Here is a 121,896-nt window from a genome sequence, read left to right as displayed (position 1 = left end):
CATGGTCTCTTTTGGGGAAGGCGCAGGGACCATAGGGTATCATGATGTGATCACAAACAAATGAGCATACATTGTGCTTGACGCTTGCTCGAGAATGTCACTCTCTAGCTCTTGAAATTCTCTCCTTAACTCTGGCCCACCAAGGAGACTGAGCTCTGCTAGTGAGCTCACCCGTTTCAGTACAATCGAGCGACTGTCATTACCGTGGTCACAGCAGCAGATACTGAGTGCCAACCATGTGCCTGGTGATTGAACAAGGTACACAACCTCTTTGTGCCTCAGTTTCCTCGTCTGTAATATGTGGCTAGTCATACTACCTCGTAGACTGGTGTGAAGATTAAATTAGTTATACCTGCATATTGCTTAGAATAGTACCTGGCACATGGGGTTAAATAAGTGTTGCTGTTTTTACCCAATTTTTCAGTTGGGAATATAAGCTCAGGAAGGTTAAATAACTTGTTCAGGGTCACGCAGTTGGAGAAGCTGACAGTCAAAGCCCGGTCTTACTCCACAGCTCACACTCTTTATCTTACCACAAGGCTTGGCTTCTCTGTGATGACAAGCTTTTCATGTTTCGAGATAGACTCTATTTATTAATCCCTTTAGGGCCCAGGAGGAACGCCGCCTCCTCGTGGAAACCTCCTAGAGCATTGCTCTCTGTTCTTCATTGGCACTGCCCGTTGTCGTCTCTGGAGGGCAGGGAATGTCAGTCCTGCCCACTGTTGTGGTCATTAACACAGACTCAGTCTTAGCCCTCCAGAGATGCCTAGTCCAGATGACACTAATGCCCAGACCAGGCACTCGCTGGAGTCAACCAGCCAGTACCAGCAGCGCTGTGCCTGGAGCTCAGGCCTCCAGATTCCCGTCCAGTGCCCTTTTCTCTGCTCAGGCTTCCTCCACGATGCAAGCACTTTGCAGAGTCAGCAGCTCCTCCAAAGGAGACCCTTACAGTTGGGCCGAGCAGGGGGCTCACCTGGGAGATCCTGCCCTGTGCATTAAGAGGAAAGCATGTCCTACTCATCTCTAACCTCCCACTTCTACCTGCTGCTGCTACCCGGGCCCAGCTCATCTGCTGCATGAGTACAGATAGCTGCATGCCTGCAGGCTGCGGCCCGAGTGCCTGCAATATACCAATGACAGCACTAGAGGGCGACCTCACTGCCTTAATCCTGGGACCCCAAGGGCCTTAAGCAGCCTCTCAGTTAGATAATGATGATGATTGATGATGACCACGATGATCGCGATGACCACGACCACGGCCAGGGCTACTATTTACTGCATGAAACCTCCTGGAATAAGCACACAGCATCTCTAATCAGCAGGTCTTCCCACACACACCCTTTTCTCCTGTTGCACTCTGCATCTCGGAAAATGGATCACTTCCACCCAGTTACCCACGCCTCAAAGCTGGGCATCACGTCACCATCAGCTTCTCCCTCCCTCCCTCCCTCCCTCCCTCCCTCCCTCCCTCCCTCCCTCCCTCCCTCCCTCCCTCCCTCCCTCCCTCCCTCCCTCCCCTCTGTCACCTACTCCTGTCCATTCTATATCTTAAACCTTAACCCTTCCACTTCTCTCCATTCCCGCTGTTTGTCCTTTCCCTCCAATTCCTGCCTGAAGCCCTGCTCCAGGCCAGTGGCTCCCAGACCTTGCTGCCCATAAGAATCGCCTGGGGAGCTTTGAAAACTCCCGATGCCATGTCACACCCCAGGCCAAGGGAGTCAGGATGCGTGGGGTGGGAGGCAGATATCAGTGCCTTTTAAACGTCCCTGGTGGCTGCAGCATGCCGCCGAGCACAGGAGCTGCTCTTCCCTTGCTCCGAGGCCCTCTCCCACACCCTTCCTCCTGGGCACTGCCACGGCTCGGGCAGGTCTCTCTAACAGCGCGGCCTGCCTCCCGGGACACAGATCCAGGCAAGTTCTCCTCCCACCTCCACACTCCACACTCTGTACCGTCCTTGCTTTTTCAAATGCCTGCCGTCCCCCGTGCCCCGTCACAGTGCCCCTTTCCCGCTGAGAGGAGACTGCGCTCCACGCTGTGTGGAAGCCTGGATGGAGCTCATTTTACTACAACACGAGAGGTACCTTTTATTGTTCGTGTGACTTTGAATTTTGCCCCAGGTTTCTATTTTTGCAGTTTATCCATTTATAGGGATGGAAACATAAAGAAATACATTTTCTTGCCTGGCCAGCGTGGTTCAGCGGCTAAGCATCGACCTAGGATCCAGGAGGTGACAGTTCCATTCCCAGTCAGGGCACATGCCCGGGCTGCGGGCTCGATCCCCAGTGGGAGGCGTGCAGGAGGCAGCCGATCAATGACTCTCATCATTGATGTTTCTATCTCTCTCTCTCCCTCTCCCTTCCTCTCTCTGAAATCAATAAAGATATATTTTTTAAAAAAGAAGATATTTTCTCTTTAAATGTAGATGTAGATATAGAGATGTCTGTTCTTAATACTTTCAAAGCCTTTTTTAAAAGAAATTTTTAACCCGTTTTCTGCTTGAAATTCCCAAACTGTAGCTAATGTCTTTCCAGGGAACTTGAGACTATGGAAAAGACACAAAATGCTTGTGGTTCATGGAAAAACAAAACCCAAACAATTTTAAGCAGAAAGTGAGACCAGGGAGCAGACGGGCTGAGTTAATCTGCGTGTGTGTCGATGGCTGGGGAGTCCTGCCTGTGCCAGGGAAAGGGTGGGACCGGACACCTGGTCTTTCAGAGGAAGCTGGGGCCCATCCTTGTCCCCCCTGTAGTGACTGTGCAAATCAATGCCCCATTTTACAAAGGAAGAAACCCAGACTTAAAGGCTAACCTCATCACCAACGATCTCATTACAAATAAGCAATAGAGGCGGAATTCACATTCAGCCCTGCCTGACTGTCCACACTCTTCCCACTATATCAGGACAGGTGAAACTGCCAGGTCCACTTTCCTTTCACTTTAAAAAATTTTTAAATTTAATTTTATCAAAATAATACACTTATATAGTATAAGAAGCCAACTAATACCATGAAACATATAACAATAAAAAGTGGTCCCCTGTAATACTTCCCTAACTCAAGTCTTGTCTCCAGAGGCAACTGATTCCAATTCTTTTAGTTGCTTTTCTGGAATTTATGTCCATATGTCTTAATAACAGAATACATTACTATTCCTTGATTTGTAAATTTGTTATTGCCTCTTACTTTTTTGAACAAGGTGATATAGTTGGCTGATTTTTTTCTAATTTCTTAAACTGAAGGAAGCCAAACATTTTGTCTCTCATTTTAAATTAAAAAAAATGTAAAGCCATAATCTTTCATTGAGTACAGCTTTACTATAACTCGTAAGCTTAGACACATTTTTTATTTCATTTCTTTCCAGAAAATTTTATTTTAATTGTAATTTTCTCATTGATCTAGCATTTATCTTAGAAGAGTGTTTTATAATTTTCAAAGAGTGGGAGGAATTTGGGGGGGAGTCAAGTTTTTTCTTGTTGATTTCTAGTTTTATTTGCCTATAGTCAGTCAGCACATGTTGCTTGAGAATCTGCTTTTTATTAAAGTTTCCACTGTGGTCATGTACTGACTAATTTTGGTCAACTTTCCAGGGACATATGAAAATGATACATATTTTTTATTTCTGATATTAAAAATGCTAAACCTATCTATTAAATTAAACTTGATTATATTACTCCGTCCTTTATATATCAGATTATTTGTTTACTTGATCTATCAAGTTTTGAAAAAAATATTGAAATGTCCAACTATCTTTTTTACTAAATTTGTAGATCTAAGAATTTTTACCTTACGCGCTTTTGCTGTTATGTTGTTTGGTGCATAGAGGTTCGTAGCTTTTCCCCAGATTTTAAAGTTCCACAGCACACTCCTTCATCCTAGTTCACGCTCTGGTCTTGGGTGTCACATTGATATCAGTGCCGTGACTCTTCATTTCTTTTTGTTTGCCTTTGCCTGGTATATCCTAGCTCATTCCTTTACTTAAAATGTTTCCCTTTTGCCCAGCCGGGCGTGGCTCAGCGGTTGAGCATCGACCTAGGATCCTAGGCGATTGGGGTTCGATTCCCAGTCAGGGCACATGCTCGGGTTGCGGGCTCGATCCCCAGTTGGGGGCGTGCAGGAGGCAGCCGATCAATGACTCTCTCATCATTGATGTTTCTATATCTCTCTCCCTCTCCTTTCCTCTCTCTGAACTCAATAAAGATATATTTAAAAAATATATTTCCTTTTCACTTTTATTTGGTATGTTTCACATTAACAATTTATAGCTAGATTTTTTAAAAGGCAACTGGTGATCTCTATTTTTTTTTTTTTTTAACTGATTTTAAAATCAGTACTTTGGTTCAAGTACTGCCTGGAGGAGTCTATTCGTGTGTGATGGGTACATGGCTAGGTACATGTATTTTCTCTGAGAATTTGCATGTCCAAAAATATTATTCTTTTGTCTTTCAAGTGAATGATAATCTTGGCAGGATATAGATTCTTAGATTATGGTTATTTCATCTCAATAATCTATTGATGTTGTTTCCCTGTCTTCCAGGTTCAGGAGCTAAAAATGAAAAATCTAGTGTTGTCTGATACTCTTTTAAGGAACCTACTCTTTCTACTGGAAGATTGTAGCTTTTTCCTCAGGTAAATTTCCTGAAATTCAGGAATTTACCAATTTATACCATATGTATAAATGAGTATGAGTTTTAAACATGGCACTTGGTGAGTCCTTTCAGTTTGAAAACAAGTTTTTCTTTATGGGGAACTTTTCTTTCATAATTTCTTTAATTATTTCTTCTCATATTACTTAGGAATGTTTTCAGGTGCAAGTAACAGAAACTTTGATAAAGAATGACTTGAATAAGTCGCTGCTTATTTTTCTCACTTAACAAGAAGGCTATGGTCAGGCAGAGTTGCTGGCTTTGGTTCAGTTGTTCAACGCTAGGGTCTGTGTTGACATCTCTTCAATTTTCTTGGCCTCTCCTGCGTGGTCACAGGATGGCTGCTGCATTCAAGGTAGGGAGCATGGAGAAAAAAGCACTGTACCAATTGCATATGCATTCTGTATTTAAAAAAATAATCTTTCTGGACACTGATGTGACGGGCTAGAACCATGTCATATAGCAGAGGGAACTGGTAATACATCTATTTCACATGTCCAGCCTCTATAGTGGAGTCTGGGGCGGAAGGAGGAGGTTGGGAATGGGGTTGGTTAGCCCACGGCATTTGCCGCATTTCTTAACCTTGGATCTGACCTCCACATCTCTTATCTTTCTCTTCTGGTTTCCACCTCTTTGTATTTCTGCTCTGTATTGTGAGATATTTCTCTCACTTTATCTTCCAGAGCACTGATTCAATCCTCAGCATTGACCTCTATTGAATTGTTATATTTGAAAGTCATACTTTTTAGTTTGCAAGAAGCTTTTGCATTTCTCCAATTATATCTTCTTCAGAGTTCCCATAACCTTTTTCTCTTTATTTAAAATCCCCTTGTCTTTCCCGCTGGGTCTACTTTGTGTGTTCAACAAGCAATTCCCTTCTACCTGCTCCCCAAAGAAAGATGTGCCTTCCTTCCCACCACTGGTCCTTCCACTCTAGCTCAGGAAAGTGGCCCCCAAACCTGTCCTTGCCCTGGGAGATGTAGGGGCTCTCTGTGGCCTCTGGGGCTCCCTCCAGGATCCTGGTTATGTTACACAGAGAGTGAGTGAGCTGGCCGGGGGCGGGGGGGGGGGGGGGAGATGTGCAACGCTCAGTGAAGGAAGCTTTAGGATTCACTGGAGTCAAGTTTATAAAGGCTCTGCTTTAATTTAATATCTGGGCATTGTGCAAACGGATGTTAGAAATCCAGGTGTGACTTATCTGTTTGGTAAAACAGGTCTGGTGGGGCTTCTCTGGAGGCATTCTACCAGCAATTTGAATTATATTAGTGATTTCAAACACTGGGTTATGACTAGTGTTAAAACAAAGGGGATAGTATAGGAAACATAAGAATGTACCACGTGGTAAGGTGAGTTTATTTCATGCAGTTTTTGCTCAGCTGTGTGTTTTGTGTGTATACTGGGCTAGAATGTGACATACATTTCTAGGTAATATTAAAAAATATATGAGCAATGCTAAATCAGAGGATGTTCTGGGGCAGCTGACTGGCTTTGGAAGAGAGTAAAATTAGAGGAAGATTAGATAGATTTTTTTTACTAAAAGAATACCTACCATGACTCCCTCCACTCCTAGCTGACTTTATTTACCAGTACCCCTAGGATTAACCACCAAAAAGTAACCTAAACTCGGTATCTTTCCCTAGCCCCGCTACTTGACCCTTATAAGTCCAGACTAGCCTGTTTCTCTGCATTCTTGTGAAATGCTCAGGGCTGACCCTGGGGCAGGGGAACACATTGCTCTAGTGTCTGGAGAGGGAAGCCTGGGGAGGCAGCGTAGGCAGTGGAAACGGGACCTGGGTTCTAGTCCCTGTACGGACCCTAAAGGGCTGCGTGGCTCAGGCACAAGCTCAGAGACTAAGTCTCCTTCCTGCCTTGTTTCGCACACAAAGCTGTTCTGGTGACCCATGGGAGAGAAAAAAAATAGTTCAGTCAACACATGTTAGTAACAGAAAATATTTTGCTAATGGAAGGCCTTCTGTTTTTTCTGAGCAGGGCAGGGAGGGGTTTGGATATGCAAGACAAAAAGTAGGTGCTGAAGCTGAGCTGGGTTGCTCAGTAAATAGGAAAGAGGAAGCTGAAAGCCTGAGGGAAAATATGGGAAGTAGGAGAAAGGAGTCAGAAAGTCGGAGAGAAGAGAACTGATCCTCCTGGTGACCCTGCGAGGTTTCCTTCAAATGCCCAGTCACTGGGCTTCTGGTGGAAGCCTGGAGAAAGACAGAACTCAGCAGTCTGAAATGAGCTGCAAGCAGAGCCAGCCCTCGTGGCCAAAGGGACAGCTGGCCTTTGGCTCCATGTTTAATGAGCAGCTACATGTGCCTGGCACTCCACCAGGCACCCAGGCACCGCGGTGGTAGGTGGTCTTTGCCTCATGCTGCTGACAATCTAGTGGAGCAGGGGGCCCATAGCCAAGTAAGTCTAGGAGTGGTAAGTGCTTTAATATGTGGGTGAAAGTGCTTTGTGAACTGTAAACTGTGAAGTCCACCCTTAAGGGATGCTGGGGGTCCCATAGCAGCCAGCGTGTGGCAGGACTCTGGGCTTGTAAACTTTCCTGGTGTAGCCCAGCAGATCAACGGGCATTTTCTGAGTGTTAAAAGCCTTCCACCCTTTCCTCAGCTATAGGATTTAGTCCAGACCCGACTTCTGTGTTCCCCAGCCCCCATTCTTGGGGCCCTCAGATGCCCTGGGAGCCTGAGGCCTCTGGAAGCAGCAGCTCTGCCCTTCTGAGTGACAGGTGGAGCTACAGCTGCAGGTGATGCCTGGTGCCCTGCCACTGCCAGTGAGTCACACAGGCCTGCCCAACACCCCATCAGCCAGTGCTCCCACGCTGCTTTCCCAGGGTTCCCAGCTGAGCCCCAACAAGGCCAGCCCCTGCTGGCGGCGGCTCCCTGACCTTTCCTCTGTCAGAGCTCTGTGAGACCGGCTTGGAATCGCCTGTGGCAGAAGAGGTGGGAATGGCGTTTCTCAGCCTGTCAGCCTTGGCATTGCCCACTTAATCTGCGAGCTATTGGGAAATGTGCAAATGATGAAATAGGAAATCTGCAGAACTACAAATGGCTAATCAATATGTAAAAGACTCTCAACCTCACTAATCATCAGGGAAATGCAAATTACAATAAGAGAACATTTTTATTTTATTAAACTTTATTGTGCAATATAGCACACATGTAGAAAAGGGCATGAACTGTAAATATACACCGTGAGCAATGTGTCCATTCATGAGACTTGGACATAAGATGTCTAAAGGCCCTCCCAGCCCTGGTACTCCCGAACCACCAGCAGTCTCGTTTACTGCTGATGTCTTCAATGGCCTGGGGAAAACATCCTAACCTCTTTCTTTTCTCATTCATAACGGGGCACACGAACACCTCCCCAACGGCACGGATAGGTGGCTGAGAAAGTCAGCAGAGGACAAATGTCTTAGGAGGGGGGATGGAAGCACAGGGCCAGCGCCTGGGCTGTGAGGAGAGGGAAGAGGTCTGGTGGTCTCTGAGGTGTGGCCCACCTCATGGCCAGTGGTTCTGGAACATCCCTGTTGGACTGGACAGAGGTGTGTCAGTTGTTGGCCAATTGGACTCATAGTTATTTATTCCTACTTTGTTCTAGGTACAGTGCTTGATCATTGCATTTGGTTACCTTGAGGGATCCCGTTTCACAGATGGCACTGGTGTCCTGAGAGGGTAACTAGGGTGCCCAGTGTCCTCATGCAGAGCTGGCCTGCATGTGTAGGGCTGGCATGTGGCATATGCCCCACCCCCATCCTGACTGAATCCATTGTTTTTCATAAGCCAGTGCTGCTTCAGGAAGCTCGGCTCTCCAGCGTGTCCCGCTGGTCTCACTTCTATCCCAAGGGATCCCCGTGGAATGAGTTTCTCCTTCCCCGGCGTGGCAGCCTTCAGATAGCTGAGGACACCGGTCCCATCCCCGAGTCATCCCCTCCCACTGCTCTCACTTTTCCTCTGGGGGCACTGGCCTGAAGCTCTCTCACCACTGGTGGCTCCCCTCTGAACATCTGCGAGACGGCGGGAAGGCTGGAAGAAGTAGGGTGACTGGCTTGTCCTGGTTTTGAACAGAACTTTCCAACTTCAGCACCAAATGTCCTACATCCCAGGAAACCCCTCAGCTCCAGGCAAACGGTTACGGTTTCTAGGAACCATTCCAGTTTGTTTTTTTAATATGTTTTTATTGATTTCAGAGAGAGAGGGAGAGAGATAGAAACATAAATGATGAGAGAGAATCATCGATCGGCTGCCTCCTGCACGCCGCCTGCTGGGGATCGAGGCCACAACCCCAGCATGTGCCCTGACCAGGAATCGAACCATGACCTCCTGGATCCTAGGTCAATGCTCAACCGCTGAGCCGCATCCGGCCGGGCATCAGTTTTAAAACTGGACATACCATGAGCCACAAACCACCTTCAGCTGTGGGCACACCAGGATGGTTGACCATCCTAGGAAAAGGGACAAGAGAAAGGAAACATCTTGCCAGCGCTTCGGTTTCTCCCCCTAAGGGATGCAGAGGGTGAGCTATTGGTACGGAAGAGGCCCAGGCACATTCAGTGTCCCAGGGTAGGGCCATGGTGAGGGTTCTCTCCCAGGTGCCCTGGGAGCCAGGCATGAGCCAGGGGCATGGCTGGTGTCCACGTGTCTGGAGCCGAGACTCACACTTGCAGTCTGTCGGCGTTTCTGGGAGAGCTGCAGGTGATGTGCTGACTGGGCCAAGCCTCATACCATCTTCAGGAACATGTAGCCACAGTGCCCTGTCACATGATGAGAAATGAAAAAGTCCCAAAGACTGTGGAGACACCAAGTTGTACAGGAAAGGGCTGGACATCTGCTGGTTTCTCATTTCAGAAGCCCTCTCCCACCTTCTTCTCTAAACAGAGCCCCTCTTTTATATAGGTGAGACTTCATACCTTACACATGGAGGGGCAGTTCATTTGGGGAAAAATCTATGATCATATTGAACTTACCACTGGGTACCCTGCTCCATTCCTCCTCTCCTCCCCAATCATATCATGAAACAGGGCTTCTGGTTTCCATAGTCCCTCCTCACCCGGATCCCAGCACCCCAATACTGAATGACCCCCTGGGCTGCCCCTAACACATGCATCTGTCTATCACCCAAAGACAATATGCATTCAGAGCCTGTCCCCTTTCAAAAAGGCTCACGAGGCACAGGAGAGAGCACCCTCCTGGGCTCTGTGGCTCCTGACCTCACTCTCAGCCCTGGGACCCTGGCCTGGACTGACTGTTTTCCATAGGCCTCACCCACTTGCCAGATTCCGGACCTTCCAGCTTGGTCCTCTGGGCTCTGATGGGGGACACTTTCCCCAGGGCTCTGGAGGTGTCTCCTTCTGGAAGTCAACCACAGTTTCTGCTGTGATGCCACTCCTCTGTTCCCCAACCCATCCATCACTGGGAATGGAGGCCCAGAAAGTCTTGCTGAAGTCTCAGAACTAGAAGAACCTGATTTAGGCCCCTCCCTGATCCCCAAACAGACAGAGCCTCAGTGCATGAAGACCAGTTCCTACTATACTCAGTGCCTTTCCACCTCACTTCCAGTGGCTGCACAGGGCTCCATTGGTATGTCTGTGCCATTATTTAGTGACAGTTCCTGTGACCAGTCAGCTAGGTCACTAACACACCTCTTCCCCGACCCTCTACCACATACCCACAGCTGCTCCTAAGGACGTCGCTCTAGACGGCTGGTCAGGAGCAGCCTGCAGCACAGGACGATGGGAAGAGGGCCTGGGCTGACCTCCGTGAGAGGAAACATTTCCACAGCTGGTCCAGGATCATGTCTCAAGAAGAATAGCGCTGGGAGGGGTAGAGCGCGTGGGCATCTAGGACCAGCGTGGGCCTCCGAGGCAGGTGATTTGGTCCTGTTTGCCTGGAAGGAGGCAGGAGGTTCCCTGAGGTTTTGAAGGCCCCAGAAACAGTCCTGGGGTTGGGGACTGCAAGGACAGGTGTCCAGCAGCCAAGGGTAAGAGAAAGATTACTGAATGCAAAGAGAGGGCTTGGGGCAATCAGCCTTCTGTGGGGGCCGCAATGAGGAGTAGGGACAGGGGCCAGAAGGAGCAAGCCTTTTAGAGGCAGCTCTTCAGGGATGAAAAACCACAGGGGTGACCCAAGCTCCTCTGAGTACTGAGTATTTGGCTTTCCTTGGGGGCTCTTTTCCAGAATCCTCTTGGGTCCCAGCATCACCAATGTGTGTTTCTTACCCCCTAAAGGGCCTTAAGAGGTATGATCTACAGACAGATCTGGTTACCTGACAATCACAGCAGAGAAAGTTCTGTAATTTTGCAAAGTCAAACACAAAACAGAAATAATCTCCGTTGCTTTTTATTTTCTTCTTAAGTACACAGCATATAACTTTAGGAGGTCACTTTCAACTCCAAAATAATTAGAAACCTGTCCCATGGGGCAGCATTTCCTAAAGGACATTCCGAGGGATACTAGTTCTTTGAGATGACAGTAGCTGGTGTCTGGGAAAAACAGAGTTGCATGGTTAAATATAGCAGAGAAAGGCTGAGTATCCTTTCCCCCTGGAGACACACAATCTTCAGTCTCACATTAAAGGCTACGAAGAAGTCCTGCAGCATTTCCATTGATAGATCCTTTTTAACAAAACACTTAAAATCTCCTGGAACTACTATCTTGCAGTAACCTACAATAACTCCGGGTAAAGTTTCAACTCTAACCAGTATAAACTCAATATCTGAGCAGCATGAATTGTTCCTAGTTGCTTTTTAAACCCTATCGCTAAGTCTAGTGTAGCTGGAGCCACAACTGCATGAGAGTAGAAGGCACACTGTTTGCTGGGTCACAAAGCACTTGAACTTCTTGATGGAGAAAAGTCAGTTACTTCTTTGAGCTTCGATTTCCTCATTTGCAAAGTGGGATTCATCACATCAAATTCCATGGTTGTGAGGAATTAAGAGGTAATTACGTGAAAGCCCACAGCTTGGTGCCTGATGCTAAATGAATAACTGGTAAAGAATAAATGGAGTCTGGCTGGCATGGCTCAGTGGTTGAGCTTCACCAAAGATCCAGGAAATTGAGGTTCTATTCCGGCCAGGGCACAAGCCCCCGGTGCAGGCTCGATCCCCAGCAGGGGGCGTGCAGGAGGCAGCCAATCAATGACTCTCATCATTGATGTTTCTATCTCTCCCTCTCCCTTCCTCTCTCTGAAACCAATAAAAATATATATATATATAAAAAGATAAATGGAGATCAATGAGAGTTAAAATGGGATGGGAAGGAGGTATGGCCTGAAATCAACCAGGGGATGGCACTGAAAGGAAGTCAAGGAAAATTGGAAGGACAACTGAAGTCTCTTCTTAACACTTTGCTGAGTGGCTATTTCAAGCCAGAACTTGCCCGTGTGGCCAGCTGCTTTTCTGTTGTGACTGGTCAGCAAGGTGTTTAAGATAAATATATAGATTCAAAAGTGCAGTACTTTGGGGAAGAAGGGAACAAGTATTTGATTTTGAGGGTTTTATTTGTTTTCTGGCTCTCAGACTGACCATTAGCTTTTGATATATAACAAACGACTCCAGAATTTTGCTCCTTAAAACAACAATGACATATTAGTTCAAGATTCTCTAGGTGGGTGCATTTGGGCTGGGCTCAGCTAGTCATGCCCAGACTCATTCGCGCAGATACAGTCAGCTGTGGGGGTGAGCGCTGGACGGTCTAAGGTGGTTTCACTCATAGGTCTGCTGGTCGGTGGCTGTCAGCCAGGAACCTTGGTTCCACCGCTTGTGGTCTGTCCAGCAGACTAGCTTACGTTTGTTCTCATGGCAGCAGGATTTCAGGAAGGCACAAAGCAGCAGGTGTAAGGCCTCTAGATTTCTCAAATAATCTCACTTTGCTCACATTCTGTTGGTCAAAGCGAGTCAAAGGGCCAGCCTAGGTTCAAACGGTGGGGAGACAGATTCCACCTCTTGTTAAAAAAAGAAACAGACCCAAATAGAGTCACTTTTGCTAAGTCACATCACCAAGCTAAAATTTAGTAACTAACCTAATTGCAGTTTTAGCCCCTCCCAGGAGTGGAATTTTAAACCAATCAGTCTGGAATTTCCTGATCCACACTAGTGAGGTAATCTGATTGATAAGACTCCTGCTTTCTGTATGGGAAGCTGTCCTTGCCCGAAGTAATCCATTCTTTTAACTTCTTAGTCCCAGTCTCTTTTTGCACAACTTTCATTTTGTACAACCCCTCAAGCACTCTTCTAGTTCATGAATTGCTTAATAAAGCCAATTAGATCTTCAAATTTACTCAGTTGAATTTTGTTCTTCAACAGTGGAGAAGCTGCAATGAATTCCTGGCCATTTAAGTTCAACAGAGAGGCTAACTCTTGCATATTTGGCCTGAGAGGCTATTGGGGGGTTGGGAAGAATTCCGCCTATGCCCGCCTCCCATGTGAGTAGTTTCCTACACCTGCTGGGGAGGGTACACTCCCTGTGCTCTCTGCACTTTCCTCCTCTCTTTCTTCCCTTTTCTTTCTCTCTTCCATGCACTTCACGCAGCTTTTGTCTCCGTAGCATCATTGAAAGAGATCTTATCAAAGTTACCAATGACCGACATCTTGCAAAGCTGATGGTCAGTTCTCTGTTCTGCTCCCACTTGACCTCTCAGGACATAACTGAAGCCTCAGTGTTTTAAGACGTGTTCCCAGGACACTAAGTCATATTACAAATCTCTTTTAACTTCTTGAAGCCCTTTCTTGTCCAGACATTCCTGCCACCTACCCGGCCTCCTCCTATCTCACCAGCTGTACCTTGGCTGTTCTCTTTGCCAGCCCCTCACTCTCTCAATGTGGAGCACCCAGGGTTTGCCTTTGTCTTCTCTTCTCTTGCTACATTTTCTCCCTACATGATCTCATGTCGTAGGCCCATGGTTTAAATTGGCCTGATGACAACCCAGCCCGGGGTGGCTCAGCAGTTGAGCATTGACCTAGGATCCAGGAGATTGAGGTTCGATTCCCAGTCAGGGCACAAGCCAGGGTTTCGGGCTCAATCCCCAGCAGGAGGCAAACGATCGATGACTCTCTCATCACTGATGTTTCTATCTCCCCCTCCCTCTCTTATAATCCAACCTAAACCTCACCTCTGAATTCCCTGGTCAACTCCACTTGGATTTTGAAAAGATATTTCAAAAAATGAAATGGCCAAACAAAGTAACTTTTGACCCACCTCGTCTCACCCCTCTCTTCCTCACCTTTGTAAATGACAGCAGCAGCTGCCTAGTTGCTCAAGGTAAAAACACTTGGGATCATCCTTGATTCCTCTTTTCCTCACATTCCACACCCAGTCTGTCAGTAAGCCCTGTTGGCTCTATCTCCAAGATATAGCCCCAATGCAACCTCTTGTCACCATATTCAGTGCTGTGTCCCTAAGTCCAGCCCACAGCCTTCAGCTCTGCGACTGCAGCAATGGCTTCCTAACCAGCTTCCTTCCCCTCCCAGCCCCAGCCCCCTCTTGTCCATTTCCATGTAGCAGTCTCTGAAGCATGAATCAGGTTCTGTATCAGGTCCCTGCTTAAAAACCTACCAGTGACTGTCACTGAAACAGGAAATACATAAATCCACACCGTTTATCAAAGCTACGAGGCTTGTGCCTATGCCTCTGACCTTGATCCCTTGCATGAGCCCCCAGGGACCTCACCAAGCTTTTTCCTCTCTCATGGCCTTTCCACTTGGAATTTCTTCTCCCAGATCTTTAGCACATGTCAGTACCTGAAGTTACCCTTTTCATGTTCAGTATTTGTTTTATGCATGTTGCAAGTCCCACAATCCTGCACTCTTGAGCAGAATAGAAGCTCTTGTCTGTCTTGTTTACAGCTGTGTACCCAGAGTCTCAGTATCATTTGCTGACTGACTTGACTATGAGGACTATAGCTAAGACTGTAAGAGCTAGAAGACAAACAGTCTGACCTTATGGTTTCACATATGGGGAAACAGATGCAGATAGAATTGCTTGTCCAGCGGCACAAATGCAAACATGCAAGCCAAGTTGGTCATGCACAGTCCTGAGGTTCTTTTCCGTAAACAGTAGTAGCCACTAAAAGTGAGGGTTAGCTATTTCCCCCTACAAGCTCCCTGCCAAGTTATCATGGAAACAGATCTCAGAACAAATTTTATTGCCCATACAAATATTTATAAAGCAAACATTTATTAGCAAGTCACAAAACTGGCTCATGTAATCTGTTCTGTAAAGTCAGTCAAGGCCCAGCTCTCGGTCCTTTTAGGTGCTCTACCACCTTGCATGAAAGGTCCACTCAAGGAAATCAAGGAAGATACAACGTTCTAGAGGTAGGATTCAGTTAGACTGATGTCCACATCAGACATTCAGAATACCTTGGGGCATAGGGTCCTTCAATGATTCAACCTGGTGCATCATCCCTAAGTGAGATTCTTTTATTTCTTTTTAATGTTTTTACTAATATTTTAGGGCGATAGAAACATGGAGGAGAGAGAAACACGAATCGGCTGCCTCCTGCATGCCTCCTACTGGAGGTGGAGCTCACAACCGGGGCATGTGCCCTGACCAAGAATCAAACTGGAGACCTTTTGGTGTATGGGACACTGCTCAACCAAGTGAGCCACATCGCCAAGGCTAAGTGAGATTCTTTTACTCTGAACAAGGAATGCGTGGTGACCCCCAAACCATTTTAGCCAATCTACGTAGCTTTACTACTACTAATTTCACCAAAGGAGAGTTTATTTCTAATACCTGCTATGCTAATTAATAAGCCATGAATTTCACTGATACATTCATTATGGCATTTTCTATGCTAATCAGTAAAGCTTGGGGGTGAGGTAGAGACATAGACTGAGACATGGAGAGATACAGAGGCTGCTGAGCTGATTGTATGTGATTGTGTATGTTTCTTAACTCCCAGGTTCATTGACTTCGAGTTGGTAAATTGAAATCAGATATGGTAGAAGTATTTACACTATGGCAATTGGTAACAGGGTGCCTCTCCCATGGAGAGACAGTTATTAAGCATTTATCAGCATAATGCTGGATAGGCTGAGTGACCTCTGGAGTGTGGCCTTTCTGATAAAATGCTGGCTGACCACCTAACCCTCATGACTACCTCTACACCAGTGATACTCAGTCCTGGCTGCACTTTAGAAAGTAGCTGGGACCTTTAAAAGAATACCAATTCCCAGGTCCCTGTAGGTGGAGATTCTGACTTGACTGGGTTGGAGTTTGGATATCAGGACACATTTAAACCTCACCAAGTGATTTTAAGCTGCAGCTAGGGCCATACACCACAGATAGTGTATGTCACACTATCTATGCCACAAATTCTAACAGTCTCACAAAAGTTAATGGCAAAACCAGGATTGGCACCCAACCTGCTGACCCCCAGCTCGGAGCTCCTGGCAAAAGGAGGGAAAAGTTGAAAATCGGTTGCTACTTCTGAGGTCTCAGTGTTTGCAAATATGGCTGAGAGGCAGCCTTCAGCACTTGGGGATCAGGTTGCGGGTAGGGAGGAACAATGAAGGAGCTCAGGAACCCAGGGAGGGCCACGCCAGCCCTAAAGAGCTCCAGGCTCCCTCTGAAGGGGTGTCTCAGCTTCATTTCCCAGGGCATCTTAGAGGGGCTCAGGTGTGTGTGTGTGTGTGTGTGTGTGTGTGTGTGTGTGTGTGTATAGGCTAGGAGGCTAACCCCCATGGAGCGGGAAACACACTAATCCCTTAGAGGACTAGGTCCTGAACTAGTCCTCCAGTGGGTAGAAACCAGTGCCTCAAAGAGTAGGTGCAAGACTTGCTCTGCAGGGCTGGGGGAAGGAAGCTGGTCCCCCAAAGAGGGATAAGGAGTTGGTTTCCTCCTCCTCAAAGGACAGAGAATGTGGTAGGCAGCTAGAATGAGCAGAGCAAGGATCATGGACCAGGTACAGAAGGTCACCAGGGTGGGAAGCCCTGGGTGCCTAGCAACAGGCAATTGTAGGGTGGGTCCTTGTCCCCAGGGTGACCTTTCTTCCCCTAGTATATGGTCATGCCATTTGGACCCCCTGACCTTTCCTTCCTAAAGATGACATCTAGACCTCAGTTGTAATTCAGCTCCAGGCCCAGAAAAGCAGCAAAAACAGACAAGCCAGGCCAAAGCTGACATCAGGACCAGCTTCATTGGATAATGACCCCCCCTGGAGCCAACCAATCAATCAGTGGAGACCTAGACCTTGAAAGGACACACCAGGAAAGCTGCTGAATATTCTATTGAGCTCTTCCCCTGGAAAAAGGAGGGAAAAGTTGAAAATAGGTTGCTACTTCTGAGGTCTCAGTGTTTGCAAATATGGCTGAGAGGCACCCCTAAAATCTCCATCCGTTATACCATAGGAGGGAGGATGCAGCCTGCTGTCCCTCCCAGGAGCACTCTGCAACCTTTCCCTTTCCCCTCCCGATCCCCCTGGGTGAGGCACCTTTACCTTTCTCACTTCTAAGCTCCAAGGGAGCTTTGTCTCTATAACTCGTTTCCTCAGCCCATTTTTTCTGCGAATTACTTCTACTTCTGTGATTTTCTAAACAAATGTTCTCTTATAGCTTGAGTCTTGGCTCTGAATTCTTTCCTAGCCAGAACTCAATTACCAAGGTTGCTGAACCCAGGTCTGGTCTGACACCACGGATCCAACACCTGGTGCCATTCCCACCACTGTCAACTAAAGGACAACTTCTAACACTGTGATAAGATGTTTTCTTGGACTTGGTTAATTCATCTGAAGGTAACCTGCTGCAGTCCCTGCTTCCATGTCTCTACCCAAAGTGAATACCTTTACAGAGCCTGCCCCTTTTGTAACAAGAAACTTGACTTGCCTTTAACCCTTCAGGGCAGGGCATTGCTCCCTCCCCACCCCCAACCTTACTTTTTTCTTTCTAGGGCAGAGTCCTGGGTGCTGGCGGGGTCAAGTGTCTGTATCTCTCTGGGAGTCTGTGTACAAGGAAGACCTGGGAGTTCAGAACAAGGGAGCTGGACAAAGGTGCCATTCCTGCCGTCACCACCAGGCACCCCACCCAGCACTGCCCTGAGCTCCTGACCTCTGGGCCACACGTTTAATTACCAAAGCCACAAACACAGATCAACTCCCAGGCTAAGCTAGGCCAGGAAGCAAGAAAACAGCTTGCTGTGAGTCAAGATGGGGCCATCTAGCAGTGGGAGAGGACTCACTGCCACGTCTAGCTCCGGGCAGAGGAAAGGCCTGGTTGGAAGAGGCTGGGTAGGACAGGGGCTGAGTTTGTGCAAGGAACCACCGCACCTGCGGATGGGCACGGAGGAGGGCTTCCCAGAGGAGGAGGTCCCTCAGGGTAGGGTTGGGATCTCACGTGGCCTCTGAGAAGGGGACTCCCGGAGCCTGATGGGGAGAGGGGATCTGTTACAAAAGGAAATTCGGGGCCCCAGCTCCATGGGGCGCCCCTTAGCTCTACCCTGGTCTGCCGCACCTTCCTAGATGGGGCACTCCGCCCTCCTCAGGCTAAGCAACTCCACTTCCTTAATCCATTTCACATCTTGCACACTTTAGCACTTTAGTGATTGGGTTCGGCCCTTTCCCCACAGTCTTTCCTCTTGACAACGGTGGAAAGTGTGCATTTCTATGCACCCCGGGTTAGGCACGCTCGCTCTCCCCCTGCTGCTCCTCGGTGCACTCTAGCCCCATTAGTGCGGGCGTCTCCAGAGCTGCACGCGACCTCCTGTGCAGAAACCGCGGCCCCCCTCTCCGCTCCCTTCCAGTCTGGGTCCCGGGCAGTAAGCCCCGCCCCCAGCCCGCCCCCTCCCCGAGGCTGGGCCGGTGCCTCGAGCCCATTGGCCGCCGGGGCTGGCTGGCCCCGGGCGCCGGCTGTGATTGCGGCTCGCGGGTGTCAGTCCCGGCGCGAGCGCTGGCGGGGCTGGCCGCCCGGCAGGCAGCCGCAGGTGGGGCTGCTGGCGGCCAGGGACCTAGGCGGGGAGCCCCGGAGCCCCGCGCCCCGTGCGCCCAGGATGCCCCGCGGGGACTCGGAGCAGGTGCGCTACTGCGCGCGCTTCTCCTACCTCTGGCTCAAGTTCTCTCTCGTCATTTACTCCACAGTGTTCTGGGTGAGTGACTCCGGGAGGGCCCCGGGATGGAAGTGGGGGCGCACTCCCGGGACCGCCCCCGCGCCGCGCCCGGCGAGGGTCCCGGCTTGGCTGCTCCTGGGAGGGCACGGAAGCGCGCGCCCGCTCCTCGTCCCACTCCCCCGGGGAACCGGGAAATCCTGGCGGCCAAGCGCAGCCTGGGTGTCAGCCGCGGGTCGGGAGCGTTGGAGCCCTTGGTTACCACGGAGGAGCGGCACCCAGCCCTCCGGCGCGCGGGACCCGCGGTTCGACCCTCCGTGTCTGCTTCGCGTCCGCCGGCCGGCGCGGCCCGCCTTGGCTCCCGCACCGACCGCACCCACCCCGCCCCCGCGCATTAGAGTTTAGCTCCGCATCGGCCTGGGGAGGAGACGCGGTCAGGCTTTGTGGCCCTGGACTCCGGGTCAGCCCCCACTATTCATCAGCCCCCACTGTTCATTTGCAAGACGCTTCCCCACCGCTCCTGGGTTCCTCTTGAGGGCATTGAGGATGTGCCCGGAGAGTGTGCGTGCCTCCTCCTAGGAGCGGGTGGGGACTCCACCCGCCGACCTCTGGAGAGGCCTCCAGCCACCTGCTTAGTAACTGTTTCCGGCGCCCACTGGGCTTTGCCTCATCTTCTGCCTTATTGCGGAGCAGGACGGTGGTAGTTGGACATGAACCAGCCTTGCAGTCCTGCCAGTACCACTTTCTAGCTGAGTGATCTTGGGGAAGTTCCTTCAGCTCTCTAGGCCATAGTTACCTCGTCTGTAAACAGAGACAGTAATTATATTCAACTTTTAGGATGGTGGTGGAGCTTAGTAGGCCAAGCACAGAGACCAGTGAAGAGCTCAGGAAGTGCGAGCCCTTTTTATTATTGTGGGCAGGGAAAATGGGTGCTCCTGGTGACCCTGTCCCAACACACTGGATTTCTTTATGGAGATTTCAGACTAGGCTGGCCCCCACTTAGAAATGAAAACATCTTTCTACAGTCTAATTCCAGTCCTGCCTCTGTAGAATAGGCCCCTGCCCCCCACATACCACAGGGCAGACTTCCCTGGAAAGGGGAGAGGGGGTCACTGACATCCATTCCCCCCAAACACACACACACTTCTGGTCTCCTCCCCAGCTCCCCATTTGGTCTATTCTACCAGCAGGAAATGCTAGATCTGCCATCAGGCCTGGCTTTCCATGTGACCCCTGGCAGATGTGGCCTTGCCTAGTGGTCAAGAGATCCAGATCCAGTCTTGTTCTGTCACTGACTCACTGGGAGAGCTTAGGCAAATCACTTGCCTGTTGGAGGCCTCAGTGCTGTTAAATGACTTGCCTAGTTCAAAAACTAGGTGAGCCCAGCTCCCAATCCACATCTTAGACACTACATAATGTGGAAGAGAAATGAGCAGCGTGTTTGGGGGCCAGAGGATGGAGCATAGATCTGTTGGTGGAAACTCCAGGGAGGTAACAGGATGAATGTGGAATTGAGGTGGGGTGGTGGTGATCTGAGCTCTTATTTGGTGGTTCTCTCCCAGTGTTGCATCAGAGTCAACTAGAGAGTTTTAAAAACACTACAGATACCTGGGCATAAGTATTTATTTTAACTTATTTAAGCTCTCCAGGTAATTCTAGTGTGTACTCAGAGTTGAAAACTGCTGGGCTACATGATCTCATAGGCCTCCTGATTCTGATTCTGGGATGCTTCGCCTGCCCCTTGCTTGTCTGGCCCCAGGAGCTCTTCTCTCAGAAGATCAGAGTTGAAAGAGGGAAGGCTAATATTGATGGGTGTGGAGGTGGGGATTTAGAGAAGGCCAGGTTGTCAGAAGGTTGGAGTTACATTTCTGGCCTCACCCCTTCCCTCCACATGTAATCACTGACCAGTCTCTTAACTTCCTTGTACCTCCACTTTCCCATCTGTAGTCTGGATACTGATACTGTGCTCCATACCTCACTGGACTGTTTTAGGATCAGTAATGTAGGGAGAGAGTGACATGTGGGCAAGCCAAGTGCTATACAAAAGAAAGTTATATCATTAAAACTAAACTTGCCTGACCAGTGTGGTTCAGTTGGTTAGTGGTGTCCTTTGCACCAGAAGGTTGTGGGTTCGATTTCCGGTCAGGGCACATACTTAGGTTGTGGGTTCCATCCCCTGTTGGGGAGCATGTGGGAAGCAACTGATCCATGTTTCTCCCTCATAGTGAAGTTTCTCTCTCTCTCCAGTCTCTCTCTCTTTCTCTCCCTTCCTCCCTTTCTAAAATCAATTAAAAACACCGAAACTTGAATTTTTAAGGCCTTGTTCTGCCATTGTCCCCTACAACCCAGAGAGAAGACCACCTCATGGCCCTTGCTTTGCTGCTTCTCTTGGGGGAGGGTGGGACTCAGAACTTGGAATCCTTCCTCTCCAGCCAGCTGAGCTCACCTTACCAAGTCCTTGACTTCCCATCGCTGGAAGTATTTCTGCTTAAAAATCTTCCCACCCATGCCAAGAACTCAGCCACCTGCCAACCAGGGCAGCTCCAGGTGCCAGAGTTTGACTGCAGGGCAGAAGCCCAGAGTGAGTGAGTAATTTGTTCGAGACTGGGTTTGCTGTTAATTGGAAATCATTACAGGAAAGCCCATTATGCCTGGTACCATCCCTCGGGAGGAGGAGTGGTGCCAAGGGTTACTTGCTTTATAAGCCCAAAGTGCTAACACTTCCATCTCAGCCTTTAGGTTTGGAAGGGGCCATAAATTTTTACCATAACCATGCACCTTCTGTAAGACTTTTTGCTTTAAAACTTATTTTCAAATAAGGACATTGTACAAAATTTAAAAGTACAAAAGAGTAGTTACCAGTGACAAGCCTCCCTGCTTCCTCTCTGCCCTGGCCTGCACTGTCCAGAGAAGACATCTATTATCAGTTTCTTGTGATTCTTTTCTGAGCTAATATCCTAGCCTAGGATGTCCTACATGTGCATGTATTATATTCTTTTTCTTTCCACATAAAGTAGCACACTATACACAGTTCTGCCCTTACCTTTTCATTTAAATTTAAATCCATGTGCATTTTGGAGCTCTGCAAGGGATTGATTGCCTCATTCTGTTTGATGGCTGCACAGAATTCACTGTAGGCTATGCCAACATTTATTTAATCAGTCCCTAGCTGGGGAACTCAGGTTGTTTCCAATTTCTAGTTACTGTAAACAGTGCTGCAGTGAGCATCTTTGAACATGTTGCTTTGCACATATGTGTGCGTGTCTGCAGGATAATTTTCAGAAGTGGAATTGCTGGGTTAAAGGGTATGTGAATGAATCAATCATAAGTGTATGCAGCTTGATGAATTTTTACAAAGTGAACACACCTGTATAATGAGCCCCAGGGTCAGCCAATAGAATGGACAGCAGAAGCTAGAGCCCCCCTTGTTCCCACTTCCAGTCCCTACCCCTTCCCTCCAGTGGTCCTCACTACTGGGATGTCTAAAAGCATAGGACAGCTTTGTCTGGTTTGGTATGTGTGCTTACGATGTTGATAATTGTTAAATTGCCCCACATAGAGGTTTTATCAACTGTAACATTCTTTGCTATATTTCTGTAAGCAGATTCACATCTTAAACTTAACTTCGTTTTTAAAAGAAGGGTCTTATGTCACTACTCCCAATGGGAAAACAATATTCCCTCATCAAAAATAGCAGGTAATGGTTACAATAAATACAGTGCAAGGAAAACAGAATGTTATTAAATCCTAGCTAGTGGGTGCTGTAGGCTGTGAACCCAAGGCCTGCCCTCTGTGTTCAAAAAGCAGGTTGGCAGGTGTTTGAGAGGCTTAAAGACAGACTGGCACCAAAATTGAGATTTGCTCCTTTATGCAATGGGGCGGATGGAAAGGGAATTGAGCAATAAAAACTCTTCTCGGTCTATGAATCAATATGAGTACGACCTTGAACCACTTTCAGTGATCTCCTACTCCATCCTTGGGAGCCCACTCACTTTCAGAGGGGGACCTCGGGGCCCAGAGAGGATGTGTTTCAGGGTCACTCAGCAGAGCTGGCATGAGCCCCCAGGTGTCCTCACCCCCAGTTCATCGCTCCTTCTCGTAGGTTGCTGAGGGTTCTCCATGAACAATGAGCTCACTCAGGCACTTGGAGCCAACTCTTCCCACCATGCAGGGTGAATCATTCTGACACATGTGCCCTCAGCCCACTGGGGACACACCTCTATTTTTAGCACTCACCACAGGGTATTCTAGAGATCCGTTTACATGGCTGTTTTTCCTTGCTGGACTGTGGGCTCCTGGAGGTCAGGGGTGTAGCTCATTCATATCTTTTTCCAAATGCTGGTCTCAGGGCTGGGCACTCAATAGGTGCTCAGGGAAGGCCTGTTGCATTGTGGTGGCCGAGTCCTAATCTGTGTTATGTAAATAAGGATTTGAGATGGCGGTGACTGGATTAGAGGCCGAGCAGGGTGTGTAGCCAGCAGTGGTTAGATTTTGCTGAAGTCTTGAATTTGCAAAGTGGGCAGAGCTGCTCATGGAGACACTGGCACTCTTTGAATATTAGTAGTAATATTAGGAAGAAAAAAACTTAGGGGGGTGAGTGGGAAGGACGTGGATGTGGGTAAGTAGTGAAGGTAATGCGTCAGAGGCAATATTAACTTTTCTTTGTCTTGTGCAAGCACGGACCCTGTAATCATAGCTTGGCCTGTGATTCTTTATATATCTCTATTATTTAACAAACGAGTAAGAGTGTGGACTCTGTACCAGGCTGCCTGGGTTCAAATCCCAATTCTGGCACTTACAGGTTGAGTGACTTAGGCACTAGCTTCCATGTGCCCCACTTGCTTTATTTGTAAAACGAGTGATATTAAAATCTACTGGAGAGTTGCTGAGATCATTACATGGATTAATATATAGGAAATGCTTAGAGCAATGCCTAGTACATGAGAAACACTATCAGCTACTTAAGGGTTAGACTTTCTTCCCCTACCTTCCTTTCTATTCCAGGTGCCTAAGAGCCATAGACTGAGAATGAGAAAGGCCCTTAAAGGCACCTCTGGTGTGACCTTTTCATTTTATCCAGGAGAAAACAGAGGCCTGGAGAGAAGAAGCCAGTATCTTGAGATCCCACAGCAAGTTAGTGATAGACCATGACCAGGACCCAGGTTGCCTGACTCCAGTTTCTTCATTGGGCCACTATGACTTTTACCAGCCACCCCCCTTCTCCTGAAAGAAGCAGTCCCTCTCTGGTCTCAGGGCTCAGGGTGTAAGAGGACAGCACTTTTGGAAGGAGCCAGGTACCTGGCCTCCCACTTAAGCACTAGATGCAGCCAGGCGGCAAAGAAAGTAGATTCAGTTTCCAGCAGGAATTTCTAACTTTTGAAAAGAGCTTTATTGACTTTGTGAAAATAATATGTGCACATAGTCTAAAGAAATTTCAAGCAATTCAGGTAAGTACATTGAAGACAATAACAGTCACCTTCAGTTCTACCACTGAGAGGGAGCCACTGTTACATGTTGGCAAAAACCCATTGGGACACCTCCTTGTGTATATATACGTATTTTATTTCCTTAAACATAAAAATTGTGCTTGATTTATTAGGCAGGTCTATTTTCCTCTTGTTCTAGGCAAACATTTCAAAGTGAGGCAGACTTCATACTGGAGGAGTGGTCACCATGCCTGATGGGCTGTCAGAAAAGATCTGGAAGCTTTTAAGGACCTGTACTCGGGCCTCAGGCAGAGAGGCCATCCCCTCACTCAGCTCGGCTCCGAGGTCTTTAAACTCTAGATGATCAGGAAGGCAGCCCCGAAAGGGGTTTGGAGAACGTTCCAATGCACTGATCTTCCAGATGAACAGAGCTAGCCCTGAGAAGGTCTCTTTGCTCTTAGTCCAGGCTTCTGAGCGTGATCCCTTATGGAAGGAAGGGATTATTTAAGTTGTAGGGCTGGACTGGGACCTCGCTGCCTTTGGTTGTTTATTCCTGAGAAGCAAGAGTAAGGACCTGCCTCCTTCCTCCCCCTGCCTGCCCGGTGCCTCTTCTCTCTGGGTGACTCACAATGCCAACCTGGGGTGGGGCTCAGTAAACCAGATAAGGACTTGATAATGAAAATTCTGTACCAGCCGGCTCCACATACAGGGAACGATGTCTTCTGGGTGAGCTCAGGACAGAGAAACCTTTCCCAGAAAGAACCTTTGGATCTGAGTGGGTTTGAATCGACATCTTATGAAAGTCAAGGAGAGTCCAGTCTTGATCTGCCATTCTTTCCAGCGTGGGGATGATTCCTTTGCTTATTTGGTTAACAAATACTTTTTTTTTTAATCCTCACTTGAGGATATTTTTTCCATTGCTTTCTATAGAGAGTAGAAGGGAGAGATAGAGACAAGGAAACATCGATTGGTTGCCTCCCAAATGGAGCCTGCAACAGAGGTATGAGCCCTTGGCTGGAATCGAACTCAGGACCCTTCAGTCTGCAGGCCTGTGTTCTAACCACTGAGCCAAACTGGCTATTGCAACAAATGCTTTCTTGATGCCTATGTGTATGCCAGGCACTGTGATAGTTACTGGGAAACATCTATGAACAAGAAAGGCTTAGTTCAGGCCTTGGAAAACAGTCAAACAAGTAAATAAGCTAGTTTGTGATAGATGCTAACGAGGAAATTAGGGAGCATATGGGAAGAGATGGAAGCTCCTGCTTTAGATGGGTGTCAAGGAAGGACTTTAGGAGCTGACGTTTCAGCTGAGGCTCAAAGAATGAGAAGCAGCCAGCCGTAAAAAAGGCCTGTAGAGAGGGTCTCAGAGGGAGGGGTAAGGTGAGGAGCTGGTCTGACTGCACAATCATGGACAAGTCAGGGACAACTCCCCTGCCTCAGTTTCCTTGTCTGTGGAAGGGGGTAACCATTGTCCAGGCTTGGATGCAGAGATGCCTCCAGGGCTGTCTTAGCAGAGTGTCCTGTGTGGCCAGCATTAGCGCGGGTGCTGGGAGGCTCTGCTTCACTGGGCAGGAGCCCAGAGCTCACTGACTGTGGTAAGGGGCTGTGCGTGTCGGGGGGCATCTTGTACTTGTCCCACCACTTTGCTTTACCTCATTGGATCCTCAGAACAATCCTGTGAGCTGGGTAGACAGGGGCATTGTCCCATTTTATAGCTGAGGAGACTAAGGCCTTGAGAGGGGATGTGACTGGCACAACCAACCATTTGCATCCATCCTTGAGACAAGAGTTGTTCACTGTGGAAACCATGCCTGCAGTGTTTTGATTAATTTTTTCAAAGGGGACTTTCCCACCAACGAAGGTGTTTGCATCTTGGCCTGCAGGGAAGTAAATATTTGCCCAGAGGGTAGAAGGAAAATAGCCTTGGCCTGGTCAGGGCTCAGAGCCCTCCCCCTTCCTGCGGGAGAGCCCCTCCCAGGATGCAGCATGTGGCCTTGGACCAGTCACACAGCCTCCCCAAGCTGTTTCCGGTACTAGGGATGGGCTGTGCTGGGTGAAGCGTGGGGTGACTTCGGAGGGGTTTGGGTCAGGCGGTCAGTTCCTGTGTGCTCATTGTATGCCCAGTGCTGTGGGCCCAGAGGGGGCTTGGCAGGGGGTGGAGGCTAGGCCCTAGCCCACCCTCTCACAGGTTGAGTGAAGTCTCCTAGCTGGAATGGGGCAGGGCTTCCAAGGCTGGCATCGAATTCTGAGACTGGGTCATTCCCTGAGGTCAAAAGACAGCACCTGCTAGCCCAGGGGGCCTTCACCGTGACTCGAAGCCTCCCACCCTAGAGGATTTGACAGGTACATACAAACAGGCCCCATCCTCAGAGTCCATGGGGCTGGGGTGGGGCCCAGGCACCCATCATTTTTAAACTTCCCCTGATGATTCTGATGTGCAGCTGGAGTGGAAGCCACAGCTCACAGCAGCGTCCGTGCGGGAATTCTGACGGACTGGCCTGGTTTCCAAGACAACTTTCTCTCCAGTTGAATCCTGTTCCCGGCTTTGCCGACAATCTGGACAGTCTCTGTGGGTAGGGAAGTTGGTGGACACGTTTGGATGAGGCTCACCACTGAGGGAGTGGGCCCGGGAAGGGAGAGAGCACATCGACCAGGGGATGAGGAGGAGGTGCTGGGGTGGGGGGAGTTGGTGTGCGGCCCAGGACTGGTGGGGGTGTGTAGAGACCACCAGCCTCGCGGGGTGGGAGGCTGGGCTTCTTCAGGGCACCAGGATGTATCTCAGAGGGTGGGGATGTGTGTCTATGGTTCTAGAAGTTTCTCCTTTTGGTTATTTTTACAACATCCTTTCATCTGGTCCATAGTTAACTTTGGAACTTGAAGGAGTCTCTATAGAAGTAGGCTTGAGTTTCTCTAGTCAGGGATTCACACACTTGGGAGGTGAGCTGTGATAAGTTTCCTCCCTTTAGCTATGACTCCAGTTTGAGGATGCTGAGGCATAGCCATCCGGGTGGGAAGCTGGTTGTGATCTCCAGGATCAGGGGCCTGTAATTCTGGCCCCCATGGGAGAGGTGCCACAGGTGGTGGGGAAGCAGAGTTCTAGGTAGGTGGCATGAGCTTACTTGGAGTCATGTGATGGCTAGTGACCAGTTATGGAAGAATGGGGAATTCTGGCTCTGACCAGTGAGCTCTGTAGTGTGTTGAATTGTGCCCCTCCCCGCCAAAAACCCCCAGATAATGTTTATGTCCCAGAATCTGTGAATGGGACCTTATTTGGAAAAAGGATCTTGCAAATATAATTAGGTTCAGGATCTTGAGATGAAACATCCTGGATGGCCTGAGTGTGCCTTAAATCCAGTGACAAGTGTCCTTATAAGAGAATGTCAGGGAGAGCTTTGAGGCGACACACGGACGTGGGGAAGGCTCTGTGAATGCAGAGGCAGGTAAGGCAAGGACTGCCTTAGAGCCACCAGAAGCTGGCAGAGGCAAGGGAAGCATGGCCCCGTGACACTTTGGCCTCCAGAATTGCGAGAGAATACCTTTCTGTTGTTTTAAGGCACCCAGTTTGTGGTAATTTATTACGACAGCCCCAGGAAATGAATGCAAGCCCTTTTTGCCTCACTAGGGAGAGGCTCAATTCAGCAGGGCCCTGAAAATCTCTTTCCCTCTGTGGGCTTTGCTGGAAACTGAAGAGGAGGCAGGGTTGTGGGCGAGGGGGACGGGGCGAGGTTGGCAGAGGGTAAAGCTTATAGCCCCACCCACCAGAGGCCGTGCCCCTCTTAGCTCTGTAGGCCCTCACACATCAAAGGCTGTGTTCTACAACCTGTTTCTTTCTTTTTTATCTAAATACATTTTTTATTGATTTGAGAGAGAGAGGGGAAGGGAGAGGGACAGAGAGGGAAACATCGATGAGAGAGAACCATTGATCAACTGCCTCCTGAATGTCCCCAACTGGGGATTGAACCTGCAACCCGGGCATGTGCCCTGATCGGGGATCGAACCAGCAGCATCCTCTCAGTGCATGGGATGACACTCAACCAACTGAGCCACACCAGCCAGGGCTACAACCTATTTCTTATGGGCTTCCTCTCTGCAAGGAAAGCGTCCTAGAAAGAGGTTAAAACAGGGGAAGGGAATGCAAGTTAGCTAGCTCCTAGGAAGGGCTTCCTGGTTCTGAAAGTAGTTAAATCAAAACTGCTTGCCAAGTGGGACCGTAAAACATCTAGGATTCCCTTACAACCTTTCATAAAAGGGATGTCACCCATCATTCGGGGCACTTAGGATGTGGCTTGGCATTCCAATTGGGTAGAACTTCCAAGGGTCTTGGAGGCCATCTGGTGCAGCCCCTTCCTTTCAGAGGGGAGGAAGCTGAGACCAGACCACACAGTAAGTGCCTCTGGTTCTAAGAGTGGCCAGTGGGACAGCCTCCGTTGCTCAGAGGGGACAATGGGCACTGTTCGGTAATTGCACGCCAGTACCATTCTCTCTGGCTCGGACATGGGTGTCCCCATTCTAAATGGGCCTGCTGCTGGGCCTGGGGACAAAGGCCTGACATGTGGTTTATCACAGGCTGGCCTTCTTTGCAGGGCCAGAAAGAACTCAGGCAGTGGGAACCTGGTTCATGCCTCAGGTTTGGTTCTGCCCACCCTCTGATCTGGGACATCTGTTTTCCTGGCCCTACGTGAGCCAAGGGGACAGATGAGCCAGCCCGGTTGTTGTCCTTTGAGAAGCTGGCACTCCCTGAGTCCTAGCAGCATGCTTGGGACAGCTGCAGACGTTCTGTGATCAGGATGGGGCCAGCCAGCAGCTCCTAGGAGGCTCTAGCAGGAACACTTAGTCAGCAGTGGACAGTTGGGCCCTGGGCTCCCAGAGGGACGGCCACAGCCACTCTTCCCATCCTCAGGCGCGGTACCCATGATCAGAGCAGAAACGAGCTGAGGACAGGAGTTGTCCAGGAGCCACAGCCCCTGGGAGGGGAGTGGAGCCTGTTTGTTTCTGTCTTCCGTCTCCACTGCAGCCTCCTCTGGTGTGGTCTCACTTAAAGTTTCCCTTTGCAGTTAGATAGCCACCCTTGCTGCCCTCTGTCTAGCCTGGTGGCACCTTCCAATTCCTCTTCTTTTGTCTCTTTAAAGCTAACAGTTAATGAGCCCTCCCTGTGTGCTGGGCACTGGGCTGAGTTGTTTCCTAGGCATCCTCTTATTCAGTTCCCTGGCAACCCTCAGAGGCAGCCCTGTCGCAGCTCCATCCACACTGCGGTAGAGAGGGGCTCCGAGGGGTTAGGGAACTTGCAAGTAGATGCGGAGCCTCACTCTTTCTCTCTGCCAGACGTCTCATACCTTCCTGTCCCAGGGGTCCATCCTCAGTAGAAGGATGTCTTCAAGAGAGACTGGCTGTTTGAGGGGGCGTTGTTTGTTCATTGGTTTGTTCACTTAGCCAGTCATCTATTTCCTAGGCATATGGGTGTCCTCCAGTTCTCCTCGAGGCTCCAGGCGGGGGCCCTGGGCTCACTCAGAGAGGTGGGCTGCCTGCCACCCTCTGTGGGAAAGGAGGGAGCAGACCTAAAGTGGCACAAGGCACCTGGGCCAGGTCCTTATTGGGCTCTCTAGAGCTGCAGGAAGGCAGAAATGGAGCTGGCATCACTGTCCTTCAGAAACAGATTTTCCTTCTTGCCCAGCCAGGCGTGGCTTAGTGGTTGAGCGTCAACCTAGGATCCAGGTGATCGGGGTTCAATTCCCAGTCAGGGCACATGCCCAGGTTGCGGGCTCGATCCCCAGTCGGGGGCCTGCAGGAGGCAGCCGATCAATGACTCTCTCATCATTGATGTTTCTATCTCTCTCTCTTTCCCTCTCCTTTCCTCTCTCTGAAATCAATAAAGATATATTTAAAAGAAACAGATTTTTCTTTTTCTTTTCAGAGAGGGTATGCCGGGGGTGGGGTGGGGAGAACTCTTGTTCCTGATGAAGGAGGGCAGCTTGTAGTGGAGAGAGCACTGCCCTGGGAGTCCAGACGTTGGGTCACAGCTGCTGACCGATGGCTGATACTCTGTGTGATTTTGTGGGAGTGACAGCTTGTTTCTTGGCCTCAGATTCCCATCTGCAAAATAAGGGGGTTGAGCCAAAACAGCACCCACAAGATGACTTTAGGTGGTCCCTGGCAGAGCATTAAAAAATTTAATACATGCTCATTAAGAGCAATGTATATTAAAGAAAATAATTAGTGCTCTGGCTGGGTAGCACAATTGGTTAGTGTCTCCATATACCAATGTTGCGGGTTCAATCCCCTGGTCAGGGCACATATAAGAATCGACCAGTGAATGCATGAATGAGTGGAACAAGTCGATGTGTGTGTTTCTCTCCCCCTTCCTCTCTCTCTAAAAATCATACAATAAAAAGAATGGGGGAAAAAAGAAACTAATTAGTACCTTAAATCAATGATTTCATAGGTGTTGATTAGGTTAGGTCAGGACCATATTTATTTTGGTAAAAAATAAAGAAAAATAGTGGCACCTCCTGGCCAGGTAGAGGCACTCAGCACAGTTTTTGAATCTGTTGATTTTAAAGAAAGAACGGGGATTCTCATGTGTTATAGCACCGTTCAGTTTACAAAGGCGTTTCCCCATCTCTCAGGGTCACTGAATGACCACTGGGCAGACCTTTTCATTCCTGTTTAACAGCAGAGACACCTGAAGCTCAGGAGGAGAGTGGTCTGTCCGAGGTCACACAGCTCCTCAGTGAGGGAGTGCCTCACTTTACTGGTGACACCAGCCCAGCCTGAAGGAGAGGTGATCACAACCCTTACCTCCTCTCACTTTCAGCATGAGGGCTTCATCCTGATGTTGATTTGTTGTGTTTGTCTTAAAGTGGAGGAGGGGATTGAAGGTGACAGGTGACCCTTCACTCCCTTCCTCCAAGCCTCCCACAAATAGGGAGGAGCAGGTCTTAAAGCCCTCAGGTCCTGTTTTCTGTAGGCTCTCCTGGCTGTGCAATTGGTAGGTTCCTGTCACAGGCTGTATTTAGCTGCAGTTAGCAGTGAAACATCTGGTTAGGGCATTAATTCCAGGCCTGAAGAGGCTTCCTGCCCCAGGCCTCTGGTGAGCCTACCCCTGCCACTGAGGCTTCTCAGGCCAAAGGGAGACTCTGTAAACAGACCTCTTCTTGGAAGAGGTGGAACTTGGATCTTGCTTGCTTTCTCAACTTTTTTATTGTAAAAAAGTAAAACATAGAAAAGGTGGAAAAATGATACAGTGAACACCCATATACCCTGCAACCAAAATTGATAATTTTAACATTTGGCCACGTCAGAGTAAGTTGCAGACATTATGACAGTTCCCAAATATCCCAGAATGCATCTCCGAAAAAAGAGTTCTTGGATATAACCACAATACCATTATAATGCCCAAGAAAATACTAAGACCATATTAAAACTTCTCCAATTGTCCCTAAGATGTTTCCCATAATGCATTAAAAAAAAAAATCAGGCCCTAGCCAGTTTTGCTCAGTGGTTAGAGCATCAGCCCCTGGACTGAAGGGTCTCTGGTTCGATTCCGGTTAAGGGCATGTACCTTGGTTGCAGGCTCAATCCCCAGCCCCAGTCGGGGCTCAAGCGGGAGGCACCCAATCGATGTGTGTCTCTGACATCTATTTTCTTTCTCTCTGTCTGTCTGTCTCTCCCTCTCTCTTCCTCTTTCTCTCTCTTCCCCCTTCCACTCTCTCTGAAAAGCAATGGAAAAAAATGTCCTCAGGTGAAGACTAAAAAAATTAGGATCCAGCACCACGGCTCATGTGTTGCATTGGATCTCATTTTAACAAAAAACAGGGGAGGTGACTTCTGAGGCCCTGAAAGTTCTGGAATCCTGGGGAAGAAGGCTGTGCATTATTTGTCTGCATTTGCCTCATCCACCAAGACCTACTGGGGCCTTGCCCTCTCCTTGCCTAGGGACATTCAGAAAGTACGTAGGGAAAGGCTTGCTGGGCCTGGAAAGTGGCAGGGAACTGTGGGGCCCCCTGCAAGAGCTTTCTTCCTGTTGGAAGGAGAGCTGCTCAGTGGCTTCATGCCAGACCCAGGACTCCTTGAGTGCCCACCCTTAGTAACCAGCTGCACACGCTGGGCCCTGTGCCAGGCACTGGGGGAGATGCTCTGAAGAGCTGGAAGACCCAGGGCCGGCTACCCACCGTCTGCTCGGGAGACCCAACTTGCCCTGGTGTTGTCCAGTCATAGATGCTGTGGTTGCAAACAAGCAGTGTGTAGGAGGCTTTGGGGAAGTCAGTGTGCCCAGGGATGTGTGGGGCGGAGCTTCATTGTCCCCTGGTTATATGGTTGGGATGGAGCCGGGAGAGGCCCCTTCTCTTCTGCAGGATGGGGAGCCTTGAATCAGTAGTTCCTCGTCAAGCTGGGATGATGAAAATGAAACGTCTGAAAAAAATAAATAAACCCACAGAAAAGTTGAAAGAATTCACAGAATACCTGTGTGCCTCTGAGTTACCAACTGTTAACGTCTTGTCTTAATCTCTCTCAATAAATACATTTTTTTTTTTTTTTTGCCAACCCCGCTGAAAGGAAGCTGCAGCCATTGTGGCCTCACCCTCAGACACCTCAGCTTTCGGCTTTTCAAAAAAGGCCTTCTCCCACATGCTGCCATTGTCCTGAAAATAATCACCATGGAATAAATCATCATCTATGCAGTTCATATGCAGATTTCCTCAGTTGTTTCCCAAGTGTCCTTTGTGGGATATTTTTCCATCCAGGATGCACTGAAGGTTTGAGCTTTGCTTTGGCTGTGGTGCGTCTCCTTGCTGCTCTTGATCCCCTTGTCCCCTCCAGGACTGTTGATCTGCAGAACATTAGTGTTGTGGATTTGCCTCCCAGTGTCCTTGTGATTGGGTTCAGGCGCACATTTCCTGCAGGAGTACTGCACATGGGATGCCTTAGGAGGTGCACAATGCCAGGTTAGGAGACGTGTGACGTCCGGCTACCCCACTGCCGGCCATGCCAAGTTTGATGGCCAGCCCTCTGCCTTGTAAATGTGCATTTCCCCATGATAACAGATGAGTAAGCCATGGGGTGACATTGGGGCTGTGTGAATACTCAGTTGGGTGAAAAAACGTTTGAAAGCCAATCTGAGCATGTGACTCCCCTACTTACATTATTTCAGTGATTTCCCTGTTTCAAGTTCAAAATATATGGAGTCTGCCCACTTCTCACCACCTTCATGTGCCTGCCCTGGTCCAGGCTAATGTCACCTCGAATCTGGGATACTGCAGTAGACTCCTGTTTGCTCTCCCTCTGGCCTCAATCCCCCAGTCTGTCAGCATAGCAGTCAGAACAACTCATTTAAAAATCAAAGTCAGATCAGATCACTGGTCTGCAAACTTGTAGTGCCTTCCACCCACTCAGAGCAAAAGTCAGAGTCCTTGCAATGGCTTAAAAGGCTCCACCTGATCTGTGCCCTTACCCCTGCCCTCTCACCCTCTCTACACTCACCCCTCTGTCATGCTATAGCAGCTATTCCTTGAACTCATTTTCCAAGGTCTTGGTAGTTTCTTGGACGTTTGTCCACATGTCCATGTAGATGGCAGAGAGCCCTCCCCTACTTCAAGTCTTTGTGATTTAAAATGACAGCCCCCTCCTCCAACCTCCCTGGCTTCCTTTCCTGTTTTTTGTTGTTGTTTTTTTATAGCACTTATAACTGTGACATACTGTGTGTTTTTCTTGTTTGCCTCTCCCCAACTAGAATGTGAATTCCTCCAAAGCTGGGACTCTTGTGTTTGGTTGACTGCTAAAGCTGTGCTCCCCTCCCCCTTCCTAAAACAGCTGCTCTCAAAGTGTGTTCCAGGGATCCTTGGGTGAGTGGGGGATCCGTGAAGTCAAAACCATTTTTATAATAATACTAAGGTGGTACCTGCCTTCCTACTCTCATTCACTCCGGAGTGTACAGTGGAGTGTTTCAAGGGCACCTGATGGTGAAGTGACAACTGATTGATTGAGGAGCCACTATGAGAACCCAGCTGTCATCTCATCTGCCAGACATTAATATTTGCAGAAATGTAAAGCCCATGCTACTCTTCTCACTCAGCTTTTTCTGAGAATTTTTTAAATAAAAAAATACACTATCCATGTTAACATGTAAACCTATTGTTATTTCTAAATGAGTTCAGTATTTAAAATATGTCTGTTTTAATTTCTTATATAGTAAATAATTGATAGATATTCATAAAAATAAGAGCTCTAGGGTCCTCAGAATTTTTTAATTAATTAGTTTTTAAAAATCCTCACTGGAGGATATGTTTATTGATTTCAGATAGAGGAAGGAAGGGAGGAAGGGAGAGAGACAGACAGACAGACAGTCATCGATGTGAGAGAGAAACATCAATTGGTTACCTCCCATACGCACCCTGACTGGGGCTTGAACCTGCAACCTAGGTAAGTGCCCTGACTGGGAATCGGACCCACAACCTTTTTGTGTATGGGATGACACCCCAATCAACTGGGCCACATGGCCAGGGTGGTCCTCAAAATTTTTTAAGAGTCAAAAGGAGTCCTGAGACCAAAACCTTTGAGTACAACTGGCTTAAACAACCTCTTAATAAAGGGATGTTAAATGACTGAATAAACTTTTTGATTTAACCTGAGAGACCAGGCCTTGGTGGTCTGGCTTATATGAGCTTTCCTGGCTCCCTCCCCTACCCCATCTACCTGTCCTTGGCTCCAGCTATGCTGACCTACTGTCCCCAAAGCACCTTCATGGGCATTGAAACCCTTGTCCACTTCAGAAATTCTTGCTTGTCCATTACATGCATTAAGTGGACTCAGTTCAAACATCACCTCCTCCAGGAAGCCTCCTTGATTTCATCAGTCTTACCCATGATTTAGCATTTCCTCCTTTGTGCACACTCAATTGCCTCTGCCCCAGTATTTCCCCATTTCTACTACATTTGTTGGTGTGTTGGAGTTTTTAGTAAATTGAGCTCCTTGAGGGTAGGGACTAGGTCTTATCTTTTTACTCCCAGTGCCTGGTACATGACAGATACTTAATAAATGTATGTTGAATCAGCGAGTACTGCCTTAGAATTCAGAATAGGGACTCCCATTCCCCTGAATTATCTTTGGACCAAAGTGGCTCTAAAGGAGAAATGGTTGGTGGCATCTGGTTTGAGTTTTGAAATGTCAGTGTTACATCACTGACATCACTACATCTTTACTGGGGAAGGGGAACATTTATCGAGCACCTGCTTGGTGCCAGGAACTTTCACAGGCATCTTGCTTTGGGGCACCTGAGGTTCATTACGACACTGTGAACTGGCATGGGCCCTAACCGCTTCCCATATGGCTTCTGTCAGGAGAGAGTAGTCTGGTAGCTGAACCCCCAAACTTCCTGTGAACTTCTGGGACTAACGCATTTGCATAGTGTGTGCAGCCTTGTGAAGTCCTGTAGGTCAAAGATGGTTTGTGTGTTTTTGGGTTCTGCTACCATGCCCTGCAGGCAGTAAGTAATAAATACCTGGAGTTATCTGTTCAGTGGGCATAGTTAATACTATAAATATCAGTACCAGCGAGGGCTTCCCATTGTTGATTTCATAGATGATCGGAAATGAAGAGAGATCCCTATAGCTGGGATGATCCAGAAAGGCTTCCTGGGGAAGGAGGGCTTTGAGCTGAGCTTTGGAGGATGGTTATTAGCCCCTTTAGGCATTATTATCGCCAAAACTGTTGTTCTCCTTCCATGGCTGCTGCGGGAGGCAGTGTTGAAGGTGTGTGCCTCCACTGAGGCTGGGCTGGGAAAGGAATCTCTGTCCCCCATAGGGGCTTTCTCATGCAGAAGTGTGACGTCACTGGACTAAGTGGGAAAGCATGGAGAACTCAGGAGAGGAGAAAACACTGGGCCACTCACACTCTGCTGATGGCCAGGGTTCTAGGAGGAGCTGTGTAGTCATGAGTTTCCTGAAATTGTGGAGCAGTGAAGGGACTCTAGGGGTTGTTGTGGCTACCTCCCTCCTTTTTGGAGCAGAGAAACTGAGGCCCAGAGAGGGAAAGCAGCTTGACCAAGTTGAATGGGAGCTAGTGACAGAGCTGGGATTAAAATCCAGGGCTCCCATCTCCACCGCCCCTCAGTGCTCCTTCTCTCTTCTTTGCCCTTTGACCTGTGTGGAGTCATGAGCTCTTGGAGTGGGTCAGTTTACATTCTTTAAGGCCCCGCACATGCCAGGTATGGACACGTGTGATCTGATCACCTCCTCTGCCTTCCAACCCTAGTTTAGGGGCAAAGGAAGGGCGTAGTTCAGATGTGGGATTTTGTGCAAAGGGGAAAAAATAAATCAAGGGTCCCCCCCACCCCCCCACATATATATAGTGATTGATTCATTTTTCCTTAGATATAAAACTATATCTAACATTAAAAACAAGCAGCGTGAGACAGCCCTGTTATTGACAAAATTATATAGAGACTGCCCTTAATTTATGTGTGCCCAACTCAGGCAGATGTCCCTTGGGAAACAGCAGCCCTCTCTGTGAAGCCTCACTGCCTTCACGTCCCACTGGACTTTCCTTCATCTCCTCCTTCCTCTCCCCCAGGCCCAGTCCTCTACTGCCTGCTCCCTTTCGGTGGCTCCCTCCTTTATTGTGGCTTCTCCTCTCAGCAGCCCAGAGGGTCAGGGGGAGGTAAGGTCATGGGGAACCCAGCTTCCTCCCCCTTTGCTGAAATTCCTCTTGTCCTCACTTTGGGTCTCATGGGGTGATTCCCACACTATCCCTGGGAAAGACCCCAGGCCAGGGGAAGACTGAGGGATGCCTGGCCCAGTTCCTGGTGCACAGATATGGGCTCTGAAAGGCTGCGGGAACTAGAAACCATTGTCTAGGACAAAGCTCCTTGTCATCTCTGTGAGCCTGTGTCTCTTTAAAGGTTCTGAAAAAAGGGGAGACCTGGGCCCTCTTACCCACTCTTGCCAACAGGTTGCAACCATGAGCAGCGGAGCCTTAGCCTACTAGGCCAGGAAGAAGAGGGATGACTAGCAGTGGTTTGGCACAGGGTATTCTCCTGAGTGTACCCCAGCAGGAATCAGCTCCACCCCAATCCTGCATAGTTCTTCATCTCTAGAGTCCCCTAGTCCATATCCCAGAATCCCAGTCTGCATTCATCACTCCTAGCCTCTCAGCTACGGCTCCAACCATAGGCGTAGGGTGCGGCTTGCAGTGGCCTGAGCTAGAAGCCTCCACTGCCAGAGCCACATGTCCATGCATTCTGGGGAACACTGGCTTCTGTTCGGATTGGCCTCTGGTTAATCAGAGATCTAGAAAGATAATCATCCTGATGCCAGGAGAACACAGCCCTCGGAGGCAGGTTCTGACTCTTGGTTCAGACACGTGGAAGGTGGGGAGAGAGAGAAAGGTCCAGAAAGGGAGAGGAAAGAAAACCAGGGAGAGGAGTATGTTGGGTAGAGGTGATTTGCTCTTGACTCCCCCTTTTCCCTTGGCTGTTTCCATGGTTTTCAGATTAACCACGAGTCACTCTTATCCATAAACCTTGGGAGGCTCTCTTGTGGAGTGGGATCACCAGAGTTTCGTCTTTGGGCTCATAGGCATGTGAAGCAAATCATTTCTCAGATTAACTTCTCCAACAGCTGTATCCGGGGCCAGTCCCCGTGCTGATGGAGAGTCCATTGTGAAGTCTACCTCCATGCGTCCTTCACTGCTCAGCTCCAATGAGCCTTCTCTGATTTCCCAGGAGGAAGAAACGGCTCTGCCTCTCGTTTCAGAATATCCTTATCAGTTATTTGTTACACTACTTCCCATCTGCCTGCCCCACAAACTTCCCAGGGAGAGCCTGGGTTTGGGCAGCTCTTCCCTTCCGGCGTCATGCGTTTGGGGTGGCTCTCAGGGAGTCCTCTTTGAACCTCGCTCGGTTGAATATCTGGGGCTTGCAAAGCTCCCAGATTAGGTCTTTCACAGCCTGGAATGTGCTGCATGGGGGAGGGAGTCTTTATTTTTTATTTTGCCCTAGGAATGTGGAAGGTCATCTAGGGTGAGAGAAAGTGACAAGATACTTCACAATATAGAGAACAGACAATATGTGGGAGTCTTTTCAATTAAGTTTCTGTCACCAATGGTGACAAGAGGGTAGCAAAACAGACTGGTGTGCCCACTCCGCTTCTTGGAGAGATTGCTTTCTAAAGGCCGTGTCTTCCACCCCTGGACCTAGCCGGAGGGCCTGCAAAGGCAGGCCGGGGAAATACTTCCCGAAGTCTCGCCCCAGCTCCGCCTAGACAGCCCTGGAGAAGCTCGAGGGCAGGGGAGCGAGCACTGTCATTAGAGAAATCATGGGAAAGAAGGCAAAGAAGGGATAAACTACAGTCACGGGCGGGACGCCCTGGTTCAGTTCTCCCCGAAGAGATCTGTGGATTCCATGTGGCTGTAGTCAAACCTCAGCAGGGTTTTTTCATGGAACTTGATAATATGATCCTAAAATGTATAAGGAAGAGTCAAGGTCCAAGAATATCTGGGACACTTCTGAAAAAGACAGGAAGGAGGGACTTGACCTACTAGATGCTGAGATGTGTTCTAAAGCTGTAGTCACCTCCATGGGGAGGTTTGTTTAGGGGTAGATTGGCCAATGGAAGAGGTAGGGAGCCAGAAACTGACTTAGGCATATGTGGAACCTTAGTGTATGGAAGTGGGGTCATAGCAGATCAGTAGGGACGGGAGGGCTGGTTAATAAACGGTGCTTGTTATATTACTAACTGAAGCAGGCTGTCTCAGAGAGCATCCTGGATCAAGGATTGCAATTCACCAAGTTCTCTGGGCTTGATCTCCAGTTTTTAAAAAGAAGCCCAGCCCTGGCCAGTTTGGCTCAGTGGTTAGAGCGTTGGCCTGTGGATTGAAGGGTCCTGGGTTCCGTTCCGACCAAGGGCATGTACCTCGTTTACAGGCTCGATCTCTGGCCCCGGTTGGGGCTCATGCGGGAGGCAACTAGTTGATGTGTCTCTCACATCGATGTTTTTTTTTTTCTCTCTCCTCTTTCCACTCTCTCTGAAAAACAATGGAAAAATATCCTCGGTTGAGGATTAAAAACAACAAAAAAAAGAAGTCCAGGGTGAAGGCAGAGTTGGCAGCAAAGTCCAGTGACAAAGCCCAGGAACTGGTCTTTGTTGGCAGTAGGAGGCAGCCTCGGCTGCTTTCTGAAGGACTGGCTTTTTGGGGAGGTTGAAAAAAGCCCCGTTCCTCAAGCACAGGCTGCCTGGAGTTAGGACGGGAGCCAGGTCAATGGCACCAGGGTTCAGGGACCCCAAAGCTTAGAATACTACCCTATAGTCCCAGAGGTGGGTCTGGCCCCTATATCAGTTTGGGTTGGGGGCACTGTCAGGACCTTCTGGACCTGGTTTCTCCTGCTTTCCTTAGGGGCAGGAGGGGTGGGGCAACAGGAACTGAGCTTTCTTGGGGAAAGTGGGAGAAGAGATTGTTTTCTCCTAAATGAAGTCGGTGAATATTAATTGAACCTTCTTTAACTAGTGGCAGGATGATGAGGGCATGTGATTTTTTATTAGGGGTGGTCTCTGCTTTCAGAAAGTAACAATGTGAGAGTGGTTAAGGGGCAACATCCATGAGAGATGCTTTAGATCTGTGCTGTCCAATACGGTGGCCACTAGTTATATGTTGTCAAATTTAAATTAGTTAAAATAAAATTAAAAATTTAGTTCCTCAGACACAAAAGCCACATTTCAAGAGCTTGTTAGTCACATGTGTCTAGTGGCTATTGTATTGAATGTCACCAACATCATAGAATGTTCTGTTGGCACCTTTGTATTTTGAAAAGACATTTCAGATCAGTTCTCTCCCAGGTCTTTGCAAAAGGCTGGAAGCCTTAGTGGCAGGACAGACACGCAGATTATTGTTGTGAATCCTGATGACTCTACTTCTATGATCTGTGTCACTCATTGGGCCTGCTCTGTAAAATGAGACTCATCATTTCTGGATGAGTGAGGGAGTGTGAAAGTTAAAGGAGATGATGCAGGTCTAGCACTTTGCAGGATGCTGGAACAGCAGTTTATAAATGGTAGCAGGTCTTACTGTACTACAGGTGAAAAATGAAGCTCAAAGAGGGGAAGTGACATGGTCAAGGGCGCTGAGCTAATAAATGGAGGCCTGGATTAATGGAGGCCTGGGATGCCAACTCCCATCTCTAATCTTGCCTCTTCTGCTCCTTCCAGCCCTGATCTGGACAGAAGAGAAGCTGGCACAGAGTGGGCTGAGTAGGAGGCTTTCTGCAGGGTGGGCTGGTCCCAGGGCCAGGCAGGATTGGCCTGACGGATGCATAGTCTTGGGTTTTTGGCTGGGTGCAGGAGTCCCGCTAGCCCCATCTTATTTAAAGTCTCTCAGGCCTTGGAGTTTAGCTATTTCCCACATCTCTTCAAGCTAGAAACTCAGAAAAGTGCTTTCTTTGGGACCAACACAGAGCCCTGGAGCCTTGAGTGCCCCGTGAGATAGTTTTAGAATGAAGCAGTTCCTGGGGCCTTCCAGGAAACACTGGCTCCTCCAGGAAGCCCATCCTGATTTTCTGACAATTCCTTCCTCCCCTCACTTTTGTTTGAATTCCCAGAGTCCTCTGTACCTCTCCATAGTAGGAATTATAGCTTCCTTCCCATAGACCAAGGAGTTCTTTGTGTCTTTGTGCCAAAAACATGTCACTTAGAGGTAAAAGTGTGACCTTTTTCTCCATCCCCAGTTGAAATACCCCCTGGATTCCATCCATTAGGACCATAGAGGTCATTACTAACCTCTCTCAATCTCCTCTCCCCAGTCTTATCCCATAACTAGTCTCCTTACCCTTTGTGACCTCAGGGCCTAGAACACAATAGGTACATGGTTTGTGCCTTTGGAGTGAAAATTCACCTTTCAGGTCCCCCCTAAGTGCAAACTTGCCCCAGCTGGGGGTGAGTCAGCCTGTGGAGGGGACCAGTGACCAGATGCTTCCTGAAGGAGGAGACACAGGTGCTGGAATGCCTCACAGGGCCTCCTGCTTCCCAGCAACTGCATGGAGCTGGGCCTCTCCCTACAGAGGATGAAGGTGGGTCCCAGGCTGCAGGGGTCATAGGGGACTTTCAGACCCCTTTCACACTGGGTGACAGGGCTCCTGTGCAGCCTATTGAAGACACCACGCAGCTAGCAAAGCCTGGGGCTTTGGGCCTGGCCTGGAGGCTGCCAGCAGTATGTTCTTTCCCTCTTTGGCCCCAGATGGCATGGTTGTGTGCCCCCTGCCCCAGGCCTGCTTAGCTGAAGCTGTCCTGCTTGACAAATAGGCCATTTGCTTTCTGCACTGGAGCTGGCATGGCTGGCCGCCTGGTAAAGGCTATAATTAGCTGAGAAGAGTGGATGTGATCGCACACTGGCATTGACAGTTAATTTTATAGTCAAATGGAAACATAAACTGATGTCATCAGAGATGTAAATATCATTTGGAAATCTTGAAGTTTCTGGGAAATGAGGAGCCCAGATCAGCCTGTGCTATGTGGGGAGCCGCCTTGGAGTTTGCCTGCCAGGCCTCTGGGAGGGCTGGGGTGGCAGCACCTCTGGGTGGACCAGGAGAAATGGGCCTGTGACTGCTGGGTACACAGCGGTGGCAGAGCCAGGAGGCTTGGGTTTGCATTTGCCATTTGCCGCAATAGCATTTCCCATGCTTTAGTGATCTGGAAAGGTTGCAAGGCTGAGTAAGGAAAATGCGATGCTTTGCAACAGGAGGGAGATCGGAGGAAGTTTTGTTTCCTGCCAGCCTGGCTATTCTGGAGTGGGCCCTGGGGCTCCGGGGAGTTTGTAAAAATAGAAGCCACTGATGGTTTTATGGAGAGGGCTGGGGTCAGTTCTGCTCACAACTGGGGCCAGTGACAGATCTGGTGTTTTGGAGATGGTTTCCAAAGCAAGATACCTTACCTCAGAAGCACAGCCTTAGCGGGGAATGAGGGAGGGGGACAGGCTAGGCCATGGCCATCTTGCCCCAAAAGAACTTTATTTTTTTTTTTTATAACAGGAAACATAGGACTCTCAAAAGTATATGGATCAATTCTGAAAATATTAAGATGTTCTCCTGCTGGTTCAGTGACAGCATGAGGATTACACTTTTCAAGAGGATGGAAAATGAAACCCCACTTTGGTAGCCCTCAGGTTCACCTTGTCCTTGTATTTCCTTCACTCCCTGCCTGGGCTCTGAGGACTTCACTTCTCTGTGGGGTCCTTCTTTAACCATAATCCTCAGTTTTGGGGTGGAGGGCTGGCTGGCTCTGTGTCTGGTTCAGGGTTAGGGTTGAGTGAGTGAGTGTTTATAAGTGCAGTAATTTGGGCGGGGGGTGGGGTCAGGAGGAGGAGTTGGCTTTTTAAAGCTTCCTGCCCTCAGAGAACCCTCAGGGTTTAGATGACCTTGAACAATGATTTCACCATGTTCTGGGTTTTGGACCATGAAGTGGTCAGATAGTCTTTGGTTAATCTTTATCAAAGGTCGATTTTATTTCCTGTGATCACTATTTTCCTGTGTAGGGCCATGTGTGTGTGTGTGTGTGTGTCCTGCCTTATAAATTTTAACATTACCCAAGTGGGTAAATTTGATGACATCATTTTACTCACAGTTTTCCTGATATGGCCAACTTGTTACCAAGTGGCTTACTGCTGAGTTTGCCAATGCCTTTAGCACCTCCTAGCCTGTGTGTATTGGAAAGACATTCCTGCTAGGCTGGGGGGAGTGGGTCTCTGTAATCCCGATTATCTTTTCAAACCAAAGGAATGGCACTTAGCTGTGGAATAAAGGAGACTGCGGACCCAAGGGTGAGGGCGATGGCTTCCTGGTAGTCCTGTTATCCGGTGTTTCTGAGTAAGCTTAGTTTGACTTCTGGCATCCTTGCCATTTGTCAAAGCTTAGGGGAAGCAGGCACTTCCCTTCACCAGGAACAGTCTTAGCACTCTTCAGAAGGAAGTCAAGGGGATCTACTTGGAGGGCATGCTGTCACCAATTTAAGGCCAAGGTAGACCAGTAGCTGGAGAGATATTCTCCTCAGTGTTCCGGATGTTGACTTAAGGCTCTCTATTATGCTCATGGCATCTCTTCCCAAAATATATATTTTTTAAATATGTTTTTATTGATTTCAGAGAGAAGAAGGGAGAGGGAGAGAGAGATTGAAACATCAACCATGAGAGAAAGTCATTGATGGACTGCCTCCTGCACACCCCCTACTGGGGATAGAGCCCATGATCTGGGCATGTGCCCTGACTGGGAAAGTCGGAATCCTTGGACAGGCAGGAGATCGGGTAGACAGCATTGACCTTAAACCCAAGGAGGATCTATTGGGAAGCCCAGCTGGCATCCAGCAGACATTGATTGTAAAAGCTGATTATACTTCCTAAATGTCAGGACGGTACTGGCTGCTAGGGGTGCCCGAAACAGTTGAAAAAAATCCCTCCTGGCATGGAGCTTATATTCTCGTGGGGAAGATAAACAATTAAAAACTCAAAGGGAAAAAGACATATGTCAAATGATGGCAAACGCAAAGGAGAAAAATGAAACAAGGAAACGGGATCAGGAGTTTCACGAGGCAGGATCCTTTTTTAAATAAGATGGCCCCAAAAGGTCTTGCTGTGCGCAGGTGACAATGGAGCAAGGGCAGGAAGGAGGTGAGGGAATGAGCCATGTGGGTTTGGGGAGGAAGAGCATTCCAGGCAAGCAGAGCATTCCAGGAAGAGCATTCCCTTTCTCCTTGTGTCTTCACACGGTCTCCCCTTTGTGTAGATCTGTGTCCTCATCTCTTCTTATAAGGACAACAGTCACTGGATTAGGGCCCACTCACATGACCCTGTCTTGACCTGATTACCTCTTTAAAGGCTCTATCTCCTATACAGTCGCATACTGAGGTCCTGGAGGTTATTTCTGCATAGGAGTTTTAGGAGAATACGATTCAGCCCCTAACAGGTTCCCTCCATGTACGGTCATCTGGGCGAGCCCCCCCAATGGCAGACACCGCAGCCCTCAAATGAACTCTCCGGAGGAAAATCAAGTGACTTCCAGTCCTTCTCATCTCTCACCCCCACTTTCTTGCTGCAGCTGATTGGGACCCTGGTCCTGTCGGTGGGGATCTACGCGGAGGTTGAGCGGCAGAAATACAAAACCCTTGAAAGTGCCTTCCTGGCCCCGGCCATCATCCTCATTCTCCTGGGGGTCACCATGTTTGTCGTTTCCTTCATCGGCGTGCTGGCCTCCCTTCGCGACAACCTGAGCCTTCTTCAAGTGGTGAGTCGGCCCAGGCACCCCTCAGCTGGTGGGTGGCAGGTTGTGGGAGTCCCCCCCAAAAAGTGGGGAGACTGTCCCATGGCCTTCAGGCACCCCAGTTTTTTCAGTCCTTGCCTCAAACAAGCTCCTCTGGAGGGTTTCCGGGACCAGCCTATCTGTCCACGGTGGCCCAAGAGTGCCCAGGCCACCTCCACTTCTGCGTATAAAGGTGGTTTGAATACCATGCTGCTCTCGTAAACCCTGTGTTGGTCCAGACTCTCAGCTGGAAGTGGGAGAAACCGCACTCAGATGAGAGCAAGCAAAACCCAAAACAGTTGGCAGTGAGTTCTTAGCTCATATAACCAGAAAACCCTCGCTGGGTCCAGGGGTCTCGACAGCACCCTTGGGTTCTCTCTCCTGCCACCTCCCAGTTGGATGCCTCGCACTGTCCTCATTTTCTCTTCGAGGTGGTCGCCAGCAGTCCTGGGCCAACAGAGTCCTTGTGGCTCTTGTTCCCAGGGAATCTTTCTTGGTAACTCTGGCCAAAGTCCCAGGACTCTGAAGGGCCTGCCCTGGGGTCAGGCGGTGGGGTCAGCCCAACCTGCCCCCCCCTTGCTATGGGGTGAGGGATGGCTCCTCAAAGCTGGGGTACCAGGTAGGCAGATGCATCTGTCTGCACCCACTTGTGTTTGACCTCATTGTCTTTCTCACACGGGAAGCCCCTAAAAGCCCTATGAGCAGGGCCTCAGTGCTGCCTAAGGCTGCAATTCGCTGGCGTCAGTTTGGCCAATCCCTGTTTTTGATAAAGTGCAGGGGTGGGGTGCATATCCTTAAGCCTCAGACATCCCCTCACCCACTCTGGGGGTCTGGAAGCCACTTCTGAGGGGCTCTACCCGAACAGCTGCAAATGCTGTCCTGCCCTGCCCATTAAGGCAGTCCTGTCCCCTCTGGAGCAGCCTGATCGAGGACCACAAGCAGCTCTCCTTGTGGGGGTTGGGGGAGGGGGCATGTTTTCCACCTAGATCCCGCCGAGGAGCCCTGGGACAAACCTTGGTAACAGTCTGGCTTGGTCAGCTGAGTCACTCTTCCTGACCACTGGCTCCAAAGATGGGCTTTCCCTCAGAATGTCCACAGCCTGTGTCCTCACAGGAGGAAGGCGCGAGAGGCCCAGGAGCAGTAAGTGCTCTGACAGATGACTCTCCTGATTGTGCTTGACCATGGAGCAGATGGCGCTTCCTCTGCCCCTCTAGGTGAATCTCTGAATTTTGTTTTTCAGTTTATGTACATCCTTGGGATTTGCCTCATAATTGAACTCATTGGTGGCGTGGTGGCCTTGATCTTCCGGAACCAGGTGGGCCTGTGGCATATTTATCAGCCATGTGTATGCTGAGCACCCACTGTGTGTGTGCCCTGGGCTGTAAAACTGGGCATGAGCAGAGAGCAGGGTATATCATTCCTTGTGGAGCATTTATTTTGCTGGGGAGACAGGCAATGGAAAAGGGAACCAGAGAACAAGAAGAGAAGACATGGTGATGGGAGAGTGCCTGGGGTGCAGATGGGGAGGATACTAATGAAATAATGAAAAGGAGCCTTCCAGGTGAGGCTCAGGGCGAGCAGAGGTCCAGGTAGAGGGAGCCACTGAGGCAGAAAGGAGCTTGGCAGATGTGTGGACCAGCGTGGATGCCACTTGGCTGAAGGGCGTGAGTGATGGGGAGGGATGGAAGGTGGAATTGGAGTGCGGGCCTGTGCAGATCCCGTGGGTTCTCAGGGGCTATGGTTTAGGATCTGGGCATTTTCTCTAAAGGCAGCCGGAAGGCTTTGCGGAGCTTTATGGGGGAAGTGATGTGATCTGGTTTACATTTTACCCGCTGCAGGGATGGGAGGGTGAGGGGAGACCAGGGCTTTGGAGTACACTTTGGACGCAGTGTCAGTAGGACATTGTCGTGCTGGGATATAGGGATGAGGGCAAGAGAAAGGCTGAGAGGGTCGCGTGGCATCCAACCCTCCAGAAAGGTTTGTAGAAGCAGGGCCCTTTGAGCTGGAAGGGTTCTCAGGACTCCTGGTCTCCCACTGTTTCCATTGCAGGCCATGTAGCCTCATACTAGCTGGGTGACCTTGGGCAAGACCCTAGGTTCCTTAGGGGATCACGACTCCTAGGTCATGGAGTTTGGGGTAAGGATTTGATGAGAGAATGCATGTGAAGAACTTGGCATGGTTCTGGCCCCTAGTGGACCTTCATTACATATTAGCTCACCTGTCCTGAAGTCTGAAGTGAAGGGACTTGCCCAAGGTCCCACAGGAAGCTAGTGGCCGAGTGGGGCTGACTGCCAATTTGGAGATCCGTCATTTCTCCTATAACCTGATTCCTTTGTCTTCCTCTGGGCTTGGTGTTGGAGGCAGGGCTTGAGGAGCAGGGCCTGTTTTCAGAAGCTCAGTTCTCTGTCCACTCCCCTGCCTCCGTCCTCACCACCCAGACTGTTCTGTTCCTGGCACTCCTGGGGTGCATCAGGGCTGCAGCCAAATTGTCTATCTTGTCAGAAGTTGAGCCCAAGGTAGCAGTCACTATCCCAGACACCAGGTTACCAGACACCAGGCTGTACAGATCCCTCAAATGACCCAGTGTCCGACTCCTGCCAAACTCTTCATGGATGCAGCTGGTATTCTGGCCCAGGTGGGAGCAGGGAGCAACCTGTTCTGCCTGAGTCTCTTATGGGTGGGCCTGTCTACAGCCTGGAACCCAGGGGTGGTCTTCCTCCTGTTTTATGAGCCCCAGGAAAGGGGAGGGGAGATTCCCATTATATCAATGAAGTCAGTGAGGCACAGAGAGGTTAGGAAGTCCTCCCAAGAGCACACAGCAAGACAGAGGCAGCTCAGTCTTTTTTTTTCAATTCTTTTTTAAAAATTATTCCCCCTACTCACCAGCTTTATTGAGGGATAATTCACAAATAAAATTGTAATATATTTGAACTCTACAGTGTGATGATTTTGATATATGTAAACAATGTGAAATAATCACCACAATCAAGTTAATTAATACATTCATCACCTCACATAGTTAACTTTTTTTGTGTATGAGAATGCTCAAGATCTATTCTTTTAGCAACTTTAAGTATATAATACAGTATTATTAGCTCTAGTGACCATGCTGTATATTAGACCCTCAGAACTTACTTGTCTTAAAACTGAAAGTTTATACCCTTTGACCAACATCTCCCCATTTCAACCAACCCTTAGCCCCTGGCAGCTGTTTTCTACTCTCTGGTCCTATGAATTCAACTTTTTTTCTTCTTCCTTGTTTTTAGATTCCACATATAAGTTATACCATACAGTGTGTGTCTTTCTCTGCCTGGCTTATTTCACTCAGCAGAATGTCCTGCAGGTTCAGCCACGTTGTCACGCATGGCAGGATTTCCTTCCTTTTTATGGCTGAATGATATTCCATTGTGTGTGTGATATATACACAATACAGTATAAATATTGTATTTTCCTTTATCATAGTCACATGTCTTGGCTGTTGTGAATACTGCGGCAGTGCACATGGGGGCCCTCTCCGTGGCAGGCAGCTCTTTTAGCTAGTGATTCCATTTCCTTTGGCTGTATACCCAGGAGTGGGATTGCTGGATCATATGGTAGTTCTAGTTGTAATTTTTTGAGGAAAGTTCATACTGTCTGCCATAAGGCTTGCACCAATTTACATTCCCACCAACAGTGTACAAAGGTTCCCTTTTCTCCTCACCAACATTTGTTATCTCTTGTCTTTTTCTTAACAGGCATTCATATGAGATGATAGCTCATTGTGGTTTTGATTTTCATTTCCCCAGTGATTAGTGATGTTGAGCATCTTTTCATTTACCTGTTGGCCTTTTGTGTGTCTTATCTGGAAAAATATCTATTCAAATCTTCTGCCCATTGTTTAATCAGATTATTTGGGGTTTTTTTGCTGTTGAGTTGTAAAGCCTCCTTATATATTTTGGATATTAACCCCTTATCAGATATATGATTTGCAAATATTTTCTCCCATTCTGTAGGTTACTTTTCATTTTTTTATTATTTCCTTTGCTGTGTAGAAACTTTTTAGTTTGATGTAGTCCCACTTGTTTATTTTTGCTTTTGTTGCCCATGGTTTTGATGTCAGATTAAAAAAAAATCATTACCAAGACCAATGTCAAGGAGCTTATTCTGTTTTCTTATAAAAGTTTTATAATTTCAGGTCTTATGTTTAAGTCTTTTATCCATTTTGAGTTGATTTTTGTGTATGGTGTAAGATAAGGGTCTAGTTTCATTTTTTTGCATGTGGATACACAGCTTCCTCAAAACCATTTATTGAAGAGACTTTCTCCCACTGTGTATTCTTGACATCTTTGTTGAAAATTAGTTGACTATATATGTGTGGATTTATTTCTAGGCTCTCTGTTCTGTTCCGTTGATCTATGTGTCTGTTTTAATGACAATCCCTTACTGTTTTGATAACTATAACTTTGCAATATAGTTTGAAATCAGGAAGTGTAATGCCTACAGCTTCACTTTTCTTGCTCAATATTGCTGTAGCTATTTAGGGTCTGTTATGGTTCTATACAAATTTTAGGATTTTTTTCTATATCTGTGGAAAATGCCATTGGAATTTTATAGGGATTGCATTGAATCTATAGATTGCTTTGGGTAGTATGGACATTTTAACAATATTATTTCTTCCAATCCATGAACAACGGATATCTTTCCAGTTATTTGTATTGTCTTCAATTTCTTCCAATGTTTTATAGTTTTCAGTGTACAAGTCTTTCACATCCTTGTTTAAATTTATCCCTAAGTATTTTATTGTTTTTGATGCTATTGTAAATGTTATTTTCTTAGTTTCTGTTTTTGGATAGTTCATTGTTAGTGTGTAAAAATGCAACTGATTTTTGTATGTTGTTTTGTGTATCCTGCAACTTTACTGAATTTATCAGTTCTAACAGGTTTGTTGTTTTTTGGCTGGAGTCTTGAGGATTTTCTATGTATAACATCATATCATCTGCAAATAGACAATTTTACTTCTTTCTTTCTAATTTGGATGCCTTTTATGTCTCTTTCTTGCTTAATTTTCTTGCTTCCAGTAGTATGTTGACTAGAAATGGTAAGAATGGGTACTGTGTCTCTTCCTGATCTTAGAGGAAAAATTTTTCATTTTCCATTTTTGAATATGGTGTTAGCTGTGGACTAGTCGTGTATGGCCTTTATTATGTTGAGATACATTCTTTCTATACCTAATTTGTTGAGAGTTTTTATCAGTAAGGGATGTTGAAATTTGTCAAGCTTTTTCTGCATCTATTGAGATGATCATATGATTTCTATCTTTCATTCTGCTAATGTGATATATCACACTGATTGATTTGCAGATGTTGGACCATCCTATAAACCCAGGGATAAATCCCACTTAATTATGGTGTATGATTTTTTAAATTCTGTTGATTTGGGTTTGCTAATGTTTTGTTGAGGATTTTGCATCTGTGTTTATCAGGGATATTAGCCTATAACTTCTATTCTTGTGGTGCAATGCTGGCCTTATATTTCTCTTCAGTATATGGGAAGAATTTGAGAAGGATTGGTATTAATTCTTCTTTAAACAGTTGATAGAATTTACCAGCGAAGCCCTCTCGTCCTGGACTTTTCTTTATTGGGAGTCTTTTGATTACTGATTCAAGCTCTTTACTCATTACTGGTCTGTTCGGATTTCCCTATTTCTTCATGATTCAGTCCCGGTTGGTTGTATGTTCTAGGAATTCACCCATTTCTTCTAGGTTATCCAGTTTGTCGGCGTATAAATGTTCATAATAGTCTCTTATGATCCTTTGTATTTCTGTGACATCAGTTATAATGTCTCCTCTTTTTTCGTAACATCTCTTTCATTTCTGACTTTACTTATTTGAATCTTCTCTTTCTTCATAGTCTAGTTAAAGGTATGTCCGTTTTGCTTATGTTTTTCAAAAAACCAATTCTTAGTTTTATTGATCTTTTTTCTTGTCTTTCTAGTCTCTATTTCATTTGTTTCCACTCCAATCTTTGTTATTTTCTTCCTTCGACTAACTAGGCTCTTCGTTTGGTTTTCTAGTTCTTTGAGGTGTAAGGTGAGATTGTTTTCTTAATGTAGAATCACTGTAAACATCATCACTATAAACTTCCCTCTTAGAACTGCTTAAGTTTTGGTATGTTGTGTTTACATTTTAATTTGTCTCAAGGTATTTTTTGATTTCCCTTTTGATTTCTCCCGTGCCCCTTGGTTGGCTGTCTTCCCAATGTAGTCTTGTTACCTGCTCCTCCCTTTTCCTCTTTTTAACTTTTCAGACCATTTGCTCTGAGTGGGCAGATGCAGGGTACTGGTTTATTTCTTTGGCAGTGTTGCGGGGAGAGCTGTTTATTCCGTTTGCCCATTGGGGTGCTTCTCAGTGCAGCCGGCAGGGCTCCCGGCGGCCTGCGGCTTCCCAGAGATTACGGGTTAGTGCTTTCCTGGCCGCGGCCCAGGTCCAGGTCATGGTCGGCAGCATCAGTGGTTTTAATCAACAGGCCCCTAAGTGAGCAGCGGTATGGTTTCCAGCGCTCTTTCACAAAGGCAGTCTGATTTGTCATTTTCCAGTGCCTTGGAGGTCACAGGGGCTGTGACACCACTCCTCCTTTTTAGTGAGGTAGCTGAGCCAAGATGAAACCTCCAGGGCCCTCTAGTCCTCACAGCTCAGGAGGTTGTGGGCCTGAGGTCAGGGGTGGGACTTACCAATTATCCCCAGACCCAGTGGGAGCCACGGGGTGAAGTGTGTTCCTTCCCCTTGCACGGGTGTCCCCTCACCAGGCCCTGCCAGGGGAGGGTCTCGGCATATAGCCCAGGAAGGACCCTCAGCTGTTTGGGGGCCTCAGCTGTTTGGGGGCTCATGCCTGCAATACGTATTTCAAAATAATTGAAACACAAGATACAAAACTATAAGCACAGTAAGATTTCCACAGTGAAAGCAAAACAGGCCTGGAAAACTCACACATACAAACTCTTATTTCCTCTAAGAGATGGGATGCGGGTGACTTATTTTCTCCTTTAAATTTTTTTCCTGGCTTCCAAAGTTTCTTTTTCTTTTGTCATAACCAAGGGGAAAATACCATATAAAGAGAAATAATGTCCCTTCCAACTCTTATGCAATGTGACTTCATAAAGCAAGAGATGGGCCAATGGTGAGGATAGGGAAGGGGCAGCCCGGCTCATTGCTGGTGGCAGGAGGGGCAGTAGAAGGTGGAGCAATCAGGGTCAGCTTCTGGGAGGAGGTGAGTACCCAATTCCATTTTTTCCTTAACAAGAGGAGTAGACAGATTTTCCTGAGCCACGCCAGAACAAGACCAGCCCCACAGGCCACCTGTTAACTCTAAGAATCCACTTGTGGTGACAAATGAGGACAAATTATCAAGCTAATGACTTCACATTCTCAGGAAGATGCACAGACCATGGCCACAGCCAGGCTGCAATAGATGCACAGACTCCTGGGTGTGAGGCAGAAATTCTCCATCAGCCCTTGACCCTGGACGAGGTTCCTGCTGTCAGGCATGGCGGTTAGACTGAAGTGGCTTCTCTGCCTGTACAGGGCCTGGTGGCCATGCCCTGGGGAGCTGGGCGCAGAGCAGGTGGCCCTGAGGGCCTGGGCAGTAGAAGCAGAAGTGCAGCGCCTTGACCCAGCCAGTGGGAGGAAAACCTGAATGACCTCCATGATTCGCCTGCCTCTCACCCCTCTTGACCTATATCACCGCAGCCTGTTGTAGGGCCTCTCTTGAGGGTGCCAGGGATGTTCTAGAAGGATAGCTCCCAGTCAGGCAGAGCTGAGCAGGGACACCCAGAGGGTGCCGGGCTATACCTGGTATATTTGTCCCCCATCCCAGGCCGCCTTCTTTCTGCCACCAGGGCAAGGGGAGGAGCAGCCTCTTTCCTGACCTTGATCAAAGGGTGTTGAGGTCACATCCAACACCCGCCCAAGGAAACAGTGGGCAGCACGCAACCATGACACTGGCACTAGCTGGCTGTGTCCTGACCTTGAGGTCAGGGGCCAGGAGAAAGGGACAGTGCCATGGCCCTCTTGGCTTAGCACCCAAACATGTATATTCTTCTACCCAGAGCAAAAAAGAAAGTTCTGCACTGATCTGGCCAGACTCCCACGGCTGGTGCACCGCGCTGTGGACAGCTGTTTGGGCCTGAGAGCTGGAGCCCCAAATACCTGGGAAACTGAAGCATAACCTCCCTCGCCACAGGGATTAAACCTGTGACCTCAGCCAGGTCTGAGGATAGGAATGGCAGATACTCCAGAGAACCTTGCAGCTTTCCTCCCCTTCTGTTCTTGCTCCTTGGGTTCTCTTTGGCCCTTGGTTGTCAGATTGGGCCTGTCTCAGGGCTGGAGCAGAGGCTGGGGGCTGGGAGCAAGAGGTCGAGTTCCCACCTTCTAGGGGGACTGAGGGAAGCCCAGAGATGCTGGCTAAGTGTTATGACATGCTGGTTTCATGTGATGAGAACCAGGTTGGCATTGGTTCCAATTGGGCTGCCGGCAGCCAGGGCCTCCCCAGCCTTGGGTCTTAGAAGCTGATATGAAACCCGGCAGCCTCCAGGAAGCCAGGAAACTAGGACAGCTCCATCCCTAGAGGACTGGGAGGAGGGTCCAGCTGCCACCCCTTCCCTTCCTCCCTCCTCTCCCTGCTCCCCCAGCCTCCTGTCCTGGCGGAGCTGCTGCCACATGTCCCCCCACCCCCACCCCCACCCCTTTCAATTCCTCATTTACTTAAAAACACTCTAAGCGTTTCTGATGAGGGCTGATGCAGAGGCTTCAGATATCTTTAAAGCTAGATCTAAAAGAAAGGACTAGATAGCTTGAATCTAGTAGCTTAAACAACACGTGCTCTGAAAGTCTCGTGCCCTTTGATGTTTGCTTACGGTTTGCTTAATTTAGCCCAAGCCACATGGCCTTGAGGCCATGCCAGCCGTTCGTTAGTGAAAGGTGGTTTTTTAATCCTTGTTGGGGCTGCCCGTGGGTTTGACCTGGTTTAGAGCAGAGTGGGGGTGGCACTGGGTGTGTTTGTCCTCTGGGAGCAGCAGAAGAAGCCAGAATTCTCTCCCTTGCCGTGCTCCACAAGGTGTATCCTCTGAGTGGCTCCCCCAATCCTTCAGCACACAGCTGAACATAGCAGAACTCTCTATAGTCATTAGTGTACGGTGCAACTCACCTGCCTCGCTGACTCCCTCCCCTGTCCCCCACCCGCATCATAGCATGGACACTACCTGAATGTTCTACACATCTCCCTGTACACACACACATGCACACAGACTCTCACACACACAGTGCCAAAGAGCCAGGATGATGCAGAGAGGTCCCTGATGGGAACTGGGGGCAGCTGTCGCCCATGGAGTCTGGGACCATCTGTTTTCCCTGCTCATTACGAGACACCAACAGGGGGACCTCTCTTCCCCACAGGGGCCCAGCTTGGTTTACCAGATGGAAGGCCTGATTTTCACACAGGCTTCTTTTGGAGTCAGCGGATTTGGAAAGTGCTCATATGGTTTGGGGGGAGTTCAGGGCTGTTCATCAAAGAGGGAAGGAGAGCCTTTCCCCTCTGGGCATCCCCTCTGCTGACCTGCCCTGGGCCTCCTGCCCTCATTCCCCCACCTCCATCTCTAGAATATGACCCAGTAAAGGAGCTGAGAGGTGGCCAGTGGGCTGGGATAGGTGCAGAAGGACATGGTGGGCAAGGACTGTGTCTGCAGTACCTCGAGGGCAGAAGGAAACCAGCTGACACACCCTCATGCATGTAGCCTTAGACATGTCCCCGACTCTGACATTGCCCCCTGTACCTCAGCTCAGTGAAGGGCCCCCGGCAGCAATGCCATTCAATGCCATGTGTCCTGTTCCCTGTTTCTTAGACACCCCAACCAAGTCCAAGCTGACTGGCCTGTCTCTTTATCACCCAGAGGAGCAGGCGCCCGAGGTTGGAAAGGCCAGGTGGTCCCTGCTCTGCCCAGGCTGTGTGACCACCCAGCCCCTGCCCGAGGATCCAGTGCCGGACATGTGCAGGGCTGTAGCTTTTGAGTGCTGAGGCTTTCACGTGGGAGAGGGCCTGGCCTAGGCCTCCCAAGGCTGCCATCCAGTCTTCCCCAGCTCCCCGGCCTGCTCCCGAGCGGCTGTTTATCATCAGCAGAGGGTTTTCCTGCCAGCCACAGAGAGGTTCCCTGACCCAGTCTCCTTCATTACCTTGGCTTTGAGCAGTGTGCCCAGAAGGACTTGGCTGATGTATCTGTTGTGCCTCTCTTCCTGATACTAGAGATGGGTTGGGGAGATGGCCCCAAGCTGAACCTTGAGTTCCTATCTTGGCTTCTTAAAGTGTGTCAGGCTGAGAGTTTGACACCTTGATTCCAGCATCAATCTGCCAGCAACCAGCAGGGTGACCTTGGACAAGTCACATCCCTTCTCTGGGCTGCAGGGTATTTGTGAGGGGTCCCAGGCCAAGGACTGGCTCTTGTATCAAGGGCTACCTCCATTCCCTGTGTCTTTTGGACAAAACTTGGGGCGTTGGTTTCCCTTGGAATTAGCCACTGATGATGTGATAGGTATGAAGTGGTACCGTAGGGTATGTGTCTCCCGGAAGAAGATCTGTAGTAATAAGACCAGGACCTACTGTGTACCCAGCATCTTGATAAGGACTTTTGTAGTTTTCGTTTGTTTAAATCTCAAAGCCCTATGAGGCAGAGCCCTCCCCATTTTGCAGGTAAGGAAATGGAGGCTCAAACGTCAAATGAAGTGCCTGATGCCTGGGTGGCTGCGTGGACTGTTCTTGATCATGAGGCTTGACAGCCCCTCTCAGCCTAGTCTTTGATCCTTGGAGCTGGAAGATGTCTTAACGATAGGACTGCAGGGTCAGTTTGAAAGTGGGAAGCTGAGGCTGAGAGAAGGGAAGAGCTGTGACGGGCTGCAGTGGCAGGACTGGGCCTGGAACCCAGGGCCCTGCTGTCCCAGTGTCCCTGCAGGCACCTCCCCCGGCAATCGTCTGGCTCCAGAGCTGAGAATGCCCCCTTTGTGCCAGCACAATCTCTGATGATACGAGGGCCTCCCTGCTCTGAAAGCCCCCATTGTCACTGTGAGCATGGAGCTGGGCTGCCCACATTCCCATCGTCCCCACCCCTTCCTGCTGTGGGGCCTTTTGTGCCCAGCATCTCAGCACAACAGCCAGGCTGTTGATCCAGAGGCCCAGTGTGACCGGGAGAGGGCGGCCTGCCAGCGCTCTTCCCGGTGGGGATTGCCCCAGTTTGAGCTGGGAGGTGGGCCCTTTGCTGAGGGCCGGAGCACGGCAGCGATGAGGAGAGGCCCACGTGAGACATCCGGAGACCTGATTTCCTGTCCTGGCTGGGCCCCTAACCAGCCTGTTCAGTGAACTGGGGAGAGTCAGGCCCCCTTCCTGGCCTCAGTTTCTTTGTCTGTAACACAAGAGGTTGGATAGTAGAAAAGAGTGGAGAGGAGGTCTGGAGGGCAAAGGGAAGATTCAGTTCAGGCCTGTCTTTGGGCAGTAGAGGGAATACCAGGCTGGGAACCGGGACAGCTGAGTGCCAGCCGCACAGCTGCTTTGGGGCCGTGCATCCCCCGGGAGGGCCCCCCTCTCAGGGCCTGGGGTGTTTGATTGGCAAAGAAAAAGGGGGTGAATCACTCCTTCTCAGACATGGCAGAGGGACTCGGGCACCAAATGGGCATCAGGGGCACAGAAAGGGTGTGTGGGCAGGAAAGTTGTGAGTGTTATGGGTGGGAGTGGAGGGAGTAGTCCGTGCAGGCAGGGGTGGGGGCTACCTGGGCACTTGGGTACTCTGTTCCAATGGGAACTTCTGGGAAATCTTGGGTTGGACGCTGGGCTGTGTGTGGTCTTCTTTTGTAATTTCTCTGTCTAAATAGACTATCGACTTTCTGAATAACAACATTCGAAGAGGAATCAAGAACTACTATGATGACCTGGACTTCAAAAACATCATGGACTTTGTTCAGAAGAAGGTGAGCCAGGCTTTTTGGGTCAGAGATGTGCCCCACATGCTCTTCACCCCACACTTGGGGCCCTACTCAAGAGGGTGAGGGTGAGGGTGAGGGGTTACGTGGCTTATCTATTCCCAAAGCAGGTGGCTGGCCAATTCAGGAGGCAGGGCTGGGCCATGGAAGACCACCAAGGATGGGGCCTGACCTTCTCAACCAGTCCTCTGCCCACGTGCCTTGCCCTACCTGTCCCTCTCCAGTTACATGGACCCTCCCCCTAAAAAAAGAACAAGGTCAGGTGTAGCTACAAGCCACCCTGCAGGGTCGCAGGGTGCCCCTCTCCAATGGGCGAAGGTTCTCCTTCCATGAGATGAGAGTGAGCTCTGAGCCACCCAATTCAAAAGTCCCTTCAGCTGCAGGGAGCTTACTCCCTGCCAAGTCAAGGACAGCCCCAGTATGAACAGAGCTCTTCCCTGATTTCATTTCCCCCACACTGGGGAACAGACACAACTCTCCTTTTCCTCCATAACCCTTCTTTGAGTGTGATGATGCCATTTTGAGGTGCGCTTCCTCTCCCCCAAGGTCTTCCCAGCCTGTTAGTGCAATAATAACAGTTGCAGGGCCAGCCACTGTCCTGCCTGACTGAGGCATACCAGTCTCATTTAGTCCCGATCCTCGGGCTCCTCATCTGCCTCAAGGGGGTACTAATGGTGCCTTCCTCTTGGCGTCATTGTGACATTGCCTTGACTTAATTCAGAAGTTCTTAGAGCTGTGCCAGGCATGCAGCAAGACCTCAGTCAGTAGTGTCAGCTATGGTGATCATCGCCCTCATGTTCTAGGTGAGGACACGCAGAGCTTGAGGGCTGTGAGCCCACTCAGCCCTGGCAGCACTTCCTGGGATATGACCTTGGAGGCTTCAGCTGGCCTGATCCCCTGTGACAACCCTCAGTGGGGCCCAACATCTCACTGTACCCAGGGCCACCCACGGTGGCTGCTCCCGTGGCTCAGAGCTTTGCTGTAGTCACAGCAGGTGCAGCCTCTGGGAGGCCCTTCTCTGCCAGGGATGTGCTTGCCAGTTCTGGCTATTGGGCAGAGCAAGATATTTTATTGGAACCAGCCCTCAACTGGTTTGGGGATTTTATTTCTCCTGGAGTGGGTTGGGGTATGTGTGACTCATGCCCATTGGGCGCCCCTTGGTGCCAGGCCCTGTGATCGGTACATCATGCATGGTCTCTCTTTGTAATCCTCAGCTCAGCTGTGCACAGCTGAGATTTCTCTTCCTGCTTTACAGATGAGGATCTGAGGCTCAGAGAGGCTGATCAACTTGCCTGAAGTCACACAGCTAGGAGTGGTGGTGTGAGGATTTGAACTCTGATCTATCTGATTGCAAAGCAAATGCCCTTTGCACTGTACCACAGAGAGGCACTTTCAGGTTCCAAAACCTAATAGCCTAAAGGGCCCTGTGGAGACAGGGAAAGGTTGTCTGGTTTATGTTTCTACCAGGACCTCCAACCCTGTCACTCCCCAGTTAAATCCCCCAGGGACTTCCCATCACTCAGAATAGGCTCCCCGCTCTTACTGTTCTGGCTCACAAGGCTTTGTAAGTCTGGCCTGCGCACCCCGTCAGCCTCACCCTTTCCACTCTCCTCACTGTGCTCTGCACACGCTGGTCTCCGCACTGACTGCTGAAAGACAACCTGCTCATCTCTGCAGGATCTTTGCACGTGTTGACTTTTTCCTGTTCATGGTTCAGATGAAATGGCATCTCCTCAGAGGCCTTTCCCTACCTCCTATCTTGAAGCTTCCCCCCCCCCCCCCCCTTACCCGTGTGCTCACATTCCTGGTACACAGCACTAGGGGTCACTGACCTTTTCATGTCATGCTAGCGCTCGGTCTCCCACTGGAATGTGTCCCATGTGGGTGGGTAGGGGCCGCGTTGCTTCGCTCAGCCCGTCTCTCCAGTGCCCAGAACAGTGCCTGGACACACTGCACCCCAGCAGAGTACTCTTCCTGGGCGTTGGCACCGCTGCAGGAGGAGCTGCAAGGAGGAGCTAGTCTTGGGAGAATGACACCAGCCTTATCCTGGCTCAGTCCTGAGCCCAGGGCAGGATGGAGGGGGGGTGTGCCCCTCTGCTAAGGGCAGGGCAGGCAGCACGGGGGCAGCGGGCCAGTGTGGGGCAGGGGCCACTGCGTTGTGGCTTCCATAGAATGCTAGTCTCTGGGGCCTTAAAGGCCAGCTTCTCTGGTCTGCTACCTGCACTGGGACATGAAGATGGAATCCATTTGTTAAGGAAGGACTTTGCCTTCCAGCGTTTAGTCACCACCCTGACACCTGCCAAGAGGCTTCTCAGCCTTGGCCTGCAGGCCTCCCCAGTGATGGGGTGGGCACTACCTCTTGGGCAGCCGTGCTGCCTGTGGAGTGCTTTGACCTGACAATACCTGGCCTCAGGCTCCCCCTGTAGCTTCCAATACCAGGATGAGCCATGTCATAAATTGCATCGTCCCCTGCCAAGACCCCCTCCTGCTGTCTGCCTGAGGCCTCAGCGGCGACAACAGCTCTCTTCCCTGCTTGCTTCCTTTCTCAGTTCAAGTGCTGTGGCGGGGAAGACTACCAAGATTGGAGCAAAAACCAGTACCACGACTGCAATGCCCCCGGACCCCTGGCCTGCGGGGTGCCCTATACTTGCTGCATCAGAAACACGGTACTCCCTGCTCCTGGGGCCACCCCAGCTGGCTGGGCACCTTTCTTGTCTTTCAGGACAGGGTGAGGTGGGTGGGTGAGGTCGGCAGCAGGTGGTGGTCATTGTCAAGGCTTCCTGGGCCTCAAGGGCTACTCAAAGGGGTAAAGCTGGGGATGGGGGCCTTTCCTTTATTAGGAGTGGTCGTTCACATCCATTGAGCACTCATCATGTGCAGCCTGTCCTAGGTTCTTTATTGTGTTAACTCATTTAGTTGTTTCAGCTACCCTTTGACGCAGGTACTATTATTTTATCCACTGCACAGGTGAGGAAACTGAGGGGCCAAAAGGTTAGGTGCCTTGCCCGCATTGCTAGGGCTGGGATGAGCTGCAGGCAGCCATTGCCAGAGTTGTGCTCAGGGCTACAGGACGGGCCAACTGAGGAGTGAGGGGTGGGCCAGGGCTCTGGCCCAGGGAGCTGAGCAGGGATGGCCGGCTCTGCCTCCTTAGCCGGAGGGCCAGGGCAGGATCTGCATCTGGGCGCCTCCAGGGACTTTGGGCTTGAAGGCCTGGTGATCATCAGTAATAGGGCGCTTGGAAGAGGGGCTGGTGATGTAAATGCCAGCAGGGGCCTGACAACTCTCTCACCACTTAGCTACTTGGGTGGCTGTCCTGTGTAGTCACTGCTTACGAATGAGAGAGGCTTTGTCAATCCACTGTGTTTGACTAGTGTGTCTGAAAACTGCCTGGTTTTTGGACTGGAATGAGGCAGAGAGCTTCGCAATTACTCATGCTCCAGAGAGTCATGGAAAATTTCCCTTCTGACGCCTCCATCATTCTGTGCCCACTGCTGGATTCTGTAAACTGAGCAGCTGCTCGTGGGGGCAGGGACCTCACCCATGAATCAGGGAGCCAATGACAAGTCCAAGAGCCCCAAAAAAGGCTGCGCCAGGAGGGGAGGCTTATTGTAAAATTTAGCTGCCATTTTAGGGTAGCTCAGGGCAGGAGGTGTGCTGGGAAGCAGCCCAGGGTTTTTGAGAGGCCTGTGGGAGGGGATCCTGAACTTCTTCCCGGAGGGCAGTGGCACCTGAGAGTCTAAGTTGAGATATGGAAGCCCAACTTGTATTCATTAATTCATTCAACAAGTATTGTTTGAGGACCTACTATTTGCTAGATGTGGTTCTAGGTTCTGGGGGTACAACAAACACACGGAGAACTCTGCCTGCACAGAGCTGATGTTCTCTTGGGGAAAACTGACAAAATGAACAAGTAAAAGAGGATGTTAGAAGGTGATAAATGCTAAGGATAAAAAAGCAGGGGCACAGAGCATTGCAATTTTAGATACTGAGATGGTGAGTTCTCCATAAAACCCTGAAGGAAGTGAGGGAGTAAGTGATGCATATCTGGGGAGGGGCAGTTCTGGCAGAGAGACCAGCAAGTGCAAAGGCCCTAAGGTGGAGTTGCCCTAGTGTGTTCGAGAAACAGCGCAGAAACAGTTTGTCTGCAGCAGAGTGAGGGCTAGGGGTGGCGAGGATAGCAGACGAAGTCAGAGAAGTCATGGGTGCCCTGAAGGCTACCATCTGAACTTTGATGTTCCCTCGAGTGACAGGGAGTGATTGGGTCAGTGGCTGAGTGGCAGATAGGACTTAGGCTTTATCAGGGTCATCCTTGGCTGCTTTGGGGACAGAGGTGGATGCAGGGTGTCTGGTTAAAGGCTAATGCAATGGTACAGGTGTCACAGGTCAGGCTGTCCTGGCAGCAGGCTCTGAGATTCGAGCTGGTGAGCAGGAGGCTTAGTAGGAGGTGCTCTCAGGGTCAACACCTTAAGGGAGGTGACAAAAGCAGAGTTGGGCAGGGGGAGAATCTGAGCAATGATACAGTCTCAGTAGGAATCTGTGTGGATGATCCCTCAGGCCAGGCCTTCATACCCCACAGTGACCGGGCATCACATGAGTCCAGTGTCCCACCTGGCAAGGGACTGCTGGCTCTGTTCAGCAGAGAAACAGAACCAGTGGAATCTATGCCCGTGTGTGTGTGTGTGTGTGAAGTGATTTATCATAAGGAACTGGCTCAGAGAATTATGGAGGCAGGCAAGTCCCAAGAACTGCAGGGTGAGTCAGCAAGCTGGAGACTCGGGAGAGCCAATGCTTCGGTCCCAGTCTGAGTCCCAAAGCCTGAGATCCAGGACAGCGGATGGTGCAGTTCCTCTCTGAAGGCTGATGAGGAGACCCAGGGAGAGCTGGTGTTTCAGTTCAGGTCTGAGGACAGTCTGGCTGGAAGAACTCTCTATTACTTGAGGGAAGGGCAGCCTTTTTTTATTTTTTAAGATTTTAAATTGATTTTTAGAGAGAGAGGAAGGGAGAAGGGGAGAGAGAGAAACATCTGTGTGAGAGGGAATCATCGATCAGCTGCCTCCTGTACTTCCCCTGCCGGGACTGAGCCTGCGACCTGGGCATGTGCTCTGGCTGGAAATTGAACTGGCAACCTTTTGGTGCACAGGACGACACCCAACCAACTGAGCCACACTGGCCAGGGCAGGGCAACCTTTTTGTTCTATTCAGGCCTTTAACTGATTGGATGAGGCCTGCCCATATTAGGGAACAATCCACTTTCCTCAGTCTACTGATTTAACTGTTAATTTCACTGAAAAACACCCTTATGGAAACACCCAGAATAATGTTTGGCTAAATATCTGGACACCTCAAAGCTTGGTCAATTCGACACATAAAATTAACCACACGTGACAATCACTGCAGGGGGCTGCCAGCTGAGGGCTGCTGCCAGCAGTGCTCCCAGCAGCAGCTGCGGGGGTCCTGGGCAGCTCCTCACAGCATCCACCACACCAGACAGGAGAAGGCAAAGGCTTAGAGCCAGGTGGTGGGCATGGAGGAGGCAAACTGTGGTCAGATTCTGGCTGTGTTTTGCAAGTAAGCCAGCAGGATTTGCTGACAGATCAGGTGTGGGAGGGAGGTGAAGGAGGAAATCGAAGAGAACTCCCAGAGTTTGGCCTGAGCTATAAGAAAGGTGGGGCTACCATTGCTTGAGGGGGAGGACTGCAGGGACAGAGGTTGGGGGCATCAGGAGCTCAGCTTGGATATGTGGGGTTTGAGAGCCAGCGGGACATGCCAGCAGGGTTGTCGAAGGGGTAGTTAGAGATGAGTCTGGAGTTTGGGGGCGAGGGCCAGACTGGGACAATAAACACGGATGCCATCTGCAGAGAGGGAGCCTAAAGCTGGCCTCTAAATGGGAACACCCAGGTGGGGAGGCCACTGTCTCCTGGCTGGACTGTCTCTGGTCCTGAAGGAAAAAACTGTTGTGTCTCCCTGTGTCTTCCATGCTTGGGTGACTTTTTTTAAATGTAAAAGAGGGGTTTCCTTCCTCGACAGAATTGGTTCCGTGTGTGTATGAATCTATTTATTTTATATTATCTCAGTCAATCAAGGATCTGAAATATGTAGAATAAAAAAAGACCAGATGATAGAGAAAATATAAAATACTGATATGTAGGCTTAAAGGGCTTATAGAATCACTAGAAATGAGCTTCCTGGCCAAAGGAAAAAGGGAACTATCGTATGTTACACTGTCAATGTTTAACAGAAGAAAACATATCAGTTCTTCAGGGAAAGTCACTTTTCCCCCTAGCTCTCAGCTTGAAAAGAAATGGTAAGACTTATCCCTCCCCCGAGTAAGGGACTTCTTCCTGCCTAAGTGCCTTCAGACTTGAAGCGAAGCAGCTCTTCCTGGGTCTCAGGCGGCCAACCTTCCTACAGGAACGACACCGTCAGCTCTCCTGATTCTCTGTAGAGGATTTGGAGCAACAGAGCTTCATGCTGGCTTATAAATATCAATTCTGTGGCCAAACCCAGGCAGGCTTTACGTTGGGGAAGACCATGGATGCATCGTATCCCCCTCCTGGAAGGGGAGCTCCCCTGGAAGGGGGAGGCGAGTCCCCCCAGGGTCCAGGGCCCGCTGCATGTCTGCTCCCCGAGGGCAGGGGCTGTGTCCTACCTCCAGGGCTGGGACCACAGTAAAGAGTGAAGTTACTCTTGCCACCTTCTTACATACCAGATAGTTTGCTTATTTATTATGTTCACTGTCTGCCTCCCTTTCTAGAATGAAGGCAAGGACTTTGTTTTGTTCCAAATACCTGGAACAGTTATTGGCACATAATAGGTGTTCAGTCAATATTTGTTCGATGAATGCCTGAATGAACGAACAAACCAGGTAGAAAGCACCGCTCCCATCCTGCCCTCATGTCCCTGCTCCCGGCCTGACCGTCTCCATGGGGGTCATGTTCATGGTCTGGAGAGGCTGCTGGAGGGCCATGCTGAGTGGATGCTGGGCGATGCTGGGTCCGAGGTTCACCTGGCGGACAGTTGAGACCGAAGGAGGTTATTTTGCTCACATACCAGGCTGACATTAGACTAATCTGGATGATGTCTGAGATCCAATCCACTTTTTTGGAAGGAGAGCAGATGCCCTTCCTTGCCTTTCTGGAAGCTGGGATCGTAAACAGAGTCCCTCCAGCCAGCATTCCTATGCTCTTCTGTGTGCCCGGCCTTGGGATAAACTTACTTTACGTTTGTATCTCACTTTATGTTCAAAATAGCCTCATGAGGTGGGTTTATTAATCACCATTGCTCATGGAAGAGACCAAGGAGCCTATTCAATCACTCATTCACTCATTCATTCAACAAGCACTTATCAAGTGCCTCCATGTGCCGGCCCCTCTGCAGCACACCTGAGGCTGGTCTCAGAGCTCATAGGTGACATAGGATCTGGACCAGGCCCATGATGCCAGAGGCCACGCTGCCACTCTCCTGCATCACTGCTGGCACCCTGACCCCACAGCAGCTTTCGTTCAGATGGAGAGGGGCAGGACCAGGGCATCTGGCTTCCTCTCACCTTACAGAAGGAAGAGACCGCGTAAGGCACAGGCATGAGGGGAAGGGCCCCGCCAGCCCTGTGACTTACACCTGCCGGAAAGGGATTTGACGGGGCCTGGGGCCCACCGCAGCTTTCCCTGCACCTAGATTGGTCAGCATCTGGGAGTTCTCCAGAGTGACTCTCTTCCCAGAAAGAAACTTGGGCAGCACTTTCACTGGCAGGTGGCAGTCTGCGCGGGCGGGGACGTGTGGTCAGAGGTCCCAGCCTTGCCCACGGGTCAGGTCCTGGCTGTGGTCTGGGGTTTTCCTTCAGGAGAGCCAGCAGAGCAGGGAAAGCCCAGCCAAACCTCTGAGGCGGCATCACCGTGCCAGCAGAGCTGTGCCCCTGGCAAGGCCACATTGGGGGAGCCTGGGGCTGCACGCTTTTCCCTGGGTTCCTGGGCTGTGGCTGGTGGAGGAGTGGTTCCCACCCAAGTGCCACAGAACAGGCCTTCCCATGTTCCTTCCCTGGGCCTTTCTTGGAGGTGGGGTGTTAAGATGCAGACTCGAGCCAAGCTGCCTGGGTGGGAAGCTCAGCTCCAACCATACCGGACAGTGCAGTGCTGTGCCTCAGTTCTTTCCTCCATAAAATGGGGAGAGTAATAGTGTCTGACAGCAAGCACCAGGTAAGTGTCAGCTAATATACCTTTCTGTTTCAGACACAAGTTGATGTCGTCAACACCATGTGTGGCTACAGAACTATTGACAAGGAGGTAATGTCTGTGAAATCTCCAGAAAGGTTGCTCTTCCTGTCCTATCCCCAGGGTGATTGGAGGGGTTCCTAGGGGTGAGGCTCCTGGCTGCTGAGATTTTCCAGCATTTCAGCTTTGAACAGGAGCCAGGGACTGCCAGAGTTTTCTACCCCTACCCAGACACAGAGGGGCTCAAGGAGCCAAGAACCCCCTAGGCTGGGAGAGGTCACCTCCTGGGGTTTGCCGAGCACTTGCTGTGGACTGGTCTGTAGGGCAGCTTGTGTGTCCAGTGTGCTCAGCACCAGCCTGTCTCTGCCCTTGAAGCCACCAGTTCGCAGATAGCTCACACTGGCTTTCTCAGCCTGGGACCCAGGAGTCCCTGGAGGACAGAGCCCTTTGGGGGATCCCTCCTCGGTCAGCTTCCTGAGCAGCTCCCGTGGGCTAGGAGAGAAGCTGGGGTAGTTCTGAGAAGGGAGCTGAAACTGATGACTTGAGATGCCTCTGAATAGTGGTTTTCGAAGTGAGGTCCCAGACCAGCAGCAGCAGCACCCCTCTGGGAACTCAGTAGGAGTGCACATTCTTGGAGTGGGGCTCAGAAGTTGATTCTGATACACACTTAAGTTGGAGAGCAATAGACCAGCAGTGCTCTCAGGCCATCAGACCCAATGGCCAGTTTTTATACTAAACTCTTGGTAATGCCCGAGATACTATATTGAAAGGAAATCCATAGATAATGTAACCTACCTACATACCTAATTTCAAAACAAGTGACAATGATCTGAGATGGAAGGAGAAACAAAATAAAACATTTTTAACCATATAGCACATTTCAACATGTGAGTGCTCAGGCATTAGGTAGACGCAGCAGAAGACCCAACACAGGCAGGTGTTTGCTCCACAGGGGCAGCTGCTGCCGGAGGGCTGGGGTCTTATGTTGGCAGCTTGCATACCAAGGGCATTATTTTTGCAGTTGACATGGTTTTTAAAAATGGCCAACAGTTTTTGATAAAGTTGTGAACAAAATAAAATATAATCATTCCTTAATTTACACAGTAGTATTTCTGCAAAATTCAGTGTACATAGTAAAACCACATGGCAAACACTTTGGTTTTCACATGTGCGTGGAGTTAGGCTTTTGGCTCAGATAATTATGAATGAGTTTCACCCACATGAATGCCTGGGGGACATCTGAGAGGCAGGCAGGCAGGCAGGCAGGGAAGCTGCTGGTGAAGTAGGATTGCCCTGAGCTCTGAAGTCCTGAGGGTCCCCAGCCCCATTCCTGTGACAACCAGAAGAGCCACCACAATGTTCCAGTGCTCTCTAGGGAACACAACTGCCCGTTGAGACCCAGTAGCCTAGAACCCAGTGGTCTTGCCACATGCATATGTGAAATGGGTTCAGGGAGGTTGAGGGACCTGGTTGGACCTCAGATGAGTGGCGGAGCTGGGACAGGGTTCGGCCAGGCGAGGCACTCAGCCAGCTCCTTCCACGCAGCGCCTCGTCGTGCAGAACATCATCTACGTGCGGGGCTGCACCAACGCTGTGCTCATCTGGTTCATGGACAACTACACCATTATGGCTGGCCTCCTGCTGGGCATCCTGCTCCCCCAGGTGGGCTGGGCCCCACTCCATTCAGGCAGGAGAGCTGGAGGTAGCGGTGGTGGGCGGGCTGTGGGTTCAGATGAAGGGTGGCTAGTGATGACAGAGTGCAGAGGAGATACGAAGGGGCCAGGTGAAGGAGGCTCTTGTACCAGCAATCTAGGCCACCCTGCAGGGCTGGAGGGCTGAAAGGGGGCAAATGGCAATAGCATTGCTTTAAAGCTCTTCTGAGTGCTTCACAGGCACCGCCTCCGTCAGTTCTGTGAGGTAGGCACTACTATACCCATTTTGCAGAGGAGGGGACCAAACCTCAGCAAGGTTAAGTGACTTGCCCAAGATCCTCTAGATGGTGACTGGCATAGCTGGGTTGGAGACAGGAATCCCAGGATGGAAGAACCTCTGCAGATGGGGCAAAGGGTCTCTGGACTTTCCTGGGAGGGCAGAGGAGGGCCCTGGGTGGGGCGGCTTGGGCAGTGGGGGTGCTGGGGGAAGGCTGTGCTCTGGGGGTTTGCCACGTCACCAGAGCCATGAGTGCTCATGACTGGCTGCCCGAGTTTCTGGGGACTGGAAACCGCCAGAGAGGGCTGTCCAAATCCCCAGCCGGCTCTCACCTGCCTGCCCCTTCCCAGTTCCTGGGGGTGCTGCTGACGTTCCTGTACATCACCCGGGTGGAAGACATCATCACGGAGTGCTCGTTCACTGACGGGCTCCTGGGGCCTGGCGCCAAGCCCAGCATGGAGGCGGCAGGCACTGGATGCTGCATGTGCTACCCCAGTTAGGGCTGGCCCGGCAGCGGCTTCAGCAGGACTGTGCCAGCAGAGGGCCTCATTGTGGGGGCTGGGTGGGACAGTGGTCTTTCCCTCCAGTTGGCACTGACCAAAGCCCAGGCTATTTGTTCTGGTGGCCAGCTCAGGCCTCCCATGGCCACTGCCTCCCTGAAGGACAGAGCCTGAGGCCCTCCCCAGCCCGGGTTCTGTGTCTGCTCACAGTGCTGGGCATGGGGAACAGGAGGCCCTTCCCCAAGCCTGGGCCACTGGGGAAGCAGGAGCTCCGTGCCCAGCTCAGGGCTTCTTCATTTCTGGCAGTGCCTTGGCCTCTGATGTTTATGCCCCTCTGGGCTGTTTTTCAGTGATTTGTAAATGGAGAGAGAGGAGACCAGGTGTACCCTGTGGTGAAAGAGGGAAGGGTGCAGACCCTAAGTCCCCAGCCCCTCGGGCATGCCCCAGGGGCAAGGGTGGGCCTGTTTCTCAGCCTCCAGGTGCCTTGAGCCCTCTCCAAGGGCTGCTGCTTTGCTTGACCCTGTTTTTTACATGATTTTGCAACATTCATTTTGTACAGTTAACAGGAGTTTCTGACTGATCAAAGCTGGGTGTTTCCATGCACTCCACTCTTGCCTCTCGAAGCCAGTTTATTAATCAAACAATAAAGACTTGATTTTTCTCTTTTGTCTTTCATTTATGCTGTTGGGTGGGGAGGGGCAAGGAAGGCCTGAATGTGGACTTATAGCCCCTTGTTGGTGCAGGATTGAAGGGGTCCACCCTGGGGCCAAGATTTGGGACACTGAGGCCTGGGAGAATCTGCAGCTGGCCCAAGGCTGCCTGCTCCCAGTCTGGAATGGCCTCTCCCGTTCTTTGGTGTTGCCACTTAAGGAAATGGCTTTTCCCAGCTGTGCTTGTGGGCTGGGCCTGCAGCCTGTCCTTTCTGTTAGGAATTCGCTTGTGGGAAACCTCAGGGGAGGCAGAGATGACTACCTACTTTACAGACTGGGAAACAGGCTAAGCCACCTACAGCATGAGGCTCCCCCTCTGGGAAGCGAGACAGAAAGAAACTAGGTAAGTCAGGGGCCTGGGAAGGAGCAGTGCCCACAAATCCACAGTGGCTTTTGAACTAGAGCAACCCTCCCTCCTTCAGTAACTCAGGGATTGGGGTGGGGCGGAATGCCTTGTAATGTCTAGCAAAGCTTGGTGCCGACTGCCCCCTGCTGGAGACAGCACGACCTACGTGGATTACTCCACCCATGCCTTCCTGCCGCAAGGCTTGGAGTCTAGATTTCCTATGAGGTCTTAGTAGCCAGGGCAATAGAAATAAAACAGCAAGAGCCCTAAACCCGATGAACTTAATCTAAGGGTGTTAAGGGAAATGTCCATCACACCCAAGAGTTAAGTGGCTGGATGCTTGGTCTGCCATGTGTACAAGCCTGAACTGTCTGATGTGTAGGAAGGGGCAGGAGAGGGATTTTCAGGATAGAATGCAACAATAGCAAACATCAGCAATCATACTTTGTGTCTAGACTTGTCTAAAAATCTTAGATATTAATTCCTTTAATTCTCACTACTGTATGTGGTAATGCTTGTTTTCTTCATTTTATTGATGGAGAAACAGGCACAGAGCAGTTAAATAACTTGCCCAAGACACACGGCTTGACAAAGCCATGGCATGAGCCCAGGTGGACTCTCAGGGGCCTCAGCCCCTCTGCTCTGCTGCCTCTGTTGCCTCGTGTGGGTATATGGTACGAGGTGGGCACAGCCAGGGACAGCTGCGGCCTCTGCCTGGTCCCCACCTTGACCTCTGGACTCGAGGCCAGGCCAAGCTGTCTGGCTAGTGGCCTCATGGCTCCCAGGCTCTGGCTGTTCTCTGAGGATGGGCTGTGTTCAGAAGGGTGGGCAGCTGCCTTTGGGGCAGCAAGAGGGCATTTGGGACCACACTGGGTGTATTTATCCAAAGTCACTTTACCCCAGAACCTGGAAGCCTCTGGTCACCTTGTCCTCCCTCTTTCACTGCCACACGCCGACGCCCCTGCCTCACACTGCTGCTTATGTGGATCAGGGATCTGGGGTTGGTGCCCTCGCATGACTGAGCTCCAGTGGACACTTTAATTTTTGTCCAAACCTCAGCCACTCACCTCTCCAGGAAGCAAAACGGAGCACGTGGAGAGGACTTTCTCAAGCCTGTGGTTGGGACGCCCTCCTATTGCACCCTTGTGTACTCAAAAGCCAACGGCATCCTCTGCCCATTGTCTCACAGGGATGGAAGAATGGCCCTCAGCGAGCCCCTTTCCCACACCATGGTACACAGAAAACGACTATTGGTGCAGGTCACAGTATTTGTGAAATGAGAGATTTGTGGGCTTTGATTTTGGACATGTTTGTTATATAATTAGAAGAAAAACAACAACAATAAAATGCATTAAGGAAGACTGGCTTTGTAGAAAAATCCCCAATATAACATTCCCCAAACTTATTTTTTAACAGCTTATTGAGCTCTACTTAACATAAACTGCACATAGTTAAAGTGACAAATATGTCATTGATGAAACCATCACCACAGTAAAGATAATGAACATATCCGTCACCCTAAAAAATTTCCTCTTGCCCGGCTGGCGTTGCTCAGTGGTTGAGCATCGACCTATGAACCAGGAGATCACAGTTCGATTCCCGGTCAGGGCACATGTCCTGGTAGGTGGCATGCAGGAGGCAGCCGACTGATGATTCTCTCCCACTCCCTTCCTCTCTGAAATTAATTTTTTAAAAATATTTAAGAAAAAAATCTCATGTTTTTTTAGTAATTTTTTCTTTACAGCCCTCCCCACCAGCCCCCCACTCCATTCCCCGGAAACCATGTGTCTACTTTCCGTCTCTTTAAATTACTTCATATTTTCTAAAATTTTATGTAAGTGGATTTATACAGCATGTATTCTTCATTTGTCTGGGTTCTTTCACTTAACATAAGTATGTTCAGATTGATTTATTTTGTAGTGTACATCAGCAGTCCATTCCTTTTATTTCTGAGTCTTATTTAATTGTATGGATGTACCATAGTTTCTTTATCCATTCACCTATTGATGGACATTTGTCTTGTTTTTATTTAGTATTGTTATTACAAATGAAGCTGCTGTGAACACTCATGTACATGTCTTTATGTAGAATATACTGTTGACCCTTGAATAACGCATGGGTTAGGGGTGCGAACTCCAGGGCAGTCAAAAATCTGGGAATAACTTCGACGCTCCCAAAACTTTAGTCGGCCCTTCACATCTGCAGATTCAACCGAGGGTCCAAAGCAGTATTTTTTAAATCCTCACCCAAGGATATGTTTTCATTGATTTTTAGAGAGAGGGAGAAACATCAATTGGTTGCTTCCTGTATGTGCCCTGACCTGGGCTTGAACCCAAAACCTGTGTAGGTGCCCCAACCAGGGATCGAACCCACCACCTTTTGTGCACGCGATGATGCTCCAACCAAGTGACCCTCCTGGCCAGGGCCCAAAGCAGTGTTTTGGATCCTCAGTTGGGAATCTGCAGTTGGGAATGTGAAAATACTGCTCTCAACCTGCAGTTGGTTGAACCTACGGATGTGAAGCCCATGGATACACAGGGCGACTGTGTCTACTGAAAACCTTTCTTGATCTTATCACCCCTCTAGCACTGCCCTATTTCTCTCCTTCCTTCTCTTCACAGCTGCCACTTAGAAAGACTGTCTCTACTGTCTCTGACTTCTCTCCTCTCACTCACTCTCAAACCTCCCTAATGGGACCTGTCCCCACCCTGCCAGCCAGATTGCTCTTATCAATGACCTTCTCCTGCCCAAGTCCAATGTTCTCTCCTTATCTCCCCGACTTGTCGGTGGCCCTTGGCTAGCTGGGCGCCCTCTCCTCTCTGAGTGCTCTCTGTCTGTCCTCCAAGACAGCAGCCTTGCCTGACTTGTCTCTTACTTCTGTGGCCCACCCTTCTCAGTCTCAGATGTTGGTTCCTCTTCCAGCAATCCCTTAGCATCCGAGGGCCTCGTTTGTCTTTTCTGTCTGCACTCACTCCCTTGGTGAGCTCCTCCAGCCTCATGGTTTTAAAAAGTCCCACAATGGTCCAGCTGGTGTGGCTCAGCGGTTGAGCATCGACCTAAGATCCAGGAGATCTCGGTTCAATTCCCGGTCAGGGTGCACGCTCCGGTTTCGGGCTCAGTCCCCAGTAGGGGGAGTGCAGGAGGCAGCCGATCAATGACTCTCTCTCATTGATATTTCTCTCTTTCTCTCCCTCTCCCTTCCTCTCTCTCTGAAATCAATAAAAACATATTTAAAACAAAAAGCCACATTCCCACAATGACCTTTCTCCCTTGGACTCATATATCCACTGACTACCCAACATCTCCACTTGAATGTCTAATAACAATGGTCATCCCTCACCTAAAGCTTCCCATGCTCATTCCTTACTTGTCTTAGCTTGGGTTCTCCTGAAAGCTGACCTAGAGACAAATGCTTCATACAGATAATTTACTTAGGAAGTGATCCCAGGGAGCAAGAGTGAGGGACAGGAGGAAAGAAGCAAGGAGACAGAGCTCCTTTGTGAATGCATTATTTCATTGGCTATGGCAATGCAGTTCCTAACCCCCCACCCCCACCCCTTGAAGAGGCCTGTGAATGAACTTTCCACCCCGGGGAAGAAAGAGGGGAGACATTTCTCCATCAGCTCCCATTAGTGAAGAGTGGCCCCACAGGCACTAACTCCCCTTCCCTTCAGGTTGCTCAGGCATGAGTACCAAGCAGGCATTTCAAACTCTTGCCTCAGAGGCGCCCCAGGGAGGCTGGAAGTAAGGCCCTGCCCATTGCCCCTGCTCAAAAAACTGGATCCCGCAGCCCCGGATGGAATAAAGTATGGGGTCAAGAGGATTTGGAGTGGGGCATAGAGGTGTCTGATGCCTGCTGTATCCCCAGCACCTAGTCCAGTGCCTAACACATAGTAAAAGAGATCAGAGTTGTTGAATCAGGGAAAAGAATGAATGAGAATGAGCTGGGGAGATACTATCCATGGGGAAATAAACTCCAAGAAGCCCTGACCACCAGGCAGGCCCTAGCCTTTGTCCCAGACAGCCTAGGGGATTGGATGGGGCCAATGCTTATAGCCTGGACACTAGGAGATGCTGGGCCGTGCTGGGACCCTGGGATGGACCTGATCTCTGAGAGGACAAATCCTTCTTTGGTGACTTCTCTTCACTGCCCCACAGAGTCAATCAAGTAACAACTGCCCCCTTTCCATACCTGTTGCGTATGGCTCTGTGCTCATCTCTTTTCACCCACCATGGTCCAGACTAACTATGCTATAGAAATGGGAACTGGGATTAGGAGGGTTAAGGAACATGCTGAGGGGCCCATCTAGGAAGCAGTACAGCTAGGGTTTGAACACATCTCACTCCAAGACCCTTGCTCCCCTACATTGTGCTGGCCTGGCATTTGAGGTTCTCTCTACCACTCCAGCCTCATCCTTGAACCCTCGCTCCAGTCATCAGGTCCTTGGACTTAACCCAGTTCATTCTTAGCTCACATGGTTCTACTTACCATATCACTAGAAAGATCCAGCTCTCAACTCTTCCACCTTCTCCCTCCCCATTTTCTCCAAGTCTCGCTTCACTTATGTGTTTGGAGGGATTTGTTTTAAGATCACCCATTTTGTAGATGAGGAAAACTGAGGCCAGACTAGTTTAATAACTTGTATGCCAAGAGGCTCTGCGAGCAACCCCAGAGCCTGGCTCCTTTCAAGCCCCTGTCCTGTCTACCACCCTCCTGGGGCCTGGAAAGTGCCTAGAAATATTATGGTGCTTCTCTGTCTGGCACAGGGTCCTGACTCCCAACAGTCTTTGAGTTGTGGGAGGGAGCCTGACTTTCAGTCCTGAGAACCCCGGAAAGTTCAAGTCTTCTGACTTGGCTGCATGCTGCCACTAGGTGGCACTGCTGGCATGCTGCTTGGGGCCCAGCACTGAGACTCCACCCTCTCCACCTCCCAGAGCCTGGGCCCAGCTGGGTCCCAGCTTGAGTCTGTCTCCGCACTACTCCAAAAGAGTGGGCGACAAGGTAAGGAAGCCTAAAATACTATACGCATCTTCATATAATAGGTGCTCGATAAATAGTTGTTAAATGAATGGCTATTCTAAGAAGTTGGCATAGATGAGACTTTTCCATCCCTATTTTATAGCCTAAGAAACTGAGGCCAGATACTAACAACAGTTATAGGTTACTATTATCGACTATCAGTAGGTCACTATGTGCTGGGGGCACCGAGCTCAGCTCCTTTTATTCTTCATCCTCTTTAGTCATAGCAAAGAGGCAGGTGCTTTAATATTCCCGTTTTGCAGGTGGGAACACTAGGGTTTAGAAAGGCCAGTTAGTGGGGTAAAAGTAAGGACCAGGATTTGAAGCCCTCTGCCTGCACCTGATCAGGATCACCTATTGGTTTAGTGCCTTCTTTGCCCACCCCCCAAAAACCCCAGGTGAAGCCCCAACCCTGCTCAGCCAGCACAGCTTCAGCCCCGGGCATCATGTGACCACCAGAGGGCGGCCTAGGTCTTTAGACAGCCAGGGAAGGCGCTGGCATGAGGCTGGGGAGCCGGCCGGTATGAGCAGTGCAGGCCGCGGGGCACTAGGGGGCAGTCTCTTCCTTTGTGAAAGGGGAGTAACCACCCAAACCGAGCCTGGTGGGTCCCTGGGCGAGTGAAACCACGTGTCAACTTGCTGCCCTGTGAGGAGGGCTCAGCACCCACACCCTGGCCCCACACAATGAGTAACAGCAGTGACACAGCGGTCATCACCTGGATTATCTCCCTTACTGATTTGCTTTGTACACTACCAGTGCCCCTGACAAGCAGGAGTTTGCTCTGCTTGGTGCACCGCTGTCTCTCCCAGGGCTCAGGTCGCTGTGTCCGGTGCATGATAGGTGCTCAATAAGCAGGTGCTGACTCAGGGAGGGGAAGTGGCCTGGAGCAGGTGGCAGCTGTGCTGGGCCGGGCCCCTGGGACTCGGTGGGTCCCATGTATCTCACATGTGAACCCCAGAGGGCCAGGCTTGGCATGTTGCACTGGCTTACAGGCTGTCAGCCTGGTCAGATCTTGGTCCCTCTCTGGACCTCTCTCTCCTCTCCAGGGGGAGCATCTCAGGGTTCCTAGGCTGTGATGGCTCAGGGGGTGGCCATGCCAGATGTAAGGATTCCCTTTGCTCCCACCTGTCACCCTGCCCATGGCTGTGCTTCCCCCTCCCCCTTCCTGCTCTTGTGTCCTTTCCTTCCTCCATCTGCCACAGCAAACATGGTGTGGCTGCTCCTCCCCTTTCCAATATCTAATGAAAAACCCAGTGAAATTGCTACAAATAGAAAAATACCTGCATCAACTTAAGAAACTAAGCCTGTGTTGGAGGCAGATCTTGTAGCAGCTGCTAGAAAGGACCCAGACTAAGACACCATTAGCAAGGGGCAGGTCGGGGCTTGGCCTCCTAGTGGGGTTTTCATGGCTGGCCTTAGCTGTCTTCCTGATGCTGGCTTGGGCAACGCTGGGGGGCCTCTGGAGCAAGGCAGTAGAGTTCCTGTCAGAATCATCTGGACCCTGCTGGCAGCAAAGTGGGTCTCAGAAACCAAGTCCAGTGAGAAGAGCTGCTCAAAGGCTCCTGGCCCGTGTCACCTGGACTAGAGCAGGGTCTCTCACAGGGAAGGGGAATATTGGACAAGGCTTGGCTGGGTACCACATATCCCCGTATCTCCCACCGTGGATCTCTGAGAAAGATTCCACCAGCGTCTATGGAGCCAGGGCAACCCACATATCCAAAAAGGCCCATAGAAACAACTGTTCATTAGAGGAGGGTCACCAGGAGGAAAAAACGGGCCTATGGAAACAGGTGCCGCAAAGAGAAGGGAGGGCAAGAGGGCAACGGCTACATCTTACATCACTGTAGCTCTAGCTCCTCCCAAGACATGCAGGAGGTGCTCAGCAAGTGCTTGTTGAATGAGTATAGAACTCAGAGTATAAACATCATTAGCAATAGGCTTTACTGGCCAAATGAGAGTAATTGTACCCTAGGTTAAATTTAAGATATAAGGGGATTCTATTAAATAAGGGCAAGAGACAGTGGTAAACAACGAATACAGTAGCTGAATTACAATTTGCATTGGATGCAATAAGTAGTAGACCTGAAATGTAAAAATCAAATGAATGGTACAAAGGACCAGATGGAGAAACATTCCCAGGATGCAAAGGAAACAGATAAAGACAGAGCATTACTGAGAGCACACGAGGACAAGGGCCACAGAAGCCTGGGACAGATGAGTGGCTGCTTGGGGTTAGGGCTGGGGTACGGGCGTTAGGGGGTGACAGCTAAACGGTAGACGGTTTCTTATTGAGGTGATGAAAATGTTTTCAATCGCCTGTGATGATGGTTGCACCTATGTGTGAATATATTAAAACCACTGAATTGTGCATTTTAAATGGGCGACTTGCATGAGATATGAATTATATCTCAATAAAACTGTTAAAAAAAATCTATGACTTATAAGTGCAACATGTCTAGATAATTTTACAGTTGATTATAGCGTTGATAAGGCAGTACAAGCTGCTCTAACTTCCCTCCTGAAATCTCGGGCTTCACACAATACAAATTTATCTTTTACACACATAGAGACCAAAACAGCTGGCCCTCGTTGGTGGGTGGCTGTCTCTCAATGGTAACGCATGTTCCTTCCACCCTGTGTCCCCACCGTCTTTGACAAATAGGGGTCAGTGCTGAAGAAGAAAGTACAAGGAAGACAGAAAAGCGGAGGTGTCCATGGCTCAGGCCTGGAAGGGGAGTGGTTTCCCCGCTCCGCTGGCCAGTACTCAGTCCCACGGCGCCCTAACAACAGGGGGCGAGAGCGGCTGTCTGCTGTGGGCCCAGGAGGAAGAGAAATGTTGAGTTCTAACCAAATTTTGAAGAATTGAAACTTCCTGCTGTTCAAACTTTTCCAGATTATTGAAAAAGATTGAAAGCTCCATCCAATCCACTTATTTATTTATTTATTTATTATTAATTTTTAGAGGGAGAGGGAAACATCTCTGTGGGAGAGGCCGCCCCCTGCACGCCCCCCCCCCCCCCCCCCCCGGAGATGCAGCCTGCAGCCTGGGCCTGTGCCCTGATGGGAATCACACCGCAACCTGTCAGTACACAGGGCGATGCCCAACCAACTGAGCCACACTGGCCGGGGCCAACCCACTTTATAAACAAGCAGGACCTTAATAACAACACTTAATGAGTATGATACCAAAAAACTATAGAACAATTTCACTTAAAGATGTAGATGCAAAATTCTGAGCATACAAAGTGAAAACTTGAGAGATCTGTCAACATAAGAGTAATTTAAAAGACAAATATCACATGATTTTGTCAATGATTCCTAAAAAATACTCCTGATAAATTCCACAGTGATCCCTGACAACTCTAATGTAGGAATGCAAAGACTATTATTACTAGGCATGCTAAAGGCTTGGAGTGGAATAAAAATTGTTCAGGACAGGAATAATAGAGATGAAGTAAAGGGCTGATCCAGATAAAAATGGGAAGTGATTTAGACGGAAAATAAAATTAGATGATCACCAAACTTTTAGATAGTAACATTTTATGGCAGAAGAAAAGGTAGTAACATATTTAAGATACTCAAGGAAAGAAAATGTGAGCTAAGGGTTTTATATCCAGCAAAACTGACTTTAAAGTATAAAAGCAGAGACAAACTCTTATCAACATGAAAGAACTCAGAAAATATTGTTCCCATGATCCCTTCTTAAGGAATCTACCAGAGAATGAGCTTCAGACAAGCAGACTGACCAGAGAGACATCAGCATAAAGACTGATGGTAAATATTAAATAAAGTTACTTATAGGATGCAGTGGCTATATAATTATAGTGCACAAGGAGAATGGGAGAGCACATGAAAAATTAATTTAAACCACTTTCAATAATCACACTGGTGGTGGTAGTGTTAGTATAGCTATTTTAATACTGTTTATGTGCAGAGTGGGGTAAAGCAAATTAGTGTTTATGGGATATTCTAATCCTTTCAATGCCTATGTATTGGTAACCGGGAATCTTAATGTGAAAGAAAGGAGTGACAGATGTAATACAGTAAAGTTAAATAAAAATTCTGTGATGTTGGATTTGAATGGGAAGACCCAGTATGCACTGTTAAGGTATTTCATCTTAAAATATTTATATTTTATTTCCATGTTCTACCTCTGCCCACTGAAAAGACCTGGATACAATGACCAACCCAGCAGCAATGAGTATTTCTAGGCCCCAGGTTGTAATGTTGAAATGCCATTTTCCCATGGGTGGCTTAAAACAATGGAAATTTACTGTCTCCCAGTTCTGGAGGTTAGAAGTCTGAGGCCCATATGCTCACTCTGAAGTGTTAGGAGAGGATCTCTTCCAGTTCTCTTTCCCAGCTTCTGGAAGTGTCTGGCATGTGGCAGCATGCCTCTGATCTTATGATGTTCTCCCTGTGTGCTGCCCTTTTTATAGGGACACCACTGATACTGGATTAGGGAACAACTCTGCTCCAGTATGACTCATCTGAACTAATTACATCGGCAAGGACCCTATTTCCAAAGAAGGTCACATTTTGAGACACCTAGGGGTTAGGAGACTTCAACATATGAATTTGGGTTTTTTTTTTTTTTTTTTTTCACAATTCAACTTATAATATAACATGTCAGAGGGCATGGCTGGCTCAAGGTAGGAGCTCTCTGAGGTGGGCTGAGGGTAGGGGTCTAGGAATCTAAGCATGTAGGGAGACATGTTCAGGTGATCGACTTTGGGGTCTGGGCTTTTTGGGAAAGCAGTGTAACCAGGAGGGAGGGGTGTCTTGGAGGAGGCAAGAGAGGTCACCTGGGATGTGTCCCGAGTTCAGGGGGAGCACTGGAAGGCCGGAGTCTACAATAGCGAGGAGGACTCTGGAGTTTACAACTTCAGGGTAATGTCAAGTTCTAGGGTGTGGGTGGCTAAAGTGAATCAAAGGTGAGAGTCCTGGGGCTGAAGGAGAGAGGTGCCAGTTGAAGTTCCCAAGGGGTGAAGTTCCCCTGAATAATGGCAGACCTCGATGGTGAGAAAGCAGTGTGATCCAGGTGTCAACGTCCTCATAAATATGGGGTCATCAGAATGTTCCATGATGACTGTACTCCTCAGAGAAAAATATGATTTTATGACAAAGGTGGAAGAGCAAGGATGGTTGGGAAGTTTCTGAGGTGTCAGAGGAGCCAATGCTCCCGCCTTGCCCCCAGCAGACTCCTCACTGGGGGCAATTCATGATGGAGAGGTTATCTAGGAAGGCTTGGGGGGGTAGGAGGGTAAATTGTGGGGGGAGATCAAGGGAGAGACCAAGGAGATGGAGAAGCTTGCAGTGGCCAGCTGGTGATAAGAGGACCAAGAAGTGGGATTAATTCCAAAGGGCACCTTGGAGTAGAGGGGTTTTGAATCTCAGACAGCAGTAGCCCAGCCTCCACTCACAGCCCCTGCTCCCCACTAAAACACCCCATCCCGTCTTTTCTCAGAAAGTTCTTCCTTGTGCTGGGTCCTCAACCATCTCCTGGTAACTTCCTGTTCTCTTCCTTGAGGCCCGGGGGGGAATGGACCCAGATGAGGGGGAGTTTTCCAGAGCCCTCAGTTCTACAGGCACATGGGTTCGAGTCCTTGCCCTTCAGCTCGGCCATGAGCAGAGAGCCAGGCATGGGACTATCCTGGCCCTGGCATGAATGCTGATGCCACCTCAAACTGCCTTGCTTTTGAAGCAGCAATTAGGATACACAGGCTCTGGGAACCCCTTCTTGGCCACCTGTCAGCTGTGCAGTTTTGAGCAGGAACCCGCACAGCCTGGACTTCAGTTTCCACATTTGAGCAGCGAGGGTGAGGATGACATTCTCACTCCCTCTGGGAGAAGCCTCTCAAGGTTACAGGTTCATATGACTGTCTTTCCATCTCATCTCCCCCGATATTTTCACTTTGCCCACAAAGTCTTGGGGAGGACTCTGGCAGGTGTCCAAATACATTGTGAGCCATTTTGTGCTTTATCTTTACAGCTGGGAATCTGGGGATGAGAAGCGTGAGCTTGTCCGTCGGTCAAGCTGCGGTTGGCTCTGGCCTGGGAGCTTCACAGCCGGCAGCATCTCCTGATGGGGGGCAAGGCCTCCATCCTTGGTGCCAGCGTCTGCCCTGAGCAGTCTCTCTCAGGCTGCTTTACAAGTGCCCTGAGGTCTTAGAATTTATGGAACTTCCCCCCTTGGGGAACCCTACCCCCTACCACATGCCCATACTTGGGGGTGGGGGGATGCTCTTAACATTAAATTCCTCTAGCGCCTCCTTGCTGGGGCTGGGTGGTGGTAACCTCGGGGCCTCAGAATCCAGCCCCCGTCCCAGCCCAGTCGCGGCCACTCTAGGGCTGGGCACGCTGATGGGCGGAGACGAAGGGGAGCATTGTCAGGGCAGCCTCCCAGCTGCCCGGCTGGAGGCTGGGGGGCCTGAATAGCTTCACAGCTCTGGGCAGACTTGCTGAATGGGCGCTTGACCCCTCCCTGGCGGTGGCCCGGAATGGATGACATTTTCATTGCAAACTAACAAGGGGAGAAATCCAATTACCTTACAAAGGGGCTGCGAAGGGGCCTCACAGTCTAGGGAGAGAAGGGGAGGGCAAGAAGGGGAAAGGGAAGGGAGAGGGTGTGAGTGTGTGTGTGTGTGTGAGTGTGTGTGTGTGTGTGTGTGTGTGTTAAAAGCCCCAGCCCGAGGAGGCACGGGGGATAGGCCTGGGGGCTGGAGAGGTGGAACTGGGGGCTTCTAACTCATTTCTCTTTGCCAGACAGTCCCCCTGGGAAGCTCCAGGTCCCCGGAGGCTCCGGGCAGCCAGGACCGCGGGTGGCGCAGGAGAGGCCGCAGCTCCCCTCCAGGGAGCCTCAGCCTCTCGCCCATCAGACCGGGTTGAATGTCAGGCACCCACCGCACACCTTTCGCTCTCACCATACCCGCCTAACTATTAATCATTTTCCTTTAAATTTAAAGTATATTTTTTAAACAGTTTTTAAAAAGGAAAGCTTATATCCTAAATGCAAATAAAAGTAGAAGATAATTCTAAAAATAAATTTAATTTCAATAACCCAGTGTTGTTAAACCTCAGCTAGGTGCTGGGGTGGCCAAGGGCTTTGGGGCTTCGCGGTTCTCTGAGGGTAAGTGGGTTGGGAGTGGTAAGGGCGGGGGTGGGGGGCTAACAAGTGTTTGCAGCAGCAAGCCCAGACTTCCCCTGGGCCTAATCCAGGAGAATTAAGAGGATTAGAAGAGAGCACCTCTTTCCTTCAGCAGCTCAAACAGCAGTTCCTGTTCCTATCCCTAGGCCCTCCCAGCCCTGGCCCCGGGGTGGCGGGCCTGACAGCGGCTTCAGCCTGGCTGCCCTTAACCTTGGCTGGCCAACTACTTCGTGGGGAAAACAGGCAAAGTGGCGATCTACTGCATTATTGGTCGGGCCTGCTTTCTGTGCTTTGTGGGGTGGTCACTGGGGTCCCAGAAATTGTGAGGAGCCTAGGGCAAGTGGAGGAGGATGGTGGTCCCAGGGCAACAAGAAAATTTGGTCTTCCACTCTTCCTCCCCTTCGGACTAGGGAGGAAGGGAAAGCAGGTCTCCTTCTGGAGGAAATTAGCGTTTGCTTCCTGCAGCCCAGCCCGAGCAAATCAGCTTTCAAAAGGCTGCCTTGAGGCCACACAGCTTGCCCCTTTGTGCTTCCCTCCCCATCGGCTCTCTCCCCATCTCCAACTAAGTGAGCTCTCTAGCCCAGGATGCAGGAATGGGAGTATCCTGAGGCACAGGGACCTGGGGGCGTTGGAGGAATTCAGAATTTTGCAGACACCCTGCCAATGCCCTCTCCAGACTAGGGACATTGCCTGCATATCCTGCATATCCATGGAAGTTTTGGGGGGAGTTTTGGCACCAGGAGAGTTTAGGCCCAAGGATGGGACAACACTGCCCCCCCCCCCCCCCCCCCCCCCCGCAGAAATTTAGGCAAATTGGGAAAAGCTGAGGAAGGTGCAGTGCTTGCTAGGGGTGTGTGGCTCAGTTAAGCCCCACCTACCTCACTACTGGCCAATCAGTGGCCACTCTGGGCTTTGGGGACTTCCTGCTCCCTCTGCTCCCCCAGGTCATCCCTCCTCTCAGAATGGGGAGGGGGGGGACTAGGGAGATACTAGGGAGATGCAAGTCTGATCCAGAGACCTAGGGGCACCCCCAGGTCTTCAGGGGGGTCTCTAATCAGCTGCTTAGGGGAAGAGGCAGAGGGGGAGGTCCAAGATGAGGGTAGTCTGCACAGGCTGAAGCAGTCGAGGAAGCTTAGAGAAGGTGAAAAGGAAAGAATAGTGGCCAGTTAAAGCAGGACCCAGCATTCCCTAAGCATTACTCTGCCTAGTGTCAGAGGAGTCCACTCTTGGAACCTTCTCTATGACTCTGGGAGAGAGCTGAGGCTGGCTGGCTGGCTTAAGAACACTGGCTAGTCAGTGGCAGAGCTCACGCTTTATTTCCTTGCCACTTACTCACTTCCAGGCTCTATTCTTTGCCTACTTTTGGCATTTGACCCTGTTTAAAGCTTTATTCTTTTTATACACAGACTTTCTTGGCTTCCAGGACACCACTCCCTTCCTGGCCTCTTCCTATGTCTCTGAGCTTTCTACGTGTGTCTTCTATGGGTCCCAGCCAGGCCTCTGCTGTCAGGGTTGTGTGTGCGTGTGTGTTTAATATATAAAGTCCCTAGGCTACAGGTGCCTTCTGGAATAGCGTAACTTGTCAGTGTGGTCCTATCCACTGAATGTGCCCAGAGTTCATGCCTTAGCCTTCTCTCCCCTGATGGCTCCCAAGTTTATTTCCATCCCTGACAACTCCCATGGCCTATCAGATACACCTACTTGACGTCTCAACTCAAAAACATGAGACCCTCAGCTGGACTCGTGTTTTCTCTGAAGTTCCCCCTCACCGTGCAGTTTTCTGTCCCGGGCTCCCAAAGTGGAAATCCCTGGGCCCTCATTGATCCACCTCTGCCTGATACCTCTCATCGCCTTTCTGACCAACTCCTCCCCACACCCATGGTCATACTGCCCCAATATCCAGTCACCAAGGTGGCTCTGCCTCTTGACTGCCTCTTGCATCAGCACTTTCCTCACTCCCTAGGTCTCCATCCTTTCATACTTGACTATTGAAGTAAATTCTTAACAAGTGTCACTGCTCAGTCTTTCTCCTGCAGCCAGAGAGCCCTCTAAACCCAAATCTTAGCACAGAACTCTCCCTGCTTAAAGATTTCTGTGCCCCTCTCGCACCAAACCCATGTTACTTGCTCTTTGCCTCCCACACCCACGTGCCCATATACGCTCCACCCCACTGTCAGTACTTACCTAAACACTCCTTCCTCGTATTTACTTATTTTAGAACCTGTTTCTTTTCCATCAACCTTATTTCTGTCTTCTGTTTGAGAGGTTGTTAGAAAAACAGCTTAAGACCACTTAGTGGTTGTTCCTTCCCATCCGTGGCCCGAGCCCTGGAGCTGCAGGCCAGTCTTCAGCTGTGGGCTGAGGGCTCCGATCTTCAGCAGGGAACCGGGCAGGCTCAGACCTGTCTGCCACCTCAGGCTGAGTAGCAGTAAATTCAGAAGCTGAAGCAGCCTACTCACCCTGGAGCTCCTCCTTGGTCACAGCCTTTTCAGCAGCGGCCTGCTCTTTTTTTTCAACCTCTCTGGATTTCTGTAGAAATAGAGATCAGGCATGACCTCCCACGGTGGTCATGGTGATGGTGCAGTGCATGTGTAGAACCTCCTGGGCCAGCATCCAGCCTATCAGACCTGCTGAGTGAGCTCCCTTGACGCTGCATGGGACATCAGTGTCCACAGGGCACAGGGAAGGCCTGTGTTACATGGAGCAAGCGTAGGCAAGTTAAATAGGAAGCCTCTGCTGAAGGCTGGTGGTCAGCCCTGGGATTAGTAACCACCAGAAGTCAGGGCTCCAGAAGGCTGCCTGGACCTGGTTAGTGAAGGTTCCAGGGACAGGACTGTCTCTAGCGGCAGCAACAAACTTTAGCACAGTCTGCTCTCAGTATTCAGGATATGACACTGATGTCAGCTGGGTTTTTGATGGCAACAATGGCATGAACTGCCAGCAAAACCCTCTCCCAGGTCCTCTTCAGCTTTATGATGTAGACACCATAACCTTTTCTGTTGTAGGTATGCTGTTCCAGTTGGAAGTCAAGGTTGGTGCCACCTAAAGGGGTTTCTGCAGCAAAGGATTTGAGAACACCATCCAGCTTCCCTGGGAGAACATCAAGGACCCCAGACACTGGAAGTTTCTCTTTGAGTTATGATGAGAACCTGGAATAACGCTGCGTGGACCGCTCTCTGGGCAGCACAGAAAGGCCAGAAAATATTTATTGAATGTCAGCCTTGAGTTAGGCCCTATGCCCAGTGCTGGGGGAGATAAAAATTAGACAGATCTTGGCCCTGCCTTTGCAGACGTGGAGTCTAGTCTGTGTGCTACTGTACATGCTGTTCAGCCAGGCAGATGTGCACTCCCATCTGGAAAATGCCTATTCATAAATAGGAGAGCTTACATTTTCTTCCCACACACCAATGGGGCTACACAAATGAATGAAGAGAGCACGAAATGCTAAATATGTGGGTAAATAGAAAATACTTTAAAAATATAATTGTATAACCCTGGCAAGTTTGGCTCAGTGGTTAGAGCGTCAGCCCACGGACTGAAGGATCATGGGTTCGATTCCCACTCAAGGGCATTTCCTCAGTTGCAGGCTCAATCCCCAGCCCCAGTTGGGGAGCATGCAGGAGGCAACCAATCGATGTCTCTCTCTCTCTCTCTCCCTTCCACTCTTTCTGAAAGCAATGGAAAAAATATCCTTGATTGAGGGTTAAAATATATATTTAAAGCAAGAATATAATGAGATAATTGGAGGTTTATAATATATGCAGAAAATGCACGAGAACGATTGCACGAGGGACGGAGGGGGAGAGTGGAAGTGTACTGGCTGTGAGGTTCTTACATTACGCATGGAACGTATGATATTATGTGATGGCAAGCTGTGTGACATGTGACATGAAACAAGCATGTTGCAAATGTCAGGGCAGTAACTAAGAGAGTAGTAAGTATAGCTACTAAGCCAACAGCACAGATAAAATGGAGCCTGGATGCTTCCTTCGGTGGGAGGGAGCCCCATTAGCAGAACACACCTGGCCTCTCTGCTCTCCCCACAGTCGGCTCTGGGGACCACTGAGGCGCTTACCTCACTGGCGAGTCAGGCCCATGTGGCCCAGCCCTTTTCTCTGGGGGCACCCATTTCTGTGGTGCCCTTGTGAGCAGGGGAGGCTGGTGCTGGTGCAGGGTTGCCTGTGGTTCTCTCACTAAGTCTAATCCTAGGTTTCCACTAGGAGGACCACTTACCCACGGCCATGAGCCATGTTCTTCTAAATCCACTCCATCCATAGTCAATGTGCTATTTGGTCTCTAATGTGCTTCTTTATCTAATTTCTTAATTGGTTTAGACATCAGTATTTATTGAGATACACCCCCCCTCCCCGGTCACACCACAGCGGGTGGCTGGCAGAGCCCAACACTGTCTTGTGCAGGTGACCTCAGGGGCCTGAGCCCTGAGTCCTGGAACAGAGAGGTAGTAACAGGGGAAAAGGTGAAGAGGGTACATGGGTGCTGGACCTCTGGGCTCACAGAGGACTGAGGGTGCCTCAGCTGAGCCTGGCAGGGAGGTGGGCCCCCAGCTTTCCTCCCCTCACACCCTGCTCAGGATCTCCAGTATCTCCCCACGATCCTCTCAACCAGACAAGTCATGGCAAAGGCACAGGTTGGGGGCAGAAGACCTGGATTCCTTGTCCAGCTGGGCCACTAACTCACTGTGTGACATCAACCAAGTTATGCCTCTCTCTCCTAGTCTGGCCTCAGTTTCCCCATCTAAAACAGAAGGGTTATGCTAGATAATATCTAACAGTGGCTCCGCTGGCCTTTCTCGTTTCTGTGTCTAGACCAGAGACTTCAGCCTCAGGCTATATCTAGACTTATGTAGTTTGGCCTATACTGTGTTTGAATTTTTTTCCAGTTAGTTGCTAACATTAGGAAGATTTTTACATATAAATCTGAATTTCCAGCTTCTCTTGAAAAATTCTAAGTCTTCACTGCTAGAAATAATAAGCTGGAGTTAAGCAGCAGATGACTCCTTTAGGGGTATGTGGCCTCTCCAGGTGACCACAGTCCCCACTCGGCCACCACCATTCACCTTGCCTGCCTGCCCTGCAGCACTTGCTCTGGGGCCTCAGCACAGACAGTGGGGAAGCTGTGATAGGAACCAGGTCTCTGGATTCCCAGGCCGGTGTGATACCTGCTATATGTTGTGGTCAGTCGGGCTCTGCTCAGATGGGACAGGAGAGATGAGTGACAGTATTTCAGAGCTGCCTGAGGTTACACTGAAGGAAACTGGACTTGGGGTGGGTGAAGACATGCAGAAGTTCATGGGCTCAGTGTCCCTGGTGCTCCACAGTGGACCCCAATGCAGGAAACGCAAGCAGAATCAGAAGGTCCCCTGGTCCCTCCCTGGGTTTTCTTCCTCCTGTCCCCAACTAGCTGAGCCAAGAGGCTGGAGTTAAAACCCCTCCCCCTCTGGCAGCTTTACAGATCCCCCTACCTCCTGCAACTCCCCACTAATGTGGTTAAATCATTGTCAGAGGCACAAGGTCGGGTCACCAGATGGCTGCCCCACGCAGAGGAGGCCAGTGGCGGTGTAGGGGGTGGGAGCCTATAGGAGTCTGTCCTGCCTTCTATCTCCACAGCCCCAGATCCCACACTCTCCAGCCCTGGGGACCCCAGCTGTACTCCAAAGGGCTCTATCCCAGATGATGCTGAAAAGTAATCTCAGCTCTGGCTGCAACTTAGCCCAGGGAAGGCTCGAGGACTATGGGGTCAGACAGCCCTGGGGGTGAATCCTGGCTGCCCACCCACCAGATGTGTCCACCGAGGTAAATTACTGAACACTCTGAGCCTCAGTTTCTCCACCTGTCCAATGGAGCAAGTAATAACTCCTACCTCTCAAGGTAAGGATGCAGTGACAGAGGGGTGCGGAATGGCAGCAATTGGCAGGCTCTCCGTAATTATCCATTTTCTTTCCCTCCTCTTGGGCCCCAGAGAGCTGGTCCTGGGAGTTCTCCGCTAAGCTGCTGGGTCTCAGTGTCCTGCAGGCAAAATAGCCTAGAAATGAGAGCGTGGACACACAATATAGTGCTTCTACCTTGTAATGATTAACCCCTTAGACCACTCACAGTTCACAAAAGCCCACTCCGTACACCTTCGAGCCCCCACAGTCGTTGGGGTATCTCTAGCCCCATTCGTAGATGGGAAAACCGAGGGGCTGAGCGCTTCAGTGAGCTGCTCAAGGTCACAAAGCTACACGGGGGTGTACTGTCCGCTTAGGTCTGGTCATGGGGCAAGGATCTGCCTTCCTGAAGACTCAACTAGCTTAGTAGGAGAGAGTTGCCACGTTTAAGGGGAGGCTCTGGCTGCCCCCGTCTCCCATTCCCACCCCCAAAATAGGGACCTCTTCTCCCCTGGTCGCTGCCCCACCTGTAATACTCATGCTGAATAGGTCCCTGCTTCTCACCTTCCAAGGCAGCAGGAATACCACCTGCTCCGGGAAGCCTTCTCTGACTTCACCCCTGGTGATCTTCTCCTCTCCGCCCTGACTTCTGTGCCACTTCCAGGTACTCACTTCTCGAGCCCATGGGGCTCCTTACCTGCCTGTTCAGCAACCTCTGTCCCTGAGTGGAAGGCTGGATGACAAACCCTTGGATGGTGGGATCCATGCTAGATTGGCCTCAGCCCCAGCCTCTGTCCACAGACCACCCTCCTCCTTCCCCTCCCCTCCCTCCAGGGCAGGATGCAGTCCACAGGCTTCAGTACACGCGAATGTAACCCTTTAGCAACACGTAGCAAAGCTTTACAAAGCACATACCTTCTGACCTAACACTTCTAGGACATTTTCCTAAAGACATAATTTAAAAATATGTATAAAAATGTTCAACTTAGCCCTAGCCGGTTTGGCTCAGTGGTTAGATGTTGGCCCTCTGAATGAAGGGTCTCGGGTTCGATTCCGGCCAAGGGCAGGCTTGATCCCGGCCCTGGTCCGGGCGCCTGCAGGAGGCAACCAATAGCTGTGTCTCTCTCACATCGATGTTTCTCTCTCTCTCTCTCTTTCCCTTCCACTCTCTCTGAAAAGCAGTGGAAAAAATGTCCTTGGGTGAGGATTACAAAAAAACAGTTCATCTTAGTGTTATAAAGGGCAAAAAATAGACATAACTTAAGTACCCAATAGGGAATGTTTGGTTAAATATATTATGATACTGCACCTGAATGCTCAGAATATATGTAGCAATTAAAATGACAAAGTAGGTCTACTATATTGCATTGGCACCAAAAGATGGTCATAATACACCACGTGTAAAAATATGATTATAAAACAAAACTTATAGAGTGATTCTTTCTCTCTCTTCATATATGTATGTGTGTGTGTGAGTGTGTGTGTGTGTGTGTGTGTAGGTAGATATAGGTAGATACATAGAGATATAATATCTATCAAACGTTAACAGTGTTATCTCTGGGTAGTGAGATTAATGGGTGATTTATGATATTTTGCTAATCTACACTTTTCTGCAGTGAGTTACTTGGGAGATTGAAGAAACAAGGAAAACATTTATTTTAAAGTTGAGTGCCACAGATTGGGCTCCAGGGGCCTCTCTGTAGAGAGAGGAGACTGAATGAGGCCAGGTGAGGCCAGGTGAGACTAGGGAAGGGGTGGGCAGCGGGGCAGTGTGGCTGGCTCCAGTCAAGTCCAAGCCTCAATGAATGACATCAGGTTTGGTTCTTGGCCTGGGCAGGGCACTCAATCTTCAGGAGAGACCTTGTCAGGCCAGGTGATTGTCCCACCCAGCCTGCACCTGCTCCATTAATCTTCCATGTCTGGACCTGGTCGACAGAGCCCACTCTGTCTGTTGACCTAAGAGGAGGGTGCCAAGGGCCCAGGGAGGGGCTCCTGCTCCATACCTGCCGTTGCTCAGCAGCTGGGCCAGAGCCCTCACAGGGGGCCAGGTTTGTCACAGCTGATGGATGAGGCTCGCAGGAAGGCCACTGTGCTGTGCCACCATCACTCCACCTCCCCTGGCCCATGCCGTTCCTTGGAGCATTAGTCCCCTAGGCAAGACAGCTAATAAAGTCCAATCTGCAAATGTCCATGAACTACACACAGGCACCTCCCCTGACTCACATGTGTGGTACCACAAGCTTCCTTTTTAAACCTCCCTTAAGGTCAAGAACACAGCAAGTCAGATCCAGCTTTTCTATAAGCGAGAAAACGGAAGCAATTAACATAGCAGTTCAAATGACAGGGTAGATCTACATTTTGTTGAGACTGAAAGATATTTGTAATAGAGTAAGTAAAATAAGCATACTATGACAAAAGTAGAGTTTAAGTTTTTTTCCATATTATATATATTGTTAACAGCTGATTTTCAAACCAGGCCTTCGGGCTCAGATCCCATGCTCATTTCACTGTCTGTCATTCCCTCTAGTTCCTGAGGTTCTTCCCTCCTTCAAAGCTTCACCTCTTCCAGGTGGCCTCCCGGGACTGCACCCCAACCTGGCTTGGGCCACCTCAGCAATTCTAGAAACCCTTTCCTCTGACATGCCCTGAGGCTGAGTGCTGTGCCCCCTGCAGCAAGTTTGCCTTCACCCTGACATCTGTACTTCTGCAAGCCCCCAGCTGGTACCCTGGGGCCTCTGCCCCCCTGCCCCCACTAGATGAGGCCTCTCTCCCTCACATCCTCCAGCATCATCCTGATGACACCAAGTTTAAGGCCCAAAGCTCACACATGCTATTCAAAGGAAAAGCTCACAGGGCCTCACTTAGATTCCATTTGTTCTTCTTTTGCACGTAATCCCACTGAGCTTGGATAACTGGCTTCCCAGGCCGTAGGTGACAGGGACAACAAGCTAGGAAACAAGTGGCCAGCTGCCAGAGCCAGGCAACCTAGAGGCCAGGACAACAGAGAAAAGCACTCAGTCCTGCAGCAGTCTGGAGCCATGTGAAGAGGAGTGAGCGTGTCTCAGGAGCTCTAGGAGTGAGCAGAACTGGACACACTGACCCTCCTGGTGGCTCCCTAATAGTCAAGACAGGCAGGGGTGGGAGCTGACATTTGCTGGGTTTTCACAGTTTTCCACATGCTCAGTGTTTGGTGTGTGCTCTGTGTCGGGAAGTACAGAAAGATGCAGAACTTTAAAGAAAGTATATTAAGTTGCTGGGGCAGCTGTAACACATCGTCACAAACTGGGTGACTTAAAACAACAGAACTTTATTCTCTCACAGTTCTGGAGGCCAGAGGGCTGGAAGCAAGGTGTCAGCAGGGCCACACTCCCTCTGCGGGCTCTCCAGGAGAATCGCCCTTGCCGCTTCCAGCTCCCGGTGGCTCCTGGCATCGCGTGGCCTGGGGCTACATAGCTCCAATCTCTGCCTCTGCCTTTATGCAACCTCTTCTCTGTGTCTCAGTATCTGTTTCTTCTCTTCTCTTCTGAGGACTGGTCACTGGATTTAGAGGCCACCTAATCCAGGATGACTACATCTTCAGCTCCCTAACTTACTTACATCTGCAAAGATCCTTCTTCCAAATAAGGTTATATTTACAGGTTCCTGGTGGATGTACCTTTGGGAGAGGGGCACTATTTAACCCACTACATAGAGATGCTTATCTAAAATGATGACAAATTTAAAGTACAACCTCAATATTTAACAAAAAACCCCGCAGTTTCTGATCAATGTTTTTAATACAGAAAAGTTTATTTCCTGGGTAGGCAAGGTGCTTGAGCCCTGGATCTATTTTGAATTCCCAGAGTGCCCACCATGGTTCAGGACACAGGGGAGGAACTTATCCAGTCCCAGTGAGAGTTCAAGTTCCTTTGTATCCCTTTCTTAAACCTCATGGTACAGTGGGAAACGGAGAGGAAAGACAAAGGATCATTAGCCTTTGAATCGAGAGGTAGGAGTTCAAACCACACTCTGCTCCTTGCTGTCTAACATCTTAGCCTCTGAGTACCTGTGTCACTCCCTTCTGATCCATGCTTGCCTTGCCAAGCTTTCATCACAAATGCTCCCTGTCAAAGAAGCCATTCATGCCATACCACCAAAGACATTTTTAAAAATCAAAATATCATTGTATTCATTAACATGATAACATTTTTCTCCAATTTGAAAATAATACAAGCTCAGTGCAAAAAACTAACAACATGTAGAAATGAAAGAAAATCTTGTAATCACACTCTCTGGTCAATAAATCAATGGATGTCTTCCCAAACTTTTTCCTAAGCGTAAATATGCACCTATCTTCTGTGCATATAGTTTCATGCTCTACTTCCAAAAGAATGATTATCACCTTCTATTCAGAATTTCAGGTATTCTGTAGTGGAGTGGTTTGCCAGCTGCCTTATCTGCCATCTTGCTTAAAATCTAGTTGTTTTCCCCTTAGCAATATATTGTGAACATTTCCCCATGTTAACAAGCATCATTTCACAATGCAAATTCAATGGGGCATAGTAGCCCATTGAATATATGTAATAACCTAGTATGTCCTCTATGGTTGAACATTTCCTTTATATCTAATTTTTAGAGATATATAATAATCTAATATAGCTAACATATATGTAATCTAATCTGCCTCTATGGGTTGAACATTTTCTTTGTATTTATTTTTTTTACCATTAGAATTTATGGTGTTATGAGTACCTCCATTGACACATTTTTAAACAATTTCTGATTATTTCTCTGGGAGGAATTTCTGAGCCTAAAAATTTGACTATTAAGCATTTGATAATACCACTGACAAAGATGTGTCAATTAAAAAAAAAATTATTGGAGTAACATTGGTTAACAGCATTTTATCATGTGTAGGTGTAAGGTTATAGTTTGACCTCTGCCTGCTCTATTGTGAGCACCCAGCCAGAAGCCCAGGCTCCCGGCACCACGTATTGGACCCTCTTTACTTACTTCCCCTCCCCCACCCCTCCCCCTCTGGTAGTCATTCCATTGTCTGTACCAATGAGTTTGTTTGTTTTGTTAGTTTGTTTGTTGCTTTTGTTTTATATCCTTTGTATGAGTGAAATCATACAGTTTTTGTTCTTTTCTGTCTGGTTTATTTCACTTAGCATGATACTCCCAAGATCCATCCAAGCTGTCGCAAATGGAAATATTTTTTCTTTTTTATGGCTGAGTAGTATTTCATTATATATCACACCTTTATTTAATCATCTGTCAATAGACAGGTTGTTTCCATGTCTTGGATATTGTAAGTAATGCTGCAGTGAACATAGAATTCCATGTATCTTTATGAATAAGTGTTTTCATATTTTAGGGGTAAATACCCAGAAGAATTTCTGGATCATATGGTAGCTTTATTCTTAAGTTTTTGAGGACCCTCCACACTGTTTTCCATAATGGATGCAATAATTTACATTCCCACATTCTCTCTAACTCTTGTTATTTCTTATCTTTTTTATAATAACCATTCTAATGGGTATGAGGTGGTATCTCATTGTGGTTTTGATTTGCATTTCTCCAGTAACTAGTGACGTTGAATATCTTTTCATATGTCTTCCTCAGAAAAGTGTCTGTTCAGACACTCTACCCATTTTTTTATTGGATTGTTTGTTTTTTGTTGTTGAGTTGTGTGAATTCTTTATATATTTTGGATATTAGCCCTTTATCAAAGGTATTGTTTGCTAATATCTTCTCCCGTTTGGTTGGTTGTCTTTTTGTTCTGTTGATGGGTTCTCAGATGGGTCAATTTTTTAAAATAATTAAAATAATAATAATAAAAGGCTTAGAAAAAAATAAAATAATATATGAATATGATAAAGTTTTTAAAAATGCAAAAGGACAAAAATCATGAAAATAGCAACAGCTAACATTCACTGATGGTCTCATGCAGTCTCCTACTTTTATGTATTATTATATTGTATATAGTGTATACTTATTGTACATTGTATTATATCATAGATCATATATTTAATTGCTATAATTATCCTATAAGAGAGGTACTATAATTATTTCTATTTCACAGATGACAGTGAGGCTTTAAAAGTTTGCCTGAAGCCACCAGGCTGGTACAGGGCAGATCTGCAATCTAGCCCAGGGAGCCTGACTCCAAACTGTACTCTTAACCACTAAACCTCCTAGCGTGGTAAGTGGCTCTCCTACTTCCATGGAAAGCTGTGTGCAGAGGAGAGACATGACCTGCAGTGAGAAGATTAGGCTAAGATGTATGGGCTGGCCTGGAGGGAGAGGTGATAGGAAGGTTCCAGACAGGGACTTCTGTGTGTCTGGGGCAATAGCGCAGTCCAGAGCCGATGGAGAAAGCAGGGAGGGAAAGGCCAAGGTGGGTGCCACAGACACTGCAGAGGGAGAGTTCACAGGCCAAGGTGAGGAAGGCACCCAGATTTTCAGCTTGGGCAGTTGGGTGGCTAGTGGTACCATATGCAGAAGTGGAGCCTGGAGGAGGAGGCATGGGCCATGTCACAGTGCAGAGGCCATGCTCCAGCGGGGATGTGCTTTTGACTCTGACTTCTCCCTCCTGCTGAGGCCCATGTGGCTCCACAGCCAGCAGCTGCTTCTCTTCCCATCACTCACACAGGGCCTGGCATGCAGGGGACACTAAGGACTGGGGGCCCAGACCCCCTCATAAACCCTCCTGCTTCTCTTACTCCCTCTTGTTTCATGTTGCTCCAGATGAGATGCCCATTGTCCCGGGGAGGATTCCTATCTGTTTGCCCTGGCCCTGGAGAAAGGTGGGCACACCTCTCTCCTCCCCCCTCCCCCATTGTCAATTGTGCTTAGAAGGAGAAATGGCTGGTAAGGGGTCAGACTGCTAACCCCCCTTTCTTACCTCCCCTCCTCTCCCCTGGGCCTGGGGAACACCCTAGCCCTGGCAAGAAAGCTAAAGCCCAGAATGTGGCTGATAAGAGGTCCAAAGAGTAGGTGGCAGCCTGACCCCTGTGTTCCTTCATTTCAATTTCATTGAAAACATCACCACTACCACCGCCACCGCTGCCACGGAATGCCTACCACGTGTCAAGGGACACGGCAATGAACTAGACATGGCTCCTGCCTTCAGGCTATGACTCTAGGCTCAGGCAACTAAGAGTCATAAAAGGGAGATAAATTCAGTGCCCTGGGGGTGGAGGGGCAACCACCAATTCTGTGTGGTGAAGTCTAGGCTGAGAATCTGGGACACTCGCCTCAGGACCCTGCTCTGCCACTAACTCCGTGTGACCTTGAGGCAGTCCCTTCCCCTCTCTGGGCTTCAGTTTCCACAGCTGTAAAGCCAAAGGGCAGGACTCAGGACTCCCTGAGGCCATTTCCAGCCAGGGCATGAGCAGTTCTGTTCCTGGATCCCAAGTCCTTTTGAGCTGCTGCTGGCTTTTTGCTCCCACTTTTTAAAAGCAATGAGTGAGAAGGGGGGCGGGGCGGGGTGCACGGGGGCTGTAAAGAAATTCCCAGACTGGTCTGTTGCTTTTTTGTGTGTGGACAGAGGAACTGGGGACTGCTGGGGGAGGGCGGAGGGGAAGGGCAAGGATGGAGTGAGGAGGGGGAGAGGAGGGTGCCGGAGGAGAGAGAAGAATGAAATAAAGGCAAATCCAACAAAAGAAAGTGAAAAGTGAGTGACAAGTTTGAGGCGGCAGGCCCGAGGCTGGCCAGGCCTTTAGGGCAAAGAATGGAGACAAACGAACTGATTTTCATGCTTCGTGGATGGTGAATGAAGAGCATCTTTTAAAACCCTATCAGGAACTCTTTGGATTGTCATTAGATCTGGAGAGGGGTAAAAGAAGGAGGGGAAGGCTGCTGAATTTGGCTTCCAGGGTGTGAAAAGATCTGATTCTCTGCTGGCAGCTGGGGGGCTTCAAACCCTCTCCTTGCTGGAGCCAAGCATGCCTGGGCCCCTCAAAGGTTTCGGTAAATTATTTGTTATTTCGAGAGTTCTTGAAATTCAGTTGTGAGCTCCCCTGGCTCTCAGTGCGTGACTGGAGCTATGAGGCAGAGGGAGGGCTAGGGTGGGCACCACCAAGTTTCCGGCTCCTTGCAGGGTGACCAACCATCTGGGTTTACAGTGCTAAAACTGGGAAAGTCTGGACAAACCAGAAGGGTTGGCCACCAAACTTTAGGATGGAGCTGGTGGGGGAGAGGGGAGAAGGAATTGACTTGCCCAAGGCCAGTCCCACTCAGCCATGGAGTCAAGACCAAGCCTAGTCTTGGTCTTGGCCTTGGTCCTGGCCTCCAGCTGTCTGACCGGTTCACTTGTTCAGGCTGGGAGAGAGGAGTGTCCTAGATGGGGGGTTCTTTGTTTGTTTGTTTGTTTGTACGTTTTTGTAAAAAGTGACTGGAAGCATTTGAATGTGACTAGATATTAGATCATATTACAGAGTTCTCCATTTCATTAGGTATACAAATGGCTGGGTGGTTTGTATTTTTAAAAATGCCTTATCGTTTAGAAATGGACACTGAATATTTGTAAGTGGGATAGATATCTGGGAAGTCTCTTAAAATATTTCACACAGAAAGATAAAAGTGGCCCTGACTGATGTGGCTCTGTTGGTTGAGCTTCGTCCCGTGCACCAAGGGGTTGCTGGTTCGAGTCCCGGTCAGGGCACGTGCCCTGGTTGAAGGCTTGATCCCCAGTAGGGGGCATGCAGGAGGCAGCTGATGGATGGTTCTCTCATCAATGTTTCTCTCTCTCCCTCTCCCTTCCTCTCTCTCTCAAATCAATTAAAAAAAACACATATATATATACTTTAAAAAAGATAAAAGTGTGTGTGCAGAGCTGGGGTGGATGGGGGGAACCGATAAAACAAGGTTGGCCATGGCTGATGGTTGTGGCAGCTGAGTGACGGCTCGTGAGGACACGTTATTCTATTCTCCCTACTTTGTGCAAGCCTGAAAATGTCTGAAGCCAAAACTTAAGAAAAGGAACAAGAGAGCATGAGCATGGTGAGGTGCAGCGGTGGTTGAGGGTGCTGGTGCTGGCTCTAGCCCTGCCAGTGGCGTGGCTGGTTGGAGCATCGTCCTGTACCCCAGGAGGCTGTGAGCTCGATTCCGGGTCAGGGGACACTCCTAGCTTGCGGGTTTGCTCCCCTGTCGGCGTGTATGAGAGGCAGCCGCTGATGGATGTTTCTCTTCCTGTCTCTCTCCCTCCCCCTTCCTTTCTCTCTCTCTCTCTCCCTCCCTCTCATCAATAAAAAAAGCATATCTTTGGGTGAGGATTTTAAAAAAAAAGCCCTCCCAAACTCTGCCTTAAAAAAAAAGGTACATGCCTGGGTCAAACCAACTTCACCTCTAACTGGGTACTCGCAGCATGTTACTTAGTTGCTCTCACCCTCATTTTCATCATTTGTGAAGTGGGAATAACAATTCTGATCTCATAGACTAATTAACAGAAAATGCTGGGACTGTTCTTAGACGTGATAAACACTCAATAAAAATTATTTGTTAGAAAAAGGGACGTTTTGGGGGAGGATATGCCCTGTTAGCCCAGGAGAACCTCTCAGAGCTCTGATCCTGGGGCTGTGGGTGATTTCCTGCAATGAACCTTTCCTGGGTTGTCAGCTACTGGGGCTCAGGCCTCCCCTGTGCAATCATCCTAGGCGGGCTGCTTCCCGGTCCATGCCCTCAGCCTCAGAGGAGCCCCTTGCCTGCCTCTCTCTTCTGTTATCAGTTTTATGGTTTGACAGAGCTTCATTTTTCTCCCCACCTCCTCCAGGAGGTCTCAGTGCTATGCTTGTGCCTCCACACCTTTGACCAGTTTTCCTCTGGGCGCTGCCAATCAACCATGAAGTGCAAGAGCCCAGATCTTAATCTCCTTCTGGGGCCTCTCTCACAGGCTGAGCACACAGAGACATGAGAATATCTAGTTTGCAGGTCAAGACAGCACACACACTCACTCACATGCACACATTCCACACTCAGACCCACATGCACACACACTCAGACACACTTGCACTCAGACTCACATGCACACACACTCAGACATACATGCACACACATGCAAACTCCAGACAGGTATATTGTCACCTGCTCACACATGGGACAAGCAGCAAAGAGGTCAAAAAGCCTAAAGATACAAGAAGAGAAGGAAAGTGTGGTCTTGCTGGTCTGGGAGTTCCTGGTGCAGAGCTGAGCAGAGCTGTGAGCAGCAGAGGCTGAGGGTCGTCAGCACCTGGAGCCTGGATCACTGTTGAAGTCTGTGTTCTTACAGGCCAGTGCCAGGTAGAGAGTAGTGACAAAGCACTTGCCTCTGCACCAGGAGACTGCACCGAGACCTGGATGCTGGAGACCAAGAGCCAACCTCGGCCCAACTGCAGTTGCTGCTTGTGGTTCAGTAGTAACACCAATGGAAACAATAAAAAGCCTCCATTTATTCTGTGCCTGGAACAGTGCTGATTGCCTGCCTTATGCTATTTCATTTAATCCTGACAATTGCCCTATAAGAGAGATGTCATTGCATCCTTTTATAGTTGAGGAAACTGAGGCCCAGAGACATTAAGTCACTGGCCAAAGTCACACAGCTGGGAAGGGGCAGAGCTTGGATTTGGCCCCAGAGTGTGCACCTTCAGAGCCAATGCTTTCAGATGCTACATTCTGTTACACAACTTGTGCTGAGCAAAAAGAGATACTGGAGAAGGATTTGTAATTGAAATTGTGTGATATCTAGGATTTGCTTCAAAATATTCCACGGAGGTGGTGCAGGGGGAATGGATGGGCATGTGGGAAACACAATCAGCCCTGAGTTGGTAATTGCTGAATCTGGGTGATGGATACATGAGAATTCATTATGTTCTTCTATTTTTGAAATTTTCCATAAAAATGTTACTGATTCTGGCTTCTACCCTGGCTATACCAACCCTGGGTGACCTTAAGCATGTTGTTGAACCTCTGTATGCCTCAGTTTTCCTATTGAGGCTTGCCTATCTGCTTCCAATTGACTGTAGGATTGCCAGCTGCTTAGTCTATGCCCAGGGAATTGGGGTTTGATTATATCTGGACCTGCTGAGACACGAGTCTCCCTATTTCTAGACCCCTTTAAACTGAAGATCATTGCTTACCTGTACCCTCCCAAAAGAAAAAATCTGGCAGAGCTGGTCTGTTTCTGCACTCCTGGAGTAGAAAATATAATTGTGTGTGTGTGTGTGTGTGTGTGTGTGTGTGTGTGTGTGTGTGTGTGTGTGTGTGTTGGGGGGGGGTACCATGCAAGGCTCACTCCACCTGTGTGGGTCTCCTCTTCTTTCCCAAGTCGCCACCTGTTTATCCCTTGCTCAAAAGGAGCCAGGGGGCCCCAGGCAGAAGGGTGGTGCCCAGACTCTGGGGGAGGCAAATGAGGCTCTGGGCCTCCCAAACACTGGGGATGATAAATGGGGTCCGAGTCTTTCAGGCTTCATTATAGAGTCGCCATGGGTTTGCCCAAACCATGGCAACCGATTCAAGCAATGATTAACCTAATAAAGCAGAGGCAAAGGGGAAAAAGATGCATTCAAGACCCCAAGTCAGGCCCTGGTTCTCTAGAGGCAGTAAATTTCCCTTTAGTGGGTACCGGCGAACAGGCCCCAGACATCCTAAATCTCTGCCTCTGGGAGTGGGGGTGGGGAGGCCTGTGAAAGCAGTAAATGGATGTCGGAGATCAGCTGGGGTGGCGCAAATGCTCCCTTAGCAGTCCCTCTCCTGACCCTCCTGGAAGCCAACCCAGCACTAGGGACAGAAACATCTGCTTTAGCCCCAGCAGTCAAATCACCTGGGCTTTCTTCTTTTGAATCCTGTTATAGTTGGCCCTGGGGAGGCATGCGTGTGTGCTTGCACGCGCATGTGTGTCTGTCCATCTCTGGGGTGTGGAAAGCAGGCAGCAAAGATTTTGCTGCTGCTGATATGATGGGCAACTCCTCAGATGGCCCTCAGAGATCTCTGCCTCCTGGTTTTCATGCCCTTGTGCAGTCCCCTCCCCTTGGCTGTGGGTTGGATTTAGTCATTTCTTTCTGGTAGATACAATGTGGCAGAGGTGATAGGATGTCACTTTTGAAATTAGATTACAAAAAGACTGTGGCTTCTGTCTTGGGTGTCCTCCCACCTTTGGTTTGGTTGCACTGAAGGAAGCCAGCTGTTATGTTGTGAGCTGTCCTATGGAGAGGCCCGTGTGGCAGGGAACTGAGGGAGGCTTCTGACCCCAAGTCACTGAGGAACGGGGGCCCTGAGTGCAATGGCCCTCGGGGAACTGAGTCTTGTCAACAGCCACCTGAGTGAGGTTGGAAGTGGGTCCTCCTCCAGTGAAGCTGTCAGGTGAGGCCACAATCCTGACTGACTCCCTGACTGCAGCCCTGGGCCCCTTCGAACCAGAGGATCCCAGCTAAGCCACATCTGGATCCCTGACCCACAGAAGACCCACATAATGACGATTTTTAGTTTAAGTAGTTAAGGGATTTTTGGTAATTTGTTATGCAGCAATAGATAACTATTGCAACAGAGGTGCTAGTAGCTGGTGATGATCTTAGAATAGCAGGAACTTCAGTTTGTTTCCATAATTAATAGGCTTGAGGCTTGGGCAAGTCCTATGGTGCTTCCCTGGTTAATGGGGGAAAATCAGCCCTGGCCCACACCTTCTTTGCTAGTCATCTGTAAGAATAAATGAAAATGGGGTGGGTACTATAATGAATTCTGCTTCAAACTGCTGGCAGGTACATGAAGTATATGGACATATTTGTCATCTCATCTGAATCCTCATTAAGCCCTATGAGTAGGTGTGGTTTTCTCCTTTATAGATGGAGAAACTGAGACTCAGAGAGGCTAAGTAACTTACTCAAAATGATAGAATTAGGAAGTGATAGAGTTGAGATAGGTGCCAAGCCCCATGCTCTAATATACTATCTCAGGAGGGATCAGCCACACCTGACTATTGGCATCGTTACTAGTCATCTCAGAAATAGTGACACTTGCCTGGCCAGTGCTGCTCAGTGGTTGAGCATCGAGCCATGAACCAGGAGGTAACGGTTTGATTCCAGGTCAGGGCACATGCCCAAGTTTCAGGCTCGAACCCCAGTAGGGGGTGTGCAGGAGGCAGCAGATCAATGATCTTCTCCCATCATTGATGTTTCTGTCTCTCCCTCTCTCTCCCTTCCTCTCTCTGAGTTCAATAAAAAAATATATATATTTTAAAAACTAAAAAAAAAAAGAAAAGAAAGAAATAGCGACACTGTTGTGATAGTACAGTCTCACCTAGTCAGATGGGGCATCTTCTAAAATAGACCTATAAGCAGCCAAGGACAGGTTCTTTTGGTGCTGAGGAGGGTAATGAGGCAGAAAGGGTAATGAGTCTCTCTACAGATCATTCACTCATTCATTCAACAAATATTCATTGGCCTTTATGTGGCAGCCTGTCTGGGGAAAAATAGGATTTTCTAAACAAATAATTGCAATGTTCTTCATTCATTTAGTCAGTTCACTCACTCATGAACTCCTTCTGAAAGTATGTGGCGTATGGTTGGGAATGGGCACTCATTGAAGACAGGAAGATGGACACAGCTCCTCCTCTGAGACGATCTCACAGACCTTGAGTGCAGGGTGCAGAGGGACAAAGAGATCATCACAAAATACCTGGAAAGAACACGGGATATTCATACGCACAGGATATTAGGGGAGCGGAGGCAAGGAGGGACGAAGAGATCCAAAAAGTGTCTGGGAAGGGGTGGTGTCTATATCGGAGATTTGGGGAGGGATAAAGGGAAAGAGGATTTGGGCAGAGAGAACAGTTTAGGAAAAAAAGAAAAGAAAAGAAACATGGAAGTGGTACCTGACTGTGTGTAAGAGGAAAGCGTCAAACAGGTCAGTATTTCTGGAGGGTAAATGTCAAGGCAAGCAAGCATCGCACAGCAGGAAGCTGGTCATAAACATAAGTGATTCTTGATTATAAAAATGAATGATATTCACACGTATAATCCAATTTAACTCTGATAACAATCCTTTGGTGGAGACTGCTCACTGCCCACCAGAAACCATTCTGCACTTCTTCCCAGGCACATAGCCCCCTGCCCACTAGAGGAGGCCATATGATCAAGTTCTTTCTGTGGAATTCAAGCAGAAGTGAAATGTGCTCCTTCTATGTCTAAGCTTTAGGACTGTGAGTGAGGCCCATTCCCCCTTCCCACTGGCTGGGACTCATGGCAATGCCGCCTCAGCCACGTGGATGACCAGGACCCTGAATGATGTCCTGAAGCAGAGCTACCCACCCACCTGGAATGCTCATCTCAGACTGAATTATTGGCACCTGGCTTTACTCTAACCTAAACATGAAGTGGTAATTTGTTATCTTCACTTTACAAATGAAGAAATTGAGAGAAAGGCTAAAGAACTTGTTCAGGGTCATACTGGTAGTGAACCAGCTGGGAGCTGAACCCAGATTAATATCACTTCCGAGCTCCCATGTTCCTATTGGAACATGGGCTCTGTCCCAGCGATGATTGGAAACCACTTGAAGATTTTAAACAGGAGAGGGACAATGTCATATCTGCATGTTAGATCTGGCTGAATCATGGAGGGTACAGTGAACAGTGTTGAGGTTAGAGGTATGGAGATCAGCTAGGTGGTCTCTCGATGTGAGGGTAAGGGTCTGAACTAGGGCAGTGGTAATAAGGAGGTAAAGGGCAGGTGAACTTCAAGAAATAGTGAGGACAAATCAGCAGGACTTAAGGGTTAACTGGATTTGAGTAGTGAGAAATGAAAGTCAAGAAGAACCCCAGATTTCTAGTATGGATGACTAGGTGATGCTACTTAGTGAGATCAGGAACAGAAGGCAGCAGAAGTTTGGGGTTAGGGGAGAGGAATTCCATTTCAGACATATCTCATCTGGGGTGCCCAAGGGACATCTGGACGTATAATCTTGGAATTCAGGAAGGGTAGATCAAAACTGGGGAGGGTCGCCAGGAAGGGGTGGTGATCCTTAGCTTTTGTGCCAGTTTGCACTGCACAGGGGTGCATAAGAAATTTAAATTCATATAAAAGTACCCCTTCTGCCCCCCCAAACAGAAACCTAGGAGAATGAGAAGAATTTGAAACAAATGAAGATGCTAAAAATAATAATTACCACTTATGGCAGCTTAACCTGCACTAAAAACAAACACACTTGCCCAGCTTGTGTTGCTCAGTGGTTGAGCATCAACCCATGAGCCAGGAGGTCACAGTTCAATTCCCAGTCAGGGCACATGCCTCGGTTTGGGGCTCGATCCCCACCCAGTAAGAGACGTGCAGGAGGCAGCTGATCGATGATTCTCCCTCATCATTGATGTTCCTATCTCTCTCTCCTTCTTCCTTCCTCTCTCTGAAATCAACAAAAACATGTTTCAAAAAATTAAAAAACACACAAGCACTCTTAATCGGCTCAATTTCATAAGTAAGGGAAGTGGGCCTTGGAAAGGCAAAGGGGTTTAATTAAAAACCAGAGCGAGAAAGGCCTTGCTGGGGTCGCACAGTCAGTAGTAGCAGAGTCCATGCTTTCTCCACCACGGCAGGGAAACCTAACAGTCTTTCGGTTCTACAGGTCCACAGGGGGTCCCTAGGGACTCTGGCCTGAAAACGTGATTAGAAGGGGTTGCTAGGTGGCTTTCCATACTGAGAACCCTGTGTTCCTCGGTACGTCCCTCTCCCTGAAGCCACTCGGCTATTTCAGCACCATGGCCAGGGGCGCGCAGCCCTTCAGGACCTCGGCGCCGGCCGGGTGAGCCGGGCAGGGCCCCCCTCGGTCTTCCTCGGCCCCTCGCGTCGCAGAAGCAGAGGAGACGGCGTCGCGGAAACAGAGAACACAGACGGGGGCCTGGAACTTCGCCAGGGGTCGGAGGAGGGGATAGAGGTTCGGCCAAGAGCAAAGGAGCCCTTGGCTTTACAAGAACCGGAGGACACGCCTCGAGTCAAAGCCCTACGACAGACTGATTCCGCGCAGAGGAGAGCTCTAAACTGCTAGTTTAGAGCCAGGGTCACAGTTCTAGCTTCAACAACTCAAGCGAGTCACCTTGGGAAAGTCACTTACTTTCAAGACTTTGGGTCTCCGCTTCTGTGGGTGTGACCATCCTGCCTTGCTGTAAGAGGGAACCTGAGATGGGAAGTGTCCATCCTCACGTCTCCCACCGTCTGCTCCTGGCCCCTTGAAGGCATAGCTGGTAGGTAAGGTTAGCCAGTGCCTACTATTTAGATTGAGCACAGTTTGCAGGTATTTTTAAAGGGGTGTGTGTGTGGGGGGGGGCTGTAGGGAACACAACAGAGAATATTAATTGCATGAATGTAAAAATGTAATTATAATATCCTAATGCTTATTCTGTGCCACATTCTCAGCTGAATTTCCCCAACACCCTCCCCATCCTGACCCCAGTGCCAGGTCCTGAAGGGTATTTTCCACCTCTTTGGGTCTGGGGTGCTGTAACTCAGAACACTGCAAGCACTGCCTCCTCTTGGGTACCCAGAAATCCAGTGGATGGGTATTAGGGGATTTCTCAACTGAATTAACTGAAGCTCAAAGACTTGTCCAAGGTCACAAAGCCTCGCAGAGTGGCCCGTAAGGGAGAGGAGGGGCGGAGTGCGCCGGTGGTGTTGCCGGCGTCCAGGCTCCGCCTGTCTTTGTGCCAGCTCAGCAGCCAAGCTCCCAGACATTAGCATTCCAATGGCTCTGGACGCTTTGTCATTCAACCCCGGCCAGCTTGGGGGTGGGGTGGGGTGGGGTGGGGGAGGGCACCATAAATCTACCTGCTGTGTGTGCCGATGGGGGGGGGATGTTAGTGGGATGGGGGGGGTGGCGAAAGATTCATGTGCTGTTTTTCTGGAAGCCAGGCTTGGGCTCAGACAAAGGAAGAAGAGGGGGAAGAATCAGTCGTTCCACCGGAGTGTCTTTCCTGCCGTCGCTTGGCACTCTGTCTGGGTTTCAGGGAGCTGGGATGCAGGAGGCAACCTCAGACCACAGGAGGCTTCACACAGCCTTACAAGTGCAGGCCCAGCAGAGACCCTAGCAGCCTGGTTTTTTAAAGTGGCTAAAGGACAAATGGCCCCAGGGCGAGAGGAATAGTAGTGATGCTGGGCTATTTATGTAAGCAACTCACAGAAAGTGTTCTGAGCCCTAATAGAGGAAGGGCTCTTAGCTTTGGAAGCCTCTGAGGAAGTTTCCCACCTCAACTCGATTGATGGAGTTCTTCTGGGCATAGGAGCCCTAAACTTTGCAGCGATTCAACCAAATCCTAAACCTTCCTCCACCTCCTCCTGACTTGGAGAATAGAGATGATAGCTCCAGCTCCAATTCTGCCCCAGACCCAAGGTGGCAGCTCAGCAGTGGAGTTGGTTAAACCATACTTTTCAAAAGAAAATTTGTTGTTGGGAGGACACATCCGTGTGTGCTGAGTGACTAATAGCTCCTTAATTATCACCCTCAAAAAGAGGAGAGGGACTGGGCAGTCGGTGCCTCCTGCTGGAACACAGCACCAACAGACAATTCCAGCTTCAGGGGGTAGTTTGTACCAAGGGCATCTCTACCTATTTGAACATTACTTCCCACAACCTTTCACAGGAAAAGTGATCTTTCTGCTTGAGGACTTCCTCTGCAAACCCTCAGTCTTGGTCCAAATGCCACTTTCCCTAACCAACCTCCCCATCCAGCCCCAGGTAACAGTCCCACCATGGCTTGGACCTCCAACCAGTGCCAATATTTTTGGGTCCTGAATTATTTTGTCAATATACTTGCTACTGTCCCTGGAGGACAGAGAAGGACCTTCCTGCTTTTTTCAGTCTGTCCACACCCCTCTCCCAAACACCCAGCAAGTAGCAGTCATTGGCTTGGTCTGTGCAACTGGAACTGCAGACACCTGTCCCCCCCCCCCCCCCCCCCGCCCCTGGCGGTGCCCCAGGTGGAAAGTTGGCTGCCGCTGAGGTCACCAATAACCCATTAATCTCCCAGATTAAAGCAATGAAAGGTAACACCTTTGTTCATTAGTTTGTTTGCTGTGTCCCCCTTCTCACCCCCAAATCCAGTCCCAGTAACTGAGACATATCTCCTGGGAGCTACCTTTAGGGACGTTGGAGTAGAGGGAGGAGAGAGAAAAAGTTCAGTCTGAAATGGGGATGGCATGAGAGAGACAGACACAAGAGTTATTAACCCTTGCAAAGCTACCACCCTTGCTCTCTAACCCGCTGGAAAGCAATGGCCTACCGGCTCCTGGCCTCTGATCACGCCGTGCCCTACCGAGGCTGGCCTGTTTCTTCCCCAGGCGCCCAGGGCCAATCCAAGGGGGTCTCTGGGGTTCAACTCGCAGGGTAGGGTGCCAGCTCTCCATTTTCCTATTCTCTTGTTCCAGGAGTACTCTGTGGATTCTACGAGCTCATATCTGCTTCCCAGAGGTCCTGGGGACCCTGGAAGCCATGTAGTGGTGGTCCAGCAGCACCCTGGGGACAAATTTCAGTCATCACCATGCACCAATCCTATTCTACCTTATGAGTAATCAAGTACGAATGGCTGGAAACCTTGAAGAATTTCTTCATAAGTTTACAGTCAAGACTGCTAGGTGCCTGGGGGTGCCAGAAATTCCACCTGGACCCTCCACCTTCTCTACTCCCTGCCGCTCAGATGCAGGAGTCCCTGAGCCACCTCCCCAGCACAGGGGTGTGTAAAACGGGCTCAGAAGATGTGCTAGAACTTTAAGCAGATTGGGGAAATTCCTGGGATGCCTAGCCCTCTGGCGGCGTTTCCGAGGGCTCTGATTCTATGGCGGGGTTATTTATTATTCCCTCTTTTCCCCAAAGGCAACTAAATTCAGGCCAGTGGCATAGGGGAAAAGGCCAGCAGCGATAGTATGTAGCCCTACATGGAGGCTTGTCTTTTTTCTAGACCCCTGTTTTGAGTAAGACAAGTTGCTGCCCCATAAATAAAACAAAGGGTCTGGACCAAAGCCTTCCAGCTCTTTCCAAGCTTGTATAGCTGACTTGCCCTCCCATCTCAGTCTTTCCATCCTTTAGCCTAGCGCCACAGCCTCTTAGCCCAGGCAGAGTAGGGGTCCCAGGCCCCCAGGAAGACTCATCCCTCTCTTTGGCACCCTCCACCCCCTTCGCAGAAGCTGCAACTCTCCCCTCTGCACAATCCAGACACCTTGCTCAGGATTCTATAGGTTCGTTTTTTTTATTGACTCAAAATCTCGTTCACCAGTCCCTAAATAATCTTATGTACAAAATATAGACTTTTCCCGCTTTGAAATCTCATCAATAAATACAACGTGTAAAACAGGGGAGGGGGGGCATATAACTTAGTACCAAAATTCATTTCAAAAGATATCACATAATTTACAAACTGATTTTTTAAAAAGACATGGGCTTTCCACGTCGCGAGGAGGGGGGGGCGAGGAGGTGCTGGGGGGGGGGGGGAGACCAGTTCACAGCCGGGTCTCCCGCCCGAGGGCAGAGGCTCAGGAAAGTGCTTGAGGAGAAGGCGCGGGGCCGCCTTCGGGGACTAAGGCGGCGCGGAGCGGCCGAGCCCCGGGGCTCGATGGGGATCAGAGGAGTCCAGCAGCGCCTTTGGAGGGGAGACGCTGGGTGAGGGGAGCAAACGCTCGGAGACCAAACTGGATTAAATCACATGGGGGAGGAGAGGTAAGAGACAGACGGTAGTCAGTCTGACAGACAAATTGAGTGAGGGTAGGACAGCGGGCGTGGGGGGCTCTTCCGCTGTGTAGTGCTACCGTTCTTGTCTTTTTTTGCAAGAGATTTTGGGGTGGCCGCAAGGAGGGGGCCTAAAACGCGCGCCGCCTGAGACGCCCACCTGCGCGGCCGCCGCAGAGTTGCGGTTGGCGCGGCTCAGAGCACCTGGGGCTAATCTCCCGCGGGCGCCGGGCCCACCAGCGGCCAGCGAGCCAAAGGCAGGGGGGCAAGTCCCCTGAGGGCCGCCGCCTCCTCCCTCCCTCCCTCCCTCCCAGCGCCCCCCGCCCAGCGGCCGCCGGGCCGTCATAGGAAGTCTGAAAAAGCCAGGGCGCCCGGGCGCAGGCAGGCGGGGGAGGCGGGCGCCTGCAGCCCGGGGCGCTCCTCCGGCGAGGCGGCAGGGCTCAGGCTGCCCGCCTGGGAGATCGGGGAGTAGAGGGAGCCCCAGTCTCCCAGGGAGCCGCCGTCCGGGCTGCCCTGCTCCTCGCAGGACGGGTCCAGCCCGTAGAGGCTGTGGTCCGCTATGCGCAGCGTCTGCGTCAGCGCCCAGATGTAGTTGTGGGCGAAGCGCAGCGTCTCGATCTTGGTGAGCTTCGCGTCGTCGGGGAAGGTGGGCAGGACGCCGCGCAGCGCGTCCAGCGCGGAGTTGAGGTTGTGCATCCGATTGCGCTCGCGGTCGTTGGCCTTCTTGCGCCGGCTGCGCCGCTGCTTGCTCAGGGCCAGCTCGCTCTTGGGGCGGCTGCGCCCCCCACGCCGCGCCCGGAGCTTCCTGGCGGCCCCCCGGCAGCCGCTCCCTTCCGCCTCGACGCAGCCCCCTGGCACCCGAGTGGGGCTGGGCGGAGTGGACGCGGTGCAGGTCACTTCCTCGTTCGCGGCGACCGGGAAGGGCTGCTCCGTCTCGGGGGCCACTTGGACGGCGGGCGCACCCGAGGGATGAGGCGCCATCCTGCTGCAGGATAAGAAGCTCGGGTCAGCGTGGGCCGGTCCACCCAGGCGCGGTTCCCCATCCCGGGGCCGGGGGGGGGGGGGCGCAGGAGAAAGAGCCACCCCACCTGACCAGAGAGCCCTTTTCCCCGTTCGCATGCCGCGCTGCGGCTTCCAGGAGTTACCTTGTCCTCGTACGCAAAAGGTTGGGAGCGGTGGGCTCTGCGCGCAGCGGCGAGCGGACCTGGCCCGAGCGAACGCCAAGTTCAGCGGGACGCGGGGGCCGCGCCGCGAGCTCCCACAGGCCTCACGCAGGGAAGCGGGACGCGGGCCCCGGGCCTCCGCTGCTCTGGGCGCGCCTGCCCGGGCGGATTCCCGAGCCGCGGGTCGTGTGCCCCTTGGCACGCTTTATCCGCTCGGCGGGGGCCGGGAGCGTGCCGGCCCCGGGGCTGCCCGAGCCGCCGGCCAATCAGTGCGGCCACCCGGGGCCGCGCCACGCGAGCCTGCTCCTCCCCCGCGGGCACAGCTGGATTCCGCACAAAGGGCCGGGCCGGGGGAGGGGAGCGCCGCTCTGTTTGCTTTCTGCGCGCGGGCTCCGTCCCAGCAACTCTCGGTTCCTCAAAGAGCCTCGCCCGGGGAGATGAGCCCCGTCTGGCTCCCGTCTGGCCGCCCCAGACCGCTTTCCTAGCGTCCTGTCTTTCCCTGGCCCCTGTCCAGAGCCTCTCTTGGTGCCCTGACGGGGACTTGGGGAAACTTTGGGGTAGGTCGATCTCCGTGCGTTACACGCGGGGGATGTAGGCGGCTCGTCTCCAACCACGCGGCAGGAGATGGACCCCGGAGCCAGGTGTCCTGACCACAGCTTGGGAAACGCCACCTAATTCTCGATGCTCTCCTGCCCCGCGGGCGGGTTAGGGAGCACACGGGGATGTTTCACTGACCCTTCATTCTGGGAAGGGGGGGGGCGACAAGGCGACTGCAGACACAGCCGTCCCTGCCCCTTAGAGACTTGCACCTGGGGGTGGAGATCCACCTTGCTGAGCCCTGAGATGACGCCCCGAACTTCTCACACGGGGGCGCGTAGCCCGTCTCCTCCAGCGAGGCGGCAGCCCCCCCCCCAATCTAAGACGTGTCCGCGGTGTCCCAGAGGCAGAGGGCGGCCGCGGCGGGCCCCCCGGGGACATTCCGCAGCTGCGGGGCGCGGACGGTGCCCAGCGCTCAGGCCGCGAGTTAGGCGCGGAGGGGTCGGCGGGGCCCGGGCGTCCCCGCGCCTCTCAGACGCCGCGCAGAAGCGGGTCGCGTCTCTGCCCGCGGTCCCCCCCGTCCCACCCCCGGGGGGCCCCCGCTACCTGCCCCCCGCCCGCCCCGGAGTCGGACGGGAGCCGGCGGCGAGCACAGGGCGCGGCCCCTCCAGGGCCCCAGTGTTCGCCGTCTGGACATCTTTCCAAAGGGAGCGTGCACGCACCATCCCTCCTTTCTTCCCCGCCCTCCCTTTTGTCCCGCCTCGGACACCCCGTGGTCTTCTGCTTCCGGTCACTCAGGGTGAGGAGGGGTCGCGGCTTCCGCTCCTCTCCGCTGACCCCGCCGCGCCCGGGGGGGAAGGAAGCGGAGCCTGGGGGGGGGCGGGTGTGGGGTTCAGTCTCCGCCGCGGGCGAGGGGTTTATTTCCAGCCTCTCCCGACGCCCTGAGCCTCCCGGAAGCTGGCGGAGGGCGCGGGACGGGCTGGGACCCTGAGGGGATGGGGTGCGGGGAGAGGTGAGTGTGTGTCCGCCCCGGCCGCTGGGCATTACCTCGAAGGCGGACGGAGGGTGGGCTGGCGTGGGAGCCGGGGAGCGGGGACTCCTGCGCTGCGTGGGAGGGGGCGCTGTGCCCCGGTCGCCGCTGTGCGCGGTCAGCGCGGCTCCTTCCCCGCTGCCTGGGACCTGAAGCCAGGGTCAGGCTCAGGACCAGCGGAGGGGCCCCAGGAGGACGCATGGGTTCCGCTTTTTGTTGCTCTTTCCCCTTAGATCAGACTGCCTTCTTGTTCTAAGAATGAGAACCTGAGATCCCTTTTACAGATGGAAAAATCAAGGCCCAGGAAGGAGAAGTGACTCAACCAAGGTCACAGTGCAAGTTCCAGCAGAACCACAGGGAACTCAGGCCCCAAGGCTGCTGGTCCCAGATTCTCCTTTGCACCTGCTGCCTTTCTCTGATGGGGGGAAGATATCCTTTCAAGGCAAAATCAGACACCCCAAAATGTAGAAAGTAGAAGTCGTGGGTCTGTGAGGAATGACAGGGTCAGAGTGCGAAAGGGGTAGTGGCCCCATCTCCCAGTGCCAAGGGGAGCTGTTGTTCCCTCGTGTCCCATCTCTTTACTTTCCTGACCCATTCCCCAGCCTTGCTTGATTTCTAGCCTGCAAACTAGAAAGAGGGAGGAAACCCAAAGCGTTGCTCCCCTAGCTCTCCGGGACCCAGCCTTGCTCTGTGGCGGGAGCCCTGGCCTTAGGGGATCAGAGCACCCCTATGCGTCCCTGGAGGCCTGAAGAGCAGCAGCCCGCATCCAGGGTTTTCATCTAGCCGTGGCTCTCAGGTGAAAGCGAAGGTGGGACTCGCCTTGGCTCCTGCTTGCCTCAAGCAGCTAATGGGTGCTGGAGAGAGCCTCAGGGGGAGCTTCCTGCCCCAGGGGAGATTCTGGGGATTCTTGGAAACCTTCTTGATTGGGAGAGAATTCTGGGACTGGCTTGGAATTCTTATCTAGCTCCCCCAGAGCCCCTTCGACTCGGGGCTTTCCAAGGCTTGCCGCCGGCTGCCACTACTGTGGCTTTGCGCAAAAAACAGGGCGAGGAGCGCACTGCGGTCCAGGGCAGCGGTCGCCTTGCAACCTGCAAGAACTCTCCAGATCCCTGCTTCTGGGCTGGAGGGCGGGGCTGGAGGTTGAGGAGTCCTAGGGGATTAGACCTCGAGGTTTACACCCTCTCTCTTCACCGCAGGGGCCTCACAGACCCCTCTCCAAAGTTAATTCCTGTGCTTTTGCGGCCGAGGCGCAGTCTGCGACAACTCCGTGCGCACTGGCAGTATTTGTGCACCCGCTCTCCTAGCCGGGGAGCAGAGCCGGTTCCTGAGGACCCCAGCCAGCTACCACCTCTAGTGCCTCCAGGACCCCCCTGCCCATTTACATTTTGAAGCCCAGGCTGGCCTGGAAGCCGAGGGGACCCAGGAGAGAGGCGACAGCGTGACGCCTGGAGATCTCGGGCGGATTGGAAAAGAAGGCAGGCAGCGGTCCTCCCTTTTGCCTTCCTGTCTGAGGGGGGAATCTTAGCAGTGCCTGGGGGCTCCTCGAGAAAGCAGCCGGAGGGAGGGGGGCCACAGAAGGCTGAATAGCTAATGGCTTGCCAAAGGAGGGGGTGTCTTTCTCTCGCCTTCGCCTCGGCGCTGAAAGAGGGGAAGACAAAAATCTGGCGAGCGAGCTGCCCGGGCCGAGACTGGCCACTTCAAACAGCCCTTCAAACAAAAGGAGAGGAGGAAAAGAAAGCCCCACCTGTCTCCAGTGTTTGCTAAAATAATAATAAATAGATTTCGTTTAATAAATAATTACAAGAGATTGTAAAGTGGAGTGCTTTGGAAAACATCTACCACGGGAGTCCTGCAGCCAGCCGTCACCTGCTCCCAAGCCGGGCAACTTTATTGTTAAGCCACCCCCCAACTAGTTCGCCTCTGATAAACTCTCCCTCGTTTTCACAATGACTGTTTACTCATAGTTAGCACAATATTACCTTTGCCGTGATAAACCCAGAGGGGGGAGACCTGGCCCCTGGCCCCTGGGCACACCTGTCCCAGAAGCTGACACATGCATTTGGCACCGAGCAGGCCTCCCCCCGGGGCCGTGTACATTGGCCCAATTGCCACCCATTTATAACAGGTTGGCTGCAAGGCCTATCTCGGTCCTATTTGTCTTCTTTTATTGAAAACATATGGTCTCCAGGGGCTCACCAGCCCCATATTTCATCTGCCGGGAGCTGGGGCGCTTCCGCAGGCTGGCGCTGCTCTGCGCACTGCTCCCCACCCAACGGCTGCTGCCTGCTGCGCCAGCTGAGGGGATGGTGGAGGTGGGGTGGGGAGAGATAAGGCGGGCTCCTCATTCGCTTTGGGAAAGACGCCTTTCCCTCAGAGACTCCCCCTCCAGGGGCGCGGGGACCTTGTGCGCTCTTGAGTGGGTGGCTGATTCTTTTTCTTGGGTAGGTGAGAGGGCGCCATATGCCACCCCCAAGGGCGCACAAGGGAGCTCTGGCCCATGGAGTCCTCGAACAAAGGAAGGAGAGGCCCGGGACCCCGGGAGCGCCTGAGGTCTTTATTTCCAGACCCCCCCTCCCTGCCCAGGGCAGCTTTTCCGGGGGGTCCAAAGCTGGCGCAAAGCGCCTGGAAACAAAGTGTGCACATTGTCCCCGCCGCCGCCGGAGACAGTGAATGCGTGAAAAGGTGCATTGCGCACTAGGACACCTGTTGAAGCGCGGCGCCTCTTCTCATCGCCTCTCTTGGCTCTGCCCTCGGTCAGGAGGGGGTGGGGGGTGAGAGCGGGGAGAGATACAGTGATTTGTGGCGACATATGTTGAGCAGATCGGTGTGTACTCTTCATAGGGACACAGGCACCCTTGCTCCCATACACACCCCGCGAGAAGGAGCAGCTGCTCTCCTCACCTTCTCCCCACATAATACCTGGGCCAGGCACTTTGGCGTCGCCTTTTGAGACTCCAGCTCTCTCCCACCCCCTCTGCTTTCCGCCCCCACCCGCTGCCCCAATCCTGGCAGCTTCGCTTTAGGACTTTATTGTCAAATTTAGCAGATGCACGTTTGTTCCCAGCGCCCGGCCTCAAACACACACACACACACTCAGGCACCCACAGAAAATGCGACTGATGACACAGATGCGGAGCGCGAAACGTCCATATGCCCGGCTCAGCGCCGGCTCAGGCTGGGGAAACAAACCCGCGGGGAGGCCATCTCCAGGCGCCTCCAACTGCGCGCGGCCTTTTGGCACATGGCGCACAGCGCGTCGCTGGGAGCCAGGAGCGCACATAGCTGTGGACGCAGAGCGAGGACCCAAAGGTGGCAGTAAGGGGCCCCTGAAAGGAGAGGGGCGGGCCAGAAGCTCCCCGATTGTGCAATGCCTGACTTCTAGATCTTGCTTGACCTCTGGGCTTCTAAACTCCTCAGTGGTGAAGACACCTCCTTGTTCCTTCTGGGATTCCCAGAAGTGGGCATCCACTTGAGGGACACTAGGGACAAGTGGTACCTGGAGGAGTCCATTTGGCACACTTCTCCTGCCCACTTCTCTCCTTGGTGGGTCAGATGCAAGTTCCAGGATCTGGGCTTAGCCAACAGCATGTGATGGGTGGGGGATAGTGGGCCTGGCTCTGCCCCAGCAGCTGTGCCTTCTTGAGCAAATTATTTCACCTGGGCTCCTCTCTGTGTCCCATCTATTAAAGGAAAAGGCTGTGGAGGAAATACTTGGTAATTTTCTTTTCAAGTTCTGTAAAGTTTGGAAATCTTGGATACCAATGGGTCTTAGGCTGCGAGTGAAGGAAACACAGAAGAGAGTGCAGTTCCTCCCCCCATCATCTATTTCCCAGCCTGAGATTCTGGCCAGTGGATCTTTCACCAACAGTTGAGAGACTGGGGGGCAGTGGTAGTGGGGAAACCCAGGCACTGAGGGGTTCAAGAAGCCATCTCTGTCCCCTCCATCTTTCAACTCTTGGTGCACAGGTAACCTTTGGACCACTGTGACACTCAGCAACAGGTCAGGCATGGCTGCTGATACTAGGCATTCAGACCTTTGCTTCTTCCAGTGCTGGGATGGAGCTGGGAAGCTGGGTGGTGGGTGCATGGCTCTTGGGCCCCTTCTCTCCAGGCCTTTTTCTGGAGAGAAATGTGCCCTTCCCATCCTCGCTGTGAACTTGGAGAGGCAGCCTCCCTCCACCTTACATGAACTTAGCTGTCTCTATTTTCTGTGTGTGTTTTTTTTACTGAATGTGGTCCTGACGTTTCTGAGGTCCACTGGCTCAGGCAGGGATGGTCTCTTGGGAGAAGTTAGAGCTTTTGCTGGCAGGGGGCCTGGTGGTCTCTCTGTTTTCAAGCCCTGATGCCCTCTTCCCACCCACTCCCAACCCCTTGGGGATTCTGTCTAGGCAAGAGCAGTAAGCACCAAAGGGCACCTGAACTGCTAGGAGTTGGGGGGAGGGGGGAGGAATCTAACCATCTCACGTCTTTAAGTCACCACTGATGAGATGCTCCCCCCCCCCCCCCCCCAGTTATCAAATTGGAAAAGGAGGACTGGAAGGTGTGGAAGGTGGGGAGAGTCAAGAACTAATTCTAGATTAATTCTATGGAGAAGCAATGGGATCCACTGCAGTGCAGTTTTCCACACGGTACTTAATAACACTAATATCCATAGAGAACTTTAAAGGAGGCGTATCGCCCCCTCGCCCAAGGCTGGAATCCCACTTCCTTTGGTCCGCTCCAGCTGGCTGGCAGGAAATCCTTATTTTGTCCCCTCTTTCCCCTTGTACGCACTGCCCACACTTCAGAATCTTCATCCTATCACCCAGGAGTTGAAGGTTTGGGGAGCAATAAATAATGGAGACTTTCCCTTCTCTTTTGTCTTTCTTGTCCTGTGGCCTTCATGAGCCTCTGCTAGCTCCCGGTCAATGCCCTGGAGGCAGGGCCAGGCTTGCATGACCTTGACAGTGAGGGCCAGGGCACCCACACTTGCCTCACTCCAGCCCCAGCCCTGCTGTGAGGGCCCTGAGCTTCCTAGTTCCCCTTTCTCAGACTGTAAAGCAGGTGGTCCCAATTGTTTTGATTATGCGGCACTATCAAAAAACTATTTTAGGCACATCCTTCAAAATATGTTAGCTGTTCATTATGCTCCATATATTATGTACAGTATAAACACATGCAAAGTATGATTTATTATAAAATAGATGTCTTTCTGTACCAGGCAGTATAAATAATGGAACAGAGAATGGAATTTGGAGCCAGACAGTCTGGGTTCCAGTTTGGACTTCTGTACCTACTAGCTGTGTAACCTCTCTGAGGCACCTCCATTTTCTCATCAATGAAATGGGGATAATAATAAAGAATCCACCTCATGGGTCTGAAATGATCTAGCTTGTAAAGCGATCAGTGTGTAGTGAGTGCTCAATCATGTATGAAAACTACTTGATGTATACATTTTAAAACTTGCCTTCAAAGAAACTTGCACCCAGGAAATAATAAATATAACCAGGAGTACTAATATGTGATTCTTCTTGTGCTCCCCACTCCAAGCAACCCATTTTGAAACCTGCTGTCTGAAGCAACCACAGTAACAGTATCATCAATAATTATGACACAGGTTCATATTTGACCAGCACTTTCTCACCCATTAGTATTTCTCATCAAACTGGTGAGGCAGCACAGCCAGAGGTCAGCATCGCATTTTACATGTGAAGAAACTAAGGCTTTAGAGAGATGATGTAACTCACCCCGGGGCACCCAATTTGTATCATCGAGTGGGAATAGGAATCTCCGTAGGCTCGCCCCATCTCTGCCTCACCAGCCCTGGCTTGCTGTTACACTGTGGGCCCCACTTGTGAGCTGATTGTAAAACCAACCCAGTTAGGCTCTTGCTGAAGAACTACCAAAGAAGGGGGTGTGGGCTAATCAATAAGGCCAGATGGTGGTGTGTGCCTATGGCTCATTCCCTCTTATTCACCAGAAACCATAGTGTGCTTAGAGGCTCTCTGGCATGTGACCTTATTTGGTGGGTGGGGTACATTTTACAGATGCAAGTTTAGGAGACAGCACGTTTATGCAGAGCTCCAAGTCTGCACAGGAAGCTACAAATCAAATTCCTGTCAATGCAATTGCCCAGACACCAAGATGGCCCAGTTCATTTGGGCACACCTTACCTCTGTTCCATAAATGTTTATGAAGGGTCATTATGAGAGGGTGGTGGCCAGCTGTTCTCCATAGTCACAGAGATTAGACCCAGGGCAAGTGACTTGAATTAGAAAAGCAGGGATTTAGACTATTGGTGAGCCTGTCTCTTCTAACACATAAACATAGTGAGAGTCCTCTTCTGATGAGCTTGAGTCCTCTCTGTAGAGACTTCCCATTTTCTGGCCTGGTATAGTTGTTCAGCCTGCTTAGAGGTAGGGGATGGGCTGGCTAACCTCAGGAGACCCCTCTCTTCCCATGACTTCATCACCATGAATAGTTAGGATGACTCTTCAGTTGTATAGAACACACTTGGAAAGCCACTTATCAAAGAAGCCCTTCGAGATTATGAGTGGAATTTATTAATACAATTCTTTTTTAAAAATATGGTTTTATTGATTGCAGAGAGAGAAAGGGAGAGGGAGAGAGAGATAGAAACATCAATGATGAGAGTCATCGATCGGCTGCCTCCTGCACACCCCCTACTGGTGATCGAGCCCACAGCCCAGGCATGTGCCCTGACCGGGAATCGATCCATGACCTCCTGGTTCATAGGTCAGTGCTCAACCACTGAACCACACCAACTGGGCTAATATAATTTTTAACCTGAATGAATTGGAATCAACACCAGTTCCCTTCTGAAGAATTACAGCCCAACAGTACAAATGCATGATGTGCTAGGTGTGAGAAATACAAATAATCAGAGGATTAGGGCTGAGGAAGACCTTCACTAGCACGTGGTCCCCAACACTAAATTGACAAATGTTTGGGAACCGAGGCTCAGATAAGAAATGTGTCTTGTCCAAGGTCACACAGCAAGTGTGGCCTTTTCACTATCCCATGATCAAGTTCCAGAGCCCTTGCTCTGTGTTGCTTCCACCTGGTACCCATCATTCCCTGCCTGGTATGTGGAGGTCCCTTGTTCTGTGTCTCCCTACATACAGGATGAGCTCCTCGATAATAGGACTGTGTCATGTTGAGAATTTAGCAAGGACATTGTAAATGGTGGGTCTCCAATAGAGATCAGCTTGATGGGCTCGTGCAGGTGAAGGCTACATGATACCTGGGCATCTGGGCAGCCAGCAGGAGGCTGGGGGATGTGGAGTGAGTGAGTGAGTGAGTGAGTGAGTGAGTGAGTGGAAGACGCTGATCAGACCCATATGGCTGCTGTAAACTCTGATGCAGCTGATGGAGCCAAGTCTGTGGGGATGATGGAAATGGAGAAGGGGAGGCACATCCTTCCCTTCAAAGGCACAGCCTGGAAGCTGTATATATTATTTCTGCTCATTTCCATTAGCTAGCATTTAACCACATGGCTTCATTTAGCTGTAAGGGAGGCTGAGTAATGTAGTCTGAAGTTTAGGTGACCGTGTGCCCAGCTATAAATTGGAAATCTATTACCAATGGTCTTTGCCACACTTAATTATTGGAAAATAAGAACTTTTCTTCCTTGGACTACAGTAGAGATCCTCAATGTAGTATCCACACCACACCTTCACCCCAGCCTAGGGCTCCTGAAAGTGATAGGCAATGTCTGTGTGTAGATGCATCTTGCTGAGGAGAAGATTCTGAGTTCATTTGTTTGTTTTGTTTCTGAGAATTATTTTCTAAAGAGATGTGCCAAGGCTTTGAGTGAATGAAGAACTTTGAATAAAACTTGTGATGAAACAAAATGAAGACCTCTTAGTCATTTAGCACACAGTTATTGAGGTCTGAAGTAGGCAAAGCACTGGGGATAAATCCAGTCCTTGCCTCAAGAACTCAGAGTCTAGTAATGAGACAGGCATCTAAACCAAGAATTTAGAACCTTCTGTGCTTGCTATCCCAGAACAGGCTCTCTGGTAGCCCAGGAGCCTGCAAATTTAGCAAGTGCCTCAGCACCTTTAATATGAAGCCAGAGTTGGGGCCAGGCCATAAATGATAAGCTTACAAGCTTTTGATGAGGTTGCTGCAGGCAAAGATGTAGGAACTAAAGCTGGCAGGAAGAGTCCTGGGCTCTGGGCTCTAAGTCCAGCCCAGCAGAACTGTAAACTGCTCCTCCATTAGGTAGGACGGATCGCCTACTCATCTATGAAGAGGCAGTGTAGGCAGTGATCAAGAGCAGGCTCTCAAGTCAGCCGGGTAGGTTTGAACCCAGGCTGTGCATGGATTTTATTCTCTTTGTAATGTTGGACAAATTACTTCATTTTTCTGGCCCCGATTATTTTGTCTATGAGTGGAAGCAATAATAGAACTCACTTGTAAGATTGTTCTTGAATTAAATGAGTTAATAGATTTCTAGCACTTAGGATAGTGCCCAGTTTATAGCAAGGGCAGTGCTTTATGGAGGGTTACTGTGTGCGGCCACTGGGTTAGTGATAGGGGTGTCCAGGGGAGCAAAACATCATGGTCCCTTAAGGAGCTGACAGCCAGTCTACTTGGGGAGACAGCCATTAACAAAGCAATTGTATGAATAGGTGATGACAAACCCTGGTGAGAGCTATGAGGGACATGCTTTAAGAAGGAATGCAAGGTTGAGGTCAAGGATGGTGTTCTAGAGAGAGAACCTGAAGCAGAAAGGAGCATAGCACATCTGATACAGTCAAAGGGCCTTTGGGAGGGAGCCCTGAGGATAAAGGAAGAGAGGTTCGAGGTGAAGCTGGAGGGCTGGCAGGGCTCCATTTGGTAGGCAGGGCCCTGTAGAGCTTTGTGGGATTTCCCCTGAGAGCAATAGAAAACCACTGAATGGTTTTGAACTGGGGACTCACCTGTTCATAGTGTACATTTATGAAAAGATCAGTGTGTATGTGAAAAGCAGATTGGCATAAACAGAAGCGAAACCAAGAGGCCTGTCCAGGTGAGAGAAGATGGAGCTTGACTGGGTTCAGGGCATAGAGAGAAATGGGTGGATTTCGCTGAGAGAGGGAGAGTGCTTAGAGTCAGGCGATAGATTGAATATGGGACATTAGAGAAGGGAAGATAGAAATGATGGTGGAGCCTTTCAGTGAGATGGAGATCACTGGGAGCCATGCTGTGTTTGGTACCTTTGAGATGTCCAAGTGTTTAGTGGACTATTAGCCACTCAGGTCTTGGAGGACATCTGTGCTAGAGATGTTCATTTGTGGGCCATCTGAGTGTAGCCAGTGTTTGGGTATACATGATATAGTTTAGGGAAAGAACATGGAGTGGGAAGAGAAGGGCCTAGGAATGAGTCTCAGGAACCCCAAAGTTTACACTTGACCTTAGCCATAAGGCCCAGAAGCTATGGGGAACTCCAAGTTTTAAAGGCAAAAGAGATGAAGAGGAACTAAGGAGATTGAGGGTGAGTGGCCAGTGAGGGAGGAGGGCCACCAGGAGGGTGTGCTGTCCTGAAGGTCAAGAGAAGGATCTTTTAATTCTGCCTGGAGTAAGACACCATGTATGAACCAACTTGGGGGAGAGTTGAATGTTAAATATAGGCGTAAGAAAGCACTGTCATAACAAATGCAGTGCTGTGTTCTACAGACAGCAGAGGGCTCTGCAAACATGTGAGACTTAGATGACCACCCACCTGAGGTGGGTGTTGAGAACTCAGAGTGCAGGGCAGGGAGATGCTGTGGAATTCATCCCTAATCTTGTGGGGGTTTTTTTGTGTGTTTTTTTATAGCCAGTTTTTGCTGGTCCAGTCTATGCCACAAGGACATTAGAGAAAGTCTGGAGAAAAAGGATCAGGGAATCAGGGGGAAAGACTAGGAGAAAGCAGGAGGCAATGGTCCTGAAATATTAAAATATGCAGTTTTTTCCAAAGCCATGTCTTAGAGGGCAAAGCTGTTTTTACTTTTCCAGAGGCCTCTCTGGCATTCCAGCTCCAACATGAACGTCCTGTCTTAAGATGCCCACAATGCACTGTGTGTGACCGAGGGGCTCATGTCATAGCAAAGAAGGTGAGGGAGTGGACTAAGGATCACAGGAACCACTGGCCATTTCAGATGTGGCACCTTCGAGAAGCTGCTAGCCTAACAGAGCCCTGCAATGTCCTGCTGAAGGCACTGCGGAGTGAACAAGAGCAGGACGCTGTCCTCTGGAACACAGTATAATTCCAAATCAACACTGCATGGTGCTGTGCACTTAGCAGGTCAGAACACATGTTCCAGGAATCAAGAGAGTGGAGGCATATATGACGGTGGTCCCTTAAGATTGTAATGAAGTGCCCGGCCGGGCGTGGCTCAGCGGCTGAGCATCGACCTAGGATCCAGGCGATCGGGGTTCGATTCCCGGTCAGGGCACATGCCCGGGTTGCGGGCTCGATCAATGACTCTCTCCTCATTGATGTTTCTCTCTCTCTCTCTCTCCCCTCCTGTCCTCTCTCTGAAATCAGTAAAGATATATTTTTTAAAAAAAGATTATAATGAAGTGAAAGAATTCCTGTTGCCTAGTGGCATGGCAGCCGTCATGAAGCCGTAGCACAACACATTGCTCACGGTTGTGGTGATGCTGGTGTAAACAAACCTGCTGCATAAAATGTAGCCCATAAAATGATGTACATCACATACTACTTGATAATGATAATAAATGGCTATATTACTGGCTCGTGTATTTGTAATACCCTACTATACTTTCACCATTATTTTAGAATGTACTCTTTCTACTTATAAAAAAAGTTGCTGTAGGACAGTAAGTCATGTTATGCCTGCCAGCCTCATGCATCTTGTGTTTACCTCTTCTCTTACTCGCGTCATTGCCTCTTGTGCCTGATTGAACCTCATGCTGTGTTGTACAGTGTCCTGGCTACAGGCCTGTAGCCTGGAGCAATAGGCTGTCCCTTACGGTCTAGGTGTGACACAGGCTGATTCCGTCACTGGTTTTTGATGCGCACACGAGGATGAAATTGCCTGGCAGCAATCTCTCAGAGCATGTCCTTGTCGTTCAGTGGCACACAGCAGCATTCTCCTTTTTACACATTGCTGTAACTGATTTGCTAACGTTTTGTTAAGGACTTTTATGTCTAGGTTCAGGGAGGATATTGGTCTGTAATTTTCTTGTGTGGTCTTTGTCAGGCTTTGTTATCAGAGTTTTTCTGGCCGCATAAGAATGAATTGGGAGGCTGTGCCAGTTATCAGTTTATTGCCTCTCGGCTCCAAATCCCTCTTTCTTTGTCTGCTCTGCGATAGAGGAGATGGTCATATAAATATATGCCCTTTGCCAGCCGGCACCATGTTAAGCTTTGTCAGCAGAGGGTGCTGGAGGGACACTGGAGGGACACTGGAGGAGGACGGGATTTCTCTCCCAGCACAGTGAGCTTCCTCCAGTGCTTAGCAAGCTCAGCACGGTGTCTCCTCCAGCATCCCGTTCTTGCAGCCAGCGGCTTCCCTGGGCACCCCCTTGGTGGCTTTGCAGTGCAATGCAATGCTGAGGCTCCTCCCATGACCGGCCCCCGCCGCAACCCCCGCGGCAGCTCTGCAGCAAGGTCTGAGGGATCGCACCGCACTGAGGGTGACTGCCGCCGGCGCCCCAGAGGGCTGCATCCACCAAGTCACCCCAAGCGGCACCTCAAGCGCCTCGGGACCCCCTACTCACCCAGGGAGCCAGGCCGTGTCCTCTTCAGGGAGGCCTGATCTCAGCGCAGGGAGGGGATCTTTGTGGTTGCTCTGGAGTGTCCCCCAGGGACAGTAGCGAGTCCTTACATTTGCTACTCCTCTGCTCTTTAGGGTTTTCTAATTCCAACTAGACAATTTCCCTTTTTTTCCAATGTGCTGTTAATACTTCTTCATATTAAATTTCAAATGACTGTTTAACGCCCTCGGTGGTTTCTGTCTCCTGACTGGACCCTGAATGATACACAAGTGCTCTGTTCTCTTCTGTTTTCTGAAAGAGGGTTTAAGATTGATATAATTTTTACCCTTAAATTTTGTTCACTGTATTTCCTTTAGAGCCTGTAGGATCTCTAGAGATACCATCGCTTTCATTCCTGATGTTGGTGATTTGTACTCTCTTCTTGATAAGTCTAGGAGGTGGTGCATGTGTGTATCAATTGTATTAATCTTTTCAAAGAACAAACTTTTGACTTTATTCATTTTTCTCTTTCATTTGTCTCTTTCCATTTCATTGAATTTGCTCTTAATTACTATTATCCTATTTACTTAGGTTGAATTTCTTCTATTTACTTCTTTTTCTAGCTTCTCAAGGTGAAAACCTAGGTAATTGATTATTTTATAATATAGGCATTTAAAGTGGCACATTTTCCTCTAAACACTGCTTTATTTGAGTACCACAAATTTTGATATGTTATGTTTTCATTATCACTCAGTTCAAAATATTTTCTTATTTCTCTTGTGATTTTTTTCTTTGACCCATGGCTTATATAGAACTATGTTATTTATTTCCAATTATCCCCCCCCCCCAGATATTACTGTGTATTGGCTTATAATTTAATTCCTTTGTGACTGGAGAACTACTATATTTTTTTTTAACTTTTAAATCTATTAAAACTTATGGTCTAAAGTATGGTCTTTCTTGAATATGCTCTTGACAATAATTTATATTTTGTGATTGTTGGTTGTAGCATTCTGCAAATGTCAATTAGGTCAAATTGGTTGATAATGTCATTCAGATCTTCTATATCCTTACCTCTTTTTGGTCTAATTTACAGATTACTGAGAGAGGAGTGTTAAAATCTCCAGCTATAGTTGTGGATTTGTCTATTTCTTTTGTTCTGTCAGTTTGGCTTCATAAATGTGGAAATTCTGTTATTAAGTTCATACGTTTTAGGAATTGGTATAGCATTTATTAATTGTCATTTTCAACCCTATGAAACAGCACTCTGTGTCTCTCCTAATAAGGTCTGTCTTGAAATCTACATCGTCTGACATTAATATAGTCACACCAGGTTTCTTATGTTTGGTGTTTGCCTTGTATATCTTTTTCCATCAATTTACTTTCCACCTATTTGTGTTTTTATATTTAAACCATCTCGCTTGTAGACAACATATAGGCGGGTTTTGTTTTTTAATGCAGCTTCTTCGGACAGTCTCTGCCTTTTACGAGATCGGAGTGTGGGATGCATGTCCTCCGATGTCGTTGTTGATGCGGTTAGGTGTAGGTTTACATCTTGCTAATTGTTTTTATTTCTTCCTTCAATGTTTCCTTCCTCAGTTGCTCTTTTTGTGCCTTCTGTTGGGTTAATGAGATGTTTTTGAGTATGTCACCTCCTTTTCTCTATTGGCTTCTTAATTCTATACCTTTTTATTATTTTTATTTCCT

General features: G+C 49.8%; 2 protein-coding genes across 2 annotated transcripts; one reads left to right on the top strand and one right to left on the bottom strand.

The window, feature by feature from the left end:
* Nucleotides 1-18,623: 18,623 nt before the first annotated feature.
* On the top strand, nt 18,624-67,667 carry TSPAN15 (tetraspanin 15). The gene is made up of 8 exons (XM_016198358.2): nt 18,624-18,719; nt 44,172-44,357; nt 45,613-45,687; nt 56,261-56,356; nt 58,918-59,034; nt 64,594-64,647; nt 66,121-66,237; nt 66,855-67,667. The coding sequence occupies exons 1-8, from the start codon at nt 18,624-18,626 to the stop codon at nt 67,002-67,004; spliced, it is 891 nt and encodes a 296-aa protein (XP_016053844.1). The 3' UTR covers nt 67,005-67,667.
* Nucleotides 67,668-106,110: 38,443 nt separating this feature from the next.
* Nucleotides 106,111-106,749, bottom strand: NEUROG3 (neurogenin 3). The gene has a single exon (XM_016198427.2). It carries the CDS (start codon nt 106,747-106,749, stop codon nt 106,111-106,113), a length of 639 nt encoding a protein of 212 aa, XP_016053913.2.
* Nucleotides 106,750-121,896: the final 15,147 nt, after the last annotated feature.

This window comes from Miniopterus natalensis, chromosome 14, assembly GCF_054644295.1.
Source record: "Miniopterus natalensis isolate mMinNat1 chromosome 14, mMinNat1.hap1, whole genome shotgun sequence".
Taxonomy (NCBI): Eukaryota; Metazoa; Chordata; class Mammalia; order Chiroptera; family Miniopteridae; genus Miniopterus; species Miniopterus natalensis.
Note: the sequence above shows the minus strand (reverse complement) of the source record. Positions and strands in the feature narration are given on the sequence as shown.

Coding starts and splice junctions, on each gene's coding strand:
- TSPAN15 (XM_016198358.2), top strand. CDS start 18,624: ATGCCCCGCGGGGACTCGGAGCAGGTGCGCTACTGCGCGCGCTTCTCC. Junction 44,358..45,612: donor ACCTGAGCCTTCTTCAAGTG/GTGAGTCGGCCC, acceptor TTTGTTTTTCAG/TTTATGTACATCCTTGGGAT. Junction 59,035..64,593: donor CTTGCTGCATCAGAAACACG/GTACTCCCTGCT, acceptor TTTCTGTTTCAG/ACACAAGTTGATGTCGTCAA.
- NEUROG3 (XM_016198427.2), bottom strand. CDS start 106,749: ATGGCGCCTCATCCCTCGGGTGCGCCCGCCGTCCAAGTGGCCCCCGAG.